This window comes from Anopheles moucheti, chromosome 2 (genome assembly GCF_943734755.1).
Source record: "Anopheles moucheti chromosome 2, idAnoMoucSN_F20_07, whole genome shotgun sequence".
In the NCBI taxonomy this organism is placed as follows: Eukaryota; Metazoa; Arthropoda; class Insecta; order Diptera; family Culicidae; genus Anopheles; species Anopheles moucheti.
The window spans coordinates 40,852,659-40,973,484 of NC_069140.1; the positions used below are offsets into that span (position 1 = coordinate 40,852,659).

At 45.0% G+C, this 120,826-nt stretch overlaps 14 protein-coding genes across 17 annotated transcripts; 7 read left to right on the top strand and 7 right to left on the bottom strand.

Annotated features, from left to right (window-relative positions):
- The first annotated feature begins 10,668 nt into the window (after positions 1-10,668).
- Positions 10,669-15,716, top strand: LOC128309675 (matrix metalloproteinase-2-like). Its single transcript, XM_053046119.1, has 8 exons — positions 10,669-10,782; positions 10,852-11,004; positions 12,406-12,521; positions 13,939-14,100; positions 14,182-14,468; positions 14,540-15,175; positions 15,281-15,430; positions 15,583-15,716. The coding sequence occupies exons 1-8, from the start codon at positions 10,669-10,671 to the stop codon at positions 15,714-15,716; spliced, it is 1,752 nt and encodes a 583-aa protein (XP_052902079.1).
- A 799-nt stretch (positions 15,717-16,515) lies between these two features.
- Positions 16,516-18,354, top strand: LOC128297116 (probable dolichyl pyrophosphate Glc1Man9GlcNAc2 alpha-1,3-glucosyltransferase). The gene is made up of 3 exons (XM_053032686.1): positions 16,516-16,656; positions 16,721-17,381; positions 17,487-18,354. Exons 1-3 carry the CDS (start codon positions 16,598-16,600, stop codon positions 18,276-18,278), a joined length of 1,512 nt encoding a protein of 503 aa, XP_052888646.1. The 5' UTR covers positions 16,516-16,597; the 3' UTR covers positions 18,279-18,354.
- Positions 18,355-18,552: 198 nt separating this feature from the next.
- On the bottom strand, positions 18,553-19,240 carry LOC128298145 (probable insulin-like peptide 7). Its single transcript, XM_053033887.1, has one exon. The coding sequence runs from the start codon at positions 19,238-19,240 to the stop codon at positions 18,749-18,751; it is 492 nt and encodes a 163-aa protein (XP_052889847.1). The 3' UTR covers positions 18,553-18,748.
- A 1,066-nt stretch (positions 19,241-20,306) lies between these two features.
- On the bottom strand, positions 20,307-23,069 carry LOC128304963 (glutamyl aminopeptidase-like). Its single transcript, XM_053042221.1, is given in 1 exon segment — positions 20,307-23,069. A coding segment is annotated over 1 exon segment (2,706 nt). The 3' UTR covers positions 20,307-20,363.
- Positions 23,070-23,317: 248 nt separating this feature from the next.
- LOC128298664 (uncharacterized) lies at positions 23,318-26,154 on the bottom strand. Its single transcript, XM_053034433.1, has 4 exons — positions 26,042-26,154; positions 25,737-25,962; positions 24,965-25,661; positions 23,318-24,885 (listed from the first exon to the last, which is right to left on the bottom strand). Exons 1-4 carry the CDS (start codon positions 26,152-26,154, stop codon positions 23,318-23,320), a joined length of 2,604 nt encoding a protein of 867 aa, XP_052890393.1.
- A 1,786-nt stretch (positions 26,155-27,940) lies between these two features.
- On the bottom strand, positions 27,941-47,859 carry LOC128297213 (kinesin-like protein Klp98A). Of its 2 annotated transcripts, XM_053032815.1 has the most exons (8): positions 47,703-47,859; positions 32,834-34,913; positions 32,499-32,621; positions 32,239-32,361; positions 31,987-32,165; positions 30,621-31,906; positions 30,379-30,551; positions 27,941-30,305 (listed from the first exon to the last, which is right to left on the bottom strand). In XM_053032815.1, exons 1-8 carry the CDS (start codon positions 47,747-47,749, stop codon positions 30,063-30,065), a joined length of 4,254 nt encoding a protein of 1,417 aa, XP_052888775.1. In that variant the 5' UTR covers positions 47,750-47,859; the 3' UTR covers positions 27,941-30,062. The 2 variants fall into 2 exon arrangements, with proteins under 2 accessions (XP_052888775.1, XP_052888776.1); XM_053032816.1 differs by lacking the exon at positions 32,499-32,621.
- A 4,458-nt stretch (positions 47,860-52,317) lies between these two features.
- Positions 52,318-81,042, top strand: LOC128302535 (TBC1 domain family member 4). Its single transcript, XM_053039713.1, has 10 exons — positions 52,318-52,437; positions 57,320-57,417; positions 57,553-57,757; positions 72,710-73,246; positions 73,322-73,476; positions 73,780-73,983; positions 75,666-76,574; positions 76,644-77,236; positions 77,305-77,456; positions 77,543-81,042. Exons 1-10 carry the CDS (start codon positions 52,318-52,320, stop codon positions 78,893-78,895), a joined length of 4,326 nt encoding a protein of 1,441 aa, XP_052895673.1. The 3' UTR covers positions 78,896-81,042.
- A 164-nt stretch (positions 81,043-81,206) lies between these two features.
- Positions 81,207-87,515, bottom strand: LOC128303165 (histone-arginine methyltransferase CARMER). Of its 2 annotated transcripts, XM_053040040.1 has the most exons (3): positions 86,275-87,515; positions 84,856-86,207; positions 81,207-82,939 (listed from the first exon to the last, which is right to left on the bottom strand). In XM_053040040.1, exons 1-2 carry the CDS (start codon positions 86,786-86,788, stop codon positions 84,856-84,858), a joined length of 1,866 nt encoding a protein of 621 aa, XP_052896000.1. In that variant the 5' UTR covers positions 86,789-87,515; the 3' UTR covers positions 81,207-82,939. The 2 variants fall into 2 exon arrangements, with proteins under 2 accessions (XP_052896000.1, XP_052895993.1); XM_053040033.1 differs by lacking the exon at positions 81,207-82,939 and having other exon boundaries at positions 83,292-86,207.
- Positions 87,516-87,853: 338 nt separating this feature from the next.
- LOC128298174 (zinc finger protein 629-like) lies at positions 87,854-89,422 on the top strand. Its single transcript, XM_053033915.1, has 3 exons — positions 87,854-87,976; positions 88,046-88,164; positions 88,228-89,422. Exons 1-3 carry the CDS (start codon positions 87,854-87,856, stop codon positions 89,420-89,422), a joined length of 1,437 nt encoding a protein of 478 aa, XP_052889875.1.
- Positions 89,423-91,494: 2,072 nt separating this feature from the next.
- Positions 91,495-104,796, top strand: LOC128303013 (sodium leak channel NALCN). The gene is made up of 11 exons (XM_053039869.1): positions 91,495-91,992; positions 93,970-94,155; positions 94,223-95,692; positions 95,758-96,656; positions 96,720-97,770; positions 97,855-98,049; positions 98,158-98,375; positions 101,909-102,132; positions 102,285-102,558; positions 102,656-102,818; positions 103,332-104,796. The coding sequence occupies exons 1-11, from the start codon at positions 91,891-91,893 to the stop codon at positions 104,172-104,174; spliced, it is 5,625 nt and encodes a 1,874-aa protein (XP_052895829.1). The 5' UTR covers positions 91,495-91,890; the 3' UTR covers positions 104,175-104,796.
- On the bottom strand, positions 104,792-106,173 carry LOC128303024 (transcription factor Ouib-like). The gene is made up of 2 exons (XM_053039880.1): positions 105,964-106,173; positions 104,792-105,895 (listed from the first exon to the last, which is right to left on the bottom strand). The coding sequence occupies exons 1-2, from the start codon at positions 106,096-106,098 to the stop codon at positions 104,792-104,794; spliced, it is 1,239 nt and encodes a 412-aa protein (XP_052895840.1). The 5' UTR covers positions 106,099-106,173.
- A 156-nt stretch (positions 106,174-106,329) lies between these two features.
- On the top strand, positions 106,330-107,130 carry LOC128298014 (UPF0587 protein CG4646). The gene is made up of 2 exons (XM_053033742.1): positions 106,330-106,786; positions 106,851-107,130. Exons 1-2 carry the CDS (start codon positions 106,534-106,536, stop codon positions 107,087-107,089), a joined length of 492 nt encoding a protein of 163 aa, XP_052889702.1. The 5' UTR covers positions 106,330-106,533; the 3' UTR covers positions 107,090-107,130.
- Positions 107,131-107,737: 607 nt separating this feature from the next.
- Positions 107,738-112,523, top strand: LOC128297488 (collagen alpha-1(III) chain-like). The gene is made up of 2 exons (XM_053033137.1): positions 107,738-108,815; positions 108,884-112,523. Exons 1-2 carry the CDS (start codon positions 108,567-108,569, stop codon positions 111,266-111,268), a joined length of 2,634 nt encoding a protein of 877 aa, XP_052889097.1. The 5' UTR covers positions 107,738-108,566; the 3' UTR covers positions 111,269-112,523.
- A 1,372-nt stretch (positions 112,524-113,895) lies between these two features.
- LOC128309455 (N-alpha-acetyltransferase 30A-like) lies at positions 113,896-116,921 on the bottom strand. Of its 2 annotated transcripts, XM_053045852.1 has the most exons (3): positions 116,549-116,921; positions 115,219-116,419; positions 113,896-115,140 (listed from the first exon to the last, which is right to left on the bottom strand). In XM_053045852.1, the coding sequence occupies exons 2-3, from the start codon at positions 116,305-116,307 to the stop codon at positions 114,976-114,978; spliced, it is 1,254 nt and encodes a 417-aa protein (XP_052901812.1). In that variant the 5' UTR covers positions 116,308-116,419; positions 116,549-116,921; the 3' UTR covers positions 113,896-114,975. The 2 variants fall into 2 exon arrangements, with proteins under 2 accessions (XP_052901812.1, XP_052901811.1); XM_053045851.1 differs by having other exon boundaries at positions 115,219-116,921.
- Between the last annotated feature and the right edge of the window lie 3,905 nt (positions 116,922-120,826).

The window sequence follows — 120,826 nt, forward strand, 5'->3', positions numbered from 1 at the left end:
CTACTTCCGTTGATAAGCTTTACGATATTTTCCTATAAATTGTTTTGTTATGCTTATATGAATAATGCGACTTGTAAGAATATTTCAGAAAGAAATGAAATTGTTTCCAAAAACAAGTCATCATTTTGTTTTCGACATGCCATGCATTAACAATCAAACATTTCAGTTAATAATTCTCTCTGACTATGCAGAAGTCTTGCAAACTTGCAATTTAAGTAAATAACTCAAGTTTTGTTGTTAAATATCCAACCTAAGGCTTACACTGCGTTTAGTTTTGGGTATTGTTTTTTAACATATTAAACTGAGTTTCTGTTTAAAGACTATTAATGCGCTGAACTTGCTTTAATTAAATTGAATAATTACAAAACAAACAAAACGATCAGTAGCAAGTTTTAAGTGGCATAAGACTCTCATAATATTTAAAATTAGTATCATTGATTTCCGCTCCAAAATTTGACTTTCCGACGAAGTAGTAAAATAAGTCTAGTAGCCAAAAATGGCCGAAATGACCTGGTAGGTCAAAGTTAGGTCGTAACAAACTTGGTAAATTGCATTCTCCAAATAATCTTGTGAGGTTATCCAGTTTCAGCGTGAGGATGTAGGACAATTACTCGCATTTATTTCACTGCACCGATCGACTCCAATGCTAAACTCTTGTCCTTTTCGAAGAAAATAGAATTTGGGACTCCTTGAGAAGGTTAGAACCATTTCAGTATTTTTCAGTAACTTGAAGTAATATGTTCAGGAATGAATCTTTCTTTCTCTCGCAAGGTTCTGGAAGCTGAATTCGGAGATCCATGCACAATTATCCCAGATTAATTATTTTAGATTTAAACAACGTTCCAAAAGGCTGTTCAGAGGATATTAGAAACTGCGTTGTGTCTGAAATGTTTTCTAAAAGCGGTCGGTCTTCACACAACCGAACCGGTCCAAAATCCTATCCGGACTAATCCTCTGTACGCATCCGTCGTTCCAAACATCCAGTTGGGAATGAGGTTACATGTCCTTCAATGCTGTAATGCGTTGTAATACGTGCCATCACCGAATGCGCGATGGAGCGATCTATCACAAAACACACCACACACTGGCAGTAAATGATTGCCTTCGATCCATAGCACCAACATCGCCAACCTGGCCAAGAGCAATGCATTTAACCATCGGTTGCACCATTACCGGTCCCATTTGCACTGTCGGCTCGTAGTAGGAAAACGTACAGCTACAGGCATCATCACGCAGTAGTCGAAACCGATCGCACCAAATTGGCAGCCGACAAGCGCCCTCGAGCACTTCAACCATCGATCAAGAACCTTTTTGTATGCTGCCATGCACCGTCCCATCCATCCTTACCGTGTTCCCCCCCCTCCAACATGGCTTTCGGCCCAAAATGTGTGTTTGTGTGTGTGTGTGTATATGTGTAGGTCATTATCGTTGGCACGCAAAATGGTCAGAACTCGCTAAACTGAGAACAAAGTGAGATGCGAAGCACGGCTATCATGCTTTTCGCGAAAAACGCGGTCGAGTTGAAAAGGCGCTCGCAACCACCATTGCACTGAATGTTTGCCCTCGGGATGGATGAAAGCGTCCCGTAATTACCACACACACACACACACACACACTCGAGTAAGGAACGGGATTCGATGTTAACTTTTCAGCGCCACCGCCACAGCTGAACGATTTTTGGCTGGATGGCGAAATGGTATCCGCGCTTTTGCTGACGCTGCACCGTGTGCCGGTGCGCTGTGTGCCAATCCCATACCATTGTGTTGTCGGACGCATTGCACACAGGTCGGTACGGAAAGCCTCGAGTGCTGGTACGCGCGTGTATGATTATCATCCGCATGCCTCAAAGAGGACGAACCAACGTTGCAGTGCCGTGCACTGTACTCGTTAGCTACCAAAAATAAAGGAAAGCGGAACCGGATTGTTCTTCCCCGTGATGCACGATGAAAGCACCTGAAATACAAAGAAAATTCCTGCCAGCACACCCTTAAATCGGACGTTCTGGTTCGGTCGGTAAAAATATTAATTATGTTTCACTTATTTACCCGCGAACCGGTTCAGTTTTTTTAGCGCAGATCGGGTAATGCATTGATAAAAAAAAACAATGCTTCAAATTGGTGCTTGCTTGCTTCGCACTGGAATATTTGTGTCCATTAACGTGATGGCATGATTGAAGGGCAGGTTGCAGGTGACATCTTTACGTTGGGTTGCGCTGTACGCTTTCTCCACGCATTGGCAGAAGTATGTTGTAAATAATTATTCACGTTGTACAGCTGCCACTGTCACACTTGATGCGGAGGTCTAGAGGTCTATAGTGGGTAAAAAGTTCCAGGAGCATCAAATTATACAGAGCATCGAGTATCGTACATCACAATCGAGTAATGGGACCGTTTTTCACAGACTTATGTTATGCATTCTGTGTGCTACACATTTAGCAGCATAAACAACTGTACGATAATAATGGCAATTAATGATTTCGTAATAGTAAAAAAGGTAGTTTCATATTCATAAAGTCAAACTCGTTTGAATGTAAACACATGTCCAAACTTGATTACGAAAGATGGACCTCCAAAATTATTCTCTGCGTTATTGTTGCCCCAACAAGAGCTCTGTGAGTGTAACGTTTGGATTGTTCATGTTTCTTAGAACCTTTTGATGATTAAAGTTATTAGTTTCAAGAATTTATGAGAGCTAAGAGAGCTTACTTAATATCTCACTTGCACAGTCTCATCGCTTGAAGGTCTATAAATCATTTTGTTCTGGTCATCAACGCCATCACTCTGCTGAGAAGTATGCCGAGCCCTATTGTAAACGTCCCATACAAAAAAGAGCTTTGCATCCTGGATCACTTGGTGCCATTCTGATGACGTTACCAGTCAACTGACGGGACCAGATGTCTAACGATTCTTATATCGCTACCCATATGGAGATCACAGTGTTTTGGCTCGTAGTCCCAATGCAATACACTAACTGAACAACATAGACACAGGACTGCGACAGGACTGACGCAAAATCACATCCAGATCGTCAAGGACATCCGTACGCAGGACTGACTGAAGCTACGGGTAAATAAAGTCAAAGAAATTCAGAAATGGCAGGACTCTGGTAGACCTCTTCTCTTCTAAGTCAAGTCGAATCAATTCTTGTATCCCTGCAAGACGTAAAAATATAAATTAAACAATATGTACTGATGTCCAAGACAGCTACTTATTTTATTAACCTAGCTCGGAGGTATCAATTTGGAGTGAATATGCATGTTGCATAATAGGCAACATGCAATGCTAAGCAGTATTATGATATAATAGTTAATGTATCGATCATTGTAATTGATTTTGATCCATACGGTGCTATCGTTGCATTGTTGAGAATTTCCATAAAGGTTTAAAGGTCGAGTGTAATAATGGAGTTGTGTTAATTCGTAAGACAAGTCGTAGGACTTTCCTGCAGAATACCATCGCTCTGACACACCAACAGCTAAGGCTCGATTTTCACCGCACAATCTTCAAATAATTTTATGTAAAGTTTCTTCAAATAATTACATCCCACCAACACCATGCAAGACGTTAGGTTAAATGATGCTACACGCTGGTTTCATGCTCCGTACAGCTTTCTACCTTAATTCTTTGTTGCAGTTTGAAGCATGATTCGATTACGATAAAGTAATCTCTCAACCGATTAAAGTTTACCCCACATCATCCTAACTTTCCACCGGTTCTGTTCTGCCCAGAACAACATCCATTCCCCTGCGCTACCGTCCTTCCCTACCACAATCTCTCAGTGCCGTGTGTAATCCTGCCAGCCATGCCGCAGATTAATGATGAGCAGAAGCAGCAGCAGCAGCCGCATCATCATCACCATCATGGAAAACATCAACCCAGACCATAATGACCGGGCAGAAATGTGGTCTACCGCAAGACATAAGCCAACGGAATAATCAGCAGCTTTGGGGCAGATACATCGCACGGCACTCATCGGGCCTGGCGATCCGACCTGGGCTCGACCAGTCTCGAAACCCGCGCGGCATGTTACACGGCGAATTAAAAGGTAATTCATCTTTACGTTCTGACGTAGGTGCGCACACACACGGTCGGAGTTCCTGCGGCGCGTACCCAAGACCAGACAACGGGCAGCCGTTCTTAGAATTCATTTAAATGGCTTCCCGACCCTTGACGTTCGTGTGGCTAGGCAATCCCGCCCGCTGAGATTCTAGAAGAAGAATGCTGTAGCATTCCTATTCCCAGCACCGGAAAGACTCCGCCAAAAAAAAAAAATGGCTGTCAGTGTGCTTTCCGTGCGGGGCCGAAGAATTGAGATTGTAATGTATTCTTTGTTTGTATGATTTTAAGGGTGTTGGTCGGGAACATTAAACCACCCTCGAACGGTCTCCGCTAATTAGACGGCTCCATTTTTTCTTCCATGTCTAATCGCTCCCTTCAGCGTGGACCAACAAATCGTACACACATTCAACAGCCTTGCCTGCCAATCGTGTGCCTTCGAATCGATCCGCTAAGCCTTTGATTGTCGGCCAACGAACTGTCGATAGACAAAGACCAGAGGGTAAACCAGCCAACGTACACGTTACCAGCTTGTTCTTCCTTTCTAAGCGCGTTGAACATCGCAACTTCCCTTTCGTCGATCTTCTGCCAGAATGGCAATAAGCTTTCGTGCCGATAAAAGTCCTACAGCAAACGTTTATTATTATACGATGTCGTCGGTCGTTCCGACTGGGAATGTTGGCTCCGTCTCGGAAGCTTATCATTTGTGGATTATAGGCTAAAAAAAAAGGTTTTGCTGTTGTTATTTCGCCTTTTGCGCTACTTTTCGTCGATTCATATTGGTGGTTTGTGGTCCTAATGAATGTTTTAAGTATGTGCATTAGCATGTCGTCGATGGTGAACGATGTGGTGATGGGTGTAGAAGCAGCAAAAAGGATGATTAAAACAACAATGTCATTAACAGCGATCTTTTTGTTGGCGAATGGTAACTGCATGCTAGAATGTTAACATCGTTCGAGGTAAACTTTCTTTTTCTTCATTAAAATGCCCGACTAGCCCAGAGGGAGTCGTTAATAAAAACTTTTAATTATATGGGGAAACAACTTTTATCACCATTTGTTGCTAAGAAAATGTCATACAACTGTTTCAATTGGCATATCAAAGAAAATTTAGTTCTTCACGTTAAACCACGATGACAAAGTTTAATTATTACCTTCTGTTTACTACGATGCACTTTCACTACTAAGAGTTTTAGAAAAAAAAAGAAGCTGAGAAGCTGAAAAAAGAGCTGACATTTCACTTAATTGTTCATTATGGCACACAATGTCCGAGTCAAACATTTACCGTACGCTAATGGTACACTTTTCCATTTATCCTTAAAGGTTGCCATTTAAGTACCGAACGCACCCGTTGCCCACGGTTCTTTCACGCCGGGAATAAATGTCAAACCCGCCACGAGTTCGTACAACGTGTTAAGTAAATGATAAAGATCCTTTGAGAAGGAAAAAAAACCAAACAAGCAGCAAAAGACAAACAATGGAGCGCGTCAAACGTGCAGCCAGACTTAACATCGCGCCCAAGAACCTAACCCAGATTGAAGGGCGAACTGATGCCGAAAGTTTGTCAAAGTGCTGCGCCTGTCGTCTTTACGCTGACGTAAGCGGTTCGGAAATAAAGTGGCCTCGTTTTTCGGGAAAGCTGGGCAACGGAAGTAAAAAAAAAAGGAAAACATCAGCAAACCCACCCACAGGAAGCATTCGCTTCATTCAATCTCCATCCCCGGTGGCATTACAATTTTCCCCAAAGCGGCTGTCTATTTGGCTGTTGGCGAAGAAGTTAGAATGAGCTAAAGTTCGCACTGACACTCGTGAAATGGAATGCAAATGCGCCCGGTAGAGAAATGGCGGTTTCGAATCGACATTTTCCCATCGTTGCCCTCGTCCTTGTGCCAACCATTGCCGTACGCCCGGAGCGTAGGATGTAACGTGGGACCACTAAACAACCGAAGTAATCGGGGAGTTTCTATCGGCACTTTGGTACGCCACCGAATCGTCCCATCTTCCTTCGTGGGATGGTGATTGTTTTTCAAATAAAAAAAAACCAGCTACAAATGCAAAAATAAAAAAGAACAATCCATGGGGAGCAATGAGAAAAGTTTTCAACTGTATTTCGGATCCCGATTTGCGCACGTTGTGCCGAATCCATGTTGCTCCCGCCAGGATAGCCCAATATCCCGAATCAATGATGTGCTGTAGTTATATACACACCGGTTAGGCATATGGGATGAAAAGTAAAATACTTTGAACACAGTATGTAGTAAAATTAAATCTGTTCGACTTATAGAATATTTTGAATGCCTCGGTAATATAGCATTACAATAAAAAAAAATTGATACTTTTTGTTTATCGACTTTCGTTACTTTTTCGGCACACCTTAGCTCAGGATACTTTTCTATTGAATTTTGTAATAAATCCTAAAATCAAATAATTCATACCTGTAGCTAACTATCAGGTGTTATCACCGAGCGTCTTCCATTCAACTCTAAAATTATTGTATGTGATGATATAAATGGGAATTAGATTTATTTTTGGGAAAAATCTCATCGAAACTCAAACTTCAATATCGAAACTTATTTGGAATGATTTCTCGTAACAAGAACAAGAACTATTCGGCGTAAAGACCTGCTATGTCATGACTGCGATTTCTGGTTTACTTCTTACTACTTATATATTACCACGTAGCCGACTAGTCTGTCCTTGCTACGGGGGTTTACGGGGGTACGGTCCATATCAAATTTTTACCAGTCCTGTGTCGAGTAAAGTCCGGCACCACTACCATTACACCACCCCATGATTGTCAACCCATGATAGCCCCATGATAGGTACTACAGCATTCAAACTGGCTGACTTGTTTATATGTTAAACTCATTTATATTTTCATGTCCAATTTTGAACAGTTTTATATACCTATCTTCCTATCCTATACCTATGGCAAAATTTAAGCCTAACAATATCAGAGACAAGATTTGCCAATCCTATTACGAACCGTTTCGAATCATTATTAGCATTGTCCTGTCATTTAAACGAATGAAGAATCATACAGAAATTCACCTTAAAACGTTTTAACGGAAATTTTGATACACTACATTATTTCATAGGGATATAGAATTGAAAGCTTTAGTCAGGAAGAAGGTTTTAAAACCAATGATTAAATTTGTCTAAACTAAATAAGAGTGCTCTAAATAATCAACTAAATATATATACAAATATAAATAAATTAAAATGATGGATAAAGTTGAACGATTCAAAATTTTAACTTGGGTTGCTGTTCAGCAGATCTCCTTACAAATAATTCAGTTACAAATAATAAGATTACTTGTATTTATCGTTGAAAGCGAATATAAATTTTGCCAACGTCAGTCAGCGACCAAGGAAATCTTCAATTGTGTGAAAAATTAATGGAACAACTCAGAATTTTATATTATGAATTCGTTCATGAGCTGCATCTGTTATATATTGTACGAGCTGTTCAATCCGCTGTTTAATTGACATTTTATTTTAATTCACATGTCGTTTGACGATGGTTATCACTTGTACTTATATTGTTTTGTTTTTGTAGACGATCAGTTGATTGAAATTGTTTCATATCAACCGCTGACTTGTATCCCATCATTTGATATGTTACACATGCATATTGATAGTTGGATTGGAAAACGAATCAAGGAGTTATTAAAGTAAATAATTGGAGATAACAATAATTGGGAGTTAATAAATAAATAAATAAATAAATAAATAACAAATTGTTACTTATAAAATCGAAATTAAATTGGTGAAATGATTGTAGATAGAATTCGGATAGAAAATATCACGACTCTTATCCCGTTCTGTGCAAAGAGAGAGAAATTTGGTGTACTGAATCTATCAGCTGTGCACCTCGTTTCCGTCACCGTCCATTCGTTCCTGAGCATGTTGATTTATTTGGCTTGTGAGACACCAAACTGATTCAAAACCGGGTCTCCGAGCTATTCCGCGGAACGGCATTATCTTGACGTAATTGTTGGCTGTAATTAAATAACGTCGAACGATGTGACGCGCTGTCACATCTCGCTCGTTTCTCACAGCATCGGGAAGGAAAACAGCTCAAAGAAGCGTTGATAATTCAGCGTGCATTTGCACAATCGGGTGGCTACTGTTCTCACGCAAGTAGCAACCTCACCAGCAATGGATTTCGGGGGCCTCCGGGGATGGAAATTCTCCACTAAATGGAGAAGCATTACTGTCGCTAGCACGATAACAATAAAGCATGTTTTCTTCGGTGTTTTTCATGTCAAGCATTTTTTTATTCACTTTTTGTATTTTTAGACTGTAAGAAATAGAAAAAAACTGCTTTGCCCAAAATTTATACACCTCCAATGCTGTGGGTGCAACGTTTTCACCAGCGGAAACTGAAAGCGTGGAAAAATCGGTGGACTCTTACAAACAGAAACCTTCCCAAGGTGAGCGACCTTTGCATAATTCGGTGTCGATTGTCGTCACAAAGCCCCTTATTTCATAGTTTTCGCCGAAAGTTACTGTTGATGCGGTGAAAATGGTGGGAAATTAAACACCATATTTTCCAGCTGCTTACCTCGTGTGTGAGCAACTTGTGTTCAATGTTTAGAGGAAGAAGCTACACCGATTGTATGGGGATTTTGGAGGGAATATTGTAAAAAAACGGAATAAAACATTGCAATACACGATTGGTGCGATTCCTCGTAAGGTAAATGCTGCAGAAGGTGCGAAAAGATGCTACTGCTTAACAGGTTGCAATCAAACCGCTTCGCGTGCAAAGAAGGAAAACAAAGGAAAGTGCAGTGCCACACCTAGCGGCAATTATTTGTGACAAGCGAGGAAGGAACTGGGTTGTCATTATGGCTTCATTTACGACCCTCAACATTGAAACCTAATGTTGGCATTGTTTCTACCCTATCGACAGCGCTGTGATTTGCAGCCCTATCTGTTCAGGTCATCAAAGTACCGCAGAGAAATTAACTGCAATGTGCTGCTTTAATGCTTTCCTTGCGGTAAGTTGAATATTTTTTCTTGTAATTCAATCGAATTAGAAAGATTTCCATTGTTTGTCTTAGGTAGAATTGTAGGATTTGCTTAATTATCTCTAGAGAAGCCTCTAGAAAATTGTTACACATTAGCGCACTGATTTTCTTCTTTAAATGTCTACATTATTGACAAAAGCTTTAACTGTTATCCGTAGCGTTAACAGTAAGATCAGTAGTGCTTTTTTTTTCTATATAATTCATTACAATTTATAAAACTCACATGTTATATTGTTTGTACATCATTAAGTCAATTTAAATTATATTTGCCAGTTCATTTGCACCAAACTCGAGTCCTTTTCTATAATTTCAACCCGGTAAAGATTTTTTACTAATCAGAATTTTATAACTAATTTAAGGTATTTGTAGGTAAAACTATACAAACAATTTAATGACTATTTTATGCAATTGATTCTTTGGTAATGATGATGTTTTTCCTTAACTTTTCTAAGCTTGCTTGCTAATTAGATTTATAAAATAATAGTAATATATAATACATAGTAAGTTGCACATTACGAATGCTTAATTTTAGTATTATTCGGACTGTAACGTCTCGACAGTCGTGTAACGGACTGTAAGTAGAGTAGAAACTACTTTTAAGAGATTTACTTCTAAGACATTGTCCATGGGTTATAGAAAATCTAGTGGAACAAACTGGGATCTTTAAGAAGCCATGAAATAGACAGTTATATTACTTATCCTTAAAACTCCCCTTTTTAAGATATAGTATTCTTATATGCTTTTTGAAACAAAAATTCATGCATCCTTAATGTCAATTTAAATAAATAACCATAAACCCTTCGACGCATATACATCCCATTTGCACTTCGCCATTGATCGTTGCGTCGTTTCGCATTGTAAGCATTGCGCTCGAATGCAAATCGAATCCACCAGCGCATGATGACACAAATTAACCAAACAAACAAATGCACACACATGCACTCCGATATTGGCACAGCAAAAAATACCTTCGGTACCGCTGCGGGAGACACAATGAAAATAGTGCGCGACCTCCCGGTGTGTCTCATGCCCTATGACCCCGCGGCGAAGGGGAATCTCGCGGCAAGTGAATCATTAATCATTTATTTATTTACTTGCTTATGCTACTCTCCTCGGCTGCTGATCGCAAGCAATAATTGGCCGGGCGCTAATTGGATTTGGCGCGACGCAGCGATGGCTGGCGTGTCGCGCTCGTGTGTGCGATATGAACTTCACTCTTCGCTTCTGCCCAACGCTTTCTGGTTCGTGACACTTTCCCAGTTGATGCTGTGGCTGAGAGCAATTGCATGCCATCGCTGTTTGACCGGGCACGGAACGCCTTGGTGCGATCAGTACGTGTGTGTGTGCATTGGCACAAGAACAAACATCGGCAGTGAAATGGGCCAGCAAGATCGCGCGTTGATCGTGACAATAATTAGCATCGAGTGGCGGGATCGACAGTCTAATTATGTTGCTGGAACGAACAGCATCGATGGGTGCTCGCTGCAGTCTGTTTTGTGCCCAGTGAATCTGCTTTCAGTTAGGGGTAGTTCATTGTTCTCAGTTCTAGGGTGTTAAATCATGAAACGATTTCCATCATCAATGGGTCAATATCGGATTCATTTATTCGGCACGTCTATCGCTGTGGTGGGCATCCTATGTTTATGTCCACCCGTCAGTGTGAGGGGAGCACCGGCAGTGCCTACGAAAGAAGTGGTGTGTAGTGTGACGGAAAAAAACCCCGCTCGGCTATTTGACGCATCAAAGCTGGTTTATTTTTCGTAGATTGATTTCATGAGAAGATTTGGCTATCTGGAGAAGGGACCAACCCAGGCGGAAGCCCTGTATAGTGGAGAAGCGATTGTGGAAGCAATCAAGCACGTGCAAAAGTTCGGTGCATTACCACAGACGGGCGTTCTGGATCGACAAACGATCGAGGTAAGAAACTGAATCAGTGAATTATCAGTCTGCTTTTACAGTGAACATGGACTAATAATCTTATGGTAGTTGATGCACATATGATGTTCAAAACGAATTGCAATAGATATTAAATTTCCTAATGTTACATTAATAATACACCAATCACCAACAATAAGAAAAAGTCTTCTACATATTTCGCTTTATTGACTTCAGTTTGTTAACCTTAGATAAAGATTCAAGGTAATCTACAAGGAAATATTAAACCAGACCTGAGAAAATAGAAATAGAACATAGTGATAGAAACTGTTCAAAAATGATGAAAATGTTTATTTACATGAAAATATATTCCAAACTAATCGATTAGCTTTTTGTATTCACGAAGAACGGCCAGGGTGTATTGCTCAAGGAATTAATTATGTAAAACAAAACATAATACTAATATGGCCGGACCGGTTATGATTGAACTAAACTAAAAAATGTCATGGCTGCAACTAATGTATTGGTATTTATCGATTTTTTTTAAGTTTAACAAACGAACTTTCGTGTTGCCTTCTATTTGCAATTATAAAGTCACTTAAAATCCTCAGGAACTTTGTGTATTAGAAAAATTATGTCTATTTAAGAATAGCACAGCAATAGGAGACGCTGTATAAATCACCTACCATCAACTTAGTAAACTGAGGAATTCACAAATTCTTAAATGTTTTATATCAACCATCTCTATCGGCTCCGGTCTACTATTGGCTTCAATACTTAGATGCCACTGCCGAACGCTATGGTCTCCTTGGACAAATACTAACCAAGACTCTACAAAGCAAGAACTTCAATAATGTTCTTCTTTTTCTAAACTGGCTTTATCCACCCTACCTAATGGCTGGTTCTCAGTGACTTAAATTCCCAAAAAGTCACGTGTAGAAATTCGTCCGGTCAAGACTTTAACACAAAAGATCCTGTTATTGAATGATGAATATACTAACAGTAATATGGCCCAATGTAATGCTTCGTTAAAAAAAGCTGATAAGACAGTGTGCTAAATGTTTGATGATGAAACATACTGCACACTACGAATTCGAAACTAATCTGGTGTCATTCTATTGTTTTAACTAACCAGCGAATTCCAATCATTCGACATATGGCAAGCATGGACGTGCGTGTTTTAAGGCTTATAGCATACAGCAAGAAACACTTAATAACACTAATACACTTAATTAAATATTATAACAAATGTTTTGCTAACATAAATTATTATGTTTAAATCCAAAATATTCAATAGAAATTAAGAAAGATCCTTCAACAATGATAATTTTAATTAGCTCTCTCTTTCTCTCTCAATTCCACTGTAACACTTATGCGAACACTTCCTTTACGGCGCCTAACCTTCCGGCACACCTGTTCGAACGATCGGTTCGAACGATGCAGCTAATGTCAACGCCCCGATGTGGTGTGGTCGACGTGATGCAGCACGATCAATCATTGCGCCACCGGCGGTACGTGATCGGATCGGAGAGCTGGCGGAAGCGACGCATAACGTACTTGTAAGTAGCCAAAAAAAAAACCGGGACGAACGAGCGTCTGTCAGCTACAACCTTTCATCCCCTCCATTTGTACATTCGCTGATTTTGCCACCCGGATAGCCCCCAACAACAAACAAACAAAAAAAATACAGCAACAACAAAAAACCAGACCCCCAAAGGATGAAATGAAAAAGCGAGTACGAAACAAACCCAACGATGCCCTACCTTAACCTCGTTTATTACTTTTTTTTACCATACTCCCTTGTCCTGCCTAAAACATACAATCCCTTCCCGGTTTTGGGCTGGGTGGCTTTTTATGGTGCGAGGTCGATTTTTGTCGATTTCTTCCTCGTTGTGCATACCGTGCCGTTACCATTTCCCGATTGCTTTCGTACGATCCACCGATAATCTATGATCGATGATCGGTCAAACGAGCGTGGTCGATCAATGTATTAACCCTTCAATGCTTCCTAAAACAAATAGTGAGTGAAAAAAATTGTAAATTAAAAAATATTTGCCCTCTTTCTGTAAACTTTAAACCTTACTTTAAGATTGCGTATTATAAACAAACACTAACAAAACACATAGTTATAATAAATTCTGTCTAAACTTCCCTAAGCTCCAAACCCAATAGATCTTGTTCCGGCAGTACACGAGCAGGGGATGAATGCTGAATTGACTGAATTGAACAAAAAAAAAGCACACACATTTATGGGCATACCAACCATTCGCATCGTTGAACGAAGCTTGATACTTGTGATCGGCCATTAGCTTTCGCCTCGATAGCCATTTTCGTTTAATTGGTACGGCCATTCATTATCCCGGCGAAACACACCAGCCTACCGACAGACACGTACAAACGAGTCAACAACAAACCCGTACCGCGTGTGCGCGCGCGCGCAAAAAAAAAAGGAAAGGAAAACTTTCACTTTAATTGAAAATGATCATGCGTGCGCCATCTTTGGACGGGAGAGCACTAAGGGGCATTAGGGGGAAGAAGGTGGTGGGTTTTATGATTCGGGGCGGTCACATCACCCATGGCGGACAGGTGCCTATTTTAGACATTAGCATTTTCATCGATTTATCAACCAAATCGGGTTGTTTGGCGGTCACAGGCAGGGGCACCAAGCGGAGTTCTTCCACATTCCACGCGGTGTTGGGCATTAGGGAATGGATTGCATATTACCCCGATCGTGACGCTGATTACGAGCCATTAAACGACGGGGAGACTGCCAGCAATGCAAACTCCGGAACCCACAGCACATGGCCAACGCGCGGTGGCTTCGCTTTGCCAAATTCTTACTTTCATCCACATCTCGTGGAGTATTGGCTAATGATCTGTGCCCGAAACCCGGTGTCCGCGCTGTTGGAGGTCCGTTTTTCAATTCTTCTTTCTCTTGTTTTTTTTCCATGGCCACACACACTCACACCCTTACAGTATTGCGAACTGGTCCAGGAAGGTTGGTGAGGACGCGGTGGCCAAGTTTATGGCCAAAGCGTTCGGCGAGTGGAGCAAGTACAGCAAGTTGCGCTTTGTGCAAGTGTACGACCCATCGGCGGACATTATCGTTGGGTTCGGTAGTGGCCATCACGGGGACAAGTGAGTAGATGGGGCAGGTTTCTGGTGGTCTGGGCGGGGTAAGGGTTTGATGGATTAATGTCTCGGCCTATCCGATCGCAGTTACCCGTTCGACGGTCCAGGAAACGTGCTGGCCCATGCGTTCTATCCGTACGAAATGAATGCCTACGGAGGTGATGTCCACTTTGATGAGGATGAAAACTGGAAGGAAAACTCGACGCACCTTAGCGAAGGTGTGGACTTTTACTCCGTCGCCATACACGAGCTGGGACATTCGTTGGGGCTTGCCCATTCACCGGTCTACACGTCGCTGATGTTCCCGTACTACAAGGGAATTGCACAGGGCACGCTCGACTACGACGACATCTTGGCGATGTACAAGCTGTACAGTAGGTTACCATCCAGGCAGTACCATTAGTTCGATATCCTCCAATCTGTTTTTTTTTTCTCTTCTCCCAAGTACAAAACCCTCACATCACCGATGACCCGGATTGGATGTACACTACCGAATCGGTCACATCTGTGGACGAGTATTTCACCGTTACACCTGCACCGAGACTGCCCGATTGGGACAGTGATCTATATCCCGCACAGGAACCGGTCACGACCAGCACCACCACAACCTCGACGACGAAGGTCTACGACATCCCAATCACCTTCGTCGGTGACTACGAAACCGTGGACGACCACATCAGTCGTCACCATGCCCAGTCACCGACGGCCGTCGTCACAACGCAAATGCCTGCGGAGTACGTACCGGTGGCGGATATCTGCAGCGGTAGCTTCGATGCGATCGGTTTCTTACGGGGTGAAGTATTCATCTTCAAGGGTCCGTACTTGTGGCGGCTGACGGAGAAGTATCGCATCAAGCAGGGTTATCCCGTGCGCATTTGGCAGGTGTTCCGGGGATTCCCCAAAACCGTCAGCCATATTGACGCGGTGTACGAGCGGTTGGATGATAATGCGATCGTGCTATTTTCCGGTCGCTTATACTGGGTGTTTAATGCGCTTAACTTCCTGCACCCGGAAGTACGTCCACTGACGGACTACGGGCTACCGGAAGAGTTGAGGCGGATCGATGCGGCAATGGTTTGGCGTGAGTGGCATGATACACGTCCGTAAAGAGGGCGGATTAATTCATTTCGTGTTTTTTTTTCTTCTTTGCTCCACTCCCTCTCTCGCTGTACGATCGATGCACTAGCGAAAAACAACAAAACTTACCTGTTTGCGGGTGATCGTTTCTGGCGGTACAATGATACTGCCGGTGAGATGGATGAAGGCTATCCGTCATCCATGGACCGTTGGTTTGGTGTACCGAATAATATTGACGCCGCTACGGCCGTCGCAAGCGGTAAGTAGGAGCGAGCCGCACGAAGAAGCAACACTCACTAGCTGTAACCTTTCTAATCGTGCTATTTCCTGGTGCGCTGCCGGTAACCTTGACATTCGTCATATTATCGCTGGTGCCCGCCGGGTACATACCATCTGCTCCATCTGTTCCAGGCAAGACGTACTTTTTCAAGGGAAATTACTACTGGCTGTACAATAACGACCGGGTGCGTCCGGAACTTGGCTATCCTCGACGGACGGGAAATATATGGCTCGGATGCCAATATGATGCAACAGATGCGTTATAGTCTCCAATAGATTACGCACTAGGAAAGAAGCAGTACACCGACAAAGAGTAGTTTCATGGTATCTAACCAAAGTTTTTGAATTTTTTTTCTGACGAAGTAAAAAATAGTGCTTCATAAATACAACTCTTAACTATTCGTACAAATATTGGCATTCGCTATTATGTTGTAAGTGTAGTGATGCTTCCGAAGTCTTATTATAACGTAGATATCTTTATATATTTTTTTAAATGACTTTATTCTTTTATCCAAACGAACACAGGTCGACAAAATCGCTATTAATGTTGAATAATATATTTCGAAAAAATAATCATATGTTTGATTCACATAACATTACATAACATAAGACATAATAAAGGACGTTTTCCATGAATGGTAATTACTATTTGAATTTAAAAGCATTTTACCACAACTTGCCTTTCTTGACCACGTTTTGCTAAATAACGGACACATAGTGTGGCATTCAAATATTAAGCGTGTTAAGCGTTTCAAGCGTTTTTTCATCAGAAATAGTTACATCTTGGTTTTCCGCATCAACAATCAAAAAACTGGTAACAATGAAGCAAAACTATTTCACCAAAATGCTCTTTGCTTTTCTGCAAAATGAAGAAAATGCTCTTTGCAGCTAAAATATTCACAGATTTTCACAGATCATTCGCGGAAAACAGAAAACAACCACCGGGAAAATGCACCCCCATAGTCTATTTCACTGAGCTGACAAGCGTTTTGACATTTCGCCGCTTGAACGTTGTTTGTTGATGTTTTGTGGTGTTGGCAACTGCAACGAAACCGGTATCGATAAGCAAATGTTCCATTCCATCCCATCGGTTGCAGTTCGTTGTTGTTAAGTTTTGTTACAATCTAGTAAAGCAAGAAACTGTACAATGTTTTGGCACATATTTTTACTCGTTTCTGGTGTAAAGCTGCTGTTTATTCCCGCCTAGTAAGTATGAACACTTGCACAGTATTCGACAGACAAGCAATCAGTGAATCGTTTCTTTCCACAGCCGTTCCACAGACTTCGAAGTACACCGCAACTGGTTAGCTATAACACACAGTTTACCCCCGTCCCGATGGTATTACGAAAAAACGAGCGAATGGACTCTGGACTATCCACCATTCTTTGCCTACTTCGAGTGGTTCCTCTCGCAGGTGGCCAAATCATTCGATCCCCGTATGCTAGACGTGAAGAATCTCAACTATGCATCGGAGCAGACCATTGTTTTTCAGCGCTTTTCGGTCATCGTGACCGACGTCATCTACGCACTGGGTGTTCGTCGTTGTTTGCGTGCCCTGACGGCAGGTAGTGGAAATCCGTCCCGTTCCATCCTTAGCGGCGGTGCGCTCCTGCTCGGCAACGCCGGCCTCCTAATGGTGGACCACATCCACTTCCAGTACAATGGGTTTCTGTTTGGTGTGCTGTTACTTAGCATCGGTGCACTCATGGAAAACCGCCCACTACAGGCAGCGCTATTGTTTGCGGCGCTGCTCAACTTAAAACATATCTTCATCTACGTGGCCCCCGTTTATATGGTTTATTTGTTGCGGTTTTATTGCTTGCGCGATTTCATGTTCGGCCAAGCGCTGGTCAAGTTAATCAAACTCGGTACCATCGTGCTGGGCGTCTGTTTACTATCGTTCGGTCCATTCTACGAACACATTCCACAGGTAAGCTCGATTTCGGTCATTAATTGCCGGCACGGTACTAATGTGAATTTATTACCCATTTTTTATTTTCGTTTCGCGGGCGCCTTCGTACCATCCTGACTGCAGGTTCTTTCCCGACTGTTCCCCTTCAAGCGTGGTCTGACGCATGCCTACTGGGCACCCAATTTTTGGGCGCTGTACAATACGGCCGATAAGGCACTAGCCGTAACACTCGGTAGAGTGACCCAGACTTCCAGCACTGGTGGTCTGGTACAAACATTCGAACACACCGTTTTACCATCAATATCTCCCGCAGTAACGTTTGTACTGACAGGTTTGTTTATGGTTCCGGTCCTTCTTAAACTATGGTCACTGAAATCGTCCCCATCGTCGACTGTCTCTCTCGGCCGTTCCTTTGTACGGGCAATCGTGCTGTGTGGTTGCACTTCTTTTCTTTTCGGTTGGCATGTACACGAGAAGGCAATCCTGATGGTGCTAATTCCGCTGACGTTACTTGCGATTAGCAACGCCAATGATGCCCGTTGGACCATTTTCCTCGGTGTCGTAGCACACTATTCATTGTTTCCGCTGCTGTTTAAACCGGAGCTCACGCTGGTTAAGATTAGTTTGCATGTGGTTTACACCGCCCTAAGTGTACTATTGCTTAAGTTACTTCATCGTGGCGCATTTTTCCGAACGGTGGAGTTCCTTTATTTGGCTGGATTTCCTGTCCTGTGTACGTACGAAAACATCGTACACGATGCAGTAGGACTGCGGGATCGATTGCCCTTTTTACCGCTCCTACTAACGAGTGTTTACTGTGCCGTTGGAGTGATATACTTTTGGGTATCTTACCAAGTGTCCTTCCTGCGCACGAATGGTGGCGAAATGGTTACAGAAAAGAAAAAGACAAAGTAACAGTGCATTTTAAATAACTTCTCCAAATAACGGGCAAACGTGAGCAATAAAAAAGCCAACGACTGATAAATTTACACACAGAACTCAAGTTTCTTGTAAGATTTTTTTTCAAAATAATAATTCTTTCATTCGATGACCTAAACTTTCGTATGGTTTCTCAAATATTGTAGTGATTGCACCGTACAGATAAGACGTTCCATTAAGGTAGTGCGAATTCCTTTATTTCACAATATACATAAAAAAATGCTGCAATACACAACCATATGCTGCGTACGATGATCGAGAATACCGAGAAATCTTCCAGTTCTACCTCCACCTGCATCCCATCTCCTCCATCGCTCCGCGGTTACATTCCATCACCGTGCCTTGTCACATAAACCGTCTTCCACTTCCAGCTTCCGTGTGGTTTTGTGTGTCAAACCAGCTCAACCAACGCACCTATAAGAACCGTGAGTATCCGTTTGGAGTCCTTACTTTCTTCGGCGGTACTGGTTTAATCGTTTGTTCGACGGACAATACTCGGCGTACTCCTCCCAGGTGCAACCGGTACGCGTGCAACACTCGGCCGTAATCGAACCGCCCGAACGCCGCTTTCCATTGCGTCGGGTACGCAGGAACGCGTAGGCCACCTCACGATCAATCGCCCAAAGGAATGGAGCGGTCTGTTGGGCATCATCCTCGATATACGTTTGCCGCGCTATACTGCGCTTTGCCATCCCACCGGACAGGCCATCATCGCCGCTGCGTCTCGAAATCCGATAGATATCCTTCTCGCACGCCCAATAAAGATGGCGTATCAGTTTCTCCCGGCAGCGTGAATGGCTTTCCTGGTGCCAAACCTTTTCCCAGTCGGCCCGGGTCCGCTCGCTGAACGTGACCTCCAGTGCATCGTCCAACCTGCCCGTTGCACTGACAATTTCGGCAAATTCCAGCAGCACACAGAGCGCCAACGGTAGCCACATCCTGGACCGTGTACGCGCCAGCTTGCCGGTTGCCTTAATTAGTTTTCCGCGTCCACACACACACACACACACACTGTTCCCGCAGGACAGAGCTGCACAATTCTAGTAACGAACGTCCACTGACACGATCATCTCGATTGACGCGGGCCAAAACTCCCAAATAGAGGTATTGCACAACGTACACCACGCACCGAACGAATGTCCACACGCACTGGTTCACTGTTTCGGCACGAGCTGCGGTCCACCGACGAATGAGGATGCCCACTGGCTAGCCGAACAGTTTTTATACCTGGCCTAGCGCCTTGCGCTATTCTGCCAGCTTTGATCCTGACCGATGCATCATATGACACACAGTTCCCAGAAAACTAACACCGATGGCGACAAACACCATCCAGGCCATCCAATATATGACCGTTTGACCATTGATATTGACTAATGTAATGATCATTCGCAACACCAGACCATTCCAGGCCCGGCGTTCGTATAGTCGCGCGTTAAGTGGGAAGGGAGCGGGTTGCTTTGTCCCTTTCCCGGCTCGTTTTGTTCACGTGGCAAACAATCACACAACACCCACACCGGTCGGCGACAAATGGCGTGACCTATGCCTGGGGGGTGCCTGTGCCGAACATACCGAAGGACGACGAGCAGCAAAGACGGCTAATCGAAACGGTACACATAAATTGGACATTGGAATTGGAAGGTGCTCCGTGCGAAGGTAGTGCAGTAGAGGAAGAAAAAAACAAACTTATACACACAGTGGCCACCACAAAAGCAGGGACACTAAAAACAAGATTGAGGACAAACTATTCTTGTCCCAGACAGACTATTCTTGAGTCCAAGAATATGCTCCAAGAACAACAATCCGGCAATTTCCGGCGAAATTCTCAATCATTTTTTAACAAAATATTATAACTCACGCGTCAACTTTGTGTTTATATTGTTATTTATAACGTTACACAATTATTAAGTTTCGTTCAAACAGCAGCAAACTTTACCTAACAAAAACGTATTTATAGCTAAATCTGCACCACACGTGTGGTGATGAACACTTCGCCTCAGTGTAACGGTCATAAAACGGTCCCATCCAACCACCCAAACCTTTAGCACACTCAAACCCATTTCATTAATTCATCAAGCCACCTGCCAATGAGCTTCGTCTCCCACCGTCCGCCTTCCCGTAGTAGGTGGCCATACGGGAATCGGTAACAAATTCCCTTAGCTTCGGTACCTGCTGCTCGCGCCAGCTGATAGTTGACGTCATCACGGTGTTCGCGTGCGAGAGGAAGTTCTCCGACAGGACGGAAGCATTTTTGACAATCAGCTTCCGTACATCCGCTGCCTGATTCCGGTCAGTGACCTCGTGTACGATTACGCTTAACAGGTGCTGCAAGCGTTGCCCATCCGTGCCGACCTCGGCCGTGCTTGCGGTGCGTAGGAAACGGACGGCCGTGTGCAGAAAGTGTCCCGGGTTGGATTTTATTAAGCTCTCCAACACAGCAAACAGCCTGCCAGGGGTAAGAAGTTGCGTCTCCTTAATACGCTCTAGCGCGACTAGCAGTGGTTCGTGCTCGTCCTTCGGTTGACATTTTAATCGAGCGAACAAACGATCCCGTATGAGATCATCAGGTGACACGAAACCTTCCACTATTTGGTCCACCGTTAGAGTTGGACAAGCTGGACGTCGAATGCCTCCGGTAGATCCGGCTTTATTCTGTACGGAACCGGGTGCCGGAGTGACTAGCCGTGCCCACCAATCGAACGCGCGTTCCAGGGCCTGGGACTGGAACAACGATTGGGTAAAGTTACCGGCAAGTCCAAACATGTCGCCAACGAATCCTGTCACAAACTTGTCAAACTGCTCCGACTGGAGGACACGCTGCAAGAAACCGACGTTCTCTTCCGCCATCGCCGTTAACCACGGCACGGGATCCGGGTGTGCCGCCAGTTCCTGCAGCATCCCGAGACAGGTCTCGTACCCGACCAGACCGATACGGGCTAGTACGAAAGCATCGTCCACCAGCTTTGCCTGCATTACGGACGGCAGCGTGGATAGCGCGTCGACGACAGTGTTCCAACCGCGCTCGTCGTACTCCACGCGATAGAACCCAATCTGCCGCGGGTTCACTACCAGCACGTCCTGCCATTCCATCTCCAGCCGGACCACTAGCTCCCGGTCACTTTCCTGCATCCAAAATGCTGGTCGATACTCGTACTTTCCCGCGCTGCTGTTGGTGTAGTACGTAATCGGAATGTACCATCGCGAGCTGATGTCCCGGGTGGCCGCTTCCTGCTGGTGACGCTGCTGACGAAACCGAACGAAGGAGCTATTAAGTCGTTCGACCGTCACCACCGGATATCCCGGTTTGTCCGCCCAGCTGCGAAACATTTGTTCCACCGTTGGACCCTCGAGCATCGCCGGGAAGCTGCCGTACAGATCACCCGGAGAAACGGTTCCGTTGCGGTACCGCTCGAGGTATGTCCGAACGCCACTCTTGAAAGCGGTCTCGCCTATCGAACAGTTAATCATTCGCAGTATGCATCCCGCCTTGCTGTACGTGATCGTATCGAACAGCGTCTCAATTTGTGCCGTATCCGCCGGCAACGGTTCCACCGTCAGTGCATGACCTTCAAACGCATCGGCCAACAGAGCCGGCCGCATGTGTCGCACGGCGAAAGATTCCTCCAACGGGAGTAACTCCGGGTACAGTTCGCTTCCCAGCAGTATCTCAAAGTACGTCGCAAATCCTTCGCTGAGCCATAGGTAAGACCACCACGCAGGTCCAACAAGATTCCCGAACAGTTGGTGGGCCGTCTCGTGACCGATCGTAATTACGGCCTGGGCACGCTGTAACCGGTGGGCTTTCGGTGATAGCACCAGGAATTGCTCGTCGTACGCTACCAGACCCCAGTTCTCCATCGCATTTCCAAACCGTGGAATGGCGGCATGATCTAGCTTCGAGAGAACCAAGCTCTGCCCGGTGTACTGTTCCAAGCTGGTTAGCAGTGTTGTGGCTGCCTGCAAGCTAAACTGTAACTTTTTCTGATCTTTGGGTGGTGCCAGAATCCCGACCCGCACACCGGAAGGACTGCGGGCGTGTACGGATGTAAAGTTGGCGACCAGAAACGATACCAGGTAGGTTTGCATCGGTGGAGTACGCTCGAACAGTACCGCCTTGTGGCCATCCGGGAGCCAGGTGACCGTCCGGACAGGGGCATTGGAAACGACCAGATGGCTAGCGTTACTAACGATCGTCACCTGGAACGTACTTTTAAACGCTGGTTCGTCGAAGCACGGAAATGCGAGCCGTGCGTAACTCGGTTGAAAGTGTGTCGCAGCTACTGCCATTGGAATTCGCTTTGGACCCCGGTAGTGCGTGCGATAGAAACCAAAGCGTTCCTCACCGAGCGTGTTGTTGAACGTTATCGTTAGCTGGATAACTTGATCGTCTAAACTGCGCAGGACACGATCGGTACGAATGCGCAACAGTTCACTAGCTCCGTCCGCTTCCAACAACCGATGAGGTATTTCTACACCATCCCGACATCTTCGCACACTGATCGAGCCTAGCGTACTACGCACGCTGTGCAGTACAATGTGGTTTGTGTCACGCACAATAGCAATCCGTACCGACACATTACCCCGGTAGGTGAAATCGTCCACTCCCAAACCGGTCACCTCCAGGTGAAGATCGTAATGCAACGGGATGGTCTCGTTCGGCAAACGACCATCAGCCCTTGCCAGCGGTACGACCGCCAAGCACACCGAACACAGCGCAAACCACAGCATGACTAGAGCCAATCAGCTCAACACTCTGCCGCTATAAAGCATCCCTGCTGCCTATCGAATAAGTGCTGATCTCGAAAGCGTGTACCGCAAAATGCATTAGTGCTCAAGTGTTTTATCTGGAGCATGGCTTGAGGCACGTTTGTTAATTGAAACTTTAGGTGCGTATATTAAAACAGATGGGTTTCTGAAGAACAATAGAGTACAGTTCTGCTATCATCCACTAATGGAGGGGAAGGAGGTCTTATCAACACCGGTGGCTACCCTCAACCAAAACAAACAGAGGGTACTTATCACTGTGAGGAGAAATCGAAATCACTTTCATCGTTAACGGTGCTTAAGGTTGGCACATCCGATCCCGGATCCGGTGCTTCCTTTCTGGCGGAGGGCTTCTGTTCGACCGTTGGCTGTTGCGGCGAAGCCTCGGTACCTTTCTTCTCTTGTTTATCTTTTACCAACGTGGTGTCGATAGCGGCCGATGTCTCAACTGGTTTTGGTTCGTCAACCACTTGTGCGGGATCACCGGCAGCAGCAGTAGTAGCGCTTGACAGCGGTTCCAATTGTTCGGGATTATGAGCAGTTTGCTCGTACTGCCCGTCGGAAGGATAGTACACTGTTTGATCGTTTGGTTCAACTGCAGTAGGATATTGATCTGTTGCTGGGATCTGTTGCGGGTGGTCTTGGGATTGACCCACCTGTTGCTCATACTGCCCTTCCTGCTGTTGATTAGACTCGTCCATGTAGTACTGTTGCTGTTGCTGTTGCGGATCTTGATTATAGTACTGTGCATCGTAAGCTTGCTGATCGTTGTAGTACTGTGCGTTTTCATCATACTGATACTGCTGATTCGGATCTTGATATCCTTCCTGGGTTGCGTAAGAACTGGCTGTTGGATCGATAGCTTCCTGGTACTGATACTGAGACTCTCCTGCTTCCCCTTCAACGTATTGTCCTTCCTGCTGGCTCGCGTACTGATAGGCAGCTGATTGTTGTACATCTTCTTGTTGGTATTCTACCGGTTGTCCCATCGCATCATTATGAAAACCTTGACTAACAGGTGCCTGCATTTGTTCCGTCGATTGATGAGCCCCGCCACTGACATCCGTTTGGTAGTAGGGATCGTTTGACTCTACCGAATACGCAGGATACTCAGCCACTGAAGCATCATTCTGTACAACCGCTTGATCGCTGTTGCTGATTTCTTCGGGCACAGCTGATACTATTCCATGCTGGGCAACTTGCTGACCGGTTTGACCGTGTAGATCCGTTTCTGGTGACGGCGGTTTGGAGGTAGCTCCAGGGAATGCTTTCGAACGCAAGGCTTGTCTTGCAGTAGTCCAATGTTGGTTTCTTGTTCCAGACTGTAGGGTTGGTTGCTGAAGCTGTTGAGCATTGAGTTCTGGAGCAGGCTCAGGTTGAGATACTTCATTCGAGGTACTGTACTGCTGATTGTCATACAATGATTCTTCGGTTTGTACCGGATTGTAAACATTTTCATCTGTTCGTTGAGTTTCTTGGAGATAATTCACATTAGATTCGCCGGATGGTTCGTACATTACGTCGTTAGCAGCGCTGAAATCTTCTTGACGCATTGTGCTGTGCAATCCATGTGAATTTTCCGCTATTACGGGTGCGATCTCTGCATCATCGTATGGAATGTTCATTTCAGGCTGAATGAAATTGGCCTGCAACTCCTGGACATCCTGTTCAACATTATCTCGCTTTGCATGTTCTATTTGAGAGTTCGTTTCTACAATCTTTTCACGATCGTCTTTATCTGCTTCAACCAACGATTGTTCTTTGAAGGAGTGATCTTCATTTTCGGGCATGATCGTCTCAGATGACGCTAAATATTCAAGAGCTGAAAAAGATCGAACAGGTAGATATGGTATAAGTGTTGTTGACATATATACTTTACAGAACTACATTTCGCTTCTTACCATTTTCCATAACCTCGTCCAATTGTTTTGATTCACCTTGTGCCGGACCTTTAGCAGAATTGTTCAGTGTATCGTTCTTGGCCTCGGCATCCGCCTTAATGCTGAACTCCTTCATCTTGTTCGACAACTCTCCAACCGGTTCATCTTCACTCATTATGGCATCTTCCAGGTATGGCTCTCCGGCCTGTTTCACCTCAGCCTCCTCTACTACTGGCGAGGGAGCAACGATGCTAACCTTCGGAATCGGATCCTTCAGCACCTCACTGTCAATGTAGCGGATAAAATCTTCGTTCGACATCTCAAACTTATTTGCCTTTGTACCACCGAGGGTCATTTGCGCCGAATTAACTCCATAGTGCACCATCGTTAGATCGTCCTGTGCACCAGCATTACTGTTAAACGCTCTCGAATATGGACGCTCTTGGGGAATTCCAGCACCATGGGATGATGCCGGCACGAATGGTTTCTGCTGCGAAGCTAGATAATTACTTAAAGCCGTCGGAGGTGGAATGGAACTGATGCTGGCCGTTTGTTGATGCGTCAGTTCGCTAAGGTATTGAACAAATTCTGATTTTTGAGGGCTCTGGGGCAGTTTCGTATGCACTACTGGGGGTGCAGTAATCATCGGAACACTGTACGATGGTAAGGCTGGCGGTGCTGTCGACCAGGTACGCATCAGATACATCTCGTACTGCGTCTGACGTGGTAAAGGAAAACAGGGGTCAATTATGGTCAATTATCAACAAGGAAGCGTTTTAATACACCCAATCACCTTTAACATCTTCAGCCGATCCGTTTTAGCAGCCAACGAGGCCGCCTGTTGATCGATTTTGTTTAACATCCGAAGGATACTTTCGTTACGCTCCGCCCGCTGCCTTTCTACCTCCATCTGGCGTCGTTGCCGTTGCCTCATTGCCCTCACGGCCGCCTTTTCGCAGTCCGCCCTTTCGCGCATTAGATCTTCGAACTGGCGTTCCAATTCTGCCCGCTGACGTTCACTGACGATAGGACATACGGGGGGGCCTCGTTAATGCAATGGTGCACGAAAGGTAAGGTAAAACTCGGCACCATACTTACCACCTTCGTATGCGGCTTTCCATCTCCTCGAACTCTCGCCGATAGCTGGCACGTGCAGTATGGTCCGCATGGAACAAACCTCCACTATTGTCCGGCACGGTGCTAGAATACATTGTGCAGTTTCCACCGAAAGCCCTTTATCTCTTTATCACTCTGCAGTTCCGTGCACGGATAACAAAAAGGATGTAATGGCCAATCAATTTCAAATCATCCACCAGCACCAGGGGAAGAAGCACGTGGAGGTTCTTTGTCCTAATCCTGCCCCAAGGTATCCGCACAAGCTGTGCTGAGAACGTGGGAAGCAAGTTCCAGTACCAGCTGCTGCTACAGCAAACAAAAAAAACACAAAACAAGAGTCACAATGTTAGAGAAAATCAATAATAGTTCACCCCACCCGGCATGATAAACAAAGTTATAAACAGGACAACACATTCGGTACTGCAAACTTCGTCCACCCTCCACCGGGCTGGTTGTATGCAGCGGGATAGCACAAAGGACCGGTGCGATTGAACCGGAACGCTGGAAGGGTCGTTACGAAGTTCCGGACGAAACATAAAATGCAAGAATTTATCCTTGAAAAATGATAATTCGAAAGCCCAGGACATAGCCGGGCAAGGCACGCAACATGCTCGCATGAACGAGGACACGCACCCGAAGCAGTCCACCCTGGTGCTGGAACAGGTTGGGCAGAGTTCACCGGACCAAAAACCGGGTAAAGAGTGTTGGATGTTGCTACCTTCCTCTGACGGGTCAGTCACGCAAACCATGACCCTATTATATGACCGGTTTGGGGTGGAGGTGACGTCAAGCAGGAGGGAGGGAAAGGAAAATCTATTTTCGGTCTTGTACTTTATTCAATTGGGGACTTTCACGCAAGAAGTGACGCCATTCGCAGACGGTTTCACATGTTCATAACACAGTCAATTGGTTTGTTGGGACAGTCTCTAGTTTTGATATGCTTAGTGCGATGGGTATCGAGAGCTGTGCCGAACCAGTTCTTCAACGTACATGATAGTACATAAAAGCATATTTGAATTCAAACAAAAAAAAACTCCACTGCATCGCCATCAACTCAAAGACACAAAAAGAGTAATAGACACGCTTACTTGTCCGTCTAACGGAAAAGGTTACAAACCGAATTTAAATAAATGTCCGTTTATTCCTTCGCGACATTATTCTGTTGATTCGTTTACTAAATTTCAATGATGTGAGATATAATGGAGACACTTCGAGTAATTGTTTCTGTCGTAAGCAAGATCAGGCAATGAACAGCAAAGTCCTTACGCCCACAATCTTTGATTTTAAGTGAGAATTCTATCTTAATGCAGATTTTACATGAAATTACCTACCTATAAAGATCCTTGCAGAAGCTTTCCTTAAACCACTTTACACTACACCGACGGTTCTGTTCGTTGCATTACTTTCAATTGATTTTCCATCGTTAAGCACAGTGGTGTGACCTTAACTACTCCACTTCAGCCACTCGAATGACACAAACGTTTGCAAGTGGATTGTCACCGCTAGTGCAGTTCGAAACCGTTCGGGTAAGAATCGTACCTAAGGGGCACTAGAACCAGAACACCGCGTATGGCCTATATCGAACGTCTGGTGTACCGTTGAATGTCGTACCCTTGCATTCGACCAGGTGCTCGGTCACGCATCGGTAGCTTGGGTAACCCATGGCAACGCTTGAAACAACTAGCAAGTTTGTTAGATATCGAAACCGCACCGTTGTTCCATGGTTCGTGCATGACATGCTCGTTTAGATGAAATGTTTGTCTGCTTGCACATCAAATGTAATGAAGTAGCATTAGATATTTGTTTCGGATGATGCTTCTCATGTTTTTTTTTTCAAATCTCACTTTATAACACAACAAATTATTGTTTAGTTTTCAACCGTTTGTTTTCTTTACCGCATTCAATTTTTCTGTAACTTCACCGTCAGTGGAATTAGTCCCGATTTGTGTCTGCAGAAAGGTCTTAAAACCAACCATCCGTAAAGAATGGAAAATTAAAAACTCTTTCATTTTCTGTGTAATTTCAATCATCCGTTACACTTTACATCGAATTTAATTGATCGCCCAGTACAGTCTAATCATCCATTTGATTCATTTTGTTTCCTACCATCTGATTTGCGTTCAATTTTGCTACCACTTTTACTAGTCGAAATTTTGCTTACCAACACACTAGACACAATTCATCAGTCGCTTTATTTCTAGTTTTTAGAGTTAAGCTAACTTATTTAACTATCTCATTCCGTACGCCTTTATCTCTTCTGCATATTGCATGCTACAATCCAGGGAGAAACGAGTTCATTTGTTTTGTGTTTTGGGGTGTTTTTTATACATGTTTATTTCATTAGTATTTTTTGTTTTAAATTCTTTACTACAACATACATAACGGTATGTAAATGTTGTTATTTGATGTTCTATTTTCATTCCTCATATTACAGGCTGTTTTCAACGTTCAACGAATCGCTGGCTGTTCCGCTCTAAACATTAATCGTTTCTTATACTTCAATACAGGCCTCTGTTGTAAACAAGCTCCTGAGTTACTTAATTATTACGTTTGAATCGTACTGCTCAGCGCCAGAAAGAGTTGAAGCACGGAAATGTCGCCAAAACGGATAGCAAATGAACTACTGTTTAAAACAAAATAAAGGAACCGAGTAAAACCCATGCACAAAGGGGAAGAAGCGTATTGCTACGCAGCACACACAAATGATAGGCCCTACAACATTTGTTGTTCTATGTCAGCACAGTTGTGTTTAAAGCTAGCTTTAGATTTCCTTGTTTGTATATATAAAAAAACTATTTCTTACACACTTAATAACTTGGAAACCTTACATAATAGACAGGTTTGCAGGAGAAAAATACATTCTATCACACGAAACAAAGAGAGGATAACACATTGGGGAAGGATAAAGAGTTTATCTAAACGGTGGAAGAAAGCACTCGATCGTCAAATACAGATCATTCGTAACGGCGGTGCCCTGTCATTGGGCAAGCTACACTATAACGGGAAGCAACTACATAACTTTGGGAAGGGTTTTAGCACAACTAGAACAGTAGCGGGAGAAGAATAATCACAGTTAGTTACAATTGATGAACATTTTTACCAAACCGGAACACAGTTACATGGGTTGCACGCGTTGTACGTGGTGTTTGATATGACGGTGATTATGATTTGTGATGATCGTTTGTTATTCTTTTGAGTGTGTGTATGTGGAGATTATAACAATAGTTTAATTAGAATTATTTTCCGAATGATATTCTTTTTCTTTTTTGCTTCACTCCACTCACTAGTTTGGTTTCATAATTAACGCACAGACCTAATGATGCGTACTATATACATTTTTCTCATTTTACAATTCGTGCTAACTTTTCCCATCATCCACCTTAAGGCCCTGTGTTCGAGAAACTATCAACCGAGCAACACTTTATCTATGCGTACGATAAAGTCCGGTGAAGCTGGGCCCAAGGAGACGACGGTACCGATGGTGCATCCTTTTTGCAGGGGAAATGGATGGAAGTAACATCGTTTTTAACGTATCAGCACACACATACGCAATAGCACGCGCGGGATCAGCTATTATTGTCATTGTTTTGTCATTTCTGCTTTGAGCCTAACTGCTGTGCTATTCGATGCTACTTTGAAAGGGGGGTAAGACACCGTGGAACAATCAAAGGCCACTCAAACTATCGTAAAAGGAAGGAAACAATTTGATAGCAGAACGTAGAATTAAAACTTATTGCATTACATTGCATCGCCTACGGAACCGGTTGATTGTTTTTTCACCGCAAAGGGGCGCGCTCATTGGATTTCTGCAATGTCCCTTCAATACAAAACAAACGGACTAACCACTAATCGAACCGGTTGATTTGTTCCTACCTATTGTATTCCTAACCTAAAAACAAAACCCTAACAAATTATGGTCTAGAAATCTAAAAGTCTTTTACATCACAAAAATATAACCAGCCCACCCCGGAAACCTTTACAAAAGCAACCGTTCGCTCGTGTACTATCCGGTTCCATGTTTGCCCGTTTCGAATAGGCCTTTCTTGAAAAATGGATGAAACTCGATAAGCGTCTGTTTGGTTAGACCGGGTCGTCCTTCTCCCTCGTAGATGGAACAGTGGGGAATTTTGGCACACACGACCAATAGGCGGCGCAGGTACGTTTCTAGCTGGCGACGTCTCGTTTTCGCCACCGATTCCGTGTTGGATGCAAACAGTTCACGCCTCGGAAACGGTATGGTCGCAATCTGAATGTGAAGGAAAATGGAATGCAAATGTTACAGACGGAAGTTGCGTAAGGAGGAATTCCTTTTTACTTGCCTTATCGCCATACAGTTTCTTCATCGTTAAATGGAGCTCACGAAAACGGCTGTATCGTCGCAGCAATGTCCACCGTTCGTCGGGCAAGTTAATCTTTACCTCGTACTCATAATGCGTTTGTTTTCCCGCACCTCGTATAATGTACGTGGGTATGTTTATTGCATGATCCGAACCTTTGAAAAAATTAAACGAGCAAGTAAGGTTTGCGTCCCATTTGGCTTCCGTGATCAAATTCAACTTACGATAGGTTCCTTCCATGGACGGTAACGATCGTGTAACGCTTGGTGCGTAGATGCTATTTTGCTCGCGCGATCTTATATACCCCGGATAGATGCATGAATTTCCCACCCGGCTATCATCACTATCCGTAAAGCTCTCCGGAATGTCGCGCATCGAATCAAGCTGCAACTCTCCATCCGACAGACAACTCTTCTCCACGTCCTGTATCTTAATTTCTAGCTGCACGATACGCTTCTGCAAATCCTGCAGCTCACCGATCTTTCCATCCAGCAACTTTTTATCGCCGTTCGTTTCGAGAATTTTCATAATTTCCGCCTTCTTGCTAGCGATACATTCACGCAGATGGTTCATTTCGCACAGGATCAGATTCGCCGTCGACGAAGTTATCGAACTGTTGTCGATGGATGAACCACGCGACCTTCGCTCCTCCTCGTCGTCCTCATGCCGACGTCTACCCGTCTGCTCCTCTTCATCGTCCTCCTCTTCGTGGCTTCCATCGGTGCCACTGCTAACGCTGCTTACCCGTAACGGATGAATGCCGTGCCTGATGTCAAAGATTTCCGTACGCATGCTACTACTCTTGCTGTTATTGCTTCGGTTTCGGTTCGGGAGTGAAAGCTTTAACCGATTAGAGCCGGGTGTACCCGTCGATGACATCGTCGTTACCGTGGTACGCTCCTCATCCGAATCGGACGATTTGTGACGCAAGCGAGGCGATTGCTGTTGGTTCGATTTCAACAGCCCGTTTCCATCCGTCACGATCACGGTCGTGGTGGTGGTGGGCATCTTTTTGCCACCGTACTTTGGGTTTGGAGTCGATGAAGTTGCTAACAGGAGACAATGATCGTCTGATTGAAAGAGCAACTTTGCCGTCCCGCTTGCAGGGCCGTTCTGTCCAGCCACACTGCCCTCACTTTCGTTTTCGTCCGCTTCGGCCAACAAAGCGGCAGCCGTATCGGTGGCCTTATTGGTTTCGAAGCTAACACCACTATCGCTCATACCGCCGTGCAGGCCACCGTTCGATACAGCCTCCTCGTAGTCACGATCGCCCGTATCAGATTCGGTACCGTCCTCTGTTGAGCTCGGTGTCGGTATGAGCTGGTTCAACGAATTCAACGCGGGCGTGTTGAGCGCGGATACGAAGGAACAATCCGAATTGGCCGTGTGGAAAGTGTCACACGTTTCTAGCGTCCCTGCACGATTTACACCCAGCAGTAGGTCGGTACGTTCACCCATTCCCTTCTCACCATCAGCTTCAACGTTGGTGTGCGTGAGATTGAGTGTCATGCTAAAAAGAAAACAGGAGCAAAAAATGATCATTTAGTATTAGCAAGCCAAGATAATCATTCATCCATTGTGGACACTTACGAAAGCTTCTTCTGTTGAATTTGTTCTAACTCTTGCTGGGTTCGCTGTTGTAACAAATCCATGTTCTGCTGCATTAATTCCTGTATCTTTTGGTCCAGATCGGCAATCTTTTGGGTACTTTCTGCCAGCAGTTGCTCCTTTTCGTTTAGCTCCGTCTCATACTTATTGATCTCATCGCGCTGTACAAAGAAAGTAAAGGAATTAGTAATGTAACGCTTTACTTAAGTCGTAAATCGATAACCAAATACTTACATTGCGCCTAACAAACTCCCGTATGTACTGCTGCGAGTAGTTATCCAATGAGCGAGATATTTGAAGTAAAATTTCCGAATAATCCTCCGTCTGAGGAGCATTTCGTATTAGTTCGCTGCTTGCCTGTGGATATCGTGAATAAAACAAACAAAAAAACAATTGTAAATCGAAACTATTCCAAAGTTCGATTAATATTGAAATCAAATCCAAATTGCAAACGACATAATCAACCAAATGAAATAAAGCTAGCGTTTGTCTACCTCGTCCAGACGGCCACAATCCTGCAACTCCTGAAGCTCTTTCGCGACGTACTCATAGAAATCGCGCTTCTTCGTATCCAGCTGTGTCTGCAGAGCCGACAGCTGTCGCACTAATATGTCTACCTGGACTCACGGTAACGGAAGTGTGTAAAGAAGCGATACAACACAAAACCCATTCGACGATGGTGATAAAACAAAGGGAAAATTAAATGAAATAAAAATAAATAAATAAATACGGAATAGAACATAAGTTAATAGCAAACGAATGTAGCACTGCCACAGCTAGCAAACTAAGGATCGGGAAATATCCTTCGAATCGGAGGAACCTTTCTTACTTGCGTCTTTTCATTGCTTTTCTCCCACAGTACCATCTCCTTCCGTGCCATCAGCTCCCCGATCCGGCAGTCCAAAATTGTCAACCGATCGCGCTTTGTGCTTTCCAGCCGGTCCAGCTCTTCGGTGCACAGTTTAATCTTATGCTTAAACTGTTCGTGCATGCGCGTACGCTCCAGATTCAGCTGGCGCAGCGCATTTTCGATCGTTTGCAAAATCTTCCGATGTTCATCCTGCAGCTCGGCATCCTCCCTGCTCGGTGTATACTGCCGGAAACGGAAGGCGTTTTGTGGTGAGGCCATAGTGCCACCAGCACCACCACCAAATAAGCTCAGCGAAGATCCACCGTCGTCATCGCTTAGAAAGCTAGCGCATAGGTTTTCGCGCGATGCTGCTATCAACGAGAGGCGCGACAGATCGAGCCGAGACGATCGCTGCTGGTGGCTGTGCTCTTGACGCATTTTGGCCGCCTCGGCCGGATTGTTGTACCGGAACATGTTCGTCCGGCCCAGCAACAATATATCGCCCTGACTGATCGCGGTCGGCACTTCTATAATGCTCGCGTTTAACAGACAGGTAGCGTTCGGATTGGGATAAATGGTCGCATTTCCATTCGACAGCACGATGCGACAGTGCTCCGGTGCGATACCGATACCGTTCAGCGAAATGTCCTGCGGGTATGGCGCCTCATCTGTGCCGATCGTTGTTTCACCTTCCTTCAAGCTGTACAGTGTCACGCCGGTGCTAATATCATCGTGGATGCCAATCAGATGCGGCATCTCCGAGTCGAGCACCACACCGACACCCGATTTGCGCAAACCTAGCGAACGCTGCTCGCGCAAAATCGTTTGCGCCTCGCGCCATTTCTCCGTCCACTCCTCGGTCAGCACCTTTTCCTGTGCTTCCTTTTTGTGCAGATCTTCCAGCACCTTGAGCTGGGGCTCGAGAGCGGCACCGCTGTCGCTCGAGAGCATCAGCTTCAGCTTGTATATCTCATCACGCAGCTCGCGTATCAGCTTCACATTTGGATCCTCGTTGATCGTCGGCTTGTTGATGATGTTCTTCGCCCGGTTTGCGTACCGCAGCGTACTGAGCGTTTCGCTGTAGTTTACATCTGCCGGTGAGATGGCAGCGATCATGATCGTTTTACTGTTGCCACCCAAACTGTCCTTCAGCAGCCACGTTAGGATGGAATCGCGATACGGGATGTACAGCACGCGTTTGTTGTTGGTCGGATTGGTTTGCTCGGCCAGTGCGGAAATAACGCTGCCCAGCGTTACCAGCGACTTGTTGATGTGGGCGCCCTCCTTTAACCTTTGCCCGGTAGCACCGGTTGCATTGGCCCGCTCGCTTCCGGCCAAATCCACCAGATGGATCTTGGACACGGTTTCGCTTGGCAGATCGTTGAGGTAGCGTGCCTGGACGAAGGTTATGGTGAAGATCGCATGGCTTCGACTGCTCGTATCATTCATGTTCGTGCTGGCTGTCGTCCGCTGGATATTACCCTGTATCATACAATTCTGTATCTCCGAATAGTCCGACACCGGATGCTGGGACAAGCTTTCCACGTACGGCCCGAGAGTGCGGTGTTCGCGCACACGCAAACCATGCCCAGCACCGCTAGGTCCGAGCAGATCCTTTACCCGCTCGTTGTAAATTTCCAGATAGGAGCACTGCGTTTTGTATCCCGTACCCTCCTCCTGGCCCAGCTTCATGCGCGCGAACAGTGACCGACAGATGCGCGGGATAAGTCCTTGCGCTTCCGGTGTGCCCATCATCGTGAACGTTTTGCCGCTTCCCGTCTGCCCGTACGCGAACACGCATGCGTTGTAACCCTGGAACGCACAGTCCACTATCTCCGTACCGAGATCGTCGAAAACGGTTTCCTGCGGCGTAAAGTGGGGATCATGTTCGTCCACCGACCAGTACGAATGATCGAACGTGAAGTCGTTAAACGGATCCTGGGCCGCACGGGACGCGAGATCGCCCCGTATGCCATTGCCAATGCCAAGTTTCGGTTTCAGCAAACGAGTCTTCTTTCCATCCATCTGCACGATGAGCTTTGCGCCGAGTTCATGTTCTCTGTTGGAATAGAACAAAACAAACATAGCATGAATACGATGAATATCTCCTACATTAAATATTTTGTATTTTTTGGCAAATAATGTTATAATAATCAAAATGATCAAAATAATGAATATCAGGAGCAAATCTTTCAACATACCGACAAATAATTAAGTTATAGTTCAAAGAGTAAACTCTTCCCAACGAGATTGTCGCATGTCGCGATTGTCGGAAATGTGAAACCTGGCCGGACCTGCCTTAAAATATTCAACACTTGTTCCATACACAACTGACTTGTTGCCCGTTGCGAGAACTGCCTAACTTTACCCATAAAAGTTTGTTTCATTACTTACGCACTTTACGCACGTTCAAATGCCTATACTTCCCCATGAAAACACTCCAACATTTGACTGCAGGTTGGCTTTTCAAAGTTTCTCAACTCGTCAAAGCCTTTCAAGAGCTTCTCAGTGTAAATCTCTCTTAAATAAAAAAAAACCCTTTCCACTACATTACGTTACGAAACTAAAGCCATCCCAGTTTCTAGTTGCTAATGATCCCAAACAAATATCGATCTGATTGCTTTGCCATAGCTCGATCTTTCTATCAAATCGTTTGCCAAATCTACTTTCAATTGACCCACAAAACTCGACCAGTAAATAGCAGTTTTCCACACCCGTGAAGGGGGCGTTGTTGATCGTCCGAATCAGCCAATGTTTCGTTCGCAGTCCAACACTCTGTAGCAAGACTGCCAGAGACAGAAAGGAAGAGAAACAACAAAAAAAAAAACCCATCCCGACACACAATCAGCTCTCAACGAGGCATAGGGAAGCTTAGCGTGATTTAGCGATAATTCATTACTGTATCACTTTTTTTGGCCTGGTGGTATGATTCACTTCCGGCATTGCAACGGAAAAAAAAATATACACTTTCGTTTGCCGAAATCCTCCCCTTACGGCCACTGATTGGAGTTTAGTGAGAACCGCACCCATCATAATCATGAGTCGAGCCCGATAATGATGACGGCCCCGTGCTGGTGGTTTCCTTTTGCTGGCTTGATAATGAACTACAACCACCGGCATCGGGTCTCTGATTAGATTCATCGGACTTGGAAGAAAGAGAGCCGTTTACCGGTGCTGATCTCATAAGTTCTCTATTTAATGATACAGGATTTTGGGATTATTCCCATGGGATTAGAAATTGCAATTGGGAATCAAGTGATTGCTATCCTTCTTAAATAGTACAAACGTTCAACTGTTGTTAAAAAAAAAACAACAGAAAGATAAGATAAGAAACTTACAAACCCAGCAAAGTCAATGACATAAGCGGGTTGTTAATGTTTGAAGATGTTCGAGCTTCCCGGCGATTGATAAACGGCAGCGTAATTATTGAAATTATTGCCAATAATCGAAGTAAGCCCCGGAAGTAACAATGCGCACCACCATCCGTTTAGATCCGTGATTTTGCTAAACGCAAACGAGTTACGTCGCGATGGTAAGACGTAAGGTTTTGCAAACTATTCACCGCCGTGGCCACGCTCGTAGGTCGATTAACCTCCACCGCCGAGTTGCATCACCTGGTCTAGGCGGGTTGTTTTGCCGACTGGCGGTGCGATTGTCCGTCGAAGCAAACAAAAAACCGCAACTCTCATTACCACCGACCCACCGATATGATTGGATTCATATAATCCTCACTAAAAATTGACCTATAGATAGCGAGAGCGACCATTCGCAAACACCGATTGATTCGAATTCCGAAAGTGAATGTGAAACTGGGAACGCAATGTATATTAATTAAGCAATGGCAGTGCTGTGTTAGCGCAGCTTATCTCCTGCCAGTGTAGCATCTAGCGTCTGACAAACACACATTGTTGAAAATAATAATCCTCAAGCTGAAATTAATACGAGAAAAGGAAAGCAACCGGCTGGACCGGCGACCATCATCATTTTAGATGGAACTAATTCAATTAAAAACAAGCAATTTGTTTTTCTACTGATAGAAAAATATTATTTCTTTTTGATGTTAGACTCCTGTTTCTTCCGGAATTTGTTTTAATATGTTATTTGAAAATAGAATTATCAGCTTCGTTTGGTAGCTCTGGCATCTGGAATGCGTCTTTATTTACTATTATTTCGCGTATCAATTAGTCATGTCGGCCAGATTAGTGCACGCTAATAAAATTCCATTTTGTTGATATGGTAATCATGAAAGATTGTAATGAAATGAAACGTTGATGCTGGTCGTGTTAGCGAGCATTGATGTGTCACATGCTCTTATAATGTAGGTATATACATTTGAATTTGCAATACATTATGATAAGTCATCGATTATTGATAAGAGCGTTAACAATAAATATATTTCGTGCAATTTGTTATCAGGAAGCCTTACATGCGATTATGATAAATGGGTATAGTACAAAGACCCGCTTATATGCGACTACGAAGAGCTGTTATCAACTGTACAAGCCTTATCAGTCACATGTGCAATTAAAGTAACATTCATTTTAAATTCCAATCAAGCAAGTGTTGGGTGAATCTGATTCAAAATTTATTAATCTGAATGAATCTTTAGTAAAGATTAAATAATTTTGCATCAACTATTAACATGATCCTGAAGATTGATGAGCCTATGAGGAATTATAAATCTTAAAAGTTTCATGATCGTATGAAGATTCTCTCAAGATCAATATATCTATAAGGGTTCCTGAATATAAAAACAATCCTTACAGACCAGTGGCTTATGTGTCTAATGTTTTTTTATCTCTTTTCAATATCCTTTGTAGCCACGGATTTATAAAGCTTAAAACAAATGGTTAACAAAAAAAGATCGCATATTAGGTGATCATAGAAAAAGTACCTTCTTAACTGTAACAAACACAATAAATAGACCATCATTCTCTTTCGCTCAATATTAATCGCACAACATCTTGAATGTTGTAACATTCGTTACAACATTGCTCGCTGTATTGTTCCTGGTGTTGTATGGGTAGGTAGATGGTGACAAACATCATAAACTTATATATTTCATCGATTGCGTTTAATGTGCGAGGCACACCACCAGACAATGTCTGCACTTTTAGCGTGGCTCGCAATATCAATTCGTGTGGGGCAGCATACAATTCGCCATGTGCCAGTTTCATGATTCACCGTCCCCCCTGTCTGTCCGTTGAAACAGTAGTAGCCTGTTCCAATCTTTGCACTTTTAGTTGCAATACAATCGAGTTGCATAAAGCAATCGCAACAAAAGGTTCGCGACGAGAGGAGAAAAAAAAACGCTCCCTTCCAATCGAGAACCAAGCGTGTGGGAGCACGAAGCTGATCGACCGGGTGGTGGCCACCCCACAACTGACCGACTAACCAACCGAGCCCGTTGACCGGCCGACACCGGATGCCAACCTTAAGAAAGCGAACCAATAAGTCCACGGTTCGTAAGATGTCCACCAACAAAGAAATCCAACACCGTCTGGTTTGTCGGTCACACATTAGCCTGCGAACATAAGGGGAAGGAAATGGAGAGTGCTGAAGGTGGAATGGCAGGCACGGTAATACCCGCAACCGGTACGACACGCACCGCTTTCCTTCCCACCCGAATCCCTTCCCCCTTCTCACCCTGGTGCTGCTGGAAGCTACCGTTCCGGGAGCATAGTTGAAGCCCACTGTCTGCCGCCCATACTGCCCATTTCCGCATGTAGGAAGCGCTTGGGAAGTAGGGAAATCAGCGAACTGAAACACCACTGGCCACAAATGCGGCCCAACGCAGCAGTGCGTCACGGTGCCTCTGCTGGGGCCAACATTAATTATTGAAGAAAGAAAACTTACTCCCACCAACGCGTTGAAGCCCATGGCACACAGTATTCGTTTGTTACGACGTTTGATTCTCCACAGGTACAATTGCACTATTAAATTTAAACCAACAGCAACAGGCTCCCGGGTCCCCGCGTTCTCAAGTGTTTGTCGATCAATTCGTGATGCAATTGAATTAATAGCAATTTCTGCTCGATCCTAATCGATCCGACATTAATTGATTTAAACATTAAGTAAACAACTAACTGAAAGCTTGCTTAAACGTTCTTAGATGATGAAGGTTTTCTTAATATAGAAGGTACAATAATACGAAGACATGTACAAATTAAATAAAAGACAGTGTAATAATTAAGGACGGAGATATTGAGATATTTCGAAGCTATAATTCTATGAATGTTATAATGGTCGTGTCGAATTAGTGTATCATCTACGTAAAGTCAACAACTCTCACAAATTATCAGTATCACATTAACCCATTGTTACAACTATGGCTTAGTAGTTAGTATCATTAATTCCCTAGCGCCCTATTGGTGTATCCAGAGCTCCAAGTATCTCCAGATACGATACGATCCAGATAAGATCTGAACAGTTTTCCTAAGTCGCAATAGCTGAGATTAGGATACTGCATATCAGAACAAGAATGCCATTTGCATTTACCATCCGCCAAATATCATTCTTAGTGATCAGACACTCCATTATTAAGTCAATTCTCCATTATATAAACACTTTAAAAAAATGTTTTCCAAAACAAAAATTTCCTAAAGTTGACCTGACCAGTTGCCATACCATGGTTACTAATATCCTCCACTTAATCGTACATATTCACATGGCGGCACTTCGCTTAAAATTCGCTTTCAACTAGACGGTCTCTCCTGACGGCCGTATTGCAACGCAATTCGACTCTGCGCGCGCCTTGACTGTGTGGTGAAAAGTGAAAATTTAAAATGCATATAAACAGGCGGCAGCACGTCCACTATACGGTTTGCCGGTGCCGCACCAAAACGAACGAATCGTAGCTTATGCTGGCGTTGTGTCTACGCCTGGAAAGCTACAAATAAATGATTTACTTCCATATTGTACACAATCCTGGGCGAACGGGACGGGAGCGGGTAGCCGAGAGAAACACGGCATCAACACGGCACACATTAAACGCCCACTAATCGAGCCCGAGTTATGCTACGTAAATGGTGCACGAGCATGAAAGTGTTTTTTTCTTCTTTCTCGGTTTTGTTAACGCTGCGTTCCCTCTCGGTTGCGCACAAATCGTTTGTAGCGTACCACGAGAGACTAGGAAATCAGCCGCCCCAAAATGAAGCGATTTCCGTTTCGAACGTGGTGGTGCTGCCCTCATCTTGTCAAAACTGTTTCCACACTCGCAGGAGATGCACAGCCGAAGGGAAATGTGATCGAACGATCGTTTCGAGATCGTGCTAGAGCACGGAGTGGTTATCGTTATGAAAATAAACATTCCATTCGATTTGGTAAACGTACGATCAGGCTGCTAAAGCGCTAAACGGTGATAAGTGGGAAGGTACAGCAATTATTTCACTTACATTTTTTGATTCAAGCGCAACAGGCGATTTATTTAGGCATGCAACAACTGTTGCTATGCGGCTGTACCCGTAGGATGGATGGTCATTCGTTAAATTTATACACTTTTCACTTAAGTAGTTACAGTAGGGCCAAACAAATATTTTAAAACTCAGACGTTAAACAGTAATTTGTAATACGATTTAATGTAAATGATTTTTTACATATTTAATTCATACGATTTTATTCCACTAATGCTCGCACAAACAAAACAGAGGTTACACAGATACAAGAACAATTTCATTTGATATGGCAAAACAATCAGCATTTTCAGCAAGCGTAGCAGTTGATAATACAAAATATTACTTTCCCAGTTTCAATTTTGTGAACCTAAATAAATACTTGCAAGCTAAAATATTGCGAGATTAATTTTAAAAAAGGAACGCAATAACACATTCACCTCATTGCCCATATTCGACACCGAACAATCAGATTGTTTAGGATTTTTTTGTTAATACTAATATATGCGCCAATCACATAGGATCGTTAATCATTTGGCATAAAGCGGATTTAGTTCCTACTGTAATCTTGCCCTTTTTAAAATGATTGATTATTCGGTTACGTGCGAAGCATGAATTTAGTTTTTGGCCAACATGACCTTTAGAATAAACCAGGTTAAATTTGCTAGCAAAATTAAATGTTTGTTAAAGAAATATATTCGACAGAAAAGGTAATCGAGATCGAAAGACAAAGATAAAGGCCAAAGAGACCAAAACTTCTAATTTCTTTCAAACATTAAGTACATTTGAGCTGTTGTTTTATATTAGAATATTACACAATTATACAACTTGGAACAAGCGACGAATATTTCAACTGCCCAGGTATTCTAAAACATTGAACATGAGCATTTTGGCATGGAGATATGCTTACTTTTGGATTTAAACTAAACTGTTGGTCGAAAGTTTGAGTTAATACTTTAATAAGTAGATAAGAGCTACAGCTTCAAGTAAATGCAATACACACGCTCATGTGTACTTGCATACAAACATGCTGTCTGTTTATCTCCCCTTACAATATGGATACTTCGAAGACGGTAATCACAAGAAGTTATTTTCAGTGATATTTTTCAATAATTCCCTTTATCGTAAACACTTTTTCTTAAGGCCATTTTAAATGCTATGCTTCTTAAATAACCCACCAAAAGGATCACCAAGGTTTATTTTTAATAAATCCACAAGAGAAACGATTTAACGAAACATAATTAACGGAGATCGATCTCCAATCCGATGTTGATTCATAAACTTAAACAGACTGAAAGGTACATTGAATCGAACGTTATAGCGCCGGAGTGAAATCGTAACCTTCGCCATCTCAATGCCACCGAATTGTCCGAATAACTCGCCATTCCGTTACAATGGTCGTTCGTCTCCGCGATGACCCATTTACGGAAGATGCCACGGAAAATGTAAAACTCACCTTGATCAGCACCGATCCGTGCAGCCACGAACTTTGCACCGGCGGAAAAAAAATGCTGCATGCGAAACCATACTGATGTCGAACCACATAGTTTCACTGCCATCCGTGACCCACCGGAACGATTGGGGTGGTCTACTACCGTAATGACAACAAGGCTCACAAATCGTGTGCGATCAAACCTTCGCCGCATCGAAAGCAACCTCCAGCCCCCATTTACAACCCCAAACGGAAGGAAGTACCACCGTCCAGGGTGCTTCTTCTTCGAGTATTTCGTCCTGCTGCTAAGCAGCATGCGAATTGGAACACGCAAACACGTCATCATATGCTTGCAAACGGTAACATAAATTGTAAGAATGAATCAAACTAATTGCGGCACTAGTTAATTAAAGCGATGCAAAACAACATTACGAAATCAATCAATCGTGCTTTCAAATCAAGTCAAATCGCATTTGATCCTCTAGTGGTTAATTCGATTTTTCAACATAAAAAAAAAATACATTAAACATATTGCGTTATTAACCGCAAACAGAAACGCCATCATGCACAATCCATTTCCGTTGGCATTATAATGGCGAGCGAAGGAAAAAAAACATCAAACAATCCAAAATGCATCCTTTGCTGTGGTTTTTTTTTTGTTTGTTTGATGATGTTGTGTCAAGTGTTGCTTGTCTGTCTGACGGACCATTGCATTTGACATGTAACCGTATCCCTTTGGTTGTGGTTTTGTCACATCGAGCGATCGAGCGTTTGATGTTGTCTCCGACACACCGGCGGCGGCGGCTTTGCGTTCCGACCCCCATATTCCGGTGTCAAATGTTTCGTTGATCTGCTCTGGTTTAACGGTCGAGATCTCTTCGGGCTGTCTAAATTCAACGTCAAGTGTGTGTTGAAATGTTGCATTTGACTTTCAGCTGTGACGGCCCTTTAGGTTGGTTGGTGGCCAGTGAAAGTGAGCTGCGAGACCTTGTGCCGATTCGTTAAAATCTGATCAACGTCGGCAATACGCCGGATACGGCCCTTCTTCAGCCGGAAACGATCAATGTAATGATGAACTTATTCACACGAAACCATGTGTTTGCCCCAATAGGGCGCCAGTTAAGAAAGAAGCGATCTCGTTCCAACCGAACAATAAATTCCGGAACGCGGAACTTTCTCATTCTAGGCGACGGTTGGACGGGTTTGAACAAGGAATCCACGTCAGAAGCGTTGGTGGTGAGTTTTTATGAATAAAATTCTCTCCCACACTGACATCATACGGTCCTCCATCGCGGGTTTTGTTGCGGACGATCGGAAAGTCAATGTACGCGGCCACGAATGGTGGTGGCCGCTCTCGATGAGTCATCCTTGGTAAGCAGCACCGCGGTCGAACAAACACATTGAGCGCAGCGCAGCGCTTATTGCTTACCGTGGCACAACAAGACATGACAGCAGGGACAGAAATCAAGCAAAGAATTGTTCAGCTTGATAGGAAGCTGTTATCAGTATCAGGGTAGTGGAATGGTCGTAAACGCAGTACGAGTTGTACCACATTTGCTGGTATTGAAAAGATTCCAACACGCTCCCCAAGAACTACGGTAGGGAATTGCTGTCTGGAGCGAGAACGCAACATCATGCTACACCCAAAAAAATATAAAATATGTCAGTAACTGCATAACACCGCAGAGGAAAGATCGTTTCATATTACAAATGTTTCAACCATTGACACAAAATCCAACAACACCATCGCAATGTCTTCCTATTCGTTTGCCAACAATGGCCACATATTAAAAGGCGGAAAAAAGGGTAAACACTTGTCCGGCCAACCATTCATGCCAGTTGTTCTTGGTTTACCTTTGCACATTAAAGCCTCACAGTTCGGAAGTCAAGGTCAGCGTAAATTGCATTAAGTCACAGCACACACGGGAACATGGGCTTAAGCAACACAGCAAAAACATCTGTTCCTTGGTCCTTCCGTCACCAATAACGTTCACAAAAAAGGGGGGAAAGGAAGCAACCACTTTCTTAACAGTTTTTGTTTAGCGAAACTAAGCTTAACGGTTACCATCGGACAGACTCGTACAGTTGTGTAAGATTATAATGCGCTGATAAGCTTGTAGAAGGTTGTCGTCTGTTGAATGGTCGACAGGCAACCTTCTGACGCACAACTGGAATGGCAATGCAATTGGGTCATTTCACTGGAAGGGTACGTAAAGCGTGTGGATGTGGTTGTAAAAACAAGTGGTTGAAATAATGATATCTAAACACTAGAATTCAAATATTTTAAATATTTCGAATGCTTTATACTCCCTATATTATGCTAAATCACTAAGAATTCGTTTGACTAGGTCTACAAATACAATTCACTTGCGATCTTGCTTGGCGGTCCGGTGGTGTATGTTGCATTGGTCCTACACGACGAGACCGTGACAAAAATCCCATCCAGGCCGTGTTACACTGTCGTCTAAAAAAAATAAGTCTAGAAAACCAGAAATGGCAGGTATAACAAGTAGTTGAACGTTACGTCGAGAAGAAGACGTCTGGCAAATAACGTAAAACTTAAAGTTTGATCATAAGAACTAAACCTGTACAGTTCGATCAGTTCTTTTAAACGAGAGAACGAACTTCGCTCCTCAAATTGTGATACAAATAGTTTCCTGAATTGAATTATCTATATAGACGAGTCGGGTGAATTATGCTTTTAAATAGGAAAGTAACTAAACGAGCTGTGAAGCACATTGAACGGTAACGCATGTTGAACTGTCCGTAACGTAGGTTGAACAACATAAAACACAGAATGAACGGAATGTAACGCAGGAAGAGCGACCTGGAACGGCAAATTGAACGAACTACCAGACGAACGTAGGAACATTTGGTGAGCGACCAAGAACGGTGGGTTGGGCGAAAGAGATAAAGTATGAGAGAAACATTTATTTACGAGCGACAAAAGAATGAAAGATCTGTATCATTCGTTCAGTTCTTCACAAAGAACGAACCAGCTCGTTGAAGTTCATTCAAAACTTATATTTTACTCAGCCCTAGTCTCTTTATCTGTTTTTAGTGTAACGAACTAGTTGTTATGCCTGCCATTTCTGGCTTATTAGACTTATTTTTACCAGATAGCCGGATAGTCAGTACTAGCTACGGGGGAATAGTCCAGGTGGAAAAATTTTTCCTCCGTCCAGTGGAGCGAAGAGGGCCAGGGTTTGATCTATTATGAACTAAAGAACATTCCATCCAGAAAATGCTTGTTTTCAAAAGCGGAATCACAACTTGGCTCGAGGCGTTAATTTGTTTTGCTGTAATTTCATCCATAATTAGTAAGAAAATTGGAAGAAGTTGCAGTTTCAGATGGCCAATCCTTTGCCTAAAACCGGTGTAACATTTTTTCTCACAATACCACCTCAAATAATATTGCGCTTTAAAACGATGGAACGCTTCCGCCATACACCCAACAGCTGGGGCAATGTTTTGTTGGTAATCAATTCAACTTCAATGTTATTCCACCAAACAAAAACACGCGCTCCATGGGAACTTTGACGTGTGAAAGCGGGCTGTTTCGGTGCTGGGAGAAAAACAATCAAGACCCGTAAACGAATGCGTAGCACATTCGGCTCAAAAACGGCAACAAATTTTCCTGTCCCGAGCGTTTTAAGTACATCATTCTAACGGTGGATGGATATCGCATTGCATGCGGAAGCACAATTAAAAACAAGTGCCAGACGGATGGTTTGTTTATGACCTTACGCCACACCGTACGGGTGATGATTTAAGCACTCCATTGTAAACGCTGCCATTAAGGAGGTAGCGCTTGGTTGATACACACTTGGCAGGTGTATGTTTAAGTTTCTTCTACCACACAATCGGTTTGTTCTCAGTCTTATACATATATATACACCCATGTTCATCAATTTACGAGTATCTATGGCACAAGGCCATTCTTAAAAATACAATAACCCGAAATTTTACTCTTAAATGAGAAAATGAATTCAAGCGAAAGAAAAGTTAGACATAAATACTAGCAAACTCCACAATTTCATACGTTAAACGATATCCGCAAGTGTATCAGGAATATAATATTAACAAACCATTTTTTGCCATCTTGGACTCACAGAAACCCAGCAAAGAATCACTGCAAAATGCATAACATTCGAAACAAACAAACAAAAAAAAAACAAGCGTACAGCACGTGCCACCTAACTTCTGCTGGTGGAAAATGGAACCATGGCGAGAGTGTAAGCGTGCCCAGTTTACGAACCGCTCACGGCATGGAGCGAAATCCTTCCACCGATCAAACGGTGGAAACGCATGAAGATGATCATCGTCACGATTATCGTGACCCACTGGCATGGCGACCAATCAGGTTTGGTTGATGAGGAGGAACAACCCGGGACACGGGTGGCAAGGCAACTTCAGCAAAGCTGCAATTTTCACGCCATCAATAGATGATGATGCTTCCCAATCAATAGAAAACTTCAAACTCAACATAACTTCAAGCGGCAAACGCACACACATATACACCGTCGATCGTGCACAAATTTTGTGCGTATGTGTTTTTGTTACGCCATGCCGTAATCCAATGTAATGGAATAATTCCAATAATTCCCCATGCTTTGCGTGCTTTCCTCTCTTCTGCTGCCAAACTACACACGGAAAATGGGCCACCGAAACCGACCTCATCCAACACGGAATCGTCCGGGTTTCGGTGTGCGACGGTATGAAACAGGTGACGCAACATATTCAAATTTAAATCGCTGCTACTTCTCAATTTGCCAAAGGAAAACCATTGCCAGGTTTGTGTTGGTTGAAAATTGGTCGTGTAATAAATGGTTTAAAGCATTTTTAAAAGACGTACACCATTTAAACAAGTCTTTGCGCATTTGTTCTTAGATAGTATTGCTTTAAAAGTTTATTTCTATAACCTTCCTTATTGTTTTTGTTCACTTATTCTTTCTTTTTTTAAATCATTTAAGTATACATGATTCACTTCGAATTAGTGAGGCACACGAGGATTTCAAAGAACTGATTTCGCATGATTCGCAAGCCAATTTTAAATAATCTTTTAATTCGCCATTCGTTACAATTACTACAAAATTTCGATTCGAAATTTCGCTTACTCCTTCTAATTTAGAATCTAATATTCCACCTCTGTCCATGTGAACGGCTTAACTTACTTTTCGGGCTGGCAAATCCGGTGTCATTTTAACGACATTTCTATCACATCCGAACCCTAGAAAGTAAGACTCTAACTCATCGTAACCCTGAAGCGTCGGGTAATGGAATACTTTACTGTAGGCCTTGGCCAGTGTCATTGTCTAATGTAGATTTCCCCACATTTGGGATCAAAAGGCCTCGGGTTAAAAAAGTCAAAAGTCGGGAAGTCCTTTGGACCAGGGGAATTTTGTATCAGGACTTTGTCGATTTTATAACTCAGGCTACTGTCGTCGTGACAACCTGGAGATGTTTCGTTATGTTTTGGCAGTGGCCAGAGAAAATTGACTGCCATGTACTGGCCAATTGTTCAACCAAGGGTAAAATAATTTCAAGAAATTTTACAAATATCATAGTTAATAATTGTAAAAATTTTAACACAAAAAATAAGATGTGTCCATTATTATCTCATTAAACTTTTCCTGACTTATTTTAGTTGCATTCTCGGATAACTCATGTTTACTTCAAGGAGTTTAGTAAAGAGCTTTCATTTGCTTCCAATTAGCTTTAAAGAATTTATCATCTTAACTTGTAAGTGTTATTTAAGGTTTATTAAACATTGCAAAATGATTGCTATATCCTTTTTCTCGCCAAAAAACAAACATCCCGATCGTGTTGTTTTCCATATTATGGATATAACATGATAAAATAAACTATGTCATCTTCAAATTTCCTATTCTCATTAATTCCATTTACAAAGCTGGTACCAAATGCTAGAGCCAACTATCTTACACAAAATGCAATGAAAATGCATTTTCCTTGACACATTTTTATCGCTTAAGGTAGGTCAAGTCCGTTGCACACACACGCTTACCTTTGGTTGAAGGGACGAACCCGGACGGCAACCTTCAACGATGCCATGGTTGATTACTAAGCTCGGATACACACACTGACCACGTTTACACAACACACTCTGCTTCCACTTAATAGCCAGTACACGGTGCCGTCGGTTTCCTTTTGGCGCCGGTCGGATGGCCTTGCATGCGTGTGTTTACACAATCAAAACAAAAGCACAAATCCTTCCAAAACGGTGTGTTCCCTCGGGTACACTCACACTGTACAACTCTGTTCCGGTATCCACCCAAAATTGGGGCAGCAAAATTTTCATCTACTATTGCCCGGCGCGCCAGCATCGAGTGTGCAATGACATCTTGCTGTCAGATGACGGGATATCGCGTTGCACGAAGGCTAGGCCCAACAAAGCAAATGTGTAACAATCACATGATGCAGCTAGCAGGCAATTCCGGCACTGAAACGGACACTGTTTTCCACGGCCACATCCCAATGTTGCGTGGTGCGTGGATTATAGGAAACATTCAGTTTTTCACTTCACATCCCCACTTACGCTCCTCGTCGTTTAGAAGAATAAAACACACATTTAAGAACCAGCACACACGCACACAAAGATACACAGATTCAAGCTATAAACAGAATTGCGCTGCTAATGAAAAAATAGAACACGCGCTAGAAAGAGAGAGAGAACCAATCGTGAAAAACAAGGGAAACACAATCATTATCACTTGGTTGCCAGCTGGGATGCAGCAGAAGCATAAGGCAACAATGAGATACCGTATTCACATAACGCTTCAAATGCTCTATTTGCACAAACACATACACATGGAAAATTCTTGATGAAAAATGAACCACACTTAAAATCATCACACTTTTCAGCTGCTTTTTTGTGCCCGCAACAACGAACAGTACTGCTGCCTCTTCGTTTTGTGTAGATGAATTTCTTAACTTCTACATGGGGCAGCTTCTTAACCACCGGCAACCAACAAAGTAACAACGGGGATAACCGTGAAGAGTTGTGCTCCCCTTAAGATACCCCGCCTGCTGTGAGTTTTGTGCGGTGCGTCGGATGATGATGTTGCTGCCGATGATGATGATAAAATAGGGGTAACAGAAGGTAGCGCCGATGGTTGCTTCTATTGTGCTCACACTACAAGTACATGGAATAACTCCCCATTTTTTTTGCGTATCCGTTTCCCCTTTGCGCATTTTCACCGTGGTCAATGGATATACGACTGCAACAGCAATACGAAAAACGTCGTATATCCTACTGGAACTAGTTACAGGCCACTATTTAGGCCGCGAATGACCGGAAAGGAGGACATGAGGCTTACTACTATTTCTTTGCACTTTTCTTTCAAACACACACACTCACTGCTTATGCTTCCCAAACTGGGAACTCGCGTTGAAGGCACAGCTGTTATGTTGTTTTGCGTGATGGCTTGCATCGTAAATGCCGTCACCTGGTCAAACTTTGGACCGCAGTGCATGTTTCGAATGCACTCGTTCATGTGTGTGCGTGGGGAGCGCATTTGCTTTCGCTCGTACGCTGTTTTACCCCGTTGTAGGATCTTTCTTTTTATAACCCTTCAATGTAAGTTTTAGCGCATAGTAATGGGTGCATAGGCACGCACCAAAGAACGGGCACGGTAAACATATACCAGCACATGCACGAATTTATCCCCCCCAGTTGGGCACGTACGAGAAGGGAACACTTTCTGACTGAAGGCCAACCGAAGGGGGTTTTACAACCCCAGCGCGAAATGTGATAAACATTTGCTAATTTTGGTCGCAAATTCACTGTATGTAGCTTTGTCAAACTGCGTAATGTAGTGGCTTCTGTTTGGTGCAATGTTTACCAACCTTCGAACAAAGGTAAATCACTTTTAGCTCTTTTCCTAGTTAACATATCAACCGTAAAATTGATGTTGACTTTTTGTTTCACTACAAAACTGACATCATCCGAACAGTCATCCGAACAACGCGTTGTTTGCGCATCACATCTCTACACTGTGCCCTTTAAATGTGGAGTGTGTATTTGGGGAGATTTTAATGGATTCCATTACCAAATGCTTAGAAAAACGGTATACCAATGCAAAAGAATTATGTATTTTCGATCGTTACTGCACCACCAACCATTGCGACAGAAAAACAACAATGAACTGAACCTAAACATCGGGGTACGCTAAACAACGGGCCTCGTGCAAAGGGACAAATTTGACAGCTCGAACATGACGGCACCGAATTGACAGTTGACTGCCTGCTTGTTTTATTTATGTGCTATGATGATGATGATGATGATGATTTTGTTTTTTAGGAGTTGCTAAACAAAGATCAACATAGAAGATTCCGTATAACTTCACAAAAATTCAGTGAAGCGATGACATCACGGATCGTTATATTTTAAGAATTAATAGCAATTATGTATCACTATCGCATCGCGAAAGTTCAAGTTAAAAACGTATATTCTTTTCTTAAAATGCATTGACCGTAAACGAAAAGTTTGATGAATATTCTTTTTCTTGCTGATCATGTTGTTTCATTACGATAAAACAAGTTTGGTTGATATTGAAACTCCTTGAAGTGCGAATAACTGTCATTGTTTAAACATAACAACGCTGCGCCCTCTCACGTAAAAGAGATGAAACACACTCGGCAGGTGTAAATTACATGGTGCTACATATTTATGTATCCACAACCGACATTGGACATATTTATGTCCAATAACATCTCTCAAAAGCATTACAATTCAATTTTTTTTAGTAACTCAACATGTTTTAGCAATACTGTTCATACGACTGACTGTTTTCCGGCAATACAACAGCCCAACTTCAAACATAACAGCAGGCAGCATAACATCGACCCCCTTCGAGTGCCGAACTATTGGATAAAAACGCACAGCATAGAAACAGCATAAAAGACCGAGCATAAACTTCGCGATGCTCGGGTTTGTTTTGCACACCGAAGAAGAGAACACACACAACCCGCGAGGCGTCAACAACGGCAGCGAAAGTCGTAAGCGAAACCCATCGGTTCCAGCCGTGTAAAACCGTGTTCCGTGGCAGTGGTGTAAGGAAAAAACGGACCAACAGGGAAGGTGCTGGTGTTAGTTTATTATTAGCATTCGGTTGCAGTGAAATTCTCACATTTCTTCTTGGGGGAAGAATTCGCAAAAGTGCATCACAGTACCGACCCCCGGGGGAGGAAAAAGTGAGAAGATGAAAGAAAACTCGCACTAATCGCAAACCTACGGACGTGTGAAGGGGCCTGGTACGGTTTTACCTCTGTGCGCATTGTTACGAATGAAGAAGGGAAAAAACGTACACTCACACACGCACGCACATACAAAGCCCTCTTGCGTTCTTGTGCTGCACAGCGCCGTGAGAGGGATTGATTTTTCTTTACCCTTGTGCTGCTAAAACTTCATCTCAGCCCTTCCCTGCTTACGGACCTGGTGTAGGTTTGTGTGTCTGGCCAGTACTCCTTCCGTCCAGAACTGCCATCTTTGGTTGTTACGTGTGTAGGACTGGAAATAAGATTGCTTTTTCAAGGGTGGCCAGAGACGCAAAATTTTCCTTTCGTGCAAAGACAGCGAGGGGAAACGGCTCTGCAAAATCCGCTCACCGCTTACCCTCGGCCGAATGCCATCGCTAAAACTCTGCTGCCCTTTTTCTTTGATCGATTCGCGTGCTTATGGGAGGGTTTGTGAAGGTGAAAATGTGTACATACACTTTTCTTCGCCCTGTGCGGCAACTGTACGCTAGCGAACGTTTGTTAACATGTAGCTGAAGAGAATGCAATTGTTGTTGTTGTTGTTGTTATTTACAACTACAGTGAATTGTAAATACTAACTTTCAATCGATCCATTCACATAAAAAAGGGCTCTCAAACCGTTTGTTGCTTATTGTCTCCATGGATCATCGGTGCTAATTTAAATGACGCCTGCTTTGATCGTTAACGTGAGACCCAGACAGGTGATTGTTTTGAATTCTCATTTAAAACTGTGCAGCGCACTGCCTACATTTAGGCGCAATGCAAAGTGCTTTGATCATTTTAAAAACGCATAAAAGTGCCTTCTGCTTGTTCGCTTATTCTATTCCCGCAACCTTTCGAAAGATAATTACATTTTGTTCTTCTCACCAAATCGTATTACATATTAATGTATTAATTCAGTGCAGTGTGTGAAGCCGTGCGACATCATCCGGTGTGTACTATAATCGCGTACTGTTAGTGAAGATAGCGAAATAAAAGAAAAGCAAATTTATCGCATTTTACAGCGCAATTTAAAGTGAGCGCAAGCGTGTGAAAGCATTTAGCGGAAAACCGTAAAGTTTGTGCATTATTATCACGTACAGTGCATTTACATCCCAGTGCTACCGAGAGCGTATCGTTCAGCGTGGTGGTGCATGTCTGCCGTGAATGTAGCTTTGTGGTAAAGCTTTCAAACCACCGCATCGTTTATCGTACGCTTTTGTCCTGCTTTTGCCAAAGAAACCTACCGCCAAAGGAACGGTTTGCCGCTGCCGTAGCTTCTGCGCCACAGAAATCAAAACCCCAAACACCACGAGCAGCGGGTTAAAAGCAGCAGCAGCAACGGCCCCACAGTAAAGCTGGACCGGAACGCAACGGCCGCGACGATGAAGACTCGCCTGACGACGCTTACATGGCGTGGATCCGCATCGGTCGATCCACGGTTTTCGGCCGCAATGCTACCGTGGTCCATCGCCGACATTAGAAACCACGAAAGTTATGTAACGGTAAGTGTACCACACAATTAATGTGCAACTTCACCCCAGAACGGTTGACGGCAACAGCAACGTCAAAATGCTTGACCGACTAAACTGTCAGCTAACTTTACACCTCCCTGTACCACCATTCGGGTGACCTTTCCCGTACTGGGATTCTGGCCAACAACAAAAAAAGGACCATTCTAATGTGTCCAACAACTAGCAAACCCAAAAGCCCCAATGTATAGTCCCACTGGGGAGCAAATAAAACGACCAGCACAACACACCAACACACGCAAAATCAGAACACCGCCTTGGGTATGGCTTTGAACAGTCATACTCTCCAAACGGTCCAAAAAGCTCAGCCAACCGTCAAATCTGAACATCCTTGCCCGTCAGTGTCCGTTGTGGCGTTGCGTTACAGAATCGCACCCTGCGTGCATACCATCCGGCACAAACTACAAAACCCACCCCGTCCATCCCGGCCATCGGTTCGGTTCCAAACTTGACGCCATCCGCGCCACATCCTTCTGCTCCGCACAGTTTCGGCGTGGAAAATATCGATTTTCCATCGGAAATGCGTTCGCAACATGGTACGCATTTCGCGATTGAATTGTTTGACGGGGTTTTAGCTCACATCGGTTTCGGTGGAGGTTTGTATGTGTGCAAAAATGGACACTCCCCCGACCATCCCTCTTTCTCTTCGCGCTAAAATTGTTTGTGTGCGCCGTGAGGGTTATGTTCTGTGTGTTGATACATCGTTGATACCGAAGATGGTGGAGTCAACCAAAAAAAAAAGCCATTCATCCGCCTAACGAGATTACGTTCTCATCAATTATTAAAAGTCAAACAGCACGGACCGGATAAATCCACCCTTTTGAATGGTACCGTTGAATAGATGGAACAGTTTCATCGGAACTTATTGGGACAGGGGTTTTGGCGATTGTTTTTTTTTTTGCAGTAGACTGTCCGGCCGTAAATGTGTGCCAACGATTACTTTGTATTTTCTCGTACGACATTTATCTGTAATGTGGGAGCAATTGGGCACTTTGTCTTTACTGCCGCTGTATTCAATGGGAAGTTACTTGATTTGCGCAAACGTGAAGACTATTTACCACAAATTTCATTCCAAACAGAGAATAAATAGTTAACGATTATAGCATTCAGTTGTACTTACGCATGATCAAGCTTTGCTCTACATTGGGGGGAAAATCATCCACTAAAGTTATGGAGACTGGATTCAGATGGGATTTAAACCGATGATTTATAGTTTGCTAGGGGATTAAACTTTTATTCGTTCAAATCGATTCTTAATAAGCTTTTTTCCTTTTTTGTCGAAATATCCCAGGACATGTTGGATGTATTACCAGCAAATATCTTTAATTCTGTTTCCAAATTTGAAGTATAAACAGAAGCAATTTGGTCAATTCTTATTGTTTAAATCTATTGGAATCCTAATTTAAAGTACGATCCACAGTAGTTTGGAGACATTTCCTTCACCGAACAGCGAAAGAGCATCCCGGGAGCATATTTTTATGCTCAGCCGTGAATAATATTTTAAATTATATCCAAATGTGATTTGTTTGTATTTTGTCATTTGTATGCAGTATAGCAAATTGATAAACTAAAACTTATCAATTTAACGCTAAAACTACTACTTATTGAACCAAAACTTGAACACAAAATCGACTCCATATCCTTCCAAAAACTTTAAACTTTGGAGGTTAAACAATTCTACCTAAATTAAAGCATCCACATTTGAAGCATTTGAATGTCTGTTGTTTAGTATACATTACAGTTGAAGTTTTATATACATTACAGCATAGTACAGCTCTTTCAAATTATTTGTTTAGTAACCACTAATAAAAATCGTAAAATTTCTGCAAGTTCTTAAAGTTAATCGTATTCTTGAAAAGTATACTACCAAAAAAACAATCCTATAAATATTCAAACATCACAGATGAAAGCTCCCTGCGCATTCCCTAGTTGCTTTCAGAGTAATTTGTTCACCCTTTTTCTCCAGTCCAGAGTGGGTGTGACGCAGAAATTACAGCGAAACAATTATAAATTCAGTAAATAAAATTTGCATTAATTAAAATCACACCATAAACGGATTTATCAACTCTACACCATGTTGATGCCGCTATCAACCATAGCTTTGGTAAGAGTCGTTTCTTTTTGAGAACTCGCAAAGTATTTCTCCTTTTTATCATAAACAACGCATTTGCAGTATGTTATCTCCATGGCAAATTAAGTTACACTAGGTTACGTAACGTATAAATTGCAGAACTCATTAGCCAAATGTGATCACACTTTATCAGGAAATCTTACAACAAAAGGAGAAAAAATATAATTCAGTTACGCTGGTAATGTGGTTGAGCTGTTGCAAACTCCGAAGACTATCAACACGATATCAACCGGTGACTTTTCTGACCTAACGAAGTTTCGGCTAATGTTATTAAACTCCGATCATGACCTTCTTCACGGCGGTCGACATAACGAAAGAGATATGTTTGAGGAGCATATAAAATGGACACATGCCCCCAAAAGAGATGCATATTCCAATAAGGTGTATTCGTACGGTGTTAAACCACTGTCGCATACGTACACACCCAAAGCACGTATACCTAAAATTGCACCTTCCTTCGGGCTGCTTTTTAACTATCCACAAAACTGAGCGCCACCGTAAAGGGGAGAAACTCCACCTCGTCATATCACAGCTGAAATTTAATTACCGAAAGGAAAGGGCTTCCCATTGGCGCCAAATGACATTAAAATTGTAATAAAGCGAAATGAAAGTGGTTTTTGTTGGGAGGGACGATAAAAAGCCTAACGTCATTTATCGCGAGATCCACTCCAGCGTCATGCACGTGACAGCGAACAAATCGATGAAGCTCCCCGGATAATATATCTGTGCAGAAGTGTTAAGGCAGTTTCACTAGAAATTATTTAAAAGCTCAAATGTAAGTTGCGTTAGAAGTAGAAAAAGTTTCCATTAAATACCAGTAAATCGTATGTTCTTGATCAGCTCACTCGCTTTTTTTTTTGCTACCATTTTCCATTCCAGCTTGTCTCGTTCCAGCTTTCATTGCAAGCTGTTTTCTGACGAAGCTTAAAACTATTTCTGTACAATATGTGTGCAGTGCATTATAAGAACTTCTAGAGAGAGAAAAAAACAAGAAACACTAGTTATGGCTTCTCTTCCTTCGAGATGAAAAACTTTACAAGCCATCGTGGTTTTGATGGCAAAGACCAACAAAAAAAACCCTCTTTTCTATAGCCATTCTTGTTTTCTTCCTTCTTGTGCTTCGTTCGCCTCACTTTCAAGTCGTTGCTTTTGAAGTGAGCGGATTTATTGTCCTCCTGGGAGTCACTGTACAGAATAGGCCTCGCCGAAAGCAATCCAAAGCTGTCCTTCTGGGGTGTTGCAAATGGTGATGAGTTTCGCTCTCGTGATGGGATTTCGTACCGAGGCAAACCCCCGGACAGTGGATGGGAGCCCTCCTGCGAGGAGCGCTCCATTCGTTCACATCCCACCCGCGGTGCTATTGACAACCTGGGTGGGTTCTCCCGGGCGAAGAACATATCCTTTCCTCCCATCCTTCCCTGGTTCCAATTAGTGCCAATGGAGGTTTTATGCGTTGGTGTTGTCAAAATCCGGACCATGCCCGGATGTCGCTTCTCTCGAGCGCAATTCTGACCACTTCCGAGTAACTGCTAGTGGCTGGGACATTTTCTCTTACACCCAAGAGCAATAGGAGATGAAAAGAAGGGCCAAAAAGCGAAAGCTTCCGGTATGGTGTAAGAAAACTACTTTCCCTCACGATAAATGTCATCGTTATCGACCGGTTAGTACGGTAAACCGGTCGCCATTACCGGTTGGGCCACAATTAAGTGTCTGTCTCGTTTGGGAAGGTCCCTCACACAACGAAAGTTTTGAGCTTAGCGGGTGTCGAAGGTTATGGAGAGCAGTTATTTGAAGAGCACCGAGGGAAAATAAAAAAAAAAACAAACTGGGAGGGAAAACTGCAACCATCGTACGGATACAACTTATTCTCAACCTTTTTGACAGCTTAACTACACCCGGGCACACTTTATCGTTGCTCGTATCCATAAAGTTTTCCGCCGGATTGGCTTCGACAGGCTTGCTTACATGGGTGGTTACTCCATCGCATTGTCATAACCCGGCCCAATACAGCAGACACTTTAAATTAAACTTCTCGCAGGGGCGGGTAGTACAGTATGGCCGAAGCAAGATCTGCTACGAATCGTTGTAAGTCGTCATAAGCATCAAGCTTACACAGCCCGTGAGCTGCAGTATGGTGTAGGGTCGGTTCAGGATATGATGGAGTTTATATTGCGCAGCTGTTTGCCAATGTCGTTGACATGTGTTTTACACATTAAAATGCCATGTTTATTATTGTTTGTGCAATTTTTCTGCTCTTGTTTAGTTTGGCTATAGGGAGGATCGAATAATTGGGTTGTTGGTGTAGAAAACAAAGGACTCCCAATGAAGGATGAATGTCTTAATTTTTAAAATTTGTAAGAAATTCGCCATATACAGAGTATTAAATGTCAGTTAGACTCACAACATTGCCACCTCCTGTCACCTGTCACCTGTAACGAAACTACCACTTGATATTCTTCAGCTAACCAAGGCCACTTCCTACTACTTACTCCAGTCTAGCCTAAGTCTAGTCTGGTTTACCAATCGAACGATTCATTCTTACACTCCCCCCCGAACACAGTTGTTCATTTCCGGTGATGCAGACGAGATTGTCCTTTGGGGGTTTATCATGATTTATCGTTTCAGACGTGTACCGGTACTAACCGCGCACGGAAGGTGATTTGATTGCATGTGCTTCTTATGCGAACTAATTTCCCGCTTTCTCTTTCGTCGATTTTCTTCCAGCTATCGGTCGGTGTTGAGGACGGCGTGCTGGCAGCATACAACACGGACTTTGAGCTACAGTTCGAGCACAAGCTGAAATACATCCTCGGCTACTGCAGGTAACGGATGGTGGCTCCCCAGAGCCCAAGCCCGCTGGTGTTGGGCGCAATGAATGGAATGATAAGTGGCAGTGGTTGAAACTAACTCGTGTTCTTGTTCTTTCTCTTTTCTTCGTTGTGGCCCCCCTTTGGCAGAGTGATCGTGAAGCAGGAAAAGGGCAAAAAGAATTCCGACTTTCTTATACCGAAAGCGGCCAGCACACGACCACAGCCGATCACGGTCGGCAACGACAATGTGGCGGAAATTTTTGGGCCCGAGTTTGGGTTGGTGTATCTGCTCAAAAATCCCCAGGATCCACTGCTACACATACACTTTTACGAGTGTGAAAAGTATGAACAGGTGAGTTTCATGGCCATTTAGTAGCTTTAAGCCTTCGCAGATCTCCTAAAGATCTCCTCAATCTAATTCTTATGTCAGATTAAATTTGTACGATTTCTTGATGAGTTTAGTCGTCTAAACGTTACACTCACGTCAAAGTGTTTCACCCAACAATTGTTGACCGTACAATACTCCCGTCCTTGGCAATGACAGTAAAGGAAAAGGTCTGTGTTTGATCGCTTGTTGCACAGTTGCCCTTCAACGGTGCTCCAGGTTTGGGTGCACGCACCCACACGAAACACGCTGTCCCTAGAATATCCCGGTCCGGCCAGCCGGCAAGTACTTATCGACGCAAAGACACGCACATTCCAGCATTTAATAGCTTTTATGCGGTGCTTTCACTTATTTTGGAAACCTGTGCGGGAAGGTTGCGCTAGGTGCAAACGCTAACCGGAAGCGCTATCGGTCCGTTACCGTTTGCTACACGCGCTTTTGCTCAAAGGTTCATCGTTAACCAACGATATTGCCCACGGAATGTAAAGCTTCACGGGTCAGGTGCTAATGATACATAGCGCGGCAACATTCTTGGGACGTACACTGTTCATTAGGGGTTACTATTCGTATGTTAATTATCTCATTAGGTGAGAGCTTGTCTGTCCCTTCCACAACGGGGCGCGTGTTGATCCAGCTGTCAAAACGCCGTAAATGTGCGATTGTCCAATGGTGGTGGGATAATGTTGCGTTCCCTACCCAGGCAGTTCCGTTGGTGAATTGCTTTATCAAGCGAATGAGAGCGCTAAGGGCGCAAGTGTACAGATCAATTTTTGCCCGACCAGCACAAGCTTCCTGCTGTAGCAGCAGTTGTGCGTTAACGATTCACCACACGTTTACCGTGTATCTTACTATATTAAAAGGTACAACCGAGTGGAACAGGTAAAATCAGTAGCCTCAAATATTGGTCTGCTTATTTAGGACTTTATTATTATAATGGCGGTCACGGTCGAGAGAGGATTATTAACGCCATATTGGCAATATCGCTAGTCGCTAGCGTCCAGCAGGGGGCGTCATCAGAACAACCAAAAACCCCGCCGAGCCAACTGTCGGTAGCTGGCGTATTCCACCTGAAAGGGAGATTTACCCAACAAAGTCAAACAGTGCGTTCGTCTTCCAGGGGCAATGAATTTTCGGTCGTGATAATGAATAATGATCTACCGTTTACGAAATGGTTCCCGAATAGCTACGGTCATCGAACGTGGTGCGTTTATCTATCTTACCTGTGCCGACGATAAAGAAAAACCCAACTCCGACGGGTTCCAGGTCTACCGGCAAATCATCAAAAATGCCAATCGGCACGACATCCAGGCTTTGCTTTGCGTGACTACCGCGCACTTTTTGACGTAGTCAACTTCAGCAAACCTCACCGTTCGTGTCGTCCCGGCTTTCGTTCCCAACGTTCGGCTTTTCACGTTTATTATACAAACTCCTCCCGTCACTGACACAGTGTCTGGGGGCAGTAGTAAGTACTAGAAGAAGCAGGAGAACACAACAGACAACGGGAGGCATAGACAACCGAGGAGTTATCCACATACCGCTTGAAGTGGTTTCGGTACCGTGATTTGTGATATCATGAAGCATGAAGCTACCGCGCGAGCCTGCTTTGGGGACGGCGCGCTAATTCGGCTCTGCGTGACTTAGAACTTTTGTTTCGTGTTCCCGTGAGAGAGGGTCCCCGGAACATCAGTGGGATACTGATGTTGTTGTTTTCGGACGGCCGTTGCGATGACTGACGCGAAATTGTAGCAATAAATTTTGACCAGTGGTCTAGGCAAAGGGCGGTCTTCACTACTTCGTGTGTGTGTGTAAATGTGTCACTTCGTACGCTGTCAGCTGATGATACGTTAGCCAATCTAGAGCACGCAGTACCAGCGATTGAAAGCCCGATTCTGATTGTGCACCGCAATTGATGCCATAAAGCCCGGTGATGTGTTACTTTTCGTGCACTGGCACTATTGTGCCCAATGTGTCCTTGGGGGTTGTAAGGTGGAAAACTTTAAAGCAGAAGCGGAAAATTGTTACCTTTGTGTATGTGTGTGTGTGTGTGTGTGTGTGTGTGTGTCACTATATTGCGGATATAATTGGAACATGGCCACAGCATGCAACAGGCTTTGGAATGGTTGTGTATCACTCATAAAATCTGACCTCATTTTTTAGTCCGAGCGTTAGTGTAATGATTATCTAATTAAATATTACATTTGAATGCATGTTTTGAGGAAAACTCCAATACCATAGGATAATACTGCAATGAGTTTAAGATTACATTCATCAAATGTCATTGGTTTTTCGATTTCCTGTGAGCAATTTCAACGTTCGAGCCATTTCTAAACTCTTTTCAAGTTGAAGTGGAGGGGGATAGTTACGAAATATTTCCCATTTTGCTGGAAATTGTTTAAAATAAAATTGATTCGTTACTAAATTTTCCTCCTGATGTGTCAAGCGTCAAGTTCACCTCGTGAATAAATTCCAAATATTCCATCTCAACTTAAAAAGAATCCCGCAAAATAGTTCCCAATTTAATATTTCATCCCGAAAACCCCTGCAAAGCGAGGTGAATGACACGTGCATGCGAAAAATTGAAAATATAATCAATCTTGCTCGGTAAATGTGCTATTTTTTCCCATTTCCATCGCACGCCCGTTGGTGAATTTCTTTCCTCACAAAATATCATTTTCACCACGCTCGAGAAAAAAAAATCGAATTATGAGACGATGGTGAATATTGCTTCACCCATTTTCTCACACCCAGTGAGTAACTTCCTTCAAGCAAAACGCACACAGCTATACCCGTATGGTAGCAGGGAAAAAAGGGCAAAACAACACACAAGAAACATTGGCCGCTTTGGACACCCACACAACACAATCACCATCGGTCCGAAGTTTGCCATCGATCGTGGCCCATGCACACATGCGATACACGCCGTCGGCGCATGATGACGGTTTAGGATGTTTTGCCATACGTGTCCGATGTGCATCGCCCCCGTACCCGTGGTGTGTTGTTGTGCTGTTGCGCCATCGTCGGCGCAACCCCCTATTACCCACACAGCGACAAACGGGAGCAATTTGACAGCTGCCCAACTTCTACGATCGTGTCAACGTCGGGATGATCGCTGCGGTTCGGGCCGGTCGTCTTTCTTCCGGATGTGCCGTGCATGTCAGTCGAAATTTTCCTACCGATCTTGACGCATTAGAGTCGCGTGTGTTGCGGAGTAAAAAGTGCCCAAAAAAATGGTTCCGCAAGCGGAATGATAAGCGGCAACTAGAACAAAATAAAACTTCTCGCTGAAGCGTAAAGCAGAGCATAGCCGCAAGCTCGGGAGTATTCTATCGGTAATAGGGCCTCCAAACGAGTTAACTTCCGTGCACATTTCTTCAATGCGAAAATAATCTAAATCGAGACGAGCAAAGTTTTCCGCCGAAATGTTCGCAATAACTTTGGACGGTGGAAAGTTTTGGTGTGATAATGAGATGCTAGTGTACTGTCGTCGGTGTGGTGTATCTGCTGCCTTACTTTAACGCGGATGAAGCTAATCACGCTAAGTGCGTTTTGGTGCACGGTTTTTTTATGTTGGTGTTCGACCACGTTGTCCTTGAGATTGTTTTCGGTGTCACCTGTTACGAAACGAATGGGTGAAGTGTTGATTCGGTCACTTCACTTCCTTCCGGCGATTACCATTGAGTGCGCTTGTTTCATTCCGCGCTACTAACTACAGCATAATTCACCCATTTCCGTGCCTGTACTAGGCGCCATTCTTCTGATTGGACTTGTTAAGATCAGATCAAACCTAACAACACTTTGAGCGCTTATTAAGGTGGTGTTTTGTTTTCGAACGGTGTTCCAACTGTCGCTGCCGGGAACCAATTTCAATTTGTTCCTACGTTTTGACTCCCAAAACAATGTAACGACCTCCACCAGCACCATCGAGACACAACGCCGGTATTGGTTGGGAATTTGTATGTGAGCGTGGGTTGTTTGTACGGCTGTACGAGTGTCTATTTTTTGCGTTTCCCTTTCATCCACACGAGAATACGAGAATTATTTTTAAACAAAGTCAATTAAATCAGGCCAACACTCCGCCGTGGGGTGATGATTTTTTTCTGCGTATTTACTGTACGCGGTTTTCAAGGAGAAGCGATATACAAAATCGATCCGTCGAGTTGATCTTTTTTGTGCAAAATGTTTCTTTAAAGATTTGTCCCAAGAAGATCTGAGAAGGTCCAATGCCCGCGGTCGTCCAACCTGCGTGGCTTTAATCATTTTTAAATTCTTGCCACAGGCGGGAAAATTTCGTTCATTTTCATCGAAGAAACCATCCATCACCGTGCGATATTATCTGACGACCGGTAACTAATTTGTCCGCCTCGTTTGTAACCTCCAGTCCAGTTAACTTGAACGACCGGCTGTTGAAGCCCGAACGGTACGGACAAACCCAACTCGGTCGGAGCCAACAACGCCAACATCTCGACCAGGGCGAGCCTTTGTTCAATCTACAAATTGATAGCCACCGTCCGGGGTGCGCACGGCGTACCAACACTCCTAAAAAAGGCGAAGACAAACCACGCCAAGAAGCCGTAACAAATCAAGTGCAATAGAAACGCGACCCCTTTGCGCGCCCGAAACCGATTGTGCACGGGGTAAACAAATCAATAAAATTGGCAGTGCACGGTGCGACCACCACTACGGCGGTGGGAACGTGAAAAGCAGCGCCAGTGAAAGAGTGTTGCTCTTAATTGGAAGCAATTGGTGCTGATTGAGTTCCGGGACGCTTTCGGTGGCGTGTGTTATTGTTTTATTTTCTCTCAAATCGCTACAAGTGAAATACACCTACGAGAAGGTGTGTTTGTGATCTGTCGTGTGGGCGTGTGTTTGTGATTTAAGTTGAAGCGGCAGCTTGTCCTTTTCTCCGAAACAGCTGAGAAAATCCTTTGTGGACCGGTGCACTGGTGAAAACAGGCGCAAAGGAGTGCTTTTGTTTTTGTACTTTGTGACAGTCCGAAGAAGATACGTGAAGAAATAGAACATGTTTACCCTGCCACTGTACAAGGACAACATCATGGTCACCTCGTGGAGTGACGCCTCATCCTATCGGATGAAGAAGAACGTAAGTAACTCCGGTAATCACTCGCAGCACGTGTCCGTACTGGGCGCCTCCATCACAATACACCAGGCGCCTCCATCGTCGCATAAAACAACAACACCTTCTCGGTACACTACCTTCACCGGAGGCCAAACGTGTTAACGGCGATGAGGCAACGTAATCGAACGTAATCTGTATTAGGGGAGGAGGGAGAACCACAATCGATGAGCATAATAATGCTGCGGTACCCGCAGACCATCGCTGACTGCCATTTTGGGGGCAATAAAGCTCATTTCCATCCGTGAACCGTGTCGTTGGGCATAGGATTTTCACACACATCTTCCTTTCTTCGTGTGTTACGGGACGAAGGACACGCTGTGCACCGTTGAGACCTGTGGCCCATTTCGCTATTAGAGAAATGCTCTGCTCCCTAATTCTGCCAGATCGAGGCAATTCGCAACGGTACCAAATGTTCGCCCTGCCTCCGCCAGAACGGCAACTTCCTGCGAGGTGGCAGCTAAGACACTCAAAAAAAAGTGTATAATTTATTCATGACTAACGTTCCCCGGTTTCTAAGGTGGTTAGACCATGGGCGTGTGAAGCTCGGTCTCCCATGTGTGGTTTTCCAATTTTTTTTTGGGTTTGAGCATTTTTTCTTCCCCTTGTCTTGTTGAATATTGCTGCCACCTTGATGGAACCTTTTCGCTGTTGATCGGTCCGGAACCATAATCGTGCTTTATCCCGTCGAATGATAAAAAGAGATTGCTATCTCGTTTCAACAAAAGAAAGCAAAGGACACACACACACGAACCCAAAACCGCGTGTTAAACTCAAAACGTCGAGCTGAGCATGTGTTTTTTTTTTCTTGTTGTTGTGGAAAAAAGTTGCTTACATGAGCGGTTTTGCGGCAGCAATCATGCATTGGGCTTATTTTATCGTAACCAATTTATCTTTCACCATCCAACCGCACATGAAGCTGTTTATTGCCGTCGGTGTAGCGTATCAGCTGAGCGGAATATTTCCCGCACCCTGGCAGGGATCTTTTTCATATCAAATTATTAATCCCAATCTACCCATACACCGATGCCGGAAAGTGAGTTTGGGCCCAGTGGGCTCCGTGGGTTATCGGGAAGGATAATGAATCCTTCTCGGTAGATGTGTAATGAAGAAGCTATTTTCGGTGAATTATTGTTTGGGGTGGCGAAAAACAACGGCCAAATGAGACCGTCATCAAACGATTGTTGGTCGCTTATTGGGTTTCAGTTTTGGTTGATGTATTTAAAGAGTTTTGTGTCCATGAGGTACACAGCTCGATTGCTTTTTTTTACTGATGTTAGCCTCATGCCACACTGTTTTAGTAAAAAGCTCTGCTTAAACGATCCGTTCATACCAATTCCATTCTATTTAGCTAAATAAGCAATTGCGCAGCTTAGATGTTTACCCCGACGATTAAATGTTGTCTGTCTCTTACAGTCAGAAACCCGAAAAGGGACATAGCTCTTCGGCTAGACGGAAAACATCGTCTTCATTACGCGCTTGTCAGTCAAAATGTCGGCTCACCGTGAGGAAAATCGGTGAGGAAATTATTTACACACCCAACCAGGCCCTAGTCACCGTTTTTTTATGATGAAGAAGCGCGTGCTAATGGATTTAGTGCGATTGTGCTGCGGCGTTGGAATGCTTTCCGTCGCTATAATTTTCTTTCTTTTGATAATGTTTCGCACCCTACTGGGCCCATTCCCATCGCACAACTTTTAGCGCACGGTCAGGGTTTGCTCGTCGCTCGTTCACCGCTCACCGAAGCTCGTTTTTCTCCAGAAGCAATTATGCTCACGAAATGTACGACATTCCTGCCCGCGGGATGGTAGCAAGTGGGATGTGTGAAAGCAACGAACTGGCAATTCGCTTAATCCGAAGCATTCGGTAGAAATGCAATATGGGCACACATACACAGCACAAAAGCAGCTCGTTCGAATTACACAGAACGCGCGCGGAGGTGTACTGGTGTCGTCCGAAACAGGCGAGCGAACGAACGACGTTAAGGATTATCGCGCAACACGGCAGGCGTGATGGTGCCGGGTTGTCTCCGCACGACCTACACAGCAGACATATCTCATACTGCTGCAAGTGAAACGGTTAGCGCTGACGCACTCCACCGTGGCCGGCACTTGATTTTCATAAGACCCTTGGCAAATGTTGTGATGGAGACAATTCATTAAAAAATGAATCGTTTTCCCCACCATAAGGTTTTGCGCGAAACATATTTGTGGAAACATCACTGCTGTTATGTTTTAAAACCTGCTACTGTTGTTAATATCTTTTTAATTGCAGGGTTATTATTATTTTTAGCATAGAAAGACAAATTATAGCTATTTAACATTATGCTGTTGTCTGCTAAATCTGTTTTAGTTATCCTCATTTTTATTTCCTTTATTCGTGGGACAATATCAAAATTTGTTTGACCAATTACCGATATCGAATCGTGTGTCAAACAAAGTCCACCAAAATTGACTTCCTACAGGGCGTGATATAACAGACCGCCGGGTCTGAACGGTATCTGAACACCGTAAGAAATGTTTAGCAGGCTAGTGTTATAAAAAACTTCTAGATTGAACAATTCATCGCGATAAGGATCGACCTGCTAAGAAGCGAGACAAATCCTCGGGTCTACGGTTTATGTTTTCCATCAACCACTTGACTGTTGTTAGTGAACTTTTTGAGCCTCGGAGGGTGGCCTTCGTGTCCCTTTAAAACAGACAATATCTACGTTGGTATTTGTTTCAACACAAGAGCTAATGAAAAAAGATGACTTTTTCGATCTTTTTTGCCATCAAGACATCTGCCGGAATTTTCGTTTGAAAATTCTACTTCACTTTCTAGCGAAAATTTTTAAGTTAGGTAAATCAAATTATATACAGTATCGATACTAACCAGCTTTACGTCAGAGATCAAGATCAATTGCATCTTCTTCAAACGAGTTCCTTTATAAAGCGTCCTATATTCCAATGGTGCTCCAACTTGAGAAGATGAGTGCACGTCTTTTCTTTTGATTCTTTCAGATCAGTAATTAAAAAAAATGATGGCTTTGCTGGCAAGTTCGCTAATGGAACGTACTTGGCTGCGGTCAATCTTCGCATAGACCTAATTAATTACGTTTGGAGAAGGCGGGGTACTCGAACATCTTCTGCTTTTCTTCTCCTTCGACGAGTTCTAGGGAGCAATCTTAGGACACTTTTTTGTATTTACTTGCTGACAAATTTGCAATAATTCAAATCGAATATTCTGCAATATTACCTATATCTAAACATTAACAATCAACCAATCAAAACCAGTCATCATAAACCCAATTTGCAAAGAAAATGCATCCATCATCCATCCATAGTAGTGTTGTTTAATCCTTAAAACTAATATTATGATCGGAAAGAACGGTACCAGTCAAAGTTACAGGTCCGATAGATTTTCGCTTTAAATGTTTAAATCATTGGCGACTTTCACTAAACACAATAACACACAGAAGAAAACAGTGTTCCAGGAAATTGTATTCCTATTTCCAATCTTCTGTTTACAAGTGCGCGTGTCTAAAGCAAACCAGTACCATGGAAATAAAAGCCCCCCCAAGTGATAAGGACAATTTTATTGATTCCATAAGAAAAACAATAAACCTGCCACCAATGTGCTTGTCTTTGCGTTGGTCCAAACCGTATGGTCAGCCCCGCGATCCGCTACCGTTGGATGCTCTCCCATTGCATTAAGGATCGTTTTGCTTTTAAGGCGAAACGGGACCGGTACGGGGTTGCGATCTAAAAATAATGATCTCACCTTCACCGTACAAGCGTTCACGTCCGACAGCGAGAAGTGCTTTTATCTGTTACACAGAGCGTTACGAGTGCTCATTCAGATCGGTATCTTGATTTCTCGAGTCGCAAATCTCAATTTAATAGCAATCGAAGATGTTCGGTCCTGTTCCGGCCGGAATGTAGCGGAAGATAATTGTGTACGATTGGGCAGGATAAAACGGTTGATTAAGCTAACAGTGCCAAAGTGCCGCTACTTAAATGACGTTCGAAAACGAACTGGAAGATGGCTGCCGAGCTGGGGATAATGTTTCGATACGGCCAGTGCACCATAAACGCAGCAAGGAGAGAATTAACGGGCAGGTCGTGTACTACCGCACAAAAGCATGTTGTATGTTAATATTTCCATTACGCGCACTGTATTACGGAACCATTATTTTAACCATTTAGCCTATAATAAGAATTAATAAAGGTCGGTCAGACACGCACCCAACGACAGCGGAGAACCTTAGAAACGAATTTATATTAATGAGCTATGCTGGGTACTATTCTTCACAGGTCTTTTTATTTCTTTTCTATCTCAGAAAGTTTGTTTGACCTGATTGTATGAAAAAAAAACCCGGTTTTAAACAACAACAAACGAACGGGGAGAATAATCCCCTTAATCTCCAGTGACGTTTTTTTTGTTGTTGTTCACTGCAATTATTAATTTAAAAACTTGCCTCAATTAACGGCTTCTTCGCAGACCGGATAAAGAACGGGGTAAAGAGACTGGCTGGTAGTTCATTATTCTTAGCAGGTAATGGGAAAAGTTCGAAACACTTCACTTTACCGTCTCTACGTTTTTTCTATGTTTTTCCATCTTCATCACGTTCGATTTGCAATTCTATTGCAGATGTTGATAATTTTACAAATTGTTTCATGAAACGGTGACATTCTACGGGAAAGTTTAGGCAGCTTTAATTTACGATTAAATTGAATTAAAGTTAAGCTTACTTTGGCTACATTTGATTGTCATCTACCAGGGAGTTTTTCGCTATCCGTAACTTTTAAAAGAGCAATTTAAGAATATAAATTAAGTATATGGAAGTTTAATTACTAAAATTGCCTTTTACTCTACCTGCTTGCAAATGTTACAACTGCAGCATTAAATGTTCAACCATGTTACCGTCACACCGGTCGCCTTCACTTATGCGACCATTTTCTAATCCCAACCCGACGTAAGGTTCACCATTAAAAGCGAATCTACATTTCATAAATGTACTCGTTGTTATGACTAAACCCTTTCCGTTTTCTTCCGGCACATATAATTTCACCACTCATCATAACATCACCATTAGCTACCGGGACCAACCGGGCAGTAATTGAGGTCAGAAGCCCGGTTTGGGGCTTGGGAGCGTGGGAAAGTAAGCGGAGAACACGAAAAAAAGCACTCACACACTATTTACAGCACTATTTGATCGACACCGATGGCAAAACATACGTCCACACACACGTTAACGGGGGGCGTTGTACAGCAGTAATCCTAGCAATATTAAATATTGACTGACCGTGGTAATACTACAGACCTGACGGGACGGGCGATTTTACCTTTCCCGGAGCAAACCGAAATCTTCATCAAATTCGCTCCGAGCTGCACCTGCTTCTGCTGGAAGCAATTTGGAAACGGCACAACGGTTCGTCGTGTGGAGCATGCCCTAATATCCTGAACTCACAGGCACCGCTCTATCGCATCCGGTGTTCTTGTGCCAAACGAGTGTCCTCCTGCCACCGGTAGATACAGCCATTTGCGAATGATGAAAGCTTCCAGAATTGGAGGGCAGCAGTGCTAAAAATAAATGGGCAGGATTTTTTTTTCCCTCATCTCAATCTTTTGCCCCACAAATGGACCTTTACCCGGAGTGTATGGTAATGGGGTGAGGGGTGGTCTCGTGCATGATTGATTCACCCGAGGGGTGTGTGGGAACGGGGTTGTGGTGCCGTGGGAAGGCTGTTTCCTGGACATTGGAGAGCATTGCCAGCTGATGAGCGGTGGCTCCGGGTGGACATTTAGTGTGGCCTGAACTACGGTTCCTACCAATAAGGGAAAGCAATCCCACATATGAAGATACACACGCGCACACACAGAGGCATAAATATTCTATCCATAGCCTCTCACACAGGGGGCGGAGGGATGGTAAATTGAATGAACGATATCAACGCAAACCGGAATTTAATTTCATTTCATCCAACGCGAGGGTGTAGAAACGGAAGGTGAACCACACCAGAACCGAGGCCCCGTGTTTGATTTGCGCTGTGGTTCCACGGGGTTGCTGGAAAGCAAACGAAGCCTTCGTATGTGTTGCTGCTGCTCGTTTCCCGGAGGAAAAGTTTCTGCCGTGTGCCGATGGGGGACTTTAAAAAGAATTTTTGCAAAAAGTGTTTTCCCAGCATAAAGGACACCACCCGAGCTCAAACCACACGGTTTGTGTGTATTTTTGGTTGTCGCCAACAACAGTCGTACCCATTGTGGTTGTATCATTTAAGCGGGATGAACGAATTAAGAAGATAATGTTGATAAAGAAACTGGTTTGAAGTTTTCTCCGGCTGCACAGTTCTTCACTTAAGAACTCTCAAACTCCAAGGTGCCATTGTCACGAGGATGGTGAATTTGTACTCAAACTGTTTTTAAGTTTATTCTTGATGTGGTGTTGAAGCGGAACGATCTTGGTTGGAAAGTTTCATTGTTAGAATAAAAAAAGGTTATCCTTAAAACATTTATATTACAATGACATCCTTTTTTTCTCATTATTATGCTGAAAAGGACAACATTTATGCATGATGTCCTCTTCTCTCAAGGCAATTCACGAAACCAATTAAACCTTAAATTCCTCATTAATGTTTGGTTGCTTTCTAACAACTTGCCACACATCAGAACCTCTGCTAATATGATATAAACATGAACAATATGTGTTTTAATAAAAACATTCATCGTAAACACTCCCGTTAAAATGGCTGTAAATTAAAATCCCACTGCACATATTTGGAAAAGAATTAAAAAAAACCCTAACAAAATGGTACCACTTAGTGAAGAATATTCGTGCTTACCTTGCTACCCGTGTCGCAGCTTCCTCCACCAAATGTAGCAATGGCAATTCAATTTGGTCTAATTAAATCACAAGCATCTCGTGCACATTCTTGCCGCACGAGCACAAAACCCCATTTTTTGGGCAATCCAATTTGCGTTCAATTTCTTCAAAACGCCAAAAGATTTTCTTTGCATCCAACCTCCAACCTTTGCTTGCGCGAGGCCATTGTTTCAGGTACTCGCTGACTCGCTTAGCTTCGGGCTTCTAGTGCCAGCCCGATCCAGCAATAAAAGTGCGCGGAACGGCGGAACCATTTACAGCATCAGTACAGCGCGAAACTGTCTCTCTTTCTCACGCCAAGCGAGGCACTTTAAGCGTGTCACTCGCGATTGTCGTAGTGTTGCGGAAAGATAATCCCTACCAGTGTGTCGTTCGGGATAGGACAGGCGTCGGACGTGGAAGTGGTTTTCCAAGGCGGCAGACACAGGAAATTGTCATACCGCAGGATATTGAAATCCCTCCGGGCGGGGTTCGCGTCGGATGGGGCTTTGTTTTAGTGCTGTGCCTTAGAACGGCACAACCCGGCGTAGTAACAGACGGCTAAACGTTTGCTTAATTCTATTTCGGTTACACGCACAGAATGCACGTACGCGGGCGAACGTGAATTTTAAAGAGAACATTGCGCATATTATTTTTGGTGATTGATCATTCGTCACGTTTTAGCGTCTCTTTTTTGCTCTCGCTTGCGATGCAAAATGGCAACTGAGTGCATATGTTTGATTGTTTTCAATTAAATTAATTGCGTTCGAGACGGTTTAAGAATTTCCCTCTTCAAGCTTTAGTCATTATGTAGGTAAATATTGATTAATGATCTGGTGGATACTGTTACAGACAACATTTTTAAAAACCTAAATTAAATTCCATACGTAGTACAGAATGCCCCAAATCCGAATTCCACCACATAGCGACGCAAATTTATCAAATATTACATCCATTGTAGCAGTTGTCCAATTAAAATTCGATGCTCAACGACTTAACGGCTCACATCGCCCATATCTTTGCTCACAAAAGAACTTGTGCTATTTCGCATTCGGCGAATCAATTCTTGCTACAACTTACAATTCCTCTGGTTTAATGCTCTCACGTGTTCAAATGAACAATAGCACGAATGATTTTGTTGGATAAAAATTTGGATAACAATATTGAAAGAGTCTGCATGAGATTGAGACACGTGCACACGTAGTGTACTTTCTAAAGGTTTTTTGGAACTCGGTTACGTTAGGTACCGTTACATCCTTTTTAATCAGCTCTTGGAATGGCTGAAGTAATCATTCATTATAGAAACTTTAGGTCACTTTTAATAATTATTCACTAAGCAGGCGCTACAACGGGGCACTAAAGGCGGTCTTCGTCTGCTGCAGGTGTGCCTCTAAACCGCTCAGGATCAAGCCATCACTTCATCTCCTTTTGGGCCTACCACGCTTCCTCTGTCCATGTGGACGACCTAAATGAACTTTACTGGTTGGATCGATCGGTGTCATTCTCGTGACGTGTTCAACCCATCGGAGCCTGGCATGTCTAATCTGTTGTACGACAGTGACTTCGTCGTACAGATTGTAGAAATCATTCTATGAAAAAATTCTTCATTTCGATGAAAAATTCTTCATCCTAACAATAGGGGATATTTGTGGTCTCTGGACAGTGTTGTCAGCAACTTCTTCAGACATACTGGTTGAGAGATAGTTGAAAATGAGATCTTTTATTATTATCATTATTAATACCTTCTGATTATCCTTAATATTACTCAAGCTGCTCCCGTAACATAGAAACACTGGAATGCCCAAAACTTCGTCACTGTACCGTGAACCAACGTACTGAGCTGTGAAAATAATTATCTTGAAAACGAATGATAATCACGAGAGATAAAGTTACTACAAACATCATCAGACCATAGCCTTGTGTCTTGCAATTTAACCTTCCAACTTTATACCGCTCGCTTGTTTTGCGGTACTTCCTTTGCACTGCAAACGATTCAATTATCGAACTGTATTGCACCGACATTAGACGCCATCGACGCACCGTTCAACCCGATCGGAAGAAAGTACCCATTGCTATTGTGCCGCGTTTGCCGCGGCAACGAACAATTACGTGCCGTCATGATGCACTTCCGTGCGGTGGGCCAAAAATAAACACAACGCCTTGCGAAATTGAAGCTGCATGCCGCTGCATCCGCTTGATCTCTAACGCTAAAAGCTGCACCAGAAGTGCTGCAGCAACAATGAGACATCCAAAAACCGTTCCGTTCGCCTTTGTTTTGTATCGGAACGAAAATAAATGCAATATGCTGGTAATTGAAGGCAGTACAGTAAATGTTTTGATTTACGACTGTTGGGTTATGGATTGTTTTTCGGGTGGGGAAGTGTAAACACTGCCAGAAAGCTATCCTATCTCACGTGTCCGGGGGGGAAGGGCTTAACCCGCTGCTGGAATGCATCCCGTCCAGTCAGTGTCGCCGGGTCGCTTCGATTGCCGCGAACAAAAGCCATAAACACACCGCGTGCACGGCAAGTTGCAAGTTGACAATACTAACGCACGCGCCAACGCACACCAATACACGTCAGAGGGTGCATGCATCCGAGAGAGAGATGCTGCTGGAATGGGTTGCCATCAAGCCGTAGGGTAAATGGGAGGTTTGTATGGGGCCGTACGTTAATTAAACAGCAAACCTGTGTTTCGCAGTCAACCGTTAGATGCAGTTTCGCGCCAGCTGCCCGTTTGTGTAGTAACGATCGCCATCGTAGCGCTGCTGGTTGCGATAACAATTCTGTCAAAACTTTTGTTTCCGTGTTGTTTAGGGGGTGGTTTTTAGTATTGATTAACACTTAATACATACTTGCGGTTGTATGTGTAACGTCCAACAATGCAAACGCGGCCTGCTGACAACATACGCCCTAACGTGCATTTCTGGCTTCCATTCCAGATGGCCGAACTGATACAGCAGATGCGTGATCCGGCCACGATCGGTGGTGGTTCGGTCGGCAGCATACCGCAGAGCATCGTCTCCTCCAGTGCGAATCCGAACGACCTCCAGAAGGCGCTCCGCAACCAGGGCATCCATTCGACGCCGGCCTCGAATCTGAAGCTTTCGGAGCAGATGCGGCACGCACAGCACGACAGCAGCCCCACGCTGGCGTACCATCTGCCGGCACAGCAGCAGCAGTACCCGCACCAGAACGGTGGTCCGAACCGGTTGGCCACATCGAAAAGCTACTCCGGTGGGTTAAACCATTCGACCGGCGGTGTGAACGGTCCGACCAGCAGTAGCAGCATCTCGTCCAGCCTCTCCTCGCTGCCGGACATATCGGCGAACAACTCGCAGTTCTTCGAGGTGCTGTACGTCGGCAAGATCAAGGTGTCACACAAGCGGGTACCGTGCACCTTCATCGATGACGCGCTGCCCAAGTTCAAGGCGTACGATGCGGAGAAGCTGCGCCAGCAGCAGGAAGCCACACGAAAGGTAGGGTCATTTTGTCACTTTCCGTGCGTCAGCTTGCCGCAGATACCGATACATGTGTCGCGTTGTGTTCCGCAGCAAAGCACACCCGTCGCTGAGGAATCGGAAGGTGAAACGCGGCGCCATGAGTCCGATAATAGAGGCGCGGAGTCCACACCGCCAGCACCGGACGATCCACCCGAAGTCTTCCAGGGTCGCCGTGTCAGCACGTTCGATATACCGACGAAGAAAATGTAAGTACACATCACCGCACATGGGCCGGCACGTGGGTGGGAAGCGCGTTAATAAATTAAGCATCTTGGCGATGCTTAACCCGATGAGCGGGTTTTGTCGGGATCGTAGAGTTAATGAGAGGTCACGGGAGATCACGGTTACTGTTACACACACACGCGCGAGGTGTGATATGGTGTGGCGCACACGTGTGATACAGGAGTTAGTATGAGTATATATCGGTGTTTGCACACACGCCAGCACAATAACCCATCCCACCTTACCCATTAACCCCTTCCATCATACAAATTTACGTTCATCTTCAGCGCGAATGGTACCGTGGGAGAAGACAGTGCGTCCGGCAGTGGTAAAGAACAGCTTACGGTAGAGGACAACTGCACCGTAAAGGTGCAGCAACAGAAGGAACAAGAGCAGGAACAACCGCATCAGACAGCATCTGCTGCAGCAACATCCAGCACAGAGCGTGTTTCCAGCAAAGAAACAAAGTCACCAACGGCTCAAGATGAGGAGTAAGTGTGGCCCGTACCATACTTCGTTATTTATCTGTTAATTACTCCGTGGATAAACTATTGCCATTAGCTTCTCGCTTCGGTTCCGATGCTTTGCATGTGGTCCGGCGGCACCCAAATACGGGAGAGTTTCACGCGAAAGATGCTGTAAAAACTGCTTCTAGTGCTGCTGTTTACAACTTTTTAATAGTCACCTTAGTCATCATTGAATTCCATACACATAGTAATCCCAATGCTGTTTATGTTTTTGTTTGTGAAATGTGTTTTTCGTATATAATATGTTTAAATGAAATTGTTTAGCTTCATTCTATTTCTCTGAGCATGTTCTGCTTTTACTCATCCTCCAGTAAAACAAACCAGACAGATATCATTGATAACCACTTACAAAAGTACCAGATCGGCTGATAATTGTTTGGCCTAACACATAGATCACGTTAGTAGATTCAAATCTATATCATATTTAGTTTTTACCGACCTTCAAACGAATTCTGTCCAAATTTGACAGTACTCGGGCCATAACCTAATGGACTAGAGCATTTTATGTGACGCAGCTTTTGTGCTTTGAGTAATCTTAGAAAAGAAGGAATTTCGCGTGATGATAAAATATTGGTTTTTGAAGGGGAAACATATGGTTATAGCCAAAAATTGGCTTGATGAAGAGTTTTTGGGTACTGCTCTACCAAAATCAACCATTAAATATTGGTATGCTAAATTTAAATGTGGTGAAATGAGCACTGAGGACGGTGAACACAGTGGACGCCCAAAAGAGGTGGTTACTGACGAAAACATTAAAAAAATCACAAAGTTATTCAAAGCAACCGTAATGTGAAGTTGATCGAGATAGCTGACACCCTAAAGATGTCTAATCGTTCACGAGTATTTGGATTGTTCACGAGCTCTGTGCAAAATGGCTGCCGCGCGAGCTCACATTTGATCAAAAACAACAACAAGTTGATGATTCGGAGCAGTGTTTGGAGCTGTTTGAGCGAAATAAATCTGAGGTTTTGCGTCAATATGTGTCCATTGATGAGTCTTGGCTTCTCCACTTCACTCCAAAGTCCAATAGACAGTCATCCGAGTGGACTGGACGCGATGAACTTGCTCCAAAGCGGGAAAAACGCAACAATCAGTGGGCAAGGTTATGGCGTCAGTTTATTGGGATTCGCAAGGAATAATTTTCATCGACTATCTTGAGAAAGGAAAGACCATTAACAACGACTACTATATCAAGTTATTGATGCGTTTGAAGGACGAAATCGTCAAAAAACGGCCACGCACTATTTCCTTTTCTCAAATCGCAAAAGGATGCTCGCTGGGACGAAATTTTCCTCGGGTGAAGAGGTGATCGCCGAAATTGAGGCCTCTCTTGAGGCAATTCACAAAAGCTACTACAAAAATGGTAACCAAAAATTGAAAACCGGCTATAATCGGTGTAACACCCTTGAAGGGATGTATGTTAAATAAAAAAAATAATTTAGCCAAAAAAAGTGTTTTAGTGTCTTAGGCCAAACAATTATCAGCCCACCTATTATATGTAAGATCGCTTAGTAACTAAACAATGCAAATCTATACACACATACATGCATGTTAGACCAACTTCTAGCAGAGATGCCTTTCGTCCAGTTTTAATCAGTGATCACCATAATAACCTTCTCAATGTGTTCTACATCCTCCACCAACAGGGCCCCAGTTCGACGTGATCGTTCAGCTTCCATCGGATCGATACCGGTGGTCGAGCAGAACCGCACGATGGTGTTCCTGATCGGGCAAACAGATCTGCGCCTGATCAGCCCCGATCGGAAGCAGGTACTGCTGCACAAAGCGTTCCGCGATGTGGCCAGCTGCGTACACGGCCACAAAAATGCCGACCACTTCGGTATTATCTGCCGGGATGTGAACAACGACGGTTACATCGGGTACGTGTTCAAGTGCCAGTCGGAACAGGTCGCCGCTGACATCGTGCTGGCAATCTCGCTAGCCTTCACGGCCTGCTCCGAGCAGAAGCAGAAGGACAAGGCAGCGGCCCAGATATTCTCCTGCGAGCACTGTCCGATGCTCTGGTACCACAAGCTGTGCACCGATACCGAGGGTCATAGCGACAAGAAGACGCAGTACATGATCTTCAAGCGCATCGACACCACGCTCACCGAGGACGAGCAGCGGCTGCTGATGGAGAAGTACCACGGGGCGGAGGAGGCGGCCGGTAGCAGCTTGGGCGAGCAGAATCAATTTCTGATGATGCTGCTGCGGGCCCACTGTGAGTCGAAGCAGCAGCGGCACGTACACGATACGGTCGAACACAGGGCCGAGTTCTTGAATCAGTATCTTGGCGGCAGTGGTATCTTCATGAAGGCGAAACGGTCGCTTACTAGCTCGTTTGATCATCTGCTGAAAAGACGCACCAGCAGGGACGATTTCGTGGCGGGAAGCTTGAAGGATTCGAGCTCGACCGGTGAGCTGAAGGATGGCAGTTTTGAGCCGGTTACACGCGCCCGGGCCTCGACGATCGGGTCCAGCCCGTCGATGGGACGCAAGAATTCCGACCTCGGCAACGGGACCACGCCACAGCTGAAGTCACCCATGATGGATATGTGAGTTCGATGTCTAGAGAAGTGGGCACAAAAATGGGGGTTTACTTTCGTGTTTCTCGCTACTTTCAGCTTCATCAAGGTGGGCAACAACCCGAGAGATCATAGCCATGCCGGGTCATGGCGGCAGGCGATGCTGCATCGTGTGGTGACACCGTCGAAGAACATGAAGAGTGGCCCCGAGGAATACATGTCACCATTGCGCACTACCGGCACACCGGCAAAGAAGCGCACCCGGGAAGAGTTGCGGGAGCTTTGGCGCGTTGGCATCAAGCAAACCATCATCCTGAACCGCATGGATAAGGAGAATGCCCATCTGCAGGCACGCCAGAATGCGATCAAATCTAACGAGATACGCCGCGTGAAGCTGGAGTACGATGAGATTACGGTTTGCGACAAACGGTCTGCCGAGCAGTGGGATGCACTGTTGGATAATAGCACACCGGGTGCAATAACTCCCGCCAATCAGGCACTGCTGTACCAGACGATGAGGAATGGTGTGCCACGATCGCGGCGCGGTGAGATCTGGATGTATCTGGCGGAGCAGTATGCGTACCATCATCCAGAACCGATCGATACTACCAACTTCCCGAACTTTAACACACCGTACCATGTGCTGCTGAAGAATTTGACCGAACACCAGCACGCCATCTTTATTGATTTAGGTCGGTGGCGGAGAGTTGCAAGAAGTAACTTTGAATAGCTAATGATGATTTCGGTCCATTTTTGGCAGGTCGTACATTCCCGGATCACAAGTACTACAAGGACGCGCTTGGAGTTGGACAACTTTCGCTGTTTAATCTGCTGAAGGCATACTCCATTCTCGATCCGGAGCTGGGTTACTGTCAGGGGTTAGGGTTTATTTGCGCCGTTTTGTTGCTGCACGTAAGTAACGCAACGTAACGCTTCTCCGTTTAGAGCTAGTTCCAGCTAGTTATTCTCGTACTTTTTTTTCTCCCAACACTTCTCAGCTTGAAGAAGCCGACGCATTCGAGCTGCTTAAGCATCTGATGTTCCGAAGGGAAATGCGCGCCAAATATCTGCCGGACATGAAACAGTTTCAGCTGCAGCTGTACCAGCTGTCCCGGCTACTTAAGGACCACATACCGGAGCTGTACGATTGGTTCGATCAGCATGACATTTCGCAAACCCTGTACGCGGCACCCTGGATACTGACCGTGTTCAGCTCACACTTTCCGCTCGGGTTCGTTGTGCGCGTGTTCGATCTGCTGTTTCTCGAATCGTTCGACGTGTTCTTCCGGTGTGCGATCGCACTGCTGGAGGCGCACAAGGAGCAGCTGATGCAGCGTGACAACTTCGAGGACATCATGAGCTACCTGAAGAACATCATTCCCAAGATCGATGCCGATGTGATGGAGAAGGTTTTTCGGGATGTGTTCCGGTGCGATTTCTCGCGTCAGCTGATCGAATACCAGGTCGAATATAATGTGCTGCAGGAAGAGATGTCGTCCCAGAACTACTACCGGGAAAGCCACAACCGGCTGAAGGCGGAACACCAGCAGCTCAACACGCAGCTCCAGTTCACGCAGTCCAACCTGATGCAGCTGGAAAGCACGCGCCTGCTGCACCAGGAACAGATCCATTCGCTGCAGACGCAGGTGCAAACGCTCGAAAACACCGTCCACACGCTCGTGCGGTTCATCGAGCAAACGGTTGACGTGCGTTCGGACTTTGTGCTGCCGAACGACGTGTGTCGCATTATGCAGCAGGTCCAGGAACTCCAGCAGCAGCAGCAGCAAAAGAAGCGCTCGCCAATATTCGTCGATCGTAAGATTGGCAAATCGATCTCGTTCAACAGCAACCTTGGCCTGACGCTTAACGTGCTGGAAGAAGCGAACGAACCGGACGGCCCGGGAACGCCGACGAAGAAAAGGCATCCCTACTTCCAGAACTCGTTCAACCAGATGCGCCAGCAGCGGGACAGTCTGTGGCTGCACAAGCTCGACGAATGCAACAGCACCAGTCCCGAGCATGGGGCGGGCAACGGCACCGCCAGCACATCCCAGTCATCGGCCAGCATCAAGGCACTGTCCGGCAACAGTGATGACAGTGGTATAGCGACACCGATAAGCCCCCAGCTGCACGCACCGTCGACGACGCCGATGGTGGCGGAAAGTCGACCACTGGTCCCGTTCGAAAACCATCCACTCAGCAGCTGTGGTGATGTGGCGGTACAGTACAACGGCACAACGCAGCTAAAGTCGCTGAAACCGCGTGCGCAATCACGCCACGGTTCCGTCTCGTCGATCGTCAGCGAAACGAGCAACGAACCACGGCCCCAAGTCGCGACGGATCGAAGTTAACGGGGTTCGCGCGTTACACTAATCGGACCCATCCGGACGTTACATCACGTAGTATAAGGTGGGGTGAGAGCCTGCGGCGAGGGCCAGGAAACAGACGCGACAGACATGCCAGACGACGGGTGCAACAGATGTGTGTTCAACGTCTACGTTCTTCCATCACCCGGGATGTTTTACGAACATTCGCGCACCAAACACACCGAACAATCTACTCGCGGTGTCCTCCGCCGGCTCCCACACACACACGAAGACAGTTTATTTCGTAATCGTGATTACGCCTGCTTGCTCCCTAGCTGGAGCAGCAGCCGCAAGTGTTAGAAATCAAAATCTATTCCCCTTTCAACAGCACATTATGCGCCTGCAAACAATGCGTGCAGGTCGAAGGATGTGGAAGAGCAGCAAGTGTTCTCGTTGGAGAACTGGAATAGGCAATAATCACCCACTGCTTGGAGAGGCTCCACCTTGGCAGCTGTTTACTCTCGATGCTTTCCTTTCGGATATTATCTTCCGGTAGGCCGAAGAAGCAAGTGGTTTATAGGTAACAAACACAGAAGGATCCCAAACACCATCCTTCCGGATATAGCAGAAACATAAGAGGAGATATTAAGGATACACCCCAAACCATTACCTACTATTGATCGCTTTTGTGCAAAACAGTAACGCAAACACGAGAAGAAGTCAGCTTGGAACGAGAAGAAACCAAAAACACATCTACAAAACACAGAAACCAAACCCAACGCCAGTAAAATGCTTCGTACAATTTGTGAGTGTGAAATGTAGTTTGTAGTAGCCTAGGGATGATCTGTAGAACCGTAACTGTGTGCTGCTATGCTAGCTACTGTTGTTATTTTTTATTTTTTTTATTCCATTCTTTGCTAGATCAGGTCAAGCAGGATATGTACCACACAACTGTTGTGGCATTGAATCGGCTGGATCAGCCGAAAGGGTATAGTGAGATGGGGCGGATTTGTACTTAGGGAGGGAAACAATGGCGTCATAGCGTTGCTGGTGTATATTTTTGGGTAATAGATTTAGATTGCTGCTGCCCGAGCAGATTAACCGATACTCGATGCAGGACTTGATTTTGACCCCCTCGCTAAAACCCACGGGAAATTCAATCGTTGAAGCATATTAATTATAATTAGGGTCAACAAAAGAAGCGTACTCACAACAACACCAAACAGAAAAATCCTACGTTCCAGTAGTTCACGGATTTAGATTAACATTTCTTCTTCTACTTTTTCTTGCTCTGTGTCCCTTTTTGGGGTTTCACAAAACACTCTCCACTTTGTCACCACCACCTACTTCACACCAGCTACAGTTATAAATATGATTTAACTGTACGATTTTACCGACCAATGAAGGGCTTGCTAAAAAATGATTCAAATTCAAATCCACCATGTGGAAAGAGGTGATAAATTTAAACAGACTCGTCACAAACGCACGCACATATGGCGTTCGAACGATGGAGTTGTTATAACAAATTGGCTTGCCTTGCAGCACCGCTTACACATTCGCTTAAGCTAATAATCGATCGGGTTGCGCTGGAGAAAGTTAACACATCACCCAACTACAATATTGACTCACGTGCAGCTGTAAAGAAGCCACCGGTTCGCTACGCTTGAGATCACTGTATGATCTTTGCAGCATTCGTTTTTTAGCGAACAGTGTTGGGGGGTTTTTTCCGGTTCTTTTGTAACCATACTCGGGCTTTTGAGGGTAATTTCCAGCCAGCCTTATTATGTGGCGGGGGAGCATGAATGCTTGCTCCTCGATACTTCTCGTATCCGTTTCAATTGTAAATACTGTATCGTTTTAGAACAAAATGGGTGTACCGGATCAGTTCTTGCCGTATAGATTAGTTGCGTTGTTGTTCTGTTGTTCTGCTTTTAGTTGTTACATTAGTTTAAAACATACCAGCTTTCGTTAACGTGATTCGGTTTGTTTCCTCATTTTACGCGGACTAGGACACACACACACAAAAGAAAAACAAATAGCTAATATATCTCTATCTACGCTTCGGTGATACAACAAAAAAAGGTAACAAGGAAACCAATTAGACACATATATGTATAACACCACAACCACACTACGGCTGCATTATAATTAAGCATCTGTAAGAGGTATGACAAATCGCGAAAGAAAATAAAACCCAATATATAGCTAAACCATAGTTTCGTTCCCCAATCCCACTGGAAGACGATCCGAAATGTTACACACTGCTGGTGGATTCTTCGATTCGGATGCTGCTTTGGAGTGAACGAGCATTTTTTCCGCAAACATTTGTCCAACACCGTAACTCTGTCGTGTTTCGCGCTCCACACTTTGACGATTGATTCGCAATGGGTTAGAAGCTACTAAGTGTACATGTTTTTATGTTTTTCGTTCCTTAAGTAAAGCTGTGTAAAGCTCCGTGAATTTGAATTAACTGTTGCGAACAAGTGGCGCTAGAACAATGCAATCAGCAAATGGAAATTCCAATCTCTTCAGTGTACGGGTAAACGTTCCGGTACGACCATGGTCGGAAGTAAAGTAAATGGTGCAGGATCAGTTTGCGTTGTAAATGATGTATTTCAATCGGTGGTGTTCCAATACCCAATTGTTTTCTCCTTTTGTTGCGGTGTTGCTGCTCTAATACTTGCAATTGTATCCTTCATTTCGACAAAGCCCGTTTTTGTGCGGTTGAAATGACTTTTTATAATCGTTCGGCGTTTGCTCACTGACTGTATTATTCTCACTCTAAGCTTTTTTCTACTGTCCTCAATTCATTTCTCCATGCTTATTGCTTTCTCCAATACTCTTCGGTGCTACGGACATTTATCGATACAGCGAGTATATTTTCCAAATCATCAAGTTTGCAACTCCCTTCTTACAGTGATCGCACCATCGGATTAACGTCGATCGTATGCTGCCTACCTCCCCCTCTCTCTCTCTCTTCCAGCTGCACATTAGAAATCCGACCCCGAAAGGAACTAAAATTGAATTACATAAGATGGGGACCTTAAATGCATTAATGGCATGTGCCTCACCTGTCCTGCCACCGAACCGCATTATGCACAGTTCATCCTTCTACAGCGCTACCTGCTTTGCAGCGCAGTACTCGCTACTGTATAACACTATATTGAAGTCGTTCGATACTATCCGGTAGTGGTAAAATTGCTTACTTTAAGTTTTTAGTCTTTCCGTGTAACTCGGTTGTGTGATACAGCCTACCGCTCAGCTAATGCGCTCGGCGCGACAACAATTACAAAACAAAAAACAAACGCGACCGTTCATCGAACGCCTCGTCTGTCCCTTTCGTCCTGTGGTTCGCGGCTACTACTCCTTGCCCCCTAACTTATTGGAAGATCTCTGTTGTTTCGTAACAGTTTCGCACAGCAAATGTTTGCTAAATAAGAGCCAATTCTCGGTACGCTTAGCATCGGTTTAGTGAACGGTAAAGTTCGTTATGCTGCTGTAACCGCTAGAGAGCTTTCATCTGCCTAAATTTTAGCTCCTGATGATGTAGGGGATGACGATACGCGGTGTTTTAACAATGCTACTGTACCTTACTTTGAGTGGATGAGTGACAGTGACTTGTCCTAATGTCGTATGGTTTATAAAATGCATCAGCTGAACTGAACGCTAACCGTAATTAAATACCTGAGAGAGAAAGAGATAGAGACAAGGAAAGAGATCATTGGAAAAGATCGCTAACGTAATAGTTAACATCTTTCTTACGCTGACAAAACTTTTGCTTCTGATCTGAAAGACGTAAAAGAGCTCATGCGATAACGTTCCATAATAAGCGATGACTGTGGCAACGGTTGCGTTATGCTCATTCGTCTGCTGGGATGTCCCCTGCTGTCCTGATTGCTTGACTGTAGAACTCAATTTTATGTCGTTGTCTTTTGGAGATGACTTAGTTCCATTACGTAGATTAAGGGTTTTCTTTTCGTGGGTTTTTGTTGGCCGTATCATGCCATGGCTGGTTGTATCGCTGTCCAGGGCCTCGCTTTGCGTTGACTAGACAAATATCTCACTCCTGCCCTGGGCACGAATGTACTCCTACAAGTAAGAAAAGAAAAACGATCATCATTAGCCAGGTTACCCAGCTAACACCAAAGCCCTCCCGGCGCGGTCTGTATGAACCGATCATACAAGTTCCCAAAGAGAGCTTTTACCTAACGATATTTGTCTGTAGGTGAGTGTGATTGTCTTGACAAGCGGCTCAGAAGCGAAAGCGGATGGTCATGGAAGACAAAAAAAAACTGAAACTGAAATTAAATGAGCAAAAGCACACATAGAACATAGGCAAAGAAAAGAACAACACAATACAAAACAAGATGCTTCAACTTAAAACATATGTCTATTTGTTTTTGTTTTTCCTTTTGTATACGAGACGTGAATGCCAGGATTTGGTTTATTATGTCGTACAAATATAGGAAGGATAACTTTCCTAAACTCCCTCCGCCCTGTCTCGTTTTCGTCGATTCACTGTACGTATGATTGAAACTAGATAAGAATAGCAATTATAATACTAATAATAATGTTATTAATAGTAGTAATAATAATTATCATTAAATTAAAAACAAAAATGCCTCAATTGCCGTTTGTCCTAGCGTTTTGTCAAATTGGAGATGGGAGCGTTTTTTTTTTCCTTCTGAACATTAACATTATAGCTACACTGTCTGTTAGGCATCATTTTGCGTCACTTAACGGTTGTCCTTACTTTACTAGTGTCTTTTTTAGTTTATACCTAACTGCCTAATTTCAAACATGCCTAAAAGAAACTTCTTTTCCCTTTGAGTAGTCTTATAGGGTAGGGTCGGACAGATCGTACTCCGACCCTTTATATATCTCTCTCTCACTCCTCGTTTATTGAGTGTAATGCCGTATTAGATCAAGCGCGCTATATATTACGTATACTAGATAATATTCGGATCCACAACTCAGGGCGTCGCTGTAAGCACTTTCCATGCGATCAATTGATCAATTCAATTGATTTGTCGGAATGCAACATAGGCCATGTGCTATGAGAGAATACAATATGTAACTAAAATCAGCTGCCTTACGCTTGCTCATTCGCACAACTTGTTTTAACTTATTGTCCTTGTCCTTACGCTTATACCGAAACACACTCATGTTCGCCTGTTGGATGGAATCAATTGTTCTGGCGTGTCGCTGGTACGGAACGTGACATGAATTAACGTGTTCCATTTTTTAGATGAATTCTACATAACATAAAACATACATTACTAAGCCCAAAAGAGAAAGCAAGTTAAGTAAAATGTACAGCTCTTCAAGAAGCATTATCATAGATATGCCAACAGAAAATACACACACACAAACAGCCTAATAGGGATGAATCTCTTGCGATAAACCAAAGCCAGGTTAGTTGGGGGGAATTCATCAGCACGATACAACTAAATGCTACTAATCTCAGAGGAATTAAAAACAATGCGGAATCTCACAATCTATAAAAGAACACAAAAACTAATCGCAATCGTAGAGAACCTGTGTGCGTTTATATATTCCCGTAACTGAATGCACCACAAAGAAAAACACACAGACCGGAAGCTTAAAACTAAACACATTAAAAAAAACATTAATGGATTGTTTGTTTTTTTAAAGCATTGTTCCATGTACCTATTGCTTGCATCGAAAGTTATGAATCCTTCAGTTTGTTACGAGAAGGGTACAATCGTTTAATTGGGGCTAAATGCAATAATACGTATATGTGTATGTATGTGTGTACGTGTGGTGTACGTATGTATTAGCATGCATGCTAGGATGTTTATGTTTCCATGTTTTCGTCGCACGCGCCTACCAATCTCTGAATGATTAGCAATCCAAGCAGCAGTTGGTCAGCTTAAATATGAACGAAACCCTAACTGTGAACCGTAAAATGCAGGTCTTTGTGTAAAAGTCTTTTAAACGTGTACCCCGGGTGTTCCAAGGCTACTGCAGTGTGGATCTCGTACCTAGTAGAACTGGTTGCCGTGAATCGGTTGACCCGGATGATGATGATGACTGTTGAGGATGGCTTGTGCCGGGGAGGTGAACAGCGACGGTGAGATGGCGCCACCGATCAGCTGGTGTTGGGCGACATTCTGCGTTGAGGTAGCCGCACACCCGATCGGTGGCGTCATTGCAAGCTGTTGTGCTGTTGTAGATTGTTGTTGCTGTTGCTGCTGCTGTTGCTGTTGCTGGGGGCCAGCGATCGAGTTAGCGGCTTGCTGCTGTCGACCCGTGCTCGAGATAAGACCCGGATGGATGTTGGGCTGATTGGCACCGCCACCGTTCGCACCGATCGCCATCAGGTTCGTGTTGATGATCGTCGAAGACATGTCCACCTCGCCGAGCCCGTTCACCGTGATGCCATTCACGAGATTAACCGCATTGCGGGCACCCTGCGCATCCAGCTGGCTCCAGAAAGCTTCACTCGGTGAGGTGGTGTTGGAACCGGGCGGGGCTGGCACTGGGGCACCAGTGTACCGGAAGTACGGGTTCTTCAGATCGAGCGTATTGGACGAGCTGATCATTGTACCCTCGAGCTTGAGGTCGATTTCCACGTCGTAGCTTTGGCGTTGGTTAGCCGCCAGCACTACCTTCCCGGAGAGGACTTGACCCTGCTTCACGAAGATCGGTGTCTGGAGAAGGCAGCGTACCTGGTACCAGTGGGTCAATGGCTCAGTTGGCGATGTCGAGAGCCAGATTTGTGAGCACGTGCCAGCAAACTCAACATCGAACCAGAACGCTAACCCGTGGCAGGTGCCCGTCTCCAGAATGTGGAACTCAACGTCGATCTGAATCCGGTGCAGATCCTTCTCGTCCGCCGTGAGGAAGTTCGTCGTGTGGCGGATTGATTTGGCCATGCAGATGCGTATGTCGAACGTATCGACGATCGGCTGCCGGAAGTATTCCTTCATAGCGGCGTCACGCAACGCTACCAGATTCACCCCATGAAACTCAGTCTGCATCCAAAAGTTCGCCTTATTGTACTGCTCCATGTACAGCGCTTCGTCCGTGAACGGGGCGACATGCAGATCGCCCCGGGACGGGTACATTTTGCCGTCCGGTTTGAGCCACTTTTTCCCATGCAGATACGTTTCCAGCATGCGCTCGTTGTACAGCATGTAACCCATCGGCTCGGATATGATAACGTCCACCCGTTCGGGCAGTTCGATCTCCTCTATCTTGCCGGCGATCACGATTATCTTATCGGTGAGATTGTTCGAGCTGACCAGCTGCTGCGCGTACTGTGCCATATTGCTCGCTTCCACCGCGTACACCTTCGCAGCACCGGCCTGGACGGCAAAGAAGGAAAGAATACCTGGAAGACAGACATGAACTGGGAATGAGCCCAACACACACATAAACCAATCCCGTGTTTCGCTTACCGGACCCTGCGCCAACATCCAGCACGACCTTGTTCTGAAAATCTTGCGCATTGTTGTAGATTGCCCGCTGGTAAGTGCTCGTCCGAACAAAGTCCTGCATCATGTTCTGCTGCTGCGACAGGTAGCCATAGAACTGGAAATACTGCGACGCCGACGAATCCTCCGTGCGGAGATTAAATACTGAGTTCACTTTGCCGGACAGCTTGTGCAGCAGGCCACGGAACTGCTGACAGTCAGCCCGGGAAGCAAACCGGAACAGGATCAATTCGCCACCGACGAGCAGCATATGTGACGTGTGGCCTCGGCTAAGATGGGTCATGCTGGAACCACTCACCAGGTATTCCTCGAGCTGCTTCGGTGGCGTGGTACCCTCCTGCAGCAACCGCACCGCCATGCCCTGTGGATCGTAGCTGCACAGCACCGTCACCTTGTGGTCGTACTTGCCGACCAGCTTGTCACTATCGTCGAGCACGAGAATGCTACAACCCTGCAGCCGAGCCATTTGTTCAGTCATCTTGCCTCTATTGATGTTGCTTTTCACGTGGCGTTGCAGCAAGCCTTGCTTTCTTTCAAGATCACAGACGATAGACACTGCGCGAAGCGCCGCACACTACACTACCTAAAACGGTAATGCACCGCGAGAACAAAGAGCAAAATACACCCACCGGAATGGATAACGAGTCCGCACGCACGGGTTCCGATAATGGCCACGGTCACGGTCACGATTTGATGGCGGCGTCACACACACACTCACTCGCGCATACACACATACGCGCTCGGGTGCGTCTCTTTCTCTGCCAATTTGCAGGTTAATGGCCTGAACCAGGGTTCACGGAGCACAAAGCCCGGGCCCAGCAAGAATGCAGCCAAATGTGGCAACGGTGACTTTAGTGCCGGAGTTTGAACGACGGACCAAAGAAAGCTTGTTTCGCGTGTACTACCGGCTGTGTGTGTACAGTTCGCGATGGTTTGCGTGGCCAAAACCGGAGGGCGCTTGAAGGGATGCTGCTGCTGCTGCTGCTGCTGACCTATCGGCCAATTGAAGTTAATAGATTAATTCTTCTTTCTCTTCTTCCCAGCGGGCAGGTTATAGCATAGTACCGACAACGAACCACTCTGTACGCGAGAATCACAACAAGAAGCGAAGATACTGCGGTGGTTTTGCACTTGCACTGAAACTGTACGTCACTTAACAGCTAATCAGTTACAAGTGGGAACTAAAACTTTCAACAAAGCTGCGTTTTATTTGGCCAAAATTTGTTGTAACTTGTTTCATTTACCATGCCTTGCACTAGCCACACAAAACGCACACGCACGCATGTACACACGCTGTTCGCTTCACGCACACTCCTGCAGAACGCTTGCCAGCTGTCAAACTTCGTGCAAAAAATTGACAGCTTCGGCTTTAGGCTGCTGCAGGAGTTGCGCTTCGAAGATATGCTGCATGGGCTTAGAATTTGCAGCATACATCAAATCTCGTTCCGTATTCACCACAAAACATAAACAATTGCACTACGGCTCGTGTGCTATCGAAGGCAGTAATTATTTTCAAGTGAAACGATAATTTCAAACACGAAGCATGCTTACCGTGTACTGCAGGTTGTGTTTGAATCCTTCCTCGTTGAACGAAATTGTCTCACTGTTCGATACATACAAAGGCTTCTCTATACGCGATGCTTTGGAGGAGTTGTTTCAAATTAAGGTACTGTACGAATTGCGCTATTTAAACATCCGTCTCTAATGCTCTCCTTTTCGCTATGACCATTTGCAGATACTTCCCACGGAAATGCTATCCACTATCTGTAAGAAATGTGTTGCAAAAGTCTGTACCGTACGGGACATTCGACAAGAATTCATCACACAGGATCTCAAATATCAGCAAATGATCAGGTTGAATGGTTTAGTAGTATAATCCGCTAGCTGGAACGTTAAACTGTATGCTTTCTATTGCAGCAGTTCTAGCAAGGAAGAATCACTCTCAGCACAGCAACAAACTACTTCCAAACCATCACAAACTGACCCAGAACCTTCTCCCGAGGCTGAAAGCACCACCGAAGAACAACAATCTAAGCAAGAAGAGCCTGGTGAAAGTGTTGAATATTTAGAGTTAAGCGAAGTGAAAGAAAACGCAACATCGGACAATGGTGATAGTAATTCCATCGTCTACTATGTAGAGCAATCAAACGACGCGGATGGAAAGAATACGCCACAGTCGGAATATGAAGTGACGCTAGTGCCCGGAAGTCCTGGAAAGTCACCCGTTCGATTTAAAATAGCCAATTGCATTGCGGGGAATGGGTACGACGGCGAAGAAGTGGGAGTTTTGGAAGCGAAAAATGATCAAGATAATGCCAGCGTTGAAGCATACTGCACATATTCGGAAGATAATGCCGAGCCTTCAGAAGCGCAACCCAGTGTAAACGAAACGGTTGATTGTACGAAGTTGTACATCTGCGAGTGGTGTGATACATGCTTCAACACAAACGAAGCGTACACGACGCATGTTTGTCCGGAGCGTACGGAAGCAGCCGAAACACACGGAAGACAAAGCAAAAAGCGAACGATTGCCGGCAAAGTATACAAAAAAGAGCTTCCAAAAGCAACAGTGTGTCCACACTGTACGGAAACGTTCAACATGGACAAACATCTGGTCCAGCACATGAAGTTAGCGCATCCGGATCAGGTTGAGATTTTCAACTGCACTGAATGCACCGAAGAGTTCGCAACATCCAACGCTCTCTACGAACACGAACGGTTACGACATCGTAGCGGCCATCAGTGTAAGTTTTGCGGAAAGGAACTGCCGAACGCTTTCTCTCTGCAAAGCCACGAAAATGTACACACCAAGCGGCAAACGTTCAGCTGCCCAGTATGTAATAAAATGTTTTCCCAGTACAGCAGCATGTGGCGTCATAGGTTGATACATGACGATATAAAAGCTTACGAGTGTGACCTGTGTCAGCGCCGGTTCCGGCAACGGACTGTTATGCTAGCGCACCGTCTGGTACACACAGGAGAGAAACCGTACACGTGCGAGATTTGCGATAGATCCTTCCGAGATCGTAGCACATTGTCAAGGCACGGACAAGTACATACAAGATTAAGGTCGTTGAGGAAAAAGCAAGACATGGCATCAACCGACGATTGAATGATTCTGTACGACAGGTCCTGCGTGAATCGTGCTTCACATTTTTAAATCCATTTCCGTTTGCGGTCCATATGTGGAAAATGCCGACCATGTACGATTTTAATATCTTTGTTACCGTGGATTTGGTATGATCAAAAGACTTACCACTTGGCTTGGTAATCCAGATCGCTTGATTGGGCTTGATCTGATACTCCAAACAGCTATTTTGGAATCTAAATGTCTGTTTCCTCTTTATCGGTACAACATACCCAAGATGTCTAGGCCTGCCATTTCTAGCTTTCTTTGACTTTATGTAATGACCCGCAGCCGGATAGTCAGTTCTGCGTACGGAGGATTGGTCCGTATGGGATTTTCACTGGTCCTTCGTGTTGAAGATCGGCGCCGCTACCAATACACCACCGGGCTGGCCGCCCCAATTTAAATGTCTATCAGGAACTTATTTTCCTATTATTGAAATGTTTCAACCGAATTATATTTCGAAAATATACATGAACAATTACCGGTTTTCAATAATATTTTTTATCATTTATTTCTTGACAAAAAATGCAGTACTTGAAGAGAATTATTTAAAAGAAACGTATTACATATTACCGTCTAAAGTTGGTTTCATCTCATGTTAATGCGCAGTCAATAATAAAAATTACAAAAATGTATCTTATGAATCTGAAACATGTAAATTTGCTTAAAAACTAATATTACTCCGATTAAACTATCTAACTAAGTCGCTCCGACTTATCTATCAAGATAACGATGGACGCAAACGAAACAAAAGCTGTATAATGTCAAATTGAGTAAAGTGATGGATTTAAAATTTTGTTTCATGTAAAAACAACATGTGATTTGTATATAAAACGAAAATCATTTACAAGCGCAATGAAGGGTACATAACATTTCTCTCTCAAACAATCTGCAAACCCCCCATAGCGACGGACCATAGCAACCATCGCATTCGGTCTCCCCCTTACGGACCCTCTTTAATGTACCACAAGCTGTGCTGTTAGTAAACAGCTTCTTTTTCATCAACAAAACAGCTGATCGTTCCTCCCCTAGCAAGGATAACGCATCTTTGTGAGTAATAGCGGCCGTCTACTCCAGAGGACCTCCGATGTAAACAAACCTGTTGCGTAAGGTAAGGAACGACCTCATTTATCTCTCTTTCTCTCTCATTTCTTTTCTCTTTACTCGAGATGAGAGCTGCGCATTGACCCTGCCAGTACATGTTTTCCACATTCAACAGGTTATATCAGTTTTGTTCTTAAACAAACAAATAAAACCAAAAGTTCCATCGCATAAAAGAAAGAATAAAATAATATTTCAACTCCATTTTGTGTCCACAGAACCTACACTTTTGGCTTCAAGCGCAAACAAACAAAACAAAGCGTAAGCATGGCTTACTTTCCGCACTCAGTTCGCACGCTTTGTAAATAATAAATGCTGCACAAGCGCACTGGATACCGCGCGGGAAACCCGTCGGATTCCCGACACCACATGATGCTTCTGTCCCGTTTCGTTGGATCTGGTACATCATTTTCGCACGCATTTGCGCCTATCATAATCTCTCCCTGGATGTGGGAGAGCGTATCGGAACGGTGGCAGATCCCCATCGTGTGCAGCAGAGTGCACACCGTGTCAGTGCAGAATCTCGCTTCGTCGCGGGTGCGTGCGTTTTTCCGAGGACTGCGCGCTTGTTCTTCACTTCGTTATGTTGTTCTTGTTGTTATTATTATTTTCTCAGTGTTAGCATCTTACTGTACCGAGTTTTACTTCCAATTCCGTGAACAAGTTAAACCACAACGCCGTCACCGTGTACCTTTATCGAATGCGTCCTTCCAAAATGTAGTTAAAACAGATGGAAACGAACCGTTCTGGCGAAAAGCTTTGCGATGAGCAGAGATGATTCCGGATTCAAGATGGCAGCCGTTTGCGACAAGTCAGTTGCAAAAATCATAATCCGTGACCGATCGATAATGGTCCAGCGACCATGAAACGGTGCGAGATAACAAGATGAAAACCGTGTCGGGAGTGATAACTCGTACGAGTTGTTGGAAAATATCGTAAGAAAGTAATGTTTTCCAGCGTTTTAATGATGAATGGCTTGTGAAGGTGTGGTTGCGGGCGTGCGTGTGTGTGTGTGTGTTGCTGGCCAGCTGTGGAAGCTGTACCACATCACACTGTGGACGCCATCTTGAATTGGTGATACAATTTGGAAAAATTCACCCCTAGCTAAAGATAAAAAAGAGCGCGAGTGAAGGAGAGCCAGTGAGAGGGAGAGAGAGAGAGAGATAGAGGGAGGGAGGTAAAAGTGGATGCGAAAGAGCAGGAAAGCGAGTGATCGAGGTTAACGGGGTACGCTAATCGTAGCAACCACGACGACGACAACGACGACGGCGACGACGTCGGCGGCCGCGGCGACGGCGGTAACGGGCCTTAGCGCGTCCGCGTCGAAGAAGAAAAAGAAAACCAGCAACATGTTGGGCCGGAAGCAGAGCATCAAAGGCGAACCGGTCCTAGCGGACTACGGGCCGGAAGAGTCGCTCAACGAAAGTGCCGACATCGAATGGGTCAATAAGGTATCAAGCAACCAAATGATTTCCCATTCTCGCTCTGTGTGTTTAAATAATTTGTAATCATAGCAACACGTGTGGTGTGAACTCACGCGTAATCCTCTTACCATATGCCCGTCCCATTGTCACATGGCAAATGGGGTTAGGCTGTATGGCGCAATGATGGAATTAAAAGAAGAAAAAAAAACGTACAAAATTCCATTTTCCTTTTGGTGACCCTTTTCCGACCAGTTGACATAACTAAATGTGTGTAGTTGTAATTTGTATTACGTGTTTGTGTGTTGTTGTTATTGTTGTTGTTTAACAGTTTATGGTATTATCCATTTCGTTTTTTAGTTTGTACTCATTGTTGTTACGTTGTTGTGGGCCACCTTCCATCGAATTGAAATATATATCCGCGTACTAGTCATCTGCTGCCTTAACTACCGGTAGAGACTGAACATCCCATCAACATCCTCATCATCATCCGATCTCATCATGAACCCAATTAAAGCAATAGAACTTAAAAAAAACTGTAACTAACCTAACCGCTAAACCCATAATGCGTAATGCTGACCATGCGTAGTAGCGAAGGTATTTCTTTGATGGAATTCTCAGCTATTGGGAATGTTTTTATTTTAGTTTTTTTTCCTTCACATTCTATTGTCCCGTTGTTTCTTTTTTCTATTCATTTTCATCTCTTTTTGCTTCGTTTTATAAAGCTCTTCATAAACTCTTGGGCTTTGTCGCTTGCTTGACGACTCACGAATGGCATGTTTGCATTTGTTTACGCGTCCGTCTCTCCATATGACGCCATTCGCTTGGCCATAAACACTTGCTTCCGATTCGCATTCCCAGCGAACGGGCGGAATCGATTAATCAGTTCGATCCGGGCGCACCCTGTGAAATAATGGTCACCATCATATCGTCGAACGAATCACCAATGCCGTGCCCATTGCTACCCATTACTGTGCTCAGCTGTAGTTGTCGCCCGGAATTTCCGAAATGGAAGTAGAATTCTTCAAAGGGAGAAAACTGGACCAACCCTTACCCTCGTGGTGGTATTTATAAACCATTAGGGTTCCGAATGGAACCTGCGACGTTCCGTTGGGCGTTCCGCCGTGTTGATAAACGGGTGAAATGACCGTGGCGTTGAACTTTTCAAGTGTGTCTGTAGCATAATAAGGCGAATAGCGGTCCGAATTCGGTACCCATTCATTTACGGTGTAGTGTGGTGGAGGCGCCTGGTGTTTTTCGTACAAAGTACCGTGCGCCTCCATTGAAAATGAATTTTGATTGCTTATGAATTGCGTGACCGATTGGACACATTTTTTAGCTTCGTAAGAAGCGTTTTTTAAACATTATAATGAAAAGAATACGTTAAAAATAAAAAAAAATAATTAGATTGGCTAAAAAAGTATTTGCAACATTAGCTCACTAGCAACTTTCTAACATAACAAAATTTTAATACTGTACCTATTCACAATTCACCCTTTTTACTAATAATAATTTATACATTATACACACTTTGTGTACCATTTTACCCTCTTTCCATAATGAGATCAAATAATTGTATTGCGTTTTTTCAATTCAGAATATTGAGAGTGTTAACTTCAACGCATGTTGCCTTCGCATACATCACACAAAAAAACTCTACACAATGTACTCGCTTTGCAATTCAACCATCGTTTCGCATGCGGATGGTAAAACATATCGTGCTAAATATAGAACCCCCTAAAGCCCTAAAAAAACATATCTAAATGCAAAGGTAATGGTCACTCAATCGAAAGCATGTTTGTCGGTACCATTAAACGCATGATGCATGGCATGAAGTCACCATAAATCCTTGCCAAATCAATACCACCGCTACGAAATGTTTACCCTCCCCTCCCAAAACCTCTAGCCGGAACTAATCCGCCATTTGTTTTACTCCACAATTCGTCTTCCACCCGGTGAATGGGGGTGTATTGTTCCGTACGGCCGCATGGTTTGTTCGCAAAACAGCTATGGGTCCGCCGGTTGATGCGACTGTGTGCCTTGATATCGCTGACGTCTGTGTCGCTCAATACGCCGAAAACCTTCGAGCGTCATCCCTTCCTGCAGTACTGTACCTTCTGCTGTGATACGGTCGCCACGCTGCTGTTCACGTCCGAAATGATAGCGAAGATACACATCCGTGGAGCACTGCGGGTAAGTCAGTCAGTCGGCACGGGATGGACTTTGGACGTTCTCTAATCAAATTATTTTTTTTTGACAGGGTGAAGCACCATACTTTAAGGACCATTGGTGCCAGTTCGATGCATCGATGGTGGTGTTTCTGTGGCTTTCCGTCAGTCTGCAGGTGTTCGAGATGCTTGGGATCGTGCCGAAGTTTTCCTACCTCAGCACCGTACGGGCACCGCGGCCCCTCATTATGATACGCTTCCTGCGCGTCTTCCTGAAGTTCTCCATGCCCAAGAGCCGCATCAACCAAATATTCAAACGCTCCAGCCAGCAGATCTACAACGTGACGCTGTTCTTTCTGTTCTTCATGTCCCTGTACGGGTTGCTTGGGGTGCAGTTTTTCGGCGAGCTAAAAAACCACTGCGTGCTGAATACGACCGAACCGGAAAGCTTAACGATCAACTCGCTCGCCATACCGGACACGTTCTGCTCGCTCGATCCGAACTCCGGCTACCAGTGTCCGACCGGGATGAAGTGCATGAAGATGGACTTTCTCACGAACTATGCGATGGGCTTCACCGGCTTTGAGGACATTGCGACCAGCATCTTTACCGTCTACCAGGCGGCCTCGCAGGAGGGCTGGGTGTTTATTATGTACCGTGCGATCGACTCACTGCCAGCGTGGCGTGCCGCGTTCTACTTCAGCACGATGATCTTCTTTCTGGCGTGGCTGGTGAAGAACGTTTTCATCGCCGTCATTACGGAAACGTTCAACGAGATACGCGTGCAGTTTCAGCAGATGTGGGGCGTACGGGGCCATATACAGAACAGTACCGCGTCGCAGATAATTACCGGCGACGACAGCGGCTGGAAGTTGGTAACGATCGACGATAACAAACATGGCGGTATTGCGCCGGAAACGTGCCACACGATCCTGCGCTCACCGTACTTTCGCATGCTGGTTATGACGGTGGTGCTGGCGAATGGCATCGTAACGGCGACGATGCACTTCAAACACGACGGCCGCCAGCGGCACGTGTTTTACGAGAAGTACTACTACATCGAGATTACGTTCACGTTCTTTCTCGATCTCGAAACGCTGTTCAAGATCTACTGTCTCGGGTGGCGCAGCTACTTCAAGCATTCGATACACAAGTTCGAGCTGCTGCTCGCTATCGGCACGACGCTCCACATCATTCCCGCGCTGTACCTGAGCGGATTCACCTACTTCCAGGTGCTGCGCGTCGTACGGCTAATCAAGGCATCGCCCATGCTGGAGGGTTTCGTGTACAAAATCTTTGGCCCGGGCAAGAAGCTGGGCTCGCTGATCATCTTCACCATGTGCTTGCTGATCATTAGCTCCAGCATCTCGATGCAGCTGTTTTGCTTTCTGTGCGATTACACCAAGTTCGAGAGCTTCCCGGACGCGTTCATGTCCATGTTTCAGATTCTCACCCAGGAGGCGTGGGTCGAGGTGATGGACGAAACGATGATACGGACGAGCAAAACGCTCACCCCGCTCGTCGCAGTGTACTTCATCCTTTATCACCTGTTCGTGACGCTGGTAAGCATATTCGGGCGTGGTACTTTCCCGTGGCCGTTTTACCCACACCTTTCTCTCACCCGCAGATTGTGCTCAGCTTGTTCGTCGCTGTCATTCTGGACAATCTCGAGCTGGACGAGGACATCAAGAAGCTCAAGCAGCTCAAGTTCCGCGAGCAGAGTGCCGAAATCAAGGAAACGCTACCGTTCCGGTTGCGGATCTTTGAAAAGTTTCCCGACTCACCGCAGATGGCGATACTGCACAAGATCCCGAACGATTTCACCCTGCCGAAGGTGCGCGAATCGTTCATGAAGCAGTTCGTGCTGGAGATGGAACCGGAGGACCTGGAGGGCTATCAGCGCCCGATGCCGGAGTGTTGGGATTCGCGCATCGCCTACAAAAAGCACCGCCCGATCAACGTGATGAACAAAACGGCCAAAGTTTGCATGGTCGGTAGCGATCTGCGCAAGCTCGCCATCACCCACATCATCAACGATTCCAACAATCAGCGGCTAATGCTGGGCGATTCGTCGATGCTGCCTGTTGCCGGTACGAAGGCCGGATTGAAACCGCAGGGTACGATCACGCAGACGAAACCGTGGCGTGTCGATCAGAAGAAGTTTGGTTCCCGTTCGATCCGGCGCTCGGTACGCAGCGGATCGATCAAGCTGAAGCAAACGTACGAACATCTGATGGAGAATGGTGACATTGGGGCGGCCAGCCGGGTCACTTCGTCCCGTGCACGACCGCACGATCTGGACATTAAGATACTGCAGGCGAAACGGCAGCAGGCGGAGATGCGCCGCAACCAGCGCGAGGAAGATCTGCGCGAAAATCACCCATTCTTCGATACGCCACTGTTTGCGGTGCCGCGCGAAAGCCGCTTCCGAAAGATTTGCCAGCGTATAGTGCACGGGCGGTACGATGCGCGGCTGAAGGATCCGCTCACCGGCAAGGAGCGGAAGGTGCAGTACAAAAGTCTGCAGTAAGTAGAGATCAAGGCGTAGAACAAGGCGAGAACAAATGCTTATCCCGTTTATCTTTGCAGCAACTTTCTCGGGCTCGTGACGTACCTCGATTGGGTGATGATCTTCGTAACGACACTGTCCTGCATCTCGATGATGTTCGAAACGCCCCAGTACCGTGTGATGGAGCACGTCGCACTGCAGGTCGCCGAGTACACGTTCGTCATCTTCATGAGCCTCGAGCTGGCACTGAAAATACTGGCCGACGGGCTGTTCTTCACGCCGAAAGCGTACATCAAGGACGTCGCGTCGGTGCTGGACGTGTTTATCTACGTCGTGTCCACCACCTTCCTGATCTGGATGCCGCGCCAGGTGCCAAGTAACTCCTCCGCCCAGCTGCTGATGATACTGCGCTGTTTGCGTCCGTTGCGAATTTTTACGCTGGTGCCGCACATGCGCAAGGTGGTGTACGAGCTGTGCCGTGGCTTTAAGGAGATACTGCTCGTATCGACGCTGCTCATCCTGCTGATGTTCATCTTCGCCAGCTACGGCGTGCAGCTGTACGGTGGTCGGTTGGCCCGGTGCAACGATCCCACGATACAGAAGCGCGAAGACTGTGTGGGAGTGTTCATGAGGCGCGTGTTCGTGACGAAGATGAAGCTGACGCCGGGCGTTAATGAGTCGTACCCGTCGATGCTGGTACCGCGCGTTTGGGCCAACCCGCGACGCTTCAACTTTGACAACATCGGTGACGCCATGCTGGCACTGTTCGAGGTGCTTTCGTACAAAGGGTGGATCGATGTGCGCGATGTGTTGATCAAAGCGCTCGGGCCGGTGCACGCGATCTACATCCATGTGTACATCTTCTTGGGTTGCATGATAGGGCTGACGCTGTTTGTCGGTGTGGTGATTGCGAACTACTCGGAGAACAAGGGTACCGCACTGCTGACCGTAGATCAGCGCCGTTGGTGTGATTTGAAGAAGCGGCTAAAGATCGCCCAACCGCTCCATCTGCCGCCGCGCCCCGACGGTCGGAAGTTTCGCGCATTCGTCTATGACATTACCCAGCACATTGCGTTCAAGCGTTGCATTGCCGTGGTGGTGCTGGTGAACAGTATGCTGCTGTCGATCACGGTAAGTTGGTAACGCACGGGGAAAGCTCAAGATTAGGTTGCAATTCTAACAACTCCTCACTCATTTTCGCTCGGACGCTTCCAGTGGACCAAGGATGAGGTGCACACCGAGCGACTGGTGATCGTCAGTACCATCCTCACGTTCGTGTTCGTCATCGAGGTCGTCATGAAGAATATCGCCTTCACGCCCCGTGGCTATTGGCAGTCGAGACGAAATCGGTACGATTTGCTGGTGACCGTAGCCGGTGTCGTCTGGATATTCCTTCAAACCACACTGAGAGTAAGTATGGCGCGCGAGCATGCACACACAAAACGGTGTGTTATTAATGTATGTACGACTTTCTACCTTCTGCCACCAATCATCATCTCCGGACGACGCGTTCTGTAGAGCGATTTATCATATTTCATTGGTTTTATGGTTGTCATATTGCGATTTTTCACAATAACTGGCAAGCATACGACCTTGAAAATGTTAATGCTTACCGTCGGTGTGTCGGTGTGCAAATCGTTCTTCATCATCTTCGGCATGTTTTTGCTGGTGTTCTTCTACGCCCTCGCCGGTACGATACTGTTCGGCACGGTCAAGTACGGTGAAGGTATCGGTCGGTAAGTATGCGCCAGATGGCGCCACAAGCGTGTCCCAAATTCTCTCCCCCCTACCACCAAAACAGAAAACAACCCCTTCCCTTGGTGGAAGGAACGGATAGTGGTGGTGAGCCTTTGGTTTTGTGTGCCGATTAGTCCACTTTCCTCCCACCCCAACCTCCCCTCCGTCCCATTTTCCGGCCCATTATACTAGGGGCTGCTTTGTTAAACCTGTTTTTTTTCACTTAAGTTGAACGTCCTTAACAAATTCGGTAACCCTGTCCTTTACTAAATTAGAAGCGAAAACCGACTAAAGCCCGGCCTACCCGTGATGGGTCACGCCGGTACTAAATTCCGTGTGTCGTCTAGTGCATCATCCACCACATCCACCATTCATCGCCATTGTCACTCGTCATCAACACGATGTTCCGTTCCGTTCCCCACGAAAATTCCTGCCGCCAGCGTCGTGAGCTTGCCGCAACGGGCAACGCATGGTTCCGGGTAGCGCCGAACCGGAACCATTGCAGGACGTACTTTTACCCGCCAAAAAAAAAAAGAACATCTCCCCCAGTTGCTGCACGACCAATGCTGAACGATGGGCTTTAAAAAGGGAACTGATCTACGCACTTTTTTCCGGACAGGGACGAGTAAGCTACACACACATACACACGTCCCACGATATCGTCCAACCCGTCTACCCAGCGGGGACGACCTACGAAGTCGAGTTTGATTTGTTTGTTCGTGTACCTTACCCTACCCGTCCGGCCGTGCGCTGCAGAACATTTCCCGCTTTATTCCCCCGGTAGTGGTAGTTTGCTTCCGGCAAAAATTGTTTGGCGCATCACCCAATTCGTTGAACGATTCGCTGTACTTTAGGCGGCTCTTTAGCACGGCAATGTGTGCTAAAGTGATAGGGAACATTGAAACCCGAAACAAATGCAAACCACACGAACCACCACCGGAGCAAACATGTGCGATCGTCGTTCAGCATTTGCCGTCCCGGGTGGCGATGGCGTTTGCCCCTAGTTGCGGCCAGCTCACTTAGCGATCTCACCGTTGCCTTCTGTCCATCGCTGTTGTACGTGTTCAAACCATCATCCATCAAACGTGTGGTTTTTGTTCCATCCACACCGTTTTTATTTTTCTTTTACGGTTGGTTTTGTTTTGCGCCCTTTGTGTACCACACGATGGCTTTACCGTAAGGGATATATCATTAAAAAAGGGAGAAGAACCAATTACCAGTTCTTCCATCTCGCTCGGAGAACATAGTCGCAGATCATAAGGTGACAGTATACTACGGGTCCAAAAGACTGAGCAAGCAGTCGTTATATACGAGATATAGTTTGTTACTTATCGGCTTGAACATTTCTACTAGCAGTTTGTCAACCAAAGCAAAACAAATGTTTAGAGCTTCCGCTTATTTTAGATAGCGTATACACACCTCTCTCTCCCCAACCCCCTACTATAATCCCAGTGCTACTAATAGTGCAAAAAAAAAACATCGTGCGGACCGTTGTACGGTGTAACGGTGCCATGTCAAAGGTAAATTCTAACTGCTCTGTGTAAGTGCTTCAGTGCTACCCTTTTTGTTACGTTTCCTAACTAATATATACTAACATACTCCCATCTTGGAATGCTCTCTATCTATCTGTCTATGATTACCTATTTCTTTTCTACCATCTCGCCCGTTACATCTCGTGCTCTCTTCTTCTGTCCAAGCACAATGTTGTACCTTCCTGTTTTTTTTTCTTCATTCTTCCGCGTCCGTCGTGTAAACTCCATTCTGTTCCGTCCGTTACTGTTTATATGCCAACAATTACTCTCTTTCTCTCTCTTTTCATTGTCCTTACTTGTCGTGATATACGAAGCAGTAGTTGCATTTTATTTTCCTATTAACGCCATGCCATTGTTTCTTCTGTGTGTTTTTGTTTGCTGGAAGTTTAAACGCAATGTGGCTACTATGGTTAGAATGGTTAAAGGTTCTACTCAGAGCGATAACTCTGCCGCTACCATCATGTCACCGAATCGCCCCAAAGAGACAAAAACAAGAGTATATATATAAGACACAATTGACATCGAAATTGTATTAACTCTTCGTATCACTATTCATGAACCTTATTTAAACAAATAACGATACACTCCTTGTACTTCTGCAGCAAGAATGCGTCTGGAGTTCGACACTTTCAAGAGTTCATCATTCCTGCGTGGATCTGCATGAAACGATCATGTAGGATCTTTACTTCTACAATAAGTTTAGTGATAAGATGACACTCAAGTTTCAACACGAAACAGTAGGTTCGGCCACAATTTCACTATTTCACTGAATCTAAAGGATTCCTCTCCCGGTCATCAATTGCCAAAAATGTGGTCAACTTCCTCTCGGCCTCAGGTTCCTTATGGGGCATGATCCTCATCATTAAAGATTCATGTCTCAAAGGTCTCAAATCCCAGATTGGTTCTATCCAGTGGACAAGAAGAGTTTCGTGACATCCAACTTCATTGCTCCAGCACTGCAAAAGCCTTTTACAAATTATCTCATAACGCTTTCATTCCGTTGTTATAGGTTCACAACAGGGTTACTCTCGCTTAGTACATGGAGTAGTGAATCGATAAAATCCGACCAATTCTTTAAACACACACGTTATTACGATACATTATTGACGTTTTCAACTTCAACTGTGCTTTCATTTGCCTACAATTTGGACACACATACACACAGCTCATTGTTTCATCTGGCACCTGTTCCATCGATTATGGCATATCGAACTCTACCCCATGCTGTAGTTATGATCATTCAATATTACGTTTTCGTTTCCTCCTCCTGTTCTTCTTCTTCGTCTTTTCCTTCTTCTTCTTTTGCAGTAGATTTTTTCCTCATTTTTGGCAGTACCCTTCTGGCCATTTGAAATCGCTGTAGCATTCATTCATCGCTGTAGCAACTTAGTATAATACCCTATCGCTGAGGTTTGCTCACTGTGTTGCACTATACACGTCTTCGTGCGTATTAGTTAAAGAAAAACCCTTTAAAAACTAAAGTATATATATATGTGTGTGTGTGTGTTTTAATTAAAGTTTAACCTCCTTCTTCTTGCTGCCGTTTGCTTTACTGTTTCCTTCCTAACGTAGTTTATCCCTACGTTTACTACCGTCTACTAATTTGTTTACCTTTTCTTCTCTTCCCGTTCATGTATGCTACAAAACGTAACGCTACCCTGTTCCCAAATCATTCGCATTAAATCGCGTCCAAATCTTTATGATGTGTTTGCGCTCGTCTGTGTCTCGTCTGTGGCTGTGTGTTTCTCTGTGTCTATGCATTTCATCTATTGTTTCACATTTCTGTTTTTATATTTTACATAACATTCACATACGGTAATACCTTTGGTACATTGAAACGCGCGCGCTCGTACGATCGCTTATTCCGCAAAAAAAAACTACGATACAATAAAATCGACATCCTGGCTACCTCGCAAAAACTGCCCTATTTCCCCTGCGTTCCCCGTTCACGCTCCGTTTGCCTGCACCGAATTCCCCATGTCTCCCCTCTCATCATCCAGACGGGCCAATTTCGGGTCTCCGGTAACCGGGGTCGCAATGCTGTTCCGCATCGTCACCGGTGAGGATTGGAACAAGATCATGCATGACTGTATGGTACAGCCACCGTACTGTACACTGGCGGCCAACTACTGGGAAACGGATTGCGGTAACTTCACCGCCAGCCTGATCTACTTCTGCACCTTCTACGTCATCATTACCTATATCGTGCTGAACCTGCTTGTCGGTAACGTATTCCAGTGATCCGATTTTGTGGAACCGATCCGATCCGATCGTATAGGAACGTAATATATTCACACTCTTCTTGTTTTTGCATTCGATGTTCACTTTCTCGGCTCTTGCATCTCGCCAACGGCCCACATCTTTGCCGTACGGTAGCTATTATCATGGAGAACTTTTCACTGTTCTACTCGAACGAAGAGGACGCACTGCTGTCCTACGCCGACATACGGAACTTCCAGAACACGTGGAACATCGTCGACATACACCAGCGCGGTGTGATACCGGTGCGGCGTGTGAAGTTCATACTGCGCCTGCTAAAGGGACGGTTGGAGTGTGATCCACAGAAGGATCGGCTGCTGTTTAAGTACATGTGCTACGAGCTGGACAAACTGCACAACGGAGAGGACGTTACGTTCCACGACGTGATCAAGTAGGTTTTGCACCATTCGCGATCATCATGCCGGGCGGTTTCACGGATCGAATCTCAGTTAACTCATTGTCAAACTGTTTGCAAATTCTATTCACAGCATGCTTTCGTATCGTTCGGTCGATATAAGGAAAGCTTTGCAGCTAGAGGAACTGTTGGCACGGGAGGAGTTTGAGTACATCATCGAGGAGGAAGTTGCCAAGCAGACGATTCGTACCTGGCTGGAAGGGTGTTTGAAAAAGATACGCGCCAACAATGTGGCGGTAAGTGGGGTGACCCTTAGTGCTGGTTGAATCTGAATACGATTAATGACACTGGATGAATATTTATACTGACGGAATGTAGAATCATAACTCCACAGCGTCTCGTGGATCCGCAAATAATTACCCAAAGATGACTCGAACTTGTTTCATGTTGAATCTAAGTGGATTTATAAATCTTTGAAACTGTAAAAAATATCAATCCTTCACGAATATCCGAGGACTCATTGACCGTTCAGGATTCATGAATTTATGCCGAATAAGGAATCATGGAAAACTCATGTATCCTCCGGACACAAAATCCAAGAATCGTTGAGAATTCTATGTTGAATCATTAATCTTTGAGGAGTCTTGAAATTTTAGCTGGAACCATGGAAGATTAATCAATCTTTTTGAAAGTCAATTCATGATTTGAAAGTCTGATTGAAAATTCTCCTAAATGACTCTTCTAATATTATTCTCTATTAATATATTATTAATATTTTAATATAATATTATTTATGATCCATTTTTTAGAAGCAACAAAACTCTCTCATCGCTGGACTGCGTGCAACGAATGATCAGAAACAGCAGCAGCAACAGCAACAACAACAGCAGCAACAGCAACAGCAGCAGCAACAGCAACAACAGCAGCAACCTACTGGGCCGACCGTTAGTGCCCAGCAAGCCCAACAACAGCCTCTATCCTCCCAACAGCAGCAACAACCACCTGCCCAACAGCAACAATCCACCCAAACACAATCCCAGGTGACCTCACCGTTGCAATCCTCCACCACCTCCCAGGCTGCATCGTCCGTTACCAGCCCCGGTCAGCTGTCGAAGCAGACGGAGGAATCACCCACCGGTAAAGATGGTACTTTGGAACTGCCCGATACTATCACCACCACCGACCAGACCGCCAAGGACATTGAAAACAATGCAAAAAATCGCAAAAAAACGGCTACCGTACTGAACCGGTCCGATTCGACCGGGTCGAGCAGTGGGCGCAAATTTCTTGCCCCCACCCTTTCCGATCCGCAGGCCAAAAATGAGAAGGATCGCTACATGAGCAAGAAAAAGCAACAGCGCGGTGCCCCACCGTCGATCAGCGTCGGCAAAGCGTCCCATTTGGGTGAGATCGGTGCGCACAGTTTGCATCTGCACTATCACCATAGCTTTAGCCACGGGTACGGTGCGGGTGATCATTCGCCCCATTCGCAACCGCTGCACCACCACCATCATCAGCAGCAGCAGCAACAGCAGGCACAGCAGGCCAATATGAGCAAGTTTGGTCACGCACATACCAACATGATCTACGAGGTGCACGACTGGTGGCAGGAACAGGTGCTTAGCACGCACAGCGACGAGGAGGACAATTAACATGATACGTAAAGCGTGTCACTAGAGTTTGTGTAACACGCGGCTGAACGTTTCGCAGAGAATACTGAAACTAAATTGCTAGTATTAGCGCCTGTTTTAATGTTCTGTTTTCTAGTCAATTTAAATACGAGAGACACCGTACCGTTGGGTTTGATAAGACCGGTCACGGATTGTTCTTTTACCGGATATTGAATGTGTATTGTTATCGTTAACGGTGCTGAATGGGTAGTAAGGAAACTCGTCGTTAGTTAGAGTGCGTTTTTTTAGCGAATGTTGAAAATTGCAAACAGGGAAAGCTGTAGGCACTAAGAATGCATGTAGAGGGGATCGTTTGTTAAAGTGATAAGAAGAATGTTATGGACGGGGAAAATGAAAAGCAAGGGATCTTATCTTCCAGCAAATAGTAATGCCAAATCGCGTAAACCATTAAATTGTTGCTTGTGTTTAGCCTGTTTAAGTTACGTTATCCGTTACCTGTTACCTGTGTACTTACGCGTACGTGTGTCTGTCCGTTTTTGACCTCCAGTAGTCCTCCAGCAGTGTTTGCGTAGAACGAAATGCCAAATGCATTTTTTAGTGATAATAAACATAATTAGATTGGTAACAAGCGCATTATTTTAACACGAAAACACCCGTTTCGCGGTGCTTCTTTTATTCATACTGCCTGCAGAACCGGAACGGGAATTGGCCACTGTTGCCTTGCCGTTCGTTTGCTGCACTTTGCCGGTGGACTGCTTGTTGCACATGTGTTCGATGCTTCGATGTTTCTTAAGCTCCCCAGCCTGTCGGTACGATCGATCGCAACGATCACACTTGTACGGTTTTTCACCGGTGTGTATCATAAGATGACGGGTAAGATTTTTCTTTGCCGTAAATTTACGTTCACAAATTTCACACCCATGTTCTGCGAGCTTTTCTTCCGCTTTGATGCTGCGTGGTTTGTTGCGTTTGTCGGGCACTTTTCGTTTCGCGAGTCCATTTCCTTGTTTTGCTTCCATACGTTTTAGCTTGAAGCGATGCATTTTCCGTTCATGGGTTAAGCTGTTCATGCGCGTGGGAAACCGAAGCGTACAGATGCGGCACTGGAACGGACGTTCGTTTGCGTCGTGGTACGAAATGTGTTTGCTCGCTTCCCGTACCGTTTTAAACACCAACCCATCACATTCCGTGCAGGTGTAAGGCACATCGTTAAAGTGGCTCGGTAGATGATTGGTAAACTGCAACGAGCTTTCAAACGTGACTCCACAAAAGTAACATTTGTTCCGGGGCAACTGGATCGGTGGTAGAGAAGCAGGGAGTTCGATTTTACTGACGGTCGGTTGACTTTCGTGAAACGGTTCCAACTTTCCCTTTTCATCCCTACCATCCGTATCACAGTGCAGGTCTGTTGTAGCGTCGTTTGTTTCCTCATCGGTGGAAGTGCGATCTTCAGTGGTACATGTTTGGGACGATGCACCTGTCGCTTGATTATTTGGCACTGTTTCAATTGCATGGCTAAGCGCTGACCCTTCGACATCGATGTTTGCGTTGTCCAGAGTGTCGGACGAAAAGGCAGTATAGACAAACTCTTCCACAAATGCACCGACCGAGGGCTGACTAGTTTGCTGTAATTCGCGCAGCTTTCGATCATTTTCTACGAAGAGTTGCTTGATCTTGTGCACCGTATTTATACGATTAACGCACTCAAGGCAAAGCGATAGGAGCCGATCGTCTTCTAAAACCTGTGTAGAGCATTAAAGGTCATCAATGTTCACGAATATTCGAACAGAAAGAATACCGGAATGCTTACCTTTATGGCAAACAACTCCTCGATCAGCTGCGACAGAACTTTCCCTTGGAAGGTATCGAAGACAGAAAAAACAAGTGATTCTGTGGGTGGATCACTAAGGCACAACCTGCAACAGGACGGAGAGAGCAAATCCATTGTTTTAGATTAGTTGTTGCAGTTATTACAAGGCAGATATTCAACCAACAACAGAATAGCGTTGGTTGTAAACAATTGTCGATGCGTACTGCAACTCCCTTCAGAAACGTGACTGCATAGAGCCATTTCAAACGTAGAGCCAAGAGTGCTCAACTACGGCTGATGAACGCACGGCAGGAGCTGCTGTCAAATGGAACGTTTTCAAAACATACACTTCGTGGATAAAAAAGAAACAAACAAACTATCCCAAAAATCAGCATGTGTGTAGTTACGCCGGCTCTAGATTAGTTGAAAAACCTTCTCACTGCATATTTCATTCTTCTGCTTTCTGATTAGTGTAGAAAAACACCAAAACTAGAGAGTTTCAAACCGTGCTTTTGCACAGAACATACCTTCCAAAAGAAAGGCTTTAATCTTCTGCATCGCGCAATCAACATGGGCAAAATTGGTTTACAGATTAAAGCTACGCTGGAGAACATCGAGGAGCTAAAAACGAGCCATCCCAACTATGCGTTTTTCCTGAAAATCAAATGCACAAATTGTGGCGAAGTATCCGACAAGTGGCATGATCTGACCGAGAGCGAACATGTCAACGAAGATTCGCGCAATCCGAAAGGATTTAATTTTCACATGAAGTGTCGTATGTGTTCTCGTGAGAATAGTATCGACGTTATCGAAGGGTCTAATGGTAAGACAATTGCAGCAAAGACAGGCCAATAATGCACAATAATTTGCCCGATTCATTCTTACAGCAAGCTACACCGAACAAGATTCCGGCAAAAAGAAAACGATCGTCGCCTTTGATTGCCGTGGTGTTGAACCGATCGAATTCAGCCCTCGCTCTGGATGGATTGCAAAAGCGACGGAAAACGGACCGACTTTCGAGGATATTGATCTGTCTGAGGACGATTGGGTAGAATATGATCAGACGAATAACAATTCGGTCGGCGTGTACGAATTTGAGTCAGATTTCGTGAAAATGAAAAAGTGAGCAACTTTTGTGATGCAATTTAATATGAGTTGTAAACAATATGCAATGCACATTTTTGATTAAGCTAGGTATGGAAATTTATAGAGAAACAATAGAAAGTGCCAACACACTTGCATATCTTGTTTGAAGTCATTCTAGGCGATGGAGGCAAACCAATGTGAGATAATTGAAAGCAAAATCCCGTTTACAGGAGTGTGTTCTTTTCTCGTACAATTTTTCTTCAAGCACAATAGATGGTCAATCGGTCGTGAAAGGCGCATTGCTCTGTTTATCTTATTTTACAAAAAGTTTGTTAAAAAATCTATGTATCACTTTCATAAAACATTTTAAATAAGACAAATTCATATGCAAATCATCAAATGTAAATATAATGACAAGGTAAAAAGAATGTGATGATTTGGTGGAACTATGTTTACAAATTAAAATACAAATTGATGTTATTTTCAGTATATCTTATTGCCAAATCAATTTTTAATTGTAATTGCTAATTTAAGTGTTGTTTTGTTCAATTTTGAAAACACTTTTCATTATCAGTTGTCACTGCAAACCACCGTAATCCGAGCCCGTAGTGGTGCGGTGGACGCCGTGGTGCTTAATCGAAGCTGTCAATCAGCAAATCACCAACATTACCAAGGGCCAACACAAAAAAGGCAGCAGCAGCAGCATCAATAATAGAAACTTACCTTCTGCCGAAATCCGTGGTTCGCAATACCCGGGGTATTCCGAATTCGTTGTCGTCGAACGAAAGTGCCCTAGCGGCACACCACCGCTTCGTGGCCAACATTCGCTCGACAAACGTCGGTACAGTACAGCACGCAACGCAGTGGATCGCAGCACGCGAAGGCGTGCGAGGGGTAGTGGGCAAATAGTGAAGTGCGCGCGCGGTACCCGGACCACCGTAGGGTAGCTTCCAAGTGGGCTCGTTGCGATTCCGGAGAGTGATCCTTTATTGTTTGTCCCAATCGTAGGTGAATTACGGAAGAATTCACCGTGGAGTGTGGTAACGCGATAGCGCCTAAGTGTCGGTTGTTGTGTAGAAGCAGTTGTTTACCTTCGCCACAACGCACAGGTCCGCGCCGTTCTGGAAAGGAAAAAAGTCTTTGTGCGTGTGTGTGGAACGCGTGGGTTTGGTGTTTATTGTTCCGGTCGCATCCAGAGTGTCCTCCCAACGGAAAGGTGCCAAAAGTGAAGTGGCCCGCGATTCGCTCTATTTTGAATTAGTGTGCTGTGATTGCAAATACCTGTCATCCGGAAGTTTTTGAGAGGCAGCTGGCGGTTGCCTTGGCGAGAACATTTGCAGTATGGTACGGTGAAGGTGGGTGCTTTGATTTGCAACGCGACACCATCGAGTTGACTTGCACGACCGTGCGGACGCGGACATAGGGTATATTGGGGCATTCTATTGCTTGGCCACCGTCACATTCAGGTTTCTCGCCGTGCCCTCAGATGGTCATACCCTGAGTGCCGGGGGAGTGGAATGCTGTACGATTATCAACCGCAGTCTTATCAGCCGCAGCAGCCCCTGCCGCAAAGAGGACGCGGAGGAAGAGGAGGAAGAGGAGCGGGTGGTACAAGACTTGGTACAGGAACCTCTGCCGTGATGCCGAAGAAGGATTCCAAATCCGATGAGGGCGGCCGCAAGAACAAGATGAGTCAGGCGGCTGCGGCCAAGCTGGAACAGCAGCAGCAGCAACAGCAGCAACAGCAGCAGCAGCAGCAACAACAGGTACAACAACGCATTCGCTACCTTAAGCTAGTCGTTTAGTAACAGTTCCTTCCTATTGTTTGTTTTAGGACGATGTAACGGGCATGAAAGGCGGTGGCCCTGGTACGGGTCGACCTGGTTCCGTTGGACCGGGAGGAATGAAACCGTCGGACGCTTGCAGTATTAACGCAGGCGGTGGTCCCGGACCAAACAGCGGTGTGATGGATGCGCTGGGCAAGGCTGGCGGTCCGGTGATGGGTGGTGGCGTCGGTGGCCCTCTAGACGGTGGTGGTCATCCGATGGACGGGAAGATGAATCCTGGTCTGGCCGGCATGATGGCGGGTAACAAACCGTCAAACAAGCTGGAGTACACGCAGCAACAGAGCCAGATATTTGTGTTCTCGACGGCGCTTGCGAACAAGGGCGCCGAGGCGGTACTGAGCGGACAGTTCAACTCGATCATTGCATATCATTGTGCTCAGATGCAGAAACAGAACCGACTCGGTGGCCCCGGACCGGACGAGATGAGCGGGAACAGTGTGGGACCGGGCGCGATGTCACCGTGGATGGATCACGGTCACGGGCACGGTTCGCCCGATCACCATCCGATGGGACCGCGGGGCATGGGTGGACCGGGTGGTCCACCGGATGGTATGAAAAAGTCAGCCACCATTCATCATACGGCCAATGCGTCCTGCCTGGAGAATGACGGTTCATTGCCGATGTTTGGCGGCGGTCCCGATGGGCACATGCCGCCCCACATGCGCATGGGGCCAGGTGGAGGAGGACCGCTCGACCCGTCGATGGTGATGGGGAAAAAGTCGGCCACCATTCACCACACGCCGAACGCTTGCATGGATCAGGACGGAAGCGGTCTCCCGATGTACCCGACGGATGGGCACGGCGGGGGGCCCCACATGCGCATGAACCCGGACGGAATGTCCAAACCCTCGACCATTCACCATACGCCCAGCTCGTGCATGGAGGGCGACGGTGGTGGTGATCCGACCGTAGGAGGCCACCCGGGCGTAAAGATGGAAAACCCGTCACCCGTTGGGTCGCACATTTCGCCTAGCGGTGGTGGTGGAGTGCCTGGCGGTGGTCCGGGCGGCGGTCATGGAGGAGGTGGAGGTGGACCAGGTATGGGTCCAGGAGGAGCAGGCGGTGGTCCCGGTGGCAGTCACTCGAGCTCGACGATTATCGACCAGATGAACTCGCTGGTGGCGTCACTACCACTAATGAAGGGTGGCAATGTACTGTCGCAATCGCGTGGCCATCCACAGCCGTCGCTGCAGGGTGTAAAAGTGCCGGACGAAAATTTGACGCCCCAGCAGCGGCAACACCGGGAGCAACAGCTCGCCACGTTACGCCAGATGCAGAAGATGTTCTTTCCCGAGCAGCGCGCCATGGGTATGGATCCACACGGTATGGGAATGAGGCCCCAGTTTCGGGGGCCCGCCACCGGTATGCCACCGGACTTCGGGGGACCTCCGAATCGGCCGCTAAATCCTGCCTTTATGAATACGCCCCTCGGCAGTGGCGGTATGGGAGGACCGGTGGATGGTGGACCGGGTCCGGGGCCGGGACCCGGTCCTGGTATGATCAACGAGCAGATACCGCCGATGCAATACAACAAACCGAACATGATGAACCCGGGTATGTACGGAGGTGGCGGTATGGGAGGCGGCGGCCATGGAGGAGGGGGAGGACCGATGGGTGGTCCGATGGGTGGCCCGATGGGAGGACCCGGTGGACCGATGGGTGGTCCGATGGGTGGCCCAATGGGTGGTCCTGGCGGTGGTGGCCCAATGAATCGTATGTACAAAGCAGACCCCGACCCAATCTTTCCGCCCATGACGGAGATGGGTGGATATGGTGGTGGAGGCGGAGGTGGTGGCGGTGTGATGAATAACCATGGGCCCGGTATGTTTAATCCCGGCATGCAGCAGCGAATGGGTATGCCACCGGGTGGTGGTGCTGGTGGACCCGGACCCGGTGGTGGCCCGATGGGAGGCGGACATATGGGGATGGGTGGACCGAAGATGGGACCGGATCCGTCGATGCTCGGTGGCCCCGGTGGTCCGATCCCACAGTCCCCCCTGATGGACGACGACCTCAGCAAGGGTTCGATGCAACAGCAGCAAATGATGCTTCCCGCAAATCCACCTCTTCCGCAGCAACCGGGCACACCGACGGGTGGTGTCGGTAGCAACGGTGGCCCTATGTCGGTCGGCATGAACACGGGCCTGAATCCCAATGGCGCCAACGGTACGGTCAACAATAATGGTAAAACGAAAGAGCCTTCCGTTTCGCCGGAACAGCAACAGCAGGGCGGCCCCGGCTCGAATCAGCAGCAACAGCAGCAGCAAGGACCCGGCAGTCAACAGGGGCCCTTGACACCGCAAACCCCCCAAGGCGGACAACAAACACCCGGGCAACCACTCACCCCACAGACATCGATGGCCGGTTCGTAGAGCCCGCCCAACCAACCACCCAACCATACCCCTACCCCCTAACAGAACCCGGAATGATTGTTTCTTTAGTTTTGCGTGCGTGAATGAAAGATGTGAGCGAGAGTGAGAGGGAGGGAACACTTTAGGGAAGGAAGATGCGATAATGGCCAGGAATGGAACGTCATTGAAAAAACATAACGTTTTGTCCATGGTTGGGACACATCTTTCCTTAGTTTTGTTTACATATACAAGGAACAAGTATACATAAAAACCCCATACACTTACACAAAGTCCCACACATACATACATGAGCAACAAATCTGCCTTATCACTACCGATGAATACGAGCAAAGCAAAGGAAAAGTAAACAAATTGCATAAAACCGATAACCTGCAAACGGAAGAAAAAGAGATACGAAAAGTAAAGCTATACAAATAGAACACTGAAGAAAAAAAGGGAGGAAGAATGAAAATGAAGTAAAAAGCATTTGAAGAATAGAGAAAAGATAGGATAAGGAATGTGTAAATGCAAGAAGCAAAAAAAGAAAAGCATGCAGTATAAAACAAAGGCGAGATGAGATGGAACGAGCAGAGCAAACGTAAAAAGCTCTGAATACAAAAGGGGAGATTACAAACGTGTTGTTTTCCGCTTTTATATCCTGTTGCGTTCTTTTGTTTGCGGGCGTCTAACCGTAGTTGGTGCTGTTGTGTACAGGAGTGTTTGATATGTAATAGCTGCCTATTAGTTCGTTTAGTAGTGTTTTATGTTCCGTTCTATTTCAATCTGGATCGTTTGCATTTTTCGTATATTTAGTTTATTTCATCTGCTCTCGTTTTCAAATCAAACCATGATCAGACGATCCTCCTTCAAATGTTAAAAACTTCCGTTTCTGCATATGTTCTCCTCACCGTACGCTGCTAATTTATCACAAGAAGAAAAAACAGTACGATCCACGTCAGTTTAAGGCCTTCATTGTTTTTTTTCCTTTCTTGTACCACAAAATGTAATTAGGAGGTGCATTGTCGCTAGCTGATGGATGAATTTTATGTTTACTCCTCATTTGTCCTGCATATTGCACCGTTAGGGCAAGGAAACATTTTACCTCAAGTACGACGAATCCTTCCGGGAGGAAATTCGGCCCGCGTGCGAAACTGGATCGACTCGATCAATTTTTCGCTACCACCTGTCTCCCTGTTTTGCTCATTGCCACGATCTGTGTGTCCCTTTTCTGTATGCGTAGCGTAAATAAAATTTAACACAATTGATTATAAAAAAACAACAACCGAACCTACATGTTGTGGGCAATGCTTAATTTCAAGTAAAAAATCTTTCACCGACGGCTGAAACATGACTTTGTAGTGTGCTCACGATCATATTACCTTAAGAGTAGTATCATTTGTTTTATTTCTGCTCGTACTCTTCCCGCTTATCAGCAGCGCGCGCGCTCCCTTGTTTTTTAGACAAATTGCAATGGAAAATCAACAACAAAAACGATTGTGTTAATGCAAAACCGATAGCAATACTATATATATATATATATATTAATCACGATCCGGTTGACCAAGCTGGCAACAACACTGTACCCGGACAAAAAGGAGGAAGTTTTGTGTTACTTTTTCCGGGTGGGAAACGATAACTCTGCTCAAATGAAATGCCATGGGGTGTGTTGTATCGTTAATGTTAAATTTAGCGAAAACAAATTAAACAATTTCGTTTAGCTTTCTAATGGCGTGACTGTTACCTTTATGTTCTACCTTTGTTTTGCCTTTCTCCTTGAATTCTTTCCCCTCTTGGGAAAACACCATTTAGTTGTGTGTTGTACAGTCGGCCACAGTGCAAGAAAGGAACAGTATACACAAGTTTAAAGGAAAACCATCCTCTCCAACAACAGAAGTATGAAACCCGATGAGAGGGCGAAAGAAATGCTAACCGAAGGATAAAACCAACCACACAAAAAACACGATAATGGAACAGATAAAATCGAAGGAATATTTAGCGAATAAGTATTAACAAGAAAGATCTTTAAAGTGTTGAATAAAAGAAGGAAAAAACATGTAATAATTTTATCCGCCACGGTGTCGTGTGTTTTGCTTTCCATTTTACTATTCGATGAAACCGTGAAACGATCAAATTTTGATGTTTGATTTTATTTGTTTGCTTCTTTCGAATATGCTCTTTCATCATCGTGCCCATCTTACTTAATTACCTTTCACTATATTTACAATGTTTTGCTGCGCGTTTCGGATTTAGTGTTCGCATACGCTTGATTTTTGTCCTTTTATTTCTTATAATTTCACCCTTTTCTTCCCTACCCTACAAACAAAAACGGACACATACAGTAGGTGGACGACCTGAAAGCATCGTAACTAGGCTAAATTTTGCCCATTACTTCCCAATCCCTTTCCTTACTAACGCAAACCGAAACCGAATTGAAATCACTGACCCGATAAAGAGAGATCAATCGAAATTCACTCACTTTGGGCAAGGTAAGAGTGCAAGGGAACCTTACTCCTACGCTATGCGGTTGTAACATGTTAACTGTTTACATTTGCGGAAAATGATAATAATAATCCACAATACCGACATCGAAACAATCTAACACATTTGGTTGCCGTGGTGTACTACCCTCTAAATAGTTCTGGTCGGCGACCTTCCCTAATTCTGGAAGCACACAATACTCCGCACATGAGAAGAAGAAAAACAATCCAACAAACGCTAAACACATATGCACACACTATACGCAATACTATATATTACAAAACAAAGATTACAGGAGCTGTTTGTTGTACAGCTTTCCGTTTTTTGCAGTGGCTTATCCTTTTCGTAGAAAGCTGCTCTCTATCCGCTTGCTTACGCTGCATTCATTCCTTCATAATAAATTATTTGTGCTAGTTTGGTTCTTCTCGCTAAGCAAATTACATTGTACAACAAAGAAAAGACATCATGTACTAAAAGTGGTACCGAATCAGTCAGTCAGTGTGATTAAAAGGGCGCAACAGCATATCATGCAATAGATTTTACTCGCTGAAGACACATGCTTGTGGCACGGTGAGTACGATGAGTTGATGTACTCATACCCACAAGGATAGTCATTCATTCGTTTTCCAGGGTTAATCAATCTGTTGATCGCGTGACGCTTCGAAGGCCAGCACATCAAGTTCTACGCATTTCTCCTGTGATGATACAGTGTGGAAGAAAACAAGGAACGATTTTCGATAAAGTTACGCTCTTTTTTCTTTTGGTAGTGCGAGTTCCCTCATCCAATTGAGACAACTTGTGACTATATCCCGAAGAAAAGCGGACTCCGATTGTTCGGTCCAATATTTGGTTGTGTAACAACAAAAGTAGAAGGAGAAAAACGTATCATTAAATATGTTGCTAAAAAAATTAGTACGACGATCAATTTGTATAATTAGCTCGGGCAGGTTGAATCGCAACACTTTCGAAATTAATGCTTATCGCTTATTCACCAGCAAGCTTACCGACAGTGAGTATCAGTTTTGCAGGCTCACAGGGGGTTTGTCGCTCTACACCGGTTTCATTGGATTTCGTTTTTACTATGAGAAATCTTGAACGCAGACGATATTATCAATCGAGCACCATCATATCGGAGACAACACTGTATCAACAAGGAATCTATCGACATCTGATTTTCAAACATGCGTTTTGCTGGATTGTGCAACTTTGCAATTTGATGGTTTTTGCGATAAGAAAGGATAAGGACATATTCATCTGAACCACAGCTTGAGCCGTAACGCATCGACACCATTTAAATAGTAGTGAAAGAGCCGTTTGTCTCGCACGAAGCCTAAATTTTCGTACAATCGCAATGCCGGTTGGTTCGTGATCTCCGTCTCCAGCACCACCTCGTCGGCGTTATCTTCCAGCATGGCCTGCAAAACAAATGGCACAACAGGGAATGTTAGCATTGCTGTTGATCCATACCAACCTGGCCATCACCGTTGCCGTACCTGTATTGCTCGCTGCACGAGTGTGGTACCGATTTTTAGCTTTCGGTAGTCCTTGTCCACTGCCAGCATTGCAATGTATCCGCGACGCGTTTCTTGCCGGTGTATGTCCAGCTTGCAGACGATCGCACCGACACATGTGTCCCGGTGCAGTGCGAGGAAGCACAGCTTTGGCCAGTTGTGTATGAAGTAGCGATAGGTGTAGATGGAGTACGGTTCCGACAGATCCTTCTGTATCAGTGCCATAATGGAGGGCATTTGCCGTTCCGATTCGTAAACCTGGTATGCGATTTCCATCGGGGTGAGTGCCGGTTTACTTTCGCCGCCCGTTGGCAATGATGTTTTCGATGTGGATGGGACACAATCGCCCGTTGGTTCCGTTGCGCTTCTCAGCACAGTCACATCGCCCGGTTCGCCTTGTTCTCTAGCTATCAAGCCCGGAAGCGCAGTTGATGTTGGCTGAGATTTTACTCCTTCTTCATTTTCCTCGTTTCCACTCTCTATACAGGTTGTGTTCGTGGGTCCTTTTTTCGTTTGCCTACTGCGGTGCTTTTTCCTACCGGCCGTACTCTTATCCATTGAAGTTCCTGCGCCACTTGTTTCTTCGCTAGGTGCGCTGCCAGCATCCGGTAAACTGCTAGCACCGCGCTTTGGCAAACCATTATGCGTCAGTCCATTACGACCGATTTGAACACACTGCTCTAGCTTCTTGCTGATCGCATCGACGGACGTTACTGGTTCCTCCGGCAGCCCGTTACTATGACTACTGCTATGGTTACTGCTATTCCTATTACAATTACTATGTACACTCACTGTTGTATTCTGTTGCATTTCCTTCGCTAGCACAGCCTTCAACGCTTTCGTCATCGCCGTGTCTGTGGAACCGGAGATTGTCATACTCGTTTCGCCCGTCATCTCCGGCTCGGCCAAACTATTTTTAGCTTTATTTTTCCTTTTGGCCTTTTTACGCCTTCCGGCACCACTCGCAACCGCCGCCATAGTATTTTCCTCAGCCGACGTTGTGTTTCCATTGGTGAGCTTCGCGCTTGTTCCCGTTTCTGTCGGACGATCGTCCGGTTCGATAACATCCATTCGGATGCAAAACAGGTTCTACTTGAGTTTATGCACTGTGTGGTTGCGCACCTCAAACCCCAAAATCTGCCCGATTATCGAAGAGGCTGGCAGCTATCGGAACTGTTGTTTCCTTGACAGAAAATAAGGGGGAACAGTCACTTCTTCACACTGAGGCGACTAGCAGTCAAATTTAGTTTAGTGGCCAGCTAGGGCAGATTAGTCACCGAAATGGTATATCGATTCCTTCACCGTGGCGTACCTGTTCACCAGTGCGTTGCGATCCTCGATCAATCATACGGTTTTCGTAATCAGTATCATTTTTTTCTATTCCGCTTTTTTTTTGGTCTGCCCTTCCTGGCCTTTTCCCAACCAGGGGAGTTGACCTGGTGTGTCGGTTCGATGGGTCGATGGTCCTGGTAGGGAGTGGATTTTACACAGGAATCGACCTTTGCGTGTTCGAACACACTGCCCCGTCCAAGGACAAATTCTCGTCTGGTCGTCGAACAAAATCTGAATTCGGAATAAAACGATGAGTATCAAAATACTGATGCACTTTTCCTGCGGATGACTACTTGTGTGTAGTCTTTCTTTTTTATTTTGCTAGTTTCACTACCAGTGCTGTTGCAGCACCCACTATTGCTGTACCTTTCTTGCACGTATTCTTCCGCAGAGAACTGTCAACATGACCAAAGAAAGGCGCTAGCATTTATTGTGTAGGGTTGAAAGATTTTGCTAATGCGAAAAGAGTGTCTGAACTGAAAGGAACCTATGTGTGCGTGTAGATATTTTGAGCGAAACAATTCTTAGCACAGACATATTCTGCTCTGTTGACTTCACATCTTTTGTCAAGGTTCATATACGATTATTATCAGTTTACGGCAAATTCAAAACACAGTTTTTGCAGTGCATTATGCTTCATGGAGACGATTTTAATCATTTGCCAAAACGACAAACCCATCTGAAAACATATTTTAATACATCTCATCGGTGCTTAGAGCATGAAACCGGGATTTTTCATATCGTTAATTTATCTGACAACACGATCCGCGGACGGGATCTCTATTAACCTCATGCATGTTGCTCGCGGCTCAGCTGACTCTCTCAATTCGCAACGAGACAACGGCGGAGAGAAGGAGAGAGAGAGAGAGAAAGAGAACGAAAACCGGGTCTAGTGCGGCACCAACACTTACGGACAGGGAACCAAACGACATGAAGCTGATCGTCTAGAACCCAATCTCATCGGATACAGAAACCGGACCGCATTATAATCCGTCGAGACGGCGTTGTTGGGGTCGTGTGTGAACGAAACAGCGTGTTTGGTGTCCAAGCCATCACCGTGTACATCCCTTTCCGCAGTGCAGCACAGTTAACGTGTGTGTGTGTGTATATGTGTGTATAGCATCAGGGTGCCCGGGTTTTGGCCAGTTCAGCACTGCCGTGAGGTTTCACGGAAGTTCACGGAGCCAGAAAGGTGATAAATACTCTGCATCCTCTAGCCAGCCAAACGTACATAACCGTTTGCTCGTTTGTACAGTGACCGGAAAGAGCGTGAGGAGACTGCACCAGTGTAAGTAATGATAAACGGCCGTTTACCGAGTGTGCGTGCGTTTGTATGGATGCGTGCGGGTGGAGTGAGTGTGTGAGTGTGTGTAAGCGATTCTGTGCATCGACCATGATGAGACTTTCCGTGCGTGCATAATGCGAATGCTGCAGACAATGATGCACTTGTTGGGACTTATAGGAAGGCGGTAGACAGGGGCGAGGAAGGCGGGATGAAGATGCTTTGGATCTCTATGTTTTTTTTTTGTTCTCCATTGCATGGTTTGGATTATACTCAAGAAAACCCTTGACAGCGCTATGTACCGGAAGAAACTTCCATCGCATCAGTTTTGAGCTTCTTGCAATTGTCCTCTCTCGGTTTGATATATTGGTAGCAAAAGGGCCCCGGAGTTTAACCTGATCCGGTGCGGTTATAAGTTCTTCAGCATGGGTGTGCGGCACCGCTACGGGTCGGTGGACGAATAAAGAGCAGGCGAGAGAGAGAGAGCAAAGATTCCGCAAACCGTGCGTGAGCAACAGCGGGACGCGCGCATACATGTCCGCTCTCACTGTTGCGGGATATTCTTACCTTCAGTGCTCGCGGTGTCGTACGACCAGAGCCAGAAGTATTCAGCGCGTCTCACCGTGTGCACGGACGAAATATCGAGTTGTGTGTACATATAGTTTTTAGTAGACGGGCCTTTTTTGAAAATGCTCTGGATGGCGGCAGGCAAGTACCCTAGAAAGCCTCTTTGTGCGTGTGTGTGGGTGCGTGTTGGACAGCAGCTCCGGAGTGATCCGTTTTCCGGAGTTTTGTCCGTTTTTGCTAGTTGCGAAAAAAACAAATGGCGTAACAAAGGCGCCCTCATCCATTCATGGTGCAGTATTCGGTGCTTGTCAGCTATCGGGAAGGCAAAAAACCAGAACAGTTTCCTTGGGTTTTCATCGGTATTGGTTCTTCCCAACCATCACTGCCTTCTTCACCTTCTGCTTTTTCTTCTCCCGCGAAACGGTGCGGTTGACGCACAGAAATGTAGAACTTTTCGTGAGATGGGGGGAGGGCAGTTCCTTGTAGGGAAATGTCCCTACCAGCAAAGGACCCCGGCTGTTGAATGGGCCAGCCAAATCGAACTAGCCTTTTTGCTTTCTGTGAGGATTCTTTCAATCGTTTTTCCACCGTTCCATCAGTCTGTGTCTTTATTCTTTAGGTGTTGGTGTGTTTGTTCCGGTCGCAAGCGCACCCATTCTTACTCACCCGTGTAGTGTACAACACCACACGCATACACGCTTGTCTCGTGCTGCTGTCAGAATTGTGAAGCAAATATGGAACGATGTTGTGTATAGTTTGGTTGCTCGAATGGTTTCATAGGTCTAATTTTGTGACAAGAAACAATTGTTTTTCCTCCCATTGATTTCGGATGGTTCTTGTTATTGTGAAGAAATTTTACTCCCGATACCTCCCAATTGGCCCAGATGTGTGTGACAGCGGGAACAATGAGTTGCTTCCAACGTTGATGTGTGGTGGTAGGCTTTAAAGTTCTTGCTCTCCCAATTTGTAGTTGGGGTTCTTTTATTTCTTCAGCAAATCATTTCATTCAACCCAGCAGGCTTTAATTACAGCGGAGGTAAAATACCTTCTATACACAAGTGTTGCTGTTGGATACGCTATTGCGAGTACTTGTTAAGATTGTTCTTTTTCTTTATATTAATTTTTATATCTTCTTTCTCTTTCTCTCTTCCATTTTTTCCTCTCTCTTTCGATTGCAGGCTTCAACCAAAACGCATTTCCAAACCCGTGTACAGTTAGTGATAAAGTGAACAACAAAGTTATCAAGTAAACAGTGCATTCACCAACCAACCAATTACCAGCTCCATCTCCTCATCTTCTGGCAAACGAATCAGTACCAGTTGTTCTTGGACTTTGCCTCTTTTCCTGTTTGGTTTAACGTCAAAATTACCGGTTAACTTGTTCCCGTGTATCACCCACTTTATCCAGCAATAGTTTTCCCGTTTTTCGGTTCCTGTATGCGCGTGTATAAAGGTGTATAGAAAATTGCAACAACACAAAAAAACCCGGGATACAGCACCGATTGTATGATAAACTCTGCTGTGTGTGTGGGAAGAAAAATGTTTATGTGACAATTACGAATCTTTGTGGTGTAAAAATTTAATCTGTACTGTTGGGTGCGCGCGTGTGTATATAATTGTAACGAAGCATCGGATCATTCGAAGAATCCCTTTAAGCTTGTGTCCTGGTTGTTATGAATAGTGCATTAAAAAAAAACAGAAAAATTGATAAAAGGCAAACCAACGAATAAAAGAACATAGCCAGTGTTCTGTTGTTCTGTGCGTACGTGTAAAAAGTGCTTTTGTATCGTGTAAAAAGTGCTTTTGTATCGTGAGCTGCTCAATTTTGTATAAAACTTTTCGTTTTTGTCCTGGAAAATCGTCGAACCCCAACATCAAGAACGACGGCGACGGCTCACTGTGAATGCGATTGATGAGCAGCCTCTCACCGGTGAGATTTGTTGTGCACGCGTAACGCTTGCTCGGTGTGATCTTCTTGAGATCCCCACCCCCACGCAGGTATCATCCAGGATCTCTCTTTTGGGGTGTTCTCGGCATATCGTTTCGGCAACCTTTCCACCCTTGTTCCTCAAAAGTGTACGTGTGTAATACGCTGGTCGAGCTTTCGAAGCATCAGCTCATCAAATTGCGTACGTGCGTGCGTTGCGTGCGTGTGTTTATATGGTTGCGCAAACAGTTGCATCGAGAACCGGCCCCGCTCGGGTCAACGCAACTGCAAATCGTCTACACTTTACGCCCCGGTGTGTAAATAGCAAATAGAATCGATACGTTTTTGTTTTGGATTTTCCCACACTGCACACATTTATTCATTTGTGCAGCGTTCTCGTACGACAGTGTTCGGCTCTGTTGTCATCTGAATTACGTTCTCCGACAAATCAACATCAGTTCAGCCACTTTTTGCGTATCCTTA

Coding starts and splice junctions, on each gene's coding strand:
- LOC128297213 (XM_053032815.1), bottom strand. CDS start 47,749: ATGGCATCGTTGAAGGTTGCCGTCCGGGTTCGTCCCTTCAACCAAAG. Junction 32,362..32,498: donor ATTGTGGCCGTCTGGACGAG/GTAGACAAACGC, acceptor CGATATCCACAG/GCAAGCAGCGAACTAATACG. Junction 31,907..31,986: donor ATTCAACAGAAGAAGCTTTC/GTAAGTGTCCAC, acceptor TTTTCTTTTTAG/CATGACACTCAATCTCACGC.
- LOC128298145 (XM_053033887.1), bottom strand. CDS start 19,240: ATGTGGCTACCGTTGGCGCTCTGTGTGCTGCTGGAATTTGCCGAAATT.
- LOC128303165 (XM_053040040.1), bottom strand. CDS start 86,788: ATGACTGAACAAATGGCTCGGCTGCAGGGTTGTAGCATTCTCGTGCTC. Junction 86,208..86,274: donor GGATGTTGGCGCAGGGTCCG/GTAAGCGAAACA, acceptor TCTGTCTTCCAG/GTATTCTTTCCTTCTTTGCC.
- LOC128309455 (XM_053045852.1), bottom strand. CDS start 116,307: ATGGATGTTATCGAACCGGACGATCGTCCGACAGAAACGGGAACAAGC. Junction 115,141..115,218: donor TCGTGCAGCGAGCAATACAG/GTACGGCAACGG, acceptor TTTGTTTTGCAG/GCCATGCTGGAAGATAACGC.
- LOC128302535 (XM_053039713.1), top strand. CDS start 52,318: ATGAAGACTCGCCTGACGACGCTTACATGGCGTGGATCCGCATCGGTC. Junction 52,438..57,319: donor ACCACGAAAGTTATGTAACG/GTAAGTGTACCA, acceptor ATTTTCTTCCAG/CTATCGGTCGGTGTTGAGGA. Junction 73,984..75,665: donor CCAACGGCTCAAGATGAGGA/GTAAGTGTGGCC, acceptor CTCCACCAACAG/GGCCCCAGTTCGACGTGATC.
- LOC128298664 (XM_053034433.1), bottom strand. CDS start 26,154: ATGTATTCTAGCACCGTGCCGGACAATAGTGGAGGTTTGTTCCATGCG. Junction 25,963..26,041: donor GAAAGCCGCATACGAAGGTG/GTAAGTATGGTG, acceptor TCCTATCGTCAG/TGAACGTCAGCGGGCAGAAT. Junction 24,886..24,964: donor GGACGAGGTTATGGAAAATG/GTAAGAAGCGAA, acceptor GATCTTTTTCAG/CTCTTGAATATTTAGCGTCA.
- LOC128297488 (XM_053033137.1), top strand. CDS start 108,567: ATGCTGTACGATTATCAACCGCAGTCTTATCAGCCGCAGCAGCCCCTG. Junction 108,816..108,883: donor AGCAGCAGCAGCAACAACAG/GTACAACAACGC, acceptor TGTTTGTTTTAG/GACGATGTAACGGGCATGAA.
- LOC128297116 (XM_053032686.1), top strand. CDS start 16,598: ATGTTTTGGCACATATTTTTACTCGTTTCTGGTGTAAAGCTGCTGTTT. Junction 16,657..16,720: donor CTGCTGTTTATTCCCGCCTA/GTAAGTATGAAC, acceptor TTCTTTCCACAG/CCGTTCCACAGACTTCGAAG. Junction 17,382..17,486: donor TCTACGAACACATTCCACAG/GTAAGCTCGATT, acceptor TCCTGACTGCAG/GTTCTTTCCCGACTGTTCCC.
- LOC128309675 (XM_053046119.1), top strand. CDS start 10,669: ATGGGTCAATATCGGATTCATTTATTCGGCACGTCTATCGCTGTGGTG. Junction 14,101..14,181: donor AGTGGCCATCACGGGGACAA/GTGAGTAGATGG, acceptor ATCCGATCGCAG/TTACCCGTTCGACGGTCCAG. Junction 15,431..15,582: donor CGCTACGGCCGTCGCAAGCG/GTAAGTAGGAGC, acceptor CATCTGTTCCAG/GCAAGACGTACTTTTTCAAG.
- LOC128298174 (XM_053033915.1), top strand. CDS start 87,854: ATGCTTACCGTGTACTGCAGGTTGTGTTTGAATCCTTCCTCGTTGAAC. Junction 87,977..88,045: donor AGGAGTTGTTTCAAATTAAG/GTACTGTACGAA, acceptor GACCATTTGCAG/ATACTTCCCACGGAAATGCT. Junction 88,165..88,227: donor AAATATCAGCAAATGATCAG/GTTGAATGGTTT, acceptor TTTCTATTGCAG/CAGTTCTAGCAAGGAAGAAT.
- LOC128303024 (XM_053039880.1), bottom strand. CDS start 106,098: ATGGATTTGCTCTCTCCGTCCTGTTGCAGGTTGTGCCTTAGTGATCCA. Junction 105,896..105,963: donor AGGAGTTGTTTGCCATAAAG/GTAAGCATTCCG, acceptor TGCTCTACACAG/GTTTTAGAAGACGATCGGCT.
- LOC128298014 (XM_053033742.1), top strand. CDS start 106,534: ATGGGCAAAATTGGTTTACAGATTAAAGCTACGCTGGAGAACATCGAG. Junction 106,787..106,850: donor CGTTATCGAAGGGTCTAATG/GTAAGACAATTG, acceptor TCATTCTTACAG/CAAGCTACACCGAACAAGAT.
- LOC128303013 (XM_053039869.1), top strand. CDS start 91,891: ATGTTGGGCCGGAAGCAGAGCATCAAAGGCGAACCGGTCCTAGCGGAC. Junction 97,771..97,854: donor GTATGCTGCTGTCGATCACG/GTAAGTTGGTAA, acceptor GGACGCTTCCAG/TGGACCAAGGATGAGGTGCA. Junction 102,559..102,655: donor ACGTTCCACGACGTGATCAA/GTAGGTTTTGCA, acceptor TTCTATTCACAG/CATGCTTTCGTATCGTTCGG.